This window comes from Physella acuta, unplaced genomic scaffold (assembly GCF_028476545.2).
Source record: "Physella acuta isolate Inbredline_101_S28 unplaced genomic scaffold, ASM2847654v3 ptg000805l, whole genome shotgun sequence".
NCBI lineage: Eukaryota > Metazoa > Mollusca > Gastropoda > Physidae > Physella > Physella acuta.
In genome coordinates, this window is record NW_026732323.1 from 88,542 (window position 1) to 227,741 (window position 139,200).

At 35.7% G+C, this 139,200-nt stretch overlaps 7 protein-coding genes across 17 annotated transcripts; 4 read left to right on the plus strand and 3 right to left on the minus strand.

The window, feature by feature from the left end:
• The first annotated feature begins 27,945 nt into the window (after positions 1-27,945).
• LOC131951257 (uncharacterized) lies at positions 27,946-36,660 on the plus strand. Its single transcript, XM_059313612.1, has 22 exons — positions 27,946-27,984; positions 28,577-28,757; positions 29,045-30,278; positions 30,484-30,527; positions 30,631-30,734; positions 30,869-31,051; positions 31,491-31,582; positions 31,666-31,766; positions 31,925-32,040; positions 32,154-32,351; positions 32,502-32,585; positions 32,744-32,899; positions 33,335-33,518; positions 33,663-33,743; positions 33,844-33,958; positions 34,198-34,280; positions 34,398-34,469; positions 34,826-34,996; positions 35,246-35,324; positions 35,411-35,478; positions 35,563-35,688; positions 35,923-36,660. The coding sequence occupies exons 2-21, from the start codon at positions 28,613-28,615 to the stop codon at positions 35,685-35,687; spliced, it is 3,435 nt and encodes a 1,144-aa protein (XP_059169595.1). The 5' UTR covers positions 27,946-27,984; positions 28,577-28,612; the 3' UTR covers position 35,688; positions 35,923-36,660.
• Positions 36,661-36,757: 97 nt separating this feature from the next.
• LOC131951244 (nicotinamide/nicotinic acid mononucleotide adenylyltransferase 1) lies at positions 36,758-58,358 on the minus strand. Of its 2 annotated transcripts, XM_059313587.1 has the most exons (10): positions 58,218-58,358; positions 55,309-55,397; positions 54,956-55,023; positions 43,680-43,819; positions 41,792-41,922; positions 41,550-41,651; positions 40,867-40,925; positions 40,601-40,696; positions 38,238-38,514; positions 36,758-37,299 (listed from the first exon to the last, which is right to left on the minus strand). In XM_059313587.1, the coding sequence occupies exons 1-10, from the start codon at positions 58,318-58,320 to the stop codon at positions 37,249-37,251; spliced, it is 1,116 nt and encodes a 371-aa protein (XP_059169570.1). In that variant the 5' UTR covers positions 58,321-58,358; the 3' UTR covers positions 36,758-37,248. The 2 variants fall into 2 exon arrangements, with proteins under 2 accessions (XP_059169570.1, XP_059169571.1); XM_059313588.1 differs by lacking the exon at positions 36,758-37,299 and having other exon boundaries at positions 37,330-38,514.
• Positions 58,359-61,107: 2,749 nt separating this feature from the next.
• LOC131951256 (uncharacterized) lies at positions 61,108-64,479 on the plus strand. The gene is made up of 2 exons (XM_059313610.1): positions 61,108-61,488; positions 62,374-64,479. The coding sequence occupies exons 1-2, from the start codon at positions 61,213-61,215 to the stop codon at positions 64,426-64,428; spliced, it is 2,331 nt and encodes a 776-aa protein (XP_059169593.1). The 5' UTR covers positions 61,108-61,212; the 3' UTR covers positions 64,429-64,479.
• A 3,698-nt stretch (positions 64,480-68,177) lies between these two features.
• On the minus strand, positions 68,178-73,671 carry LOC131951242 (leucine-rich repeat-containing protein 46-like). Its single transcript, XM_059313584.1, has 7 exons — positions 73,585-73,671; positions 72,166-72,250; positions 70,949-71,108; positions 69,605-69,713; positions 69,028-69,097; positions 68,583-68,836; positions 68,178-68,454 (listed from the first exon to the last, which is right to left on the minus strand). Exons 1-7 carry the CDS (start codon positions 73,655-73,657, stop codon positions 68,294-68,296), a joined length of 912 nt encoding a protein of 303 aa, XP_059169567.1. The 5' UTR covers positions 73,658-73,671; the 3' UTR covers positions 68,178-68,293.
• On the plus strand, positions 70,349-78,064 carry LOC131951241 (fumarylacetoacetate hydrolase domain-containing protein 2). 2 transcript variants are annotated; one of them, XM_059313583.1, is made up of 8 exons: positions 70,349-70,480; positions 74,083-74,294; positions 76,086-76,302; positions 76,429-76,488; positions 76,732-76,894; positions 77,112-77,220; positions 77,360-77,447; positions 77,737-78,064. In XM_059313583.1, the coding sequence occupies exons 2-8, from the start codon at positions 74,128-74,130 to the stop codon at positions 77,797-77,799; spliced, it is 867 nt and encodes a 288-aa protein (XP_059169566.1). In that variant the 5' UTR covers positions 70,349-70,480; positions 74,083-74,127; the 3' UTR covers positions 77,800-78,064. The 2 variants fall into 2 exon arrangements, with proteins under 2 accessions (XP_059169566.1, XP_059169565.1); XM_059313582.1 differs by lacking the exon at positions 70,349-70,480 and having other exon boundaries at positions 73,922-74,294.
• Positions 78,065-79,147: 1,083 nt separating this feature from the next.
• LOC131951243 (MOB-like protein phocein) lies at positions 79,148-85,027 on the minus strand. The gene is made up of 8 exons (XM_059313586.1): positions 84,923-85,027; positions 82,374-82,436; positions 81,931-82,031; positions 81,304-81,346; positions 81,033-81,119; positions 80,800-80,879; positions 80,546-80,657; positions 79,148-80,413 (listed from the first exon to the last, which is right to left on the minus strand). Exons 1-8 carry the CDS (start codon positions 84,983-84,985, stop codon positions 80,288-80,290), a joined length of 675 nt encoding a protein of 224 aa, XP_059169569.1. The 5' UTR covers positions 84,986-85,027; the 3' UTR covers positions 79,148-80,287.
• A 944-nt stretch (positions 85,028-85,971) lies between these two features.
• On the plus strand, positions 85,972-108,074 carry LOC131951245 (SWI/SNF-related matrix-associated actin-dependent regulator of chromatin subfamily D member 1). 9 transcript variants are annotated; one of them, XM_059313589.1, is made up of 19 exons: positions 85,972-86,163; positions 94,837-94,924; positions 99,194-99,223; positions 101,104-101,136; positions 101,967-101,999; positions 102,384-102,486; positions 102,614-102,656; positions 102,766-102,888; positions 103,098-103,157; positions 103,366-103,425; positions 103,622-103,741; positions 104,358-104,459; positions 104,981-105,142; positions 105,508-105,605; positions 105,847-105,901; positions 106,071-106,151; positions 106,917-107,039; positions 107,316-107,417; positions 107,763-108,074. In XM_059313589.1, the coding sequence occupies exons 1-19, from the start codon at positions 86,083-86,085 to the stop codon at positions 107,820-107,822; spliced, it is 1,557 nt and encodes a 518-aa protein (XP_059169572.1). In that variant the 5' UTR covers positions 85,972-86,082; the 3' UTR covers positions 107,823-108,074. The 9 variants fall into 9 exon arrangements, with proteins under 9 accessions (XP_059169572.1, XP_059169574.1, XP_059169573.1 ...); XM_059313591.1 differs by lacking the exon at positions 101,967-101,999 and having other exon boundaries at positions 107,763-108,073; XM_059313590.1 differs by lacking the exon at positions 99,194-99,223 and having other exon boundaries at positions 107,763-108,073.
• Positions 108,075-139,200: the final 31,126 nt, after the last annotated feature.

The window sequence follows — 139,200 nt, forward strand, 5'->3', positions numbered from 1 at the left end:
CCTCGAGAAAACTAAGCCCATGCATGATTTAGTCTCGACGACTTATCATAAAATCTTTTGGAACAAGCACCGTCCTAGTTTTAATGAATCCGATTTGAAGAGAGTTTTCTAAAATACTTTTCCCTCTCAAGGGCTATCAGACGTGCGTACACCCGAGGTTTAGAAACACTTTGTCCAACTTTATCAAATGCACGCACGGGCCTCGATGTATATCAGGAGAGTACTCACTATGGGAGCGTAATTTGGTGCACATGCGACACGCATTCGGTGTATAATTGACATAACGGGCATAAAGGGCATCAGGGCATAGCCAACAGATTGACATTGATTATTCCCTGCACGTTTTTTTTTATATTCACCAGCGCTTAATTGCAATTATATAACTTGAATTATTTTTTTTCAAATTAATTTTTAGTTTCAAAACAAAAACATAAAAATTAAAATGATTTAATATATAAAATACTAGCTTCGTTAGTCTGCAACCATTTTGATCTTCAAAGGCAATTGATCTCACTGCGTTCCGTCTTTAATTAATTTAATCAGATTTTAACGAGCTCATAATTTGGTTGATTACGTGGGATTAATTTAGTAAACAAGATTGGAGATTAGCTTAGTTAGTGAGTTAATTAGTGAGTCACACTTGAAGGGTGGGGTGGCGAATAAACAGAGAATACGAGGCAGATGTGTGTGGGGGGTTGGGGGAGTGGGGAAATATAGCTAGAGGAGTATTAAACATCTGCTACTCAGTATGTGCTCGTGGGTGCTACTGGCTACACGAGTTGGTGCTACCGACCACTTGTGCTACCGACCACTGGTGCTACCGACCACACGAGTTGGTGCTACTGACCACTTGTGCTACCGACCACTGGTGCTACCGACCACACGAGTTGGTGCTACCGACCACAACAGTTGGTGCTACCGACCACAACAGTTGGTGCTACCGACCACAACAGTTGGTGCTACCGACCACACAAGTTGGTGCTACCGACCACAACAGTTGGTGCTACCGACCACACGAGTTGGTGCTACTGACCACTGGTGCTACCGACCATACGAGTTGGTGCTACCGTCCATAAAAGTTGATGCTACCGACCAGTGGTGCTACTGACTATTAGTGCAACATATTGATTTTATTACAAATATTCACTTTTGGTTTGAAAAATACTATCACCTTTTCCCGTTCGTGCCAAAGACACACGGGGGCAGTAAGTATTCGTATAAGGTTAAAATGTCGCGCCTTCGACAGCCTTCGTGTTCTAACACAAAGGCGCTACCACTCAACCACAGACTGCCATGCCTCATGAAGCCATGAAATTATTTTAAAAATACCCAATTTTTCTCCCCTTTCCATGTTTTTTGGAAGTCTGAACAGAGCGGGAAGTCTTTTATTTCAACGTTAGCGGAAAAAATTGACGGATAAAATAATATGGGACAAAATAAATCGCAAACGATTGTTTATCATCAACACCGGAAATTGGGAATCCGGTGGGGGGGAATAGGGGAGTGTCACCTTGACCCAAAGAAATCGCATTCACTCGAACGCAGATAAATGGTTGCGTCACGATAAAATAACTGTAGCACGTTCAGTTTTTTGTCCAGCATATTACCGTCCATTCCTCTGATGGGTAATCAGTTGAATGAACACAAACAGACCATTTTTGTATCAGCTCTAACAAGCATAATATTAACTTTTCGCCTTTTTTTGCTGTTTTCTTTCATTAACCCAACTCTCCAACACGACACGTTTTCATGGCTGTATGCTGTAAGGCAAAAACATGGGCCTCGGCAGATTATTGGGTGTACAATTTGTTTTTTTTCACTTGGCTCTTATGAGCCGTACGCTTTCTCTGACGTAAGATTTATGGCCCTATTTATGTTTGATGTTCTACAATAATTTAATGACTATTTATCTGACTAAACAAAAACAAAAACTTCGCTTTATTTTCTAGAGTAAAAACAAAAATCTCGATAGCTCAGCTTATCAAGACAATAACATTGTTGTTACAATTCTGCTAATAAAAATTTATTTTCGAAGGAAAAAAAAAATCCACAACTTTTAAACAGATAAATTACACAATGCAACGCCTTTGGGTTGAAGATAAAGATCCCTTACGATACTTCTATATCAAGTTTATTTCAATGTAATTAATTCGTTAAATGGAGATTGTTTGTGTATCTAAACTATCTATTTTTTGTAAGTTGTAAATATTTTTATCAGCTTGCCAAAAGAAAAAAAAATTAAAAAATTGTTAATTAATTTTATTTTCTGTTTTTAAAACATCTTTTGATTTACTATCAGTTATGTAGATCTAAAAGACTTGTATATTATTATGCTTAGATATTGTTGAGTTACAGAGAGAGAGCATACAAAAAACCGCGTACTTTGTACTAGAACACATTTCACGTGAGAACAAGCGCCGACAAAAAGCACGTGCACATTCGTACACTCACGCATGTGACCCGGGGGGGGGGGGGCGGCTACCGTGCGGTGCCTGGAATTCCAGCCGCTCACAAGTTCCAGCTGCTGGACAAGATAGAGCGGTCAGCGTGTCAGCTGGACAGTGCCCTCCGCTCCTGACACGGGCTGAAACTTGGCACCGGGGATACATTCTAAATACCGGCAGGAAAAAACAATTCGTGGGGCCCACAGAAACAGACGGGTGGAGGGGCGGGATAAGTTCTAAATACCGGCAGGAAAAAACAAATTCGTGGGGCCCACAGAAACAGACGGGTGGAGGGGCGGGATAAGTTCTAAATACCGGCAGGAAAAAACAAATTCGTGGGGCCCACAGAAACAGACGGGTAGAGGGAGGGGGGGGGGGGGTACATTCGTGGAGTCCGCAGAAACAGAAAGTAATTCATGGAGCCCGCAGTTACGGGGAAAGGGGGGGGTATAAATTAGTGGAGCCAGCAGAAACAAGGAACGTATCAGATTAACTGTCCGTAGTAACGGAAGTTACTAGATCTTCGTGGGATGGCAGATCTTGGTTTGCAACACAGTTTGTGTTTTAAACTAATATTAATTAATATCAGGTTTTTAAACTAATATTAATTAAGAGAAGTTTTTTTTTAAACTAATATTAATTAAGAGCAGCTTCTGTTTTAAAAATACAACAAAGTAAACTAAAACTGCAATTAATTGAATCTGTCAGTGATTAATTTGTTTTTAATTAGAGATTTATCTTATTTATTTTGAATGCTTAGAGACCCTGTTTTTTTTTTTTTTTTTTTTTTTTTTTTTTTTTTTTTTTTTTTTACTTTTTAAATAAAATATTTTTAAAAAAATGAGTATAGCTTTGCTTGAACTTTCACTGAGTGACGTAACGGGTTAACTGTAGCGACTTCGACTTATTAGAGTAAACATCTAGGTAACAGGGTGATACAGAAGATGTTTTACAGCGTCTTGTGATACAGCAAGTTTGGTGATACACGAGCTAATGGTGAAGAAGTGTGGTGATACACGATATGAAATACAAGGTGTATTGATGCGTGATGTGCGGGATACAAGAGTTGTGGTGATACATGAGGTGTGGTGATACATGTGGTGTGGTAACGATCGAATTGATTCACAAGGTATTTTCCAACAACAACAGTACATCTTGCGTGAGAAAGAAAATCTCGACATTTTAAAAAAAAACTTAGAAACATAATTAATTTCTTGACACTCCCCACTCAAGAGCCAGCAATTAAAGCAGCCCTTAAGACGGTAACCATTTAACGTCTTGCCTTTCGCCCCTGTCTATCGGCAGGCTGATAACTCAGGCACCCCTCAAGAGTGACACTAATTGACGCGGCATCCCAAAAACAACCGGAATAAATACGTCAACATTGCGCTGTTACACTCACACCGTGCTACGAGTATTTTTCCACACGGAATAAAAAAATAAGCCCCGCCGGAGCCCTTAGCTCTAGCTGTGTACATTCGGCAACATGTCGGTGATGAAAAGTAAACAGCGAGTTGAACACAGTGGCGAAATCTAAACAGCCGTTTTTTAAACGGATGTTTCTAGGTCAAGACTAGCACGGTACACGTGTTACTGGCCAATTAAACACATGTTGTTCATTTCTTGCATGTGTTCGCTTTTTTTTTATCCTTTAAACCCAAACTTAAAAAAAATAAATGACTAATTTTGTTTACAAAATATCTCAATTCTTCTAATATCCGTGTTTTTTAAATATTTTTTATAATTAAAAAAAAAATCTGGTTTAAGTGGTAAAACGGTACGCCGTAATCATTTTATTGCTACCGTCTGTTCTTACCCCTCATTATTACCGTACACTTGATAATTTGGCCACGCCTCCTTTGCATTTCCTCGGGACCATTCTGTACGCTTGACTGCCGCGTGTATTTACAATCGTTTTTTATAGCCGCATCCACTCGCCTGAACGAGGCAGACGGCACTGCTAGATGCATCAGCCCCACTTCCCCGCTAGAGCCTACACCTTATAAATTACCCCCGGAATTGACTCCGCTGGTCCGGGTTCTGTCGGGAATCTCCGCCGCTGCCAGCCGCCTGGGACGAATTACCTCATTCGTTTACCACCTCAGCCGTCGGAGAAATTATCCACCCCGCCTCTTGATCCCCCCCCCCCCTGTATATTCGGGGGTCCCGTGCAATAAACAGAATGGGAACCGCGGGAGTGTGAAGGTGGCCGCGCATTGATCTCTGCTGGTGTTTACATCATGGGCAAGTCCGCGAGAACAAATAGAGGCTATGATAAACTCCTGATTGCGGTCATTAAAACAGGTTTTCTTTTGTTTTGGCTTTTTTTTTTTTTACTTTGATGATGAGAGTGAGTGGTCTGGCGTGTGCTTTGTCTGCTAGTGGTAGACTGGTGGTGGCTGGTATGTCTTCAAGCCGGTAATACAGTATGGTACCAACCGCAAGCTGGGCCATATAACATAGAACGAGCCGGGCCATACGACATAGTACCAGCCGGCCATACAACATAGAACCAGCCGGCCATACAACATAGAACCAGCCGGCCATACAACATAGAACCAGGTTGATCAGACAACATAGAACCAGCTGGCCATACAACATAGAACCAGCTTGGCAAAAACAACATAGACCTAGGTGGGCCATAAAACACAGTACCAGCCGGGCCATACAACATGGTACCAGCCGGCCATACAACATAGAACCAGCTGGGCCATACAACATAGAACCAGCTGGGCCATACAACATAGAACCAGCTGGGCCATACAACATAGAACCAGGTTGATCAGACAACATAGAACCAGCTTGGTAAAAACACCATAGAACTAGCTGGGCCATACAACATAGTACCAGCCGGCCATACAACATAGAACCAGTCGGCCATACAACATAGTACAAGCCGGCCATACAACACAGTACCAGCCGGGCCATACAACATAGAACCAGCCGGCCATACAACAATGAATCAGTCGGCCATACAACAAAAAAAACAGCCTTGTTTCCTAGCTGAGAAAGAAGCTCGCGCGACCCAACCAGGCCAGGTAAGGCGGTAAAGGGGTGAGGAATGGGAGAACGTCTGCTGGGAATGGTTGGAGGGGAACGAGACACAGATCCAAATAATGTCAGGACTTCATGTCATGTGACCCAACTATGTGACCCTAATGTACACAGCTACGTCTAGAAGGGTGGAGAGGGGAGGGGGATGAAAAAGGGGAGGGGTGGTAAAGGGAGGTGTTGCTTTACCTGGACTAAGTGGTGAGCATGTTCACAAGATCCAAGGTCCGGGGAGAATTAAATAAATGTGGGGGTTGATGGGAATCAAGAACTTCGAGGGCGAGGAGTATGAATATAGTAGATCAATTGGCGCATTCATTATAGTATATATATATATATATATATATATATATATATATATATATATATATATATATATATATATATATATATATATATATATATGGTATCTGTGAATAAAACTCTATCAGTTGAGACAGAGATCCTAGGACTAAATCTATTGGAGACAAAAACACACGTTAAAAAATTCATTTATAGAGGACAGCTGGTCAGTATGCACTGGTTACAAAAACTACCCTTTACCGTAAAATTAGGCGAGGGTTGTAATGTACAGACACCGAAAGACTAAAGATTTACCAACAATTCTGCAGCTCCCGGCAATAAAAAAAAAGTTTTTCAAATCGTTCTTGTAGCATCAGTAGCGGCCCGCAGCCAGGGACAAATTCCCCATCAAACGTCCAGGTATTATTTTACACTCTCAATTTATTTTTCTTGCTTAGACTTTCGTCGGCTTTTTACCTCTAAGCATTCCATGACAGTATTTTTCTTCCTTTAGTTTTATTATTCAAACAACTTCTAGGAAATATTAGAACTAGGGAGGGGAAATTACTCTGAGATAAAAAAAAATCAACTACCATAATAGACAGAAAACAGCAAATCTTAGGGGGAAAAATGGTAGGGGAGTTTATTTGGGGACGAACAGGTGCAGAGGAAGGTGCGCCAGGTCCTCGATAAACGGTTGGGTACACGCTGATGGGGGTATGATAGGTGGTAAAACGCCAGTCTAGAGAAGAGGTTGGGTACACGCTGATGGGGGTATGAAGAGATTGGGTACACGCTGATGGGGGTATGATAGGTGGTAAAACGCCAGTCTAGAGAAGAGGTTGGGTACACGCTGATGGGGGTGTGATAGGTGGTAAAACGCCAGCCTAGAGAAGAGGTTGGGTACACGCTGATGGGGGTATGGTAGGTGGTAAAACGCCAGTCTAGAGAAGAGGTTGGGTACACGCTGATGGGGGTATGGTTGGTGGTAAAACGCCAGCCTAGAGAAGAGGTTGGGTACACAATGATGGGGGTATGATAGGTGGTAAAACGCCAGTCTAGAGAAGAGGTTGGGTACACGCTGATGGGGGTATGATAGGTGGTAAAACGCCAGTCTAGAGAAGAGGTTGGGTACACGTATGATAGGTGGTAAAACGCCAGTCTAAAGAAGAGGTTGGGTACACGCTGATGGGGGTATGAAGAGATTGGGTACACGCTGATGGGGGTATGATAGGTGGTAAAACGCCAGTCTAGAGAAGAGGTTGGGTACACGCTGATGGGGGTGTGATAGGTGGTAAAACGCCAGTCTAGAGAAGAGGTTGGGTACACGCTGATGGGGGTGTGATAGGTGGTAAAACGCCAGTCTAGAGAAGAGGTTGGGTACACGCTGATGGGGGTATGGTTGGTGGTAAAACGCCAGCCTAGAGAAGAGGTTGGGTACACAATGATGGGGGTATGATAGGTGGTAAAACGCCAGTCTAGAGAAGAGGTTGGGTACACGCTGATGGGGGTATGATAGGTGGTAAAACGCCAGTCTAGAGAAGAGGTTGGGTACACGTATGATAGGTGGTAAAACGCCAGTCTAAAGAAGAGGTTGGGTACACGCTGATGGGGGTATGGTAGGTGGTAAAACGCCAGTCTAGAGAAGAGGTTGGGTAAAAGCTGATGGGGGTATGGTAGGTGGTAAAACGCCAGCCTAGAGAAGAGGTTGGGTACACGCTGATGGGGCTATGATAGGTGGTAAAACGCCAGTCTAGAGAAGAGGTTGGGTACACGCTGATGGGGGTATGGTAGGTGGTAAAACGCCAGTCTAGAGAAGAGGTTGGGTACACGTATGATAGGTGGTAAAACGCCAGCCTAGAGAAGAGGTTGGGTACACGCTGATGGGGGTATGATAGGTGGTAAAACGCCAGTCTAGAGAAGAGGTTGGGTATACGTATGATAGGTGGTAAAACGCCAGCCTAGAGAAGAGGTTGGGTACACGCTGATGGGGGTATGGTAGGTGGTAAAACGCCAGCCTAGAGAAGAGGTTGGGTACACGCTGATGGGGGTATGATAGGTGGTAAAACGCCAGCCTAGAGAAGAGGTTGGGTACACGTATGATAGGTGGTAAAACGCCAGCCTAGAGAAGAGGTTGGGTACACGCTGATGGGGGTATGATAGGTGGTAAAACGCCAGCCTAGAGAAGAGGTTAGGTACACGCTGATGGGAGTATGATAGGTGGTAAAACGCCAGTCTAGAGAAGAGGTTGGGTACACGCTGATGGGGGTATGGTAGGTGGTAAAACGCCAGTCTAGAGAAGAGGTTGGGTACACGCTGATGGGGGTATGATAGGTGGTAAAACGCCAGCCTAGAGAAGAGGTTGGGTACACGTATGATAGGTGGTAAAACGCCAGCCTAGAGAAGAGGTTGGGTACACGTATGATAGGTGGTAAAACGCCAGTCTAGAGAAGAGGTTGGGTACACGCTGATGGGGGTATGGTAGGTGGTAAAACGCCAGTCTAGAGAAGAGGTTGGGTACACGCTGATGGGGGTATGATAGGTGGTAAAACGCCAGCCTAGAGAAGAGGTTGGGTACACACTGATGGGGGTATGATAGGTGGTAAAACGCCAGCCTAGAGAAGAGGTTGGGTACACGCTGATGGGGGTATGGTAGGTGGTAAAACGCCAGCCTAGAGAAGAAGTTGGGTACACGCTGATGGGGGTATGGTAGGTGGTAAAACGCCAGCCTAGAGAAGAGGTTGGGTACACGTATGATAGGTGGTAAAACGCCAGCCTAGAGAAGAGGTTGGACACACGCTGATGGGGGTATGGTAGGTGGTAAAACGCCAGCCTAGAGAAGAGGTTGGGTACACGCTGATGGGGGTATGGTAGGTGGTAAAACGCCAGTCTAGAGAAGAGGTTGGGTACACGCTGATGGGGGTATGATAGGTGGTAAAACGCCAGTCTAGAGAAGAGGTTGGGTACACGCTGATGGGGGTATGATAGGTGGTAAAACGCCAGCCTAGAGAAGAGGTTGGGTACACGCTGATGGGGGTATGGTAGGTGGTAAAACGCCAGCCTAGAGAAGAGGTAGGGTACACGTATGATAGGTGGTAAAACGCCAGTCTAGAGAAGAGGTTGAGTACACGCTGATGGGGGTATGATAGTTGGTAAAACGCCAGTCTAGAGAAGAGGTTGGGTACACGTATGATAGGTGGTAAAACGCCAGCCTAGAGAAGAGGTTGGGTACACGCTGATGGGGGTATGGTAGGTGGTAAAACGGCAGCCTAGAGAAGAGGTTGGGTACACACTGATGGGGGTATGATAGGTGGTAAAACGCCAGCCTAGATAAGAGGTTGGGTACACGCTGATGGGGGTATGGTAGGTGGTAAAACGCCAGCCTAGAGAAGAAGTTGGGTACACGCTGATGGGGGTATGGTAGGTGGTAAAACGCCAGCCTAGAGAAGAGGTTGGGTACACGTATGATAGGTGGTAAAACGCCAGCCTAGAGAAGAGGTTGGGCACACGCTGATGGGGGTATGGTAGGTGGTAAAACGCCAGCCTAGAGAAGAGGTTGGGTACACGCTGATGGGGGTATGGTAGGTGGTAAAACGCCAGTCTAGAGAAGAGGTTGGGTACACGCTGATGGGGGTATGATAGGTGGTAAAACGCCAGTCTAGAGAAGAGGTTGGGTACACGCTGATGGGGGTATGATAGGTGGTAAAACGCCAGTCTAGAGAAGAGGTTGGGTACACGCTGATGGGGGTATGGTAGGTGGTAAAACGCCAGTCTAGAGAAGAGGTTGGGTACACGCTGATGGGGGTATGATAGGTGGTAAAACGCCAGCCTAGAGAAGAGGTTGGGTACACGCTGATGGGGGTATGGTAGGTGGTAAAACGCCAGCCTAGAGAAGAGGTAGGGTACACGTATGATAGGTGGTAAAACGCCAGTCTAGAGAAGAGGTTGAGTACACGCTGATGGGGGTATGATAGGTGGTAAAACGCCAGTCTAGAGAAGAGGTTGGGTACACGCTGATGGGGGTATGATAGGTGGTAAAACGCCAGTCTAGAGAAGAGGTTGGGTACACGCTGATGGGGGTATGATAGGTGGTAAAACGCCAGCCTAGAGAAGAGGTTGGGTACACGCTGATGGGGGTATGGTAGGTGGTAACACACCCGCCCAGAAAGAAAGTCACTGGTAGATGATTTGGTCTGTGTTTATCAACTTGCTCGTTGACAACTTTTTAAACCGCAAAAAAAAAGTATTTCTCTGCGTGGGGTTGGGCGTGATATGTAAAAAAAAAAAATAATGTTCTTATGTTTACTTTATGGCGTTTCTTGCCAGTATTCGAATCAGTCATCATCAATTGCACACACCTACAGCAAATGTAATCGTCCACATTTTCGCTACCTTCTCTCACAATATTATTTTTAAAGATTCGTCAAATAAAAAAAAGTCCAGTACCAAATTCCCCACTAACGACCTTCGCGGAACGAAGCCCTTACATAGCTGAACCCTGCAGCCCTCGCTACCCAGCTCGATAAGCACTCAAGATGGTGGCCGGGCAAACAGAGGTTCGCCTCATCATGGCCGTCTACCGCTCGCCCAACGTGCGGTCAACTGGGTGCGACTTGGTGCGTGTCAATACCCATTGTTGGATGTTGGTTCACGCCGTCCCCATCCCGGTTCTTACATCCCTCCAACAATGTAGACATACGAACCAATGTGTCTGCTTTCTTTCAATCCAAGTACAGCCGCTATGTCAACGAAATGTACAGTGTTTCTCATTAATCTATGCTGGGGCGCCGGCTTACGCTATATAATTATATATTTTAAGAGAACCATAACATTATAAAAATAAGTGTAGCGGCGTAATTACAAGGTCTAGCAGTTTCGGTGTTTATTTTTCATTCCGTGTTTTAGAATAACCAAAAAACCAAGATTTAAGCGAATCAGACTTTCACTGTTGGATTGGATATATCCAAAATCACGTGATTTGAACAACAGTAGTAAACGCTGCTATATATAAACTGTAATGGTTTAACCTTAGGTGATAATTTTATTAATCTTAGCTGATTACTGGTAAAGGTAACACTATGAATTAATTTACTAACCAGTTCTATTGCTTTTGTTTTCGTTTTTAATTCTACAAATTTCGAAGAAAAGCTACAATAAATTGAAAAAATTGACCACATGCTGATTAAAGTTCCTTTTAGATGGTCTGTGGTAGCGAAATGTTCCTAACCAGCAAGTCTGCTAGAAATACACACTGAAGTCCCATAATTACATGAACATCTATGCTGATGTGATTCATGAGACTAATTAAATAATATACACAAATCAATACTAACCCAAGTTTATCTTTTTGGCAATCATTGCAAATACCTTAATGGTAACGATAAAATCTTGAGTTTAATTTATTCACCAACTACATAATAAAAGAATTTTCTTGTTGGATATTTCTTTTTTTTTTTTCTTTTCTTTTCAAATCTTTTCTTTTTTTTTTTTGTTGTAAAATCAAAATCACAAAGAAGAGGAGAGCTAATTGTCGTATTAATTTTTAAATTTCGAAATTGATTTCCTGGTTTCTAAATTAAAATAAAGAATATAATATTTTCTCTTTTCTTTATGTAAAAACAAACCTCAGGGAATTGTTTTTTTTTTACCTGTGACATGTTGATGCAGTAGAGTGGACCGAATTAAAATTTGACCCAGTAAAAAATATGACGGCTTGTCATGCAAGCCACACGGATGAAGAAAAACCTAGTTGGACTCTGGAACCCTGACAATCGCGTGCTTGAGAACCGTCGAGGCTAGATTAGGAGGAAATTGCCCCGGCAAAAGACATTACTCGCTTGTCCATACAAATGTTTAATGGAATTTCTGATCACGGCCATGCCGGCCAAACGATTACACAGAAACAGTCTCCATTTCCTCTTTGTGGGATGGGTCTAGGCACGTCAGCATTAGGTGTCCTAACCTTTATAGGACATTCGTAACTCACATTTAGGTGTCCTAAACCTTTATAGGACATTTGTAAATCACATTTAGGTGTCCTAAACCTTTATAGGACATTTGTAACTCACATTTAGGTGTCCTAAACCTTTATAGGACATTTGTAACTCACATTTAGGTGTCCTAAACATTTATAGGACATTCCTTACTCACATTTAAGTGTCCTAAACCTTTATAGGACATTTGTAACTCACATTTAGGTGTCCTAAACCTGTATAGGACATTTGTAACTCACATTTAGGTGTCCTAAACCTGTATAGGACATTTGTAACTCACATTTAGGTGTCCTAAACCTGTATAGGACATTTGTAGCTCACATTTAGGTGTCCTAAACCTGTATAGGACATTTGTAGCTCACATTTAGGTGTCCTAAACCTTTGATAAATATGTGTAACTCACATTTATAACATTAGGTGTTCAAAGTCTTTACTAGGTATTTATAACTCGTATTTATAACATCCGGCGCCCTAATCCTTAAATAGACATTTATACCTCACATTTTGTAGTTGGCGTGTTACTTGAAATTAATGTCATTGCAACACGGTTTACGAGCATTCTAGCCGAGAGATGGAATTTAAAGTTTTTTTTTTACATGTGTGACAAGCGAATGGCGTGTAGAATTAAAAGGGTTGTGTTATTAGCATATAACTCGTTATCTCTTTATATCAGGATTGTTTACGTTTACACGTTGACAGAGAAGTTAAGTGAATAGTTCGTGATGCTACACTAGGTAGTACATCATTAATTGAATAGTTGGTGATGTTATTCTAGGTAGCAAATCATTGATTGAATAATTGGTGATGTTATTCTAGGTAGTACATCATTGATTGAATAGTTCATGATGCTATTCTAGGTAGTACATCATTAACTGAATAGTTGTTGATGTTATTCTAGGTATTACATCATTAATTGAATAGTTGGTGATGTTATTCTAGGTATTACATCATTAATTGAATAGTTCGTGATGTTATTCTAGATAGTACATCATTGATTGAATAGTTGGTGATGTTATTCTAGGTAGTACATCATTCATTGAATAGTTCATGATACTATTCCAGGTAGTACATCATTAATTGAATAGTTGGTGATGTTATTCTAGGTAGCACATCATTAATTGAATAGTTCATGATGCTATTCTAGGTAGTACATCATTGATTGAATAGTTCATGATGCTATTCTAGGTAGTACATCATTGATTGAATAGTTGTTGATGTTATTCTAGGTAGTACATCATTGATTGAATAGTTCATGATGCTATTCTAGGTAGTACATCATTGATTGAATAGTTCATGATGCTATTCTAGGTAGTACATCATTGATTGAATAGTTGTTGATGTTATTCTAGGTAGTACATCATTGATTGAATAGTTCATGATGCTATTCTAGGTAGTACATCATTGATTGAATAGTTGTTGATGTTATTCTAGGTAGTACATCATTAACTGAATAGTTGTTGATGTTATTCTAGGTATTACATCATTAATTGAATAGTTGGTGATGTTATTCTAGGTATTACATCATTAATTGAATAGTTCGTGATGTTATTCTAGATAGTACATCATTGATTGAATAATTGGTGATGTTATTCTAGGTAGTACATCATTAATTGAATAGTTCATGATGTTATTCTAGGTAGTACATCATTGAATGAATAGTTGGTGATGTTATTCTAGGTAGTACATCATTAATTGAATAGTTCATGATGTTATTCTAGTTAGTACATCATTAATTGAATAGTTCATGATGTTATTCTAGGTAGTACATCATTAATTGAATAGTTGGTGATGTTATTCTAGGTAGTAGATCATTGATTGAATAGTTCATGATGGTATTCTAGGTAGTACATAATTGATTGAATAGTTGGTGATGTTATTCTAGGTAGTCCATCATTGATTGAATAGTCCATGATGTTATTCTAGGTAAGTACATCATTAATTGAATAGTTCGTGATGTTGTTCTATGTAGTACATCATTAATTGAATAGTTGGTGATGTTATTCTAGGTAGTAGATCATTGATTGAATAGTTCATGATGGTATTCTAGGTAGTACATAATTGATTGAATAGTTGGTGATGTTATTCTAGGTAGTCCATCATTGATTGAATAGTCCATGATGTTATTCTAGGTAAGTACATCATTAATTGAATAGTTCGTGATGTTGTTCTATGTAGTACATTATTAATTGAAAAGTTCTTGATGTAAAACTGAATGCTTCGTGATAAATCCCTGATCATTACTTCAACTTAAATCATGTTTAGTTGCAGTCATCATCAATTTAGTATAGGGTAAACCAGAATGACCATAGCATGTCACACGGACCGTGTGGTTTCTGTTGTCCGACCACTCTCTTCCACAGATGTATCAAGCTTTTATTTCTACTTTTATGACACAACGTGTCAAATCATACGTGCATTATCATAGCTACTATTGTATTTTTATACTTGAAAATTATTTGTCATTTTGAACACTTTACTTATTTTTATACAGTTTGTATCTTTATATTAGACGATGTTTTTTTTAATCGATGTTAAAAAACTTCTTTATATTCACTTTTTAATTTCAGCTCCAGAGGAGAAGGAATATCTGCAGCAATTCATGCAGCACTTCACCTCTCTCACCCCCCCCCCCTATCTTTCTCTCTCTCTCCCTCTAAGGCGGCGTATGCTGCAATTCTCCCGCCCCAGTCTAGCCGAGCAGAAGACTCGATATAATATTTCATGCCACATTCTAGGCGCCGATTGCGTCAAGAGAATTTTAGGTTCGTGGCTTATTTTTTTACCGTCCGCATTCACGCAACACGTTTTATTTTTCTATTTGAACAATTTCTCGCTCCTCTTCACAATATTGACAGGCGTCGCCATCGCATGGCTAAATACAGAGCCGATGCTGTTATCCGCGAAGCCGGATCTTTTATCCGCGAAGCTGAAAATTTGGAGCAATTTCGTCGAAGATTTAGCCTCCTTTGTTGAAGAGGTTGAAATCGTTCTCAGCTGTTGCCCAAAACGAGCGTGCCGTCTCTCATCGTGACCGATTGTGTTAGTCACAACAAAAGAAGCGGCCAGGAGAGTACGTGCGCTTGTTTGCCCAACTCTTGTACAGCAAATCTTGCTCATTCACGGAAGATCTTCGTCCGGTGCACCTACAATATTGCAGCACATTGTGAGATTAATCCGCCCGATAACGCCATGCTAAAACTGTCTTGGAGATTAAAAATTGAGACTAAGCCCTAAAGCTAACAGTAGAAGCAGGATTTAAAAACTAGGAAGCTTTACTCTGAGATTAAAGAAAAAAAATTGATTTTCAAACAAGAACGTCGAATTAGAACTTTGATTATTAAAAAAGAAATGTTAGGCTGACATTGGAAAAACAAGCTAGTTTCATTTTTTTAAACACAGCAGATATGACTTTTTGAAGGGGTCGTCAATCGCTTTTTGTGGACACACGTAAAATGATTTCCATTGTTACATCAACTATAACGATTTTTTTTTCATTGCAATTTAGTGCTACTCTACTAAAGTTACGATTTTTTATTATTTAAAAAAAATTATATTGTTCCCACATGGGAAATAAATATTTTATTTGGTAGCTACAACAAACATCTTTGTTCGAACTTTTGTGACGTCTAAATCTAAAAATGTCTTCCTCACATTTTAACGAGGTGGTGGCTAATGATGACCTCTGACCCGTATTGTTTCGTTAAATTTCCGTCCAACATGTCCATTAAGTTTAAAAAAGAACTGCTTCTAATCTACTTAGTCTTATCTTACAATCTAAACTTTTAATAAAACGGTTAACAAAACAGTACTAAAACAATCACAATACTGAAAATATTACAGAAAATGGTTTTAACTCTTTGATTATGTATATACCAACATATAATTTTTTTCTGGATGCTTGGGTATGTTCCTTTAATTTCTTTACATTCCATTCATTTCTCTTCATGATTTTATACATTCCATTCCTTCCCCCCACCGTCATCTGCATATCTTCCCATTCACTAATCTTGCCTGTTTTGATACAAACTAAATTAGACATTCATTTCCCGTGATCCTAGGCACAGATCGGAACTCTGCGATTGTACATATCAAGATCGGCCTGTTGAGCTCATCTACCCCACCCCCATCCTCCTCCGCCCTGGGGTATAGCTCCTCCCCTGATTGGGACCCACATGGAGATGTAGAAAGCGGCCAGCTATCTGAGGCCACTCGGCACGGGCCAACCGGCCACTCAGACATCGGCCACCTGATCTCTAGGACTCCTGGGTAATGATCCATATTGACGTCACCGAGATAGCGACTTCTGACCCCACCCGACCCCAGAGATAGCGACTTCTGACCCCACCCTATCCCCGACCCCCACCACAATCCCACAGCTTTTCTCTGTCGGTATGCCCATGGTTTGTTGGCAATTAACGGCAGACCTGGAAGTAAGATAAGAACACAATCAAGAACACATAACACGTTCTAGAACATAGAACACACAGAAGAACACAGGACATGGACTAGAACACGGTTAGGAAATCAGGAAGCTGGAAAACGTAGCTTGCATCAGACAACAATAAACATGCAACAAACACCAAACATAAGGAGCAAAGAGGACTAAGTCAAGTCAAGTCAAACACCATACAACATATAACACACAATACACAACACAACACACAACATACAGCATACAAGAACACTGAATTCAGACGGAGCTTGGACGAAAACAAACACAGAATACACATACAAAGTAGATTTCCAATGAATATTTACTAATCTAATCCTCCCCCCCCCCTTTGAAAACTACATACTCTGGGACTTTTCTTTAAAGAGTCAACAATATTTTGCTAACCACAACTAACCAGTACAATATTTTTTAACTAAAAAGCCATCACATATCTCACGATTACATTTCCGACAGTGACAAGCTGCCGCCTAGTGTTTCTTCATGACGCACCCACGTCTTACATGTGTCAGAGTTATCCAGCTTGGTTTCAACAACTCCATTTTGATTTTTGTTCTACTTAACGAAACAAACTAAACCAACCTCTCAAGTAAACCATAAATGTGTTATGTCCATCATTGAATTTAGTTTTTTAATATCTTGATTGTTTTTTTTTAGACCACGACGCATGTTCCTTTCAGTAAGGCAGAAAGTTGAGAAAGGTTCATCAGATTTTAGACTGCTGCGACTGTGTAGAGTCTAGTCAGTAAACTATTTCCGGTTCGTCTAAGAGTCTAAGACTGTTAACAGCAATAACATAGGCACGGAGTAAATTCCTACCTAAGGAACTGTTTACCGTACAACAATAAAACATTGAATGCATTTAAGATAATTTAATTCAAGAATAATCTTGTATTCATTTCTTTTTAAAATTAGGTATTCCTTAATATTACAACGACTAAACAATGACAATAGGATATAGCTATAGCTTTATTCGGTGCTTTAAAATGACTTTGAATGACTTTTCGACAGTACATCACATGTTCACGATTTAACCGCACTGATGAATCAATCACGATTTAATTGCGATCGCCCAACCCCCCTCCACACCCCCGCCTCGTGATTTTTTTTTTTTGCCTGTAGCAAGTGTTATCGACCCTGTCCACTTAGCTTCTTGCTCATCTGACCGCTTCTCTCCCTTCATTGGTTCCCATCAAATCCGAGTTTTTAAAAATTCTTCCATCAATGTCGTCACTTCCTAATTGGCGCCTGTGGCCATGCGCAGTGATGATGCAGGCGGGGGCAGGGCATGGGGGGCCGGGACTTTGAGAGGAGGCGAGAGTCTCTCCGAGTACATTTGGGTGGCGGGGGGGGGGGGACTTGGAGAGCAGGCGAGAGCCCCCCAGAGTACATTTGGGTGGGGGTCGGGACTTGGAGAGCAGGCGAGAGCCCCTCCCCCCCCCCCCAAGTACATTTGCACAAGAGATCCAAGAAGCAGAGCAGGTGCTTGTGACGGAGATAATCAAATATAAGAGGCTTCTCAGCATCGAGCACGGCCGCCATCTTGGGGGCAGACACCACACCCCCGGGCCAGATGACTCATCTTTAATTGTTTTCTGGCATCACCGCTCCCCCCACCCTGTCAGTTTTGGTCAGTGTAACATCAAAAATACACGACTGTCACTCCCAACACATGTGAGGTGTCATCCCATTTTTAATGGCGTTTTCAATGGTATCACATCCTATCATGTAAGTTCTTAGTACAAGATTATAAAGAAAACAATAGCATTGTCTAATTTAGCCGATTCTATGGGGAATTTTTATCCCGAAACATGACGATGATTTTTTAATGTAATTTTGTCATGTGATGTCATGAGTGGATATGGTTGTGACATGCGGTTGGTGTGAGTCTATGAGAAGAATGAAAGAAAACTGGCAGTGGACGTTGACACGTGAGTGTTTTAGTCATCATCCAGCTCAAATTATCCCCGGACTAATCAAATATTAGTTCAGCGGAAATGGATCTGCAGGGGGCCGTGCCAGCACACTTTACGTGCCGAGGGCGCGCCCGGCCCCGCCATTGTCTCTTTATAATTGCCGCCCCACAATCGGGCCTCTGTTTTCTTCCACGCTGGAAAATATTCTTTAAACAAGTCGTCTGCTTCTGTTTGTCTGCTGCATTCATGCTAGGCAAATCGTGGCAGCACAGAATGTAGTGCCTCACATACCCCACGCCAACACGCACACACACACACACACACACCCACACAACATACACAAAAATGAACACAGTTCTGACGTTTTGAGCGGAAATTAACCCTTTAACACCAACAGTAACCAAATAATGTTCAATTTTTGCTTCAACAATTGCAATACTTTTCTGTATCGTGCAGCCAAATAAAATAAACCGGGAGTGATCTCCCCTAAACTTTCTCGAATATTCTTATATAAAATAACAGGGGATGGGAACTCGGGCTATAGAAATGATTTTTAATCCATTTTAAATACTTAAAGTTTTAAAAATAGAATAAAATCTCGTAGACAAAAGAATTGCACACCGAGTGAACGCTAAATAAAAAAGTGCATAATAGTGCGCAATAATATTAGTACTATAAAAATTTACATTAAGTTTTTGAGAAATCGGAAGTAGCGTAAATTACTACTTCCGGTCAACGGAAATTACTCAAAATGTAACAGAAGCTAGAGAATTAGATCTTTTACTTACATGTGAAATTTCATTTATCTACCTCAAATAGTACTCAAGTTATAGGCTTTTGAAAAATTCAAAGTAGGAAAAGTACCACTTCCGGTTATCGGAAATCGCTCAAAAGTTGATACGGATCTACGATTTTGATAAAATACATATATATGAAATTTCATCAACCTAGCTGTAACCGCACTCAAGTTATCGTGTTTATACACGGACACACACACACACACAGACAGACAGACACACAGACAGACACACAGACATACGGACAAGATTGCAAAGTTATGTTTTTCCGTATCAGTGAGGTGTAAAACGTCGAGATTTGTAAAAATCTCGATTTTTTTTTTTTGCACGATTACAAGACTTTCTCTATAGCCTACTTCGTATATACGAGAAAGTAAAAATCAATTATTTTTTTGAACAATTGCAAACATTTTGTTGTTTGAAATGCAAACGGCTTCTGTTTTCTCCCTCACTTTATTTTTTAAAAAGACCAATTAATTCATGTCATGTGACATGGAATTCCTTTATATCTACCAAACGACTTTAAAAACACAGCTAAAATCGTGAGACAAATGCCGCCCATTTTGTGTGACTAAAATAAAACAAAGAGATTCTGGAATTTAAAACATGAAATAGATTTTGTAATTTGGTTATGTCTATCTGTGTATAATTTATTAAATTTTCTATGACTTTTGCATAGAATTCTATCAAGTTTTACAATGACACACATTATCGAATGCGCGCAAAGCAGACGGGAGGCATCAAACCGTAAAAAAGTTGGCTTTATGTTAATCAAAATTTAAAAAAACGAAACAAAGCCATTTTGATCCCAGGAAAATCGAGATGACATGGACTGAGCAGCTCAGTTTGTAGGCAATCGTGGTGTGAGGTAGGGCAGACAATTAAAAAATTAATTATTAAATTGGTGCGGTTTTTAACATAACAGATGGCGCTGTAAAACACATTGACACTGAATGGCTTGCTGTTGAAAAGAATTGGGACAAACGTGTCACTTTAATTATATTTTTTTTTTAAAAAGGGAAATTGCTTTGTTTGATACAAAGGCTTAAGTAAAATACAACCAAAACATGAAATGTTGGAGGAAATCATTCTTTGAGGACTGGGAACAATTAAATGCCACTGATAAGTTTAAAAAATATTTTTTTTTTTTAGTTTTGTTGATTATAACTAGAGACAGTGGAATAATATTTAGCGCTAGATGTTTTTATTCTAATTTGTTGTAATTTTTTGGCCTGATTAATTTCAGTCAGTTTTTAGTAGACATTCGGAGTTTTCCAGCGTAGAAAAAAAATTCTGGGAATGCAAAAAAATGTCAGTGATATAGGACCCACATAATCGCAGTTGACGTCAATTAAAGCACATTTAGTGATTCGTAGCTCATCTCTGTGATCATTTTGTCAGACGCTAAAAAAACAAAAAACAACCACACCAAATTATCGCTAAAAACACACACACACAGACAGACAAACACACACAGACACACACACACACACACACACACACACATATATATATATATATATATATATATATATATATATATATATATATATATATATATATATATATATATATATATATATAGCCCCTCGATTAGTTAAACATTGTCACAGATGTTCATCCCTCACCCCTTTCCAAGAATGTGACTTCAATTGCTTAGTTATACTAGTTAAATAATTTTTTTTTAAATTCTTCTCTCTGCCAAGTAAAACGTTTATACAGGTCTACAGAAAGGAAATTGTTTACATAACAGAACAATACAAAATTGTAATTAAAATGTAAAAACAAGGTAATTAAAAAGTCTAGTGACAATTTTAGCGCAATTTCCTTATGTTATCTAAAAATAGCTCTGTCGTAGCGTAAATCAAGAGCAGGGTTAGTAAAACCATTGATTAGTTATTAAAACGTTTTTTATAAATTTTTTTCAGTATTTTACATGTTTTATTTACAATAGAGTTACATGACTAAAAACCATTGCGCGCCTACTGAACGTGATGGCGCAGCCATGGAACGCGATGGCGCAGCTATTGAACGTGATGACGCGTGTGGTGTGGTTGGAAAAAAGGCCTACTAATTCGGTCCAAATTTTAATTAATTCAAAATTTTTTTGTGACCGAACGAAAGGATATTTTTGAAAACTTTCTTCGGCAATATTGTTCTAAATTATGGCAGGAATCGATTGGTGCATGTTTCAAGTCGCTTAGTGGTCTGGTTGCCGAGATATGGGCAAAAAACTGCATTTTTTCTAGGTTTTTTGGCTTTTCCGGGAAATCCATGAAAGAAACCCGTAATTTTTATGGCTTTTGTTCATCCTCGTAACTTGCTTAACATAATTGCTTTTGGAACTAGTCATCGATATTGCTTCGTTGAGGAGGAGATACGACTTAAAGCCCGGACACACATTCATCCATACATTCATACATTCATCCATTCATTCATCCATCCATTCCCAGAAATGACGAGTTAATAAACGCAATTCTCCAGAATGGAAATTGCGCTAAAAATAAAAATAAATAAATAAATAAATAAAAGCTACAATTAATGCAAGTTAGTAACAGCTTGATTAAATGACGATTCAACAAATATTCTGACACCTCTCAAATACATTTTGTAGTCACACGGGAAAAGGTCAAATAAAAACTTGGAGCCAGATGCATGAAGGCTAAACGTGGAAAACATGCGCGAGGGAAATAGTGCAGTGATTAGTGTCATGAATCATTAATATTATGAGCGGATAATTGCGTGTAATGCAATAGAACATTTGCAGCGTCAAGACTAACAGGCCGTGAGAAGCTGTTGGTTTTGAAATGGCTAACTAAATTTTCATTTCATAAATAATTGTTTATTTCTCAAGCGAGTAATTAGTTTAAAAGAAGTTTTGATTGGTTTAAGAAAAGCTTTTTTTGTAAAAAGAAAATCAGTGTCATAGCCTCTTTGTTCATAAATGAGAATTTTAAAAAAAATATTGGATTTGTGTAAGAAAGGCTAGTTTTTTTTTTATTTAAAAAAACATATCATCTTTGTTCTTACATTTAAGAAAAAAATTGATCCGTCAAAGAAATTCTAGTTTTTAACGAAAACCTGTGTCGTCATACCCTCCTCGTGCCTGAGTTGACGAGAGCTGACAGAAGAGATTATTTAACCCCCAAGTGCAGGTCTCCTCCCACGAGCAAACTTTCAAGCTTATCTCGCCCAACCCTCGGGTTTTTTCGAGCATCTCCCGTGTTTACGTTACACCAGACGCAGTTGTTGTTGCACAACGCAAATGAGTTACGTCCCTTCGGTGGGTTGCGCACCTTGACAAGTTTAACAACATGTCTATTTGAACGGTAAAGTACTGTCACCCATCTTTGTTTGTAACTACTGGTTGGCGGGGAGATTGAAAATCTTTTTTTTTTTTTTTTTTTTGAAAAAAAAACGGTTTAGGATTTTCCTGGCTGTAGTGGTAAAATACAGGGTGGGGGTATAAAGTGTGGTCGGGGGTGCGCAGGGTTACAGGGCCTCTGATGTTATTGATTATTTTAAATGGAGCTTCTGAGATGTAATGGTCGGGATTCTTTAGAAACCCCAGCTAGAGTTCATTAAAAAGGAAATAATGGAGTGAAGACATCGGGGGAGAGCCCGGGGCAATTAGAGGCTTGTCATTCTTCTGGTTGTTCTAGCTCGCACTACCCGACGCCCCTAATCTCCCTCGCAGACATAATTGCCATTATGTCCCAACATGAAGAGGATGCTGTCACGGTGGGGGGGGGGGGGGGGGAGGGGGGAACTGAAGAGCCGATATTAGCGCGGGTGGGTCGAAAGAAAAGGTACGGACCGATAAACAAATAGGAAAAAAATGGCTCATTGGTTCTGTGGGGGCCGACACTCGTACAAATACGTTATTGCCCTGCTACGGGCTTAGTGCGAGGGCTTGGTGCTGAGGACAAGGATGAGGCCGATGATTGGAAAATGGCTCAATTTGGTGGCCTAGGAAATGGTCGGCTCTCAGCTTTAAGCCCTAGTGAGATTAACGTCATCAAGATATATTTAAATATAACATTCTATATATATATATATATATATATATATATATATATATATATATATATATATATATATATATATATATATATGTGTGTGTGTGTGTGTGTGTGTGTGTATGCGAGGAACCTCTATATATCACCCACTATTTATTATATATACTGCATAATATTTCAATTAAAAAGTACAGTGATATTTACTTTTAAAGTCTTTAGTTAAAATCTATTAGCTAGTACGTCTTATTGCATGTAATAGTGCAGATTTACTTTTACAGCCAGCAAGTACAGAGCTAAGTAGCACACTGTCTACTTCCTCACTAAAACTTCTAAGTTCAATTCAACTTTTATTTAACTGTCATTCCCCCCCCCCCCCCTCCGCCCCTCTTTCTGACCACCCATTAGGACACGTGATTAATTTCCTGGTGATGACTGTAATAAAATGACTCGTCCACTTCTCGCTACTCACCACCAATGTGTTTCTATTGGTTACTGACTCATGATTCGTGACGTCACCTCATCGTGTTTGCCCGTGTGTATGGTTTGGTTTCGAAGCTTGGAAGGTTAACTTTCTGGTTAGGTTAAAGGTTAAGTTTCTGGTCAGGTTAAGGGTTAAGGGTTAAGGAATGGTATGAATAGTTAAACAGTTTAGTCATATAATTTATAGTACTGGTAGATAGACTTTTATGTAAGTCTACAGGTTAAGCGTTCAATTATGAACTTTTTCTAGGGTCCCGACAGTGTTTGGGACAGCGTGGTCGAGCACTAGAGCGCTCGACTACTAACCAGAAATCTAGTTCGGATCTTGGATTCGCCTCCAATGAGTACTTGACAACTGGTAGAGAAAGTAGAGTCAGCTTACAATAGTATTGATCACACTATATCTACACTATTTGACATGATTACCAAAACAGACGAACTCTTCTTCCTCTGCCTTATTGACCGTCAGATGGTAATTTTTTACCAACTTTCCTTGTAAGACTGTGTTTACTAATTTAGCGTCACCCTCCATAGCGACGCTGCTTCAAGCAGAACCCGTCAACTCAGCAATGTTAATGTGTTTCCGGCTGAATAAGAAATCACCGAGCTAATGCGAAGAGACAAAGGAAAACCCTTTGACATTAACAAGACGTCTTTAAGATTCCATAAGACTGCCAGCAGCATAAGGAAAGCACTGGGTCGTGCAATCACAGTGCCACTTGCCGCGCGTTTTTATCTCCCCTTTGGGAGGAGTGAGAAAAAAAAATAATGCATCGTTTTTGACAAGACCACACCGGAGTATTTACACTGGTTGGGACCCCGGTTAAGATTAAGTCAGCGCTGGTTACGGCCTGGGGAGACTTTTTACACCTGGCTTATCAAAAAACGTCATGCCGCACGACAGCCGGCCCACAACACACGAAATAAACAATGAACGCGAAGGCAAATAAATAACTTTTGGGGGTTGCCAGATAAAAAAATTTTCCATGCAGACCAAAATGTCGGTTCGCATTTTGTGCGTGTCAGTTTGAGTTAACTGGTATTTTAATCATTTAGTAATGGAGTGTAATACCCGGGGAGTCAGAAGGCTAGGAATTTTGACATTAGCATAAATGCGTGCATATCCGACTCTTCGACTGTTGTTATTAGGGGGCAGATGAATGCACCGGTGCATTAAAGCATACGGCAGTGTACAGCCGATGTAAAAACAGAGTCGTATTATTACGTTATTAAATCAGCAGAGCCGGTTCCTCGTGTTTAATGCCATGTAAACTTGCCATTTAGTTGGAATAATTGTCAGGTTCATTTGCCGATGCATGTTGCGTACACAAGGCAGGTGTTGATAGAAACGACACGTTCTCGTTCTATGGTTGACGTCACATGTGTTACACAAATGGGGCGGGCGGAAGGGGGATGTTGCTAGTTTTTTTTATGTGAATGGAATACAGCCAAATATAACATGCTAAATTAATGAATAAAAACGTTATCATAAAATGTGGGTACTTATACCCACCTGTGTCAGGCATATTTATCCAAACAATAACCAAACCCTAATCCTATGTCAGTTATAATGTAAGGCATATTTATCCAAACAATAACCAAACCCTAATCTATTTATACATTACTTTTGTTTAAAGTTTTTTTACCCACACTTCCTCAAAAAAAGATAATTTAGAATTTTCGTATGTAAACGTAAACGTTTGCTCCTTTCAACATAAAAGCGTACAAAAATAACTCTAACATTTGACAATTTTGATATGCTGGATGGGAAGCACTGAATTTTCATCAACACCAATCTAGTCATCATAATCTAGTCACACCACAATGTGGATATTTTGTTACTCTAGGCAGCAATTTATCAAAGTAATATTGTCTTTTGTGGCTCATATACTATTGATATTAAAATGTACACATGAATGGAATTGCTGTAACTTTAGCCATTTTTTTTTTTAAATTTGGGGTCTCAACTAATGACCGTTTTTAATGTATCTTTCAAAAAAAAAAAGGTAGAATGTTCTGTAAATTTTATTTTTGAGAACTGAAATAAAATGTAAAATATATTTATTAACTTCGCATCATGTGTGAAGAACAGATGTCCGAAAAAGGTAATTTACAAGTATGGTCAGTCTAGTTACCAAAAACAGTGCCATCTACACATCTTTTTACTTGATAGAAAGTTTATTCAAGGTGAACTCAGTGAACTGATTAAGTCTCCCTATAAGTAAAGAGCAATTAAACGTTCCTAATCCATTCTAAATATAGCGATTGGAGTATTCTGAGAACGCGCGGACATCTTGTAGACAAAGGTCCTCCCATGTACATGTGAGAACTTGAAACAACTGGTTTAGCACCATACACACTCTAGTGATCTCTCCCTTTAAAGGGTAGAGCTAATATTCTAATTCAGCCAAACATTCGGTTCCGTGTGTGCCCAGAGACCATTCGGTATTTTAGTCTGGTTTAACATAGAAATGATTTATTTAAACCCAAAAGTTTCTCGTTTGCATGCTGTCTGATCAATACGAGTCCAGCTTAGAAAATAGGTCAAATGGAATAATTTTAAATAATTTTTTTTTTTAAGTAAGAAGAAATGTTGCTACGTGGTTTTCGGGTGAGAAAGTAACTCGCTAACATTTCGGTAAGTAGAAAATGAAATAATGTCCAGCCATTATGTTGTTGAGCGAAATCTTCTTGTCTGCGGCAGATGTGAGTCACCGCGAGTGATCCACGGAATGGCTAATTTAGTTGTCACTCCAGTCACGTGACCGCGCTCAAATCGTCTGCAAGGCACGCCAAAGGACGGTATTTATCCAGCGCCTTAGGCTAAATAAGAATGAGATCGCAGGCTTCACAGTTCCTTCATGTTTCAAATGTTAAACCCAACTTAGCTGGGTTCATAGCTTCTGCGTGCTTCAACTGTAAACCCGACCTCGCGGGAAGGAATAGTTCATCCCCATTGAACAAATATGATGTCATTGTTGAAATAAAATAAAATCACGGCCATGACTTAAGTAGGGAAGCCATTCTTCTAATGAGGGCCGAGCCCTCCCCCCCCCCCCCCCCCCCCAGCTGAAACATGTTTATTTAAAATCGGCACGCAACTATTGCGACATCTGGCCATCATCCTGCTTTGTGTCCCGATCTTTTTTTTCTTTTGCCTAATTTGTTTACATGGGAAAATCCCCTGCCTCCCCCACCTCCAATTTCTACATTTTTTCTTGTTTCCTCAATACCACCCCCCTCCCTCTTTCATCTTCAACCCCACCCCTCCCTCTTTTATCGTCAACCCCACCCCTTTAGACAAATGATGAGGACAGTTGGGTTCTATATGTTGTTGTAAAGAACAGATAAATAATACAGTCCGCAGAGGGAGAAAAATCTGGACATTTGTCTTCTTGGATAAAAGGCTACAGAAATTAGTACATACAAATCAAAACGTCTGTAATTCCATAGGGAAAAGATGGGCTGCACGCAATATGTCAAGCACTTTAAAAGGCTGGGGGGGGGGGGGGGGGTACAGTCGCTTTGCGCCGTTGGAAGATGTGATTTGATGATGTTAAAGTAAATCAAAATTTAAATAAAACAGAGATTTGACGATATATATATATATATATATATATATATATATATATATATATATATATATATATATATATATATATATATATATATATATATATATATATATATATATATAATTTACTAATTATTAAAGTTCTTGCATCGTTGCTTAAAATATATTTGGGATATGACGAGGACAAAATGCAGCTTTAAAATGTCACAATAAAAAGTATTTGACGTATTGTTTTTTAAGCAAAAAAACACAATCAAATGTATGAAATTTATAACTTCACATGCATCTTCAACATAAGATAAAGAGTTAAGTATTGTTTAAAATTATGTTGGATGTTCAATATCTGACTGGAAGTGGCAGATAGCCTTTATGTGTCTTTATTTTTAAATATGCAATAATACAGCATGCATTCACGCATATTATATATATATATATATATATATATATATATATATATATATATATATATATATATATATATATATATATATGTATATATATACAGGCACCATATTATATATACATATATATATATATTTATATATATAGGCCTACATACATGCATAGAAATAAATAGGCTTATATTTAGGAAAAATTCTTGATTGCCTACATTATAGCACAAATAATGATTAAGTTCGTTCCAACCTACTGCAATAAACAACGTACTTTAATTATGACTGTTGTTTAATTTTATTTTTAAAAGGAACGAACAAAGCAATGCGTAAAAAATTCTCTACACTTTTTACATTTTTGAAAATAGCTGGATCTATTATTCACTGTATTTAGATTAGCAGTAGACTAGTAGCGCGGTAAAAGTAGCTCAACTTATTACATTAAATTAAAATCTATAATCTATATCTACTTACAATCTGGCAACAAGTCAGGGGAAAGTACTACAAAAATGTCGAGATCAAATTGGGTTTCTTAATTACGTCCCCTAGCCGCAAGAAAATCTCGTTATCCGTACATAACATATTGGTAGTAAATTTTAGTAAATTCTAGATTCTAGATCTAACTTTACTGTTACTCTTAACATTTTGCCATCTAGAATCTATCTAGATCTAGATCTAAGTCTAGATATGTAACAATAATTAGATCTATATTGTGAGTGCTAAATTTAGATAACATTACAAGTTAAAAGTCAAAGTAAAACTAAAATTAAAAACGCTTTACAACGCATAGTCGTCTGCTAACTTAGACTTAAACGGTAAACCTTACTTTGATTTTTGATTATTAAAAAAAAAAAATAACTTAAGTTTATCTATCTAACGAGATTCTAGATTTAGTCTAGATTCATTTAGATCTAGATTCTAGATCTAGTAATCTAGATTATATTGCCTAGATCTAGAATCTAGATTCTCCAGGATTTTTTTTTTAGTTTTAGCAAGATCTAGTACTAGTAGAGTCCGCTCTTAGAGCCCAATAGACTACACTGTAGTCACTACAGACTAGATCTAGATTCTACAGCCTATATACACAATTGACACAGTCTAGATCTACACATTAATAATATAATTATAGATCTAATCTACATTTTACTTCTTTTTTTTGTATTTTCCTGAGATCATAGGTGCCGCTAAAGGTATTCTGAATAGTACTATTCAACATGAATGAAATTATAATCAAACCAGTCAAACATCCACCAGTAATCAAGCAAAATTCATTTTTGTCAGCTGAAGCTCAAACCACTTTAGAGCTATTGGAAAAGAAGTATAGTTTCCTCATAAATGAGCAGAAAAAATTGAAGATGGGTATATACATAAGTTTAATGTTCCAATCAGTTTATTAAGCCTTAATTTAAGCAAATGTCTTAGAATACATATTGTCATTAGGCCTAGACCTCTTAAAAATGATAGTCCTATGCTGTTTTGATATCATGTTAAATATATTTAAATTAGGCCCTTATATATTCTTGTTTATTTAATGTTATTCGGCAGGATTACATTTACTGCTATATTTAAAGAGTAAAACATGTTTTTGAAGTAATTGCTTTTTTAGAAATTAAAAAAAAATTAAGTTGTATCTTGTATTTGAACAGATCCATCCCACTATTACAAGTCCATATATGCAGCAACTTTCAAGAAAAGAGATTCTAACCCTGTTAGTCTGCAGGCTAATACCAGGCATTCAACTAGTCATACAGTCACACCTGATGCTTCACAACTTACTGAAACAATCACAAAATCCCATAAGACGATTGATACCAACTTTACAAAATCTGCATTTACCACTTCAAATGTACCCTGCAGTGGAAAAAGTAAGGTTAGAAACCACATCAATGTTCCTGTCCTGTTGACTGAAGTACTGTCTGACATTAGACCAACCGATGAAGAGATAGCGCAAGACATTTTTAAGTTAACTCAAAATACAAGAGTAAATAGTCCTAGCATGGACACAGAAATATTTCTGCATAACTCAGTAGAAACAGATTACAACCCAAAGAGGCATGATTTTAACTCACTTGATAGTCTTGTAAATGGGAACAACAGTTTTGAAGTAACTTTTATGCAACAATTAAATGAAAATTTAAAACGAAACTTCAATTCTAAAAATAAAGAAAATGAATCCAATATAGCAAGATGTTTTGTACCTGAGGAATCAAATGAATGTCACTCAACACCAAACCAAGACATGTTTAACTCAGTGAAAAAAAGAGGCCATGACCTAGCTGTTTTCAACAATGAATCGCCTCTTCTCTTCTCATCTAGCAACCAAGAATCTGAGCACATTCAAATTACTAATGAAGGAAAAGTAAATTGCAAAAAACAGGTATTTTTAATAAATGCAAGCAAAGATAATGATATGGCTGTGAGTTCACCAGAAAAGGCTAATTTTGATTTACAACTTTCTGATATTGAATTTTCACAAAACTCTTGTCATACACTGGAAATGGATGACAAAAGTTTTGGAGACAATAAAGTTAACACTCCTGAGTCTATTAATCATACCAGTAAACTCAACATTCAAGAGCCAATTTTCCAAGACAATAAAGTTAACACTCCAGGATCAATTTTTCTTACCAGTAAACTCAACATTCAAGAGCCAATTTTCCAAGACAATAAAATTAACACTGGAGAGTCAACTTTTCCTACCAGTAAAGTTAACCTTCCAGAGAAAAGTACTCCATCTATCAAGGCTAACAATCTTGAGTCACCAATTTCCTCCTGCAACTCAGAAAATAAAATCTTCTTCAACAACATGGATGAGAGTGAGTCACCATTTATTGAGGATCCTAAAGATGTACCAAATGTCTTCACATGTAAGAGAAAAAGGTAACAGCTTTTGAGAAATAATAGCACCACTGATGCCAATTTTAAATGGTTAAAAGAATTTTTTCTTCATCTTCCAATCAGTTGGAAGCAGGGAATTAAGATAAATAGCTAATGGGCGATAATACTCTTGGAATCATAAAACTTCATTATATTTTCTATTTATAGCTTCATTAATTGTTATGGTTTTGTTTTAATATTCTTTTAGGAAAACACTTCAAAAAGCCAAACAGGAAGAACAGCATTGCGATGGTATAAACATTTTTCAGTTTCTCAACTAGCTACATTTTTACTGATAAAAAAAAAACAATAGTAAATTTAATTTTAATTAATATTAATTTTTTCTTTAAACAAGGCTCTTCAAAAGAAGTTTCTAGATTAGACCTGAAACAATCATCTGCTTCAACATTAAAGAAAATAAAATCAGGATTTAAGCCACCAATTAAAGTCAAGACAGTGGTAAAATTTATACCTATGTAATTGTTTTATTATATTTATCTCCCCCTTTCTTGAATGAAGATCTTACACTCATGAATCTACTCCAGAATATATCTGTATCACTCTGAATATTACTACACATAAAAAATTTTCAGGAAGGTCCTAAAACGAATGAGAAATCAACTTTAGAAGTACTGAATTTCTCAAGCTGGAGCATTCAACAGCAAGAAGAATTTCTGGAAAGTTTATTATCTTCTCAGTGCTTAACTCTAACTATGCTATTCAGCAATGGTCAGGCTTTGGTGAATACATTCTATTCGGCTGCCGATCACTCTAAGGTATGCTTTATGTTTTGAAGAAAAGCCCTTAAGAATTAATATGTTTATTGTTAATAGTTTATTAACATAATATCTTAAGTTTTATTAGTTAAGACTAAAATCTTAGAAATAATTATAGTTTATTCTATTTGTTTTAATATTCAGCGCCTCCGTTTACATTTTTTGTTTTGTTTTTGTTTTAGAAGAAAACACTCTGTCAGGTTGGTTTATTTTTGTCTTTAAATTATAATCTCTCATTTGTTCACTTTTTTTTTAACTTACTAATAAATAAATGTTTTTTTTTTTTAGATAAATAAAACCTCATTACTAAAATGTATTATCGTGTAAACAAATTACAGTTTTATAAAAACTTGTAAGATTTTTTTTCAATATCTTTTATTGTACGACATAATTGAAACATGATAATTTTAGTACATCTTAATGTTTATTTATTTTTCAGCCACATTTAAAAAGTATTGTGATTATGACAGAAGTTTCACAACTGCAATGTGTTGCTATACCCATGAATGTCAACCTTGATGAAAATATCAAGTAATTTTGTTTTTTTTTAGTATTAAATGTAATTATCGTTTTTTCAAATATCCTAAATATAACAAAAAAACTTTTTTTTATAGAAATATTTTGCTACAAGTAATGGCCTCAGAAAAAATATGCAAAACAATCTGCAACTTTAAAGAATTTATAGTGGAACTAAATTCACTGTTTTCACTTGATGGTAATCTTTTTATTTATCAACAATCTATTTCTTCTTGTCTTTAGCCAGTGATCAATTTTATCATTTAAGATTTATTTTAGCTGGTTTTTGTGTATTATTTGTATTGTATAATTTTTTAACTTTGGAAACTTAATGTTTAAAATATTTCTTAATTATAGCTTATGACTGTGCAAATGTTGAAGATCCAGTTATAGCATCCTGGGTTGTGCATTCTGAAAATCAGCCTCTGAGTTTTTCACAAATTTGCAGAACTTCTAATTTTGAGTTTGTGTATGTAAGTACTAATATCTGATTTTTCTATCATTAAACAACATGATACATAGTTAATTTTTTCAAATGACGAGATCTGCATACTAATGTTATTTATTATTTTATGTAACTTTACAGAATGAAAGGGAATGGCTTCCATGTTTTCAGTTTACACCAAATTTAATGAAGGCTTTAAGGGTTAAGCTCAAGAAAGATAACTTATGGACATTATTCAAAAGTATTGAAATGAAGTTAGTTCCCATTTTATCCTGCATGGAATTGAATTCCATCAAAGTTGATACTGAGAAATTGGTTGGTTTTTCTGAAATATTAAAGGTAAAGTAAAGCATTTTATTTTATTTTCACTCTAAAAGCTAAATTTTTTACAGAATACCATTGATGACTTTAAGCTGTTTCATTATCACATAAGTTATTAATTGCCCTGGAAATTCAGAAATGTCATACTGTTTTGTTAATATTACATAGTGCAAGTTGAACAGGTTAGAAGAAGCAATATACACAGAAGCTGGACATAGGTTTTGTCTGAATAGCCATGTTCAGTTACGACAAGTAAGTAGTAAGTAATCTAATAAATTTAAACAATGCCACTGCCTATACTTTTCTTGTTAACATTCAGTTAAAGTTGGACAAATTTAGATAGTGAAAAAAGCTATTGCTAAAGCATTATAATAATTCTTATAACCCTTTTATTTTTAAATTTGAATTAGGTTTTGTTTGAAGAACTTCAGCTTGATAAAAAACTTCCAACAGATAAGAAAATTATAAAGACCAGTTCATTTCAATTGAAATCTACCTGTGAATCTAGTCTTACTGTGTTGGCTAACTACCATCATTTACCATCTCTAGTATTAGAATACAGACAGGTAAGTGTCAAATATTTTTTTAAAACTTGTTGCAATGCGTCTTTAATACAATTTTCAACTCAAAGATCTGAATTCAAATTTGTGTGAGAGTGTGTTGTATTTTGTTTTATTCAGAAAAGCAAATAAACTGAAAGTGAAAAAAATATGAGAACAAAAAACAGTTTTAACATCTGGATTATTTAATCATCTTCACTAGCAGTAGTATCTTTGACCTGTGCAATGTTTTATGCCATCTTCAACAATATCAGAACTCTCTTTTGTTAAAAAATAAATAAAAATCAAAGAATGATAATTTTTAGAGATCCTATTCTAGGTATACATTTTCATGATTATTGTCAGTTTTGAATGCTTGTATTGTATCTCCAGGTGTTAAGAAATGTTCAATAACAAGACTATCTAAACAAAGTATATTTTTATGTTTATTTATTCCCCAAGCTTCAGAAACTGAAATCCACATATGTTGATGGCATTATAGCTTGTGCTGTTAATGGCCTGGTCAAGACACACTGGGATCAGACAGCTGCTGCTACAGGTCGGCTTACCTCATCACAACCTAATTTCCAAGCTATTCCTAAAAATGTTATTTCCATCAGTGACTACAAACCTAATTACATAATAGGTAAAACTAAAGTTTCATAACACAGGATAATTATTGATGGATTTTTGTTTAAACAGTGAGTAAAATATGTCTTAGTTTCAGAGCCATTGATTTTTAATTGTAGTATGCAAAGATTAAGTTACATTTTTTAATATACATTTAAAGGATTAAAATCTTCACAAAATGCTGTAATATATGCCAGAGAACCTTTCATAAGCAAGCCTGAACATTCATTTTTAGCAGCAGGTGAATCTAATCTTTTAAATTTGTATTTAAGTAACTAAAAAGATTTTTAATACCGAATGAAACTTCTGTGTTTATTTCAAAATGTGCTTTCTTATTATAGATTTCCAACAAATTGAACTAAGGATTCTATCACACCTTTCCCAAGATCCCATCCTTTTAAACATTTTTAGCCAACAGAAAACAACTGACATATTTATCTCCCTTACATCACAATGGTAACTTTGTTGATTTAGTTTCTACTTAGAGTCAAGCTTGAATGTTTTCTGTAGTTATTTATTTTTAAGATATTGTTTCAATCATTTTGTTTAGATATCTACCCTTAAATTTATAATATAAAGTTATAATATAAATTATTTTATATAATTTATTTTGTCATTTTTTAAAAAGTGTAATCTTAATATGTGTCTATAATCATATATAGTCAACCTATGTAAAAATTGGGATTTCCTTTTAGGCACAACAAACCTCCAGAATCTGTTACTTCTCAAGAGAGGGAAAGTACCAAAAGAATTGTTTATTCCATTGTATATGGAGCGGGTAACTCAATAGTTATTCCAACAGTTATTAAAGATTAAGATCAGTACATTCAATAGTTATTAACTTCACAGTGAATTAATTTTATGCACTTATATTCTGATTTATTAATGTACACAGGAAAAGAGAAGTTGTCTGATTACTTAAAAGTAAAGCCGCAAGTAGCAAAAGATATAATGAATAGTTTCCTATGTGAGTACTTAACCTGCATTTGATTACAATTTTATTTTCCACTCATACTAAGCAGACCAAAATTTAAATAAACAAAAAAAAATTATATGATAGCCACTGATCTTTATTCAGTTTCAAAATCATAAATTTTTCCACAAATAATTTATTTTATTACAATAAAAATGACTTCGTATTAAACTTATGTTTATGCAGCTATGGCTGTGATATTTTCAAAATGTAAAGCAACAATTTATACTGTGAAAATGGCAGTACATTTTTTTAAAATGCATCATCATAAAAAAAACTAGCAAAAGTATTTTTTAGTGCAGCTACAATAAGAAGAGATTTTTGTAATAAACATTTCTATTTCATTTCAGTACAGTTTCCTTCAATAGACATCTTCATAAAAAAGTGCTGGTCTTATGCACAAGATCACGGCTACACAGAGACAGTGTGTGGCAGGAGGAGATACTTCCCCCACATCAACCACCCATCTCCAGTTCTCAGGGCACAGGCTCAAAGGCAGGCTGTCAACTTTTGTGTCCAGGGTGTGTTACACCACAAGTCTTGTCAAATTAAAAACTACATTCCTGCTAGGCAACAGAAAGCTTAAAGTTTTTCACATAGAATTATGTTAGTCAAGTTTGGGCTAGCTTTAATCTGTTTGTGTGGGTGCGTGGAAGGGGATTAAGGTAACATTTATAATAAAAAATATAGATATTTTGTAAAGAAAATAAAAATTCATTAAAATTTCTGTTTATTCCAATATATACTGAAATGAGCAATATGTCATATAGGTTCTGCTGCGGACATATGCAAGCTGGCCATGATAGCAGTAGAGAACAAGCTTCAAGCAAAGGAGCATTTAAATACAAGGTGGGGCACAGCTCATAAAACATATCAATTAAATCACTGTCAAACACTATACATAACATATGCTAAATGGCTTTCACCATTGCTAGGTTACTGCTACAAATTCATGATGAACTTGTGTGGGAGGTGCCTGATGAGCATATAACAGAAGCCAAAGGTATTTTCAAGTTATTGTTTCGAGTGTTCTTTTTATTTAATTTATGGAATAGTTTTAAGAACAAGATGCTAAATTTATCCTCAGAGGTTATTCAACAAACAATGGAGGATACACAAAGTCTTTGCGCACAATATTGCAATCTCCAGGTTCCTCTTTCAGTGACCATCACTAGAGGGAAGTCTTGGGCTCATCTGGAACCATTTGAATGAGGTCAGTTTTCTGAAGGGATGACCATAATTGATGCAATGTACTGCTGGGTGGTCACTGCTTGTGAGATGGGTACATTTATATGGGGGGGGGGGGGGGTAAATAAACTTGTTGAAACTTGTAAGATAATTACTTAAAACCAAGCAATCTTTTTGGAACATTTTAAAAATCTTTTTATCATACAACTCAGTTAAAGAGATTCTGGTAAAATACAATCCTTTGTTACACCTCTTTCAGATAGCCAGTGCCACGTTTTGTTCAAATAGAGTATAGAGATGATATAACTCAAAACATGCTGTTCCAATTATACCCATGTTTGGCACCTATACAAGTTTGTGAGTTTTTATTTTTTACATCATACTATTTCAGTGGCAAACTCTAAGTCATCTGGTGGGTGAAGAAGGGTGTCTGACTTGAAGTTGCCAAAATTGTGTTATGTTATTTACAGATGACAACTAATGTTTATACATGTTTAACTTAAATTATTTCAGTTGTCATGTATTTTGTTTAGCTTACATTTAGCAATTGCAGATATATTTACAGGTAATAGAATACTAAGAATATATTGGGTAAACATTTAAAAATGAAGTCATTACAAAAAATTATTTTGGAATGGATATATAATCAATACAACTTTAACAAAAATGTCTTATATTAAAGATTACTTAAGTGAAATTATGACTACTTCATAATGCCATAACAATACACCGGCTAGATTGTAATTTATTTTGCCATTTATGTGTACATTGTTATTAACTTTATAATTGTTGATACACTTGCTATCTATTGTTAGTGGAGGTTTTGGAAATGTATTGGCCATCTTATATATAAATATTTAGTTGACTAAAACTTGAGGTTGAAACATTTATGAATAACTTTTGAAAAATATTTGAAGTTGTTTCAAACTTAGGTATTTTAAATGTTTGTTTTTGCGAATAATTTAAGTGATACAATTGTTTTTATTTATGAATAATAATTTTCCCATATAAATATAGTCTTATGTGTATTTGTTGGTTAATGTTATAAATATAATAATTTATATTGATACTCATTAAGTAAATACAGATCAGTAGCTTCACAGAATTATAATGCAAAGAAACAAAGAACATTTAAACCAGCAAAACAGTGATGCATAACTGAAACAGGGAACATCTTACTAAATGTTAAAATGTAAGGGCTTAATTTTTCCATGTACAATAAAGCAATTTAGAATTTTGACAGCTGTATTCTATATGAAAAATAGACAAAACTTTTTTACATGAGCTTAACAGAGATATATTCTTTTACAAAATAAAAGCAATTATTTAATATCACACTAGATTTCAAACATGATTTCTTAAAAACAAAGACATACTATTTATTATATTATGTTTGGAAATATGTTCATGTATGGCAAAATACCTATATACAGAATGTGTAAAAAAATAACTTCAATCAACATATCACCTGTCTAAATTTAGTATCACAATATCACAAACAAAACATTATGCATCAATTTGTAGGTCTGCATTCAAAACATGAGTATCTACAAAAAGAAACTTTATAATCGTATGCTTCCATTTTTTAAATAAACTTTTTTTTATTGTTGGGCTGCCTTGCTGGCCTCAGATAATACTGAAATCAGATGAAAATGAAGTTTGTTTTAATGTAAATGTAATAATATTTCCAACTTAGATTGTCTATCAAATGCTGTTTTAGAAAAATTCTATTTTAAAAAACTGTGCCTATTTAGTCACAAAAAAATTAAAATGCCAAGTAAAATAAAAAATTTAAGTTCATATATTTCTCTAGACACTCTCCCAATATCTGCTGTCACACAATCAATTTGACACAATGAGAAATGTTAAAAAAAATTGTGCTTAGTTAAAATTAAAAATACTGAGTTCCCCTGCAATAAAATATCTATCCATGAGAAAATAGAATACAATTTTAAGATATTTTAAATGCATATTAAAGATATGTACATATAAAAATAAGCTTTATGTTTGATGTGTTGTCAAAGACAACAGTAATGTATATTTACTTGAATCAGCAACAATCAGCAGGAAAGTAACTGAGGTACATGGTGAATACACTGAACATTAAATTCAGTTTTGCAAACATAGTAATGATAAAAGAGATACATTTTAGCAAATATACAACAAAATCAGCTTGAAAAAAGCACCAGGTAATTGTATCTTTGGTCGCCACCATAGTTTTATACAAGTTGGCAGTAAATAGCAAAATGGCATTTTGTAACTAAATTCTGCATGAAACTGAAACTCTAGTTGTTTTTTTTTATTTGGGTGAATAAGTAGTTTTATGCATTCCAGTTAATATGTTAAACCTGTCTGATAGTACCCACAGGCTAAAGCAGTAATCAAGTAGAGCATAAAAACAAGTAATTAATTTACTGCTCTTTATTTAATCGGTTAAAGTACTATTTCCAATACACAGTTTCATTATTTAACAAGCATTGAGTTATCTTTCTCTGAGAATATTAATGCTTGTGGTTATCAAAGAAAGCAATAAAAAAATTAAACACAAGTTTCAGGAGTAAAGCCAACACGTACATTTTTCACTCGCCTGACCAGCATGCCTAAGTCAGAAAAGCAAGGCACACTGTTGGAGTTGTGGGTAGGCATTAGCCTGGTGACTGGAGAAGCCCTTTTGTCCAGTGTGGTGGTCATCCTGTGCAGGGTAAGGTGAGATGTTTCATAGCCTCCGCGTGGGGAGGATCTCAGGACAACACTGATCTCTGCTGGCGAGGAAGAATTGGACTGGTCCTCTGCTTCAACTGAAGCATCTGTATGACCATTTGGAGATGGCATCATATGATTTATATACTTACTGTGAGAAGTCCAGAGGAAGGCATGCGAGAAAGATATTTGTGGTTAATAACTCCATATGTTTGAGTGCTTGTAAAATATTTGAAGCTATCCATTATATTTCAATACTAATTTAATGCTCTACCAAAAGTGTTAAGTGTAAACAAGCTAAGCAGCCTCCTTGTTCAGTTGTTAGCCATTAAATTGTGTTTGTATTTTAATAGCTTTCAACCACCTATTAACTTTTGTTCTTAGATCTGACAAACTTATATGCATCAAAGGCTATCACTGTTTCATAAATTAATAAGTTTTATAAGAGTAAATCAAGTTTCAAATCAATTTTAAGAAGTAATTTATAACATAATTTATACATTTAAAACAGATGCAAATGAGTATATTTTAAAAATCAATATCTCATGCATAAATTTCATAAACCAAATATAAGGCTGAAATCAATGATAAGATTCAGTACTAAATGCTAATCTGTATGCACCAGAAAGACTGGAAACAAAATACTTGTTACACTAAACATGCTCAGTACATGACATTTATTTTAATGTTTCTAATGTACATCTATTTTGTTTTTTAGGCTACTTTATATTAGGCCTTGGAATTGTCTTTTTTTATTTAGCTGGGATGATTTAAATGTGCAAAGTTGATTTACTGCACATTTAACTTTTAAGTAAAGCCTTTGTATTAACTTTGTGAAGCAGGAGTTCAGTTCATTATTGTAAGTTAACTGTAGTTGTAATTATAACCATTCCTTACCCAAATAATTAATTGACATATGAAAAAATTTATCTTTAAATTTTAAAAAGGACAATCAAGTTGGGTTTGATTCTGGTATTTTAGGAATAAGTAGACTTTCATTATTTTTTTCCTTGTAATGTAAACAACATTGCTAATTTAAAAAAAAACAAATAATTAAAACAATAAAAAGCAAGGCTTTTAAAAAAATAGATGTTTAAACCATTCTATTTCAACATATTTATTTCCAAATTATCTCATAATTAGCTCAGCTATTTAAATATATGTGGCAGTATAAAAAGAAATGGGACTATTCTGTTTTTTGTTTTATTCATACTGGAATCAGCCATCTTGAAACATTCATGTAAGAAAACTATCATGCAAGAACAAAATTAAAACATTAGCTTTTACACACTTTGATATAAACAATGAGATTCTGTTTACAATATGTAATGAGCTAAAGTAAATTTACAACAATGAGAAAAGTTTATAAACATTCCATAAGAAATTAGACAAAAAATTTGGCACAATAAATGACAATGAAGCAAAATAAGAGGTTGATGCCTATGGCACCATTAAAACCTAACAACACAGAAGTAACTATTAATCTAATTTTCACAGGGATTGGGATTGTGATGCTTAATAAATAGTTGTTAAATATGTGATTCTCCAACCATTGGTGTTTAAGTTTAAAGTAAATGAGAAAATATTTTAATTAATTTTAATGTAGTGGAACTATGCCAGTGACATCCCAATCTTAACAAACTGTATAGTTTTGATGTACATTAGGCTGAATAGTAAAAACAATAAGTGATAGATCTGATAAATGTATGAACTGGAAGAGAGGAATTAGATCACTAACAATACCAACATGCAACAAATGATACTGGTTGATTCATACACATATTGACATTGGTTGTTAACATTTATAAAAAAATAAATCTAAACTTCTAATAAATATTAGAATGCACCCCTCTGCAAGCTGTGTGACTTTGATAGCTGACAGAAGTTGCAAACTATGGTTTTAATGAAACAATTTTAAAAATTTGGCCTTAAAAGGTTTTGTTACTCTACTCAGCCTTGGTATTTACATCTGGTTTTAATTGCTAAATGTGGGGGAAACTATGAAGGAAGATGATTTTAATGTTTATAAATTTAAAAGAATACAACAACAAAATAATGGAATGGAATTGTATTACAATGGCTTTGATTTATGTCAATGTCAGGTTTTCAGCAGGGGCTAGTTTTTATAAAAATATTTAGTCAAAGCCATTGTGATTTTCACTTTTTTAAACACCATATAAAAACAAATGAGACAATATGCTCAAGTTCTATAGTAAACAGATCTGTACAGTTCTTACTTATCAGGCACGCCATAAAGCTGGTGTTCTCTGATGTAGTCAATTACTGAATCCTGCAGCAAATATTTGACACTCTCCCCTCGTTTGAGTGCTCTCCTGTCATCAGAAGAAATAGGCTAAATTAGCAGCTTCACACATTTATTTAAGACATGACTTTCAAAATAATTAAATCATTTGCTGTAAGATACAACTACTTCACTACACAAGAAAGAATAAAATAATGACAAAGTTATATTAATTTATTATTTAATGCATGTATATATTACCTAATTTTTGTAGAGCTTATATCATTGGTAATCCATTCTGTGACTATAAAAATATTTTCCTGTAAAAGAAAATTAAAATCAAAACTAGACACCTAAATAAAAATATAAGGGCTGTTTGGTTAAAAAAGAAAAGCTTTATAAAAAGAAAAAACCTCAAAATGTATTTTTAAAAATATAGCATATTTGATTAAAACACAACTTTAAAACACAACTTTTTATGATTTTATTTGCAATCTCAAATTCAAGAATTCATCATGAAACATATACAGGAAAATTAATGGCCGCCAAATTTTATTTAAAAAAAATACTTGAAAAAAATATCAATTCTTCTAAATCCAGTTCTTAGTTCTTTGTAGCATAATGAAAGTAATCTGAACAACCCTGTGTAGTACACACTACACAAACAGGCACATTTTTTTTCTTTACTCTTTTGTACCTGTGGCCAGTAGGGCAGATAAAGTAGAGTTCACCTGTTTCTATGATCATGGCATATGAAGGGATAATATGGTCAGTTCTATCCCTGTTTGATATGAGTGAAGTAAACATTGAAACATGGTCAACACATTCTACAGATTTCAGTCTGGTATCCAAATTGAAGACTTTTTGGAAAGAAGTCATGCAGTCTACCCCCAAGCCCTAATGTCCTTTATTTTTTCTTTAATCCAATCTAAATATCTACTTACTTTAAACTTAGTCAGAATATCTGATTCATAAATAAACTTCTGTGGGTCAGATCCTGATCTTGTGATGACAACTAAACCGTGTGTACCAACAATGTATTCAATCTAATCAAGCAATAATTTTTAAAAAAAAAGAATTAACATAATATTCTCGACAGTGTCAGTTCATTCTCCTACCAACTGACTGGATCAAAATAGCAATAATAATAATACAGGAAGGGTAAAAATAGTTTATTGTTACTCACATCCTCCTCCTCCCACAAACCTGGAACAGCAAAAGATTCTAGAAGATCCCCTCCACACAATAACTTGACACAAGGGACTTGATCTGATTCACCATCTATATTTGGGATCTGGTTCTGTGTTATGTCTGACACTGGAACAGAACATTCAAAATATTCCTTTTTAAAAAAATTATACATACATATATACATGCAAAGATATATATATATATGTATATATATATATATTGTTACGTACCCCCTTCTCTAATCCTTTCGAACTAGTCAGGGGATCGTAAACAAGAAGAAGAAAAATAAAAATAAATAAATGCCAACTTCAGTAATCTCTATTTATTCGCCACAAAATACAACATCTAACATTAACCCGCCACCACATGGAACACAATAGGAAAAATACACAACTATCTACAACAACTAAAGTACTTAGTACGACTACCCTACTTGTCCCTAACCGTCTAGCCTAGCCTAAGTCTAAAACATGTCGTGGCTTTCCACTAGCTCACAGAGACGACCCATGTCTGTCTCCTCTAGACCTAGCTATCCGAGACCAGTCCGTCTCCGTGAGTGTCCCGAGTGTCGAGTGTGTCCCAAGAGTGTCCCTAGTCTCCTGTCTACCCTCCTAATATTCTCGAGTCGTCCCTGACCAGTGTGGGAACCTTGTTAATCGAGCCTGACCCCCATGTCAGGTCAGGACATGACCGTCCCCTGGGTTCCGTCCGTCCAGAAAAGCTTTCCCAGCCATAAATCACGGCCTGTTGGTGGTTACCAGCCGAGTCCCCAAGACACCAAGTCTGCCACGCCCACAGCGTGTAATCTAATCCGTGGTGTGGCCATCAAGACCCCCAGACTCTCACGGCCTATGCTGGCCAGTGCATTAAAATGCCTAAGCATTTCATTTTAATTACCTGGCCCTCCTCGATGGGACAAAACCCAGGTAAAGATCACTTGGGATCGTAACAATATATATATATATATATATATATATATATATATATATATATATATATATATATATATATATATATATATATATATATATATATATAAATCAATAATGACAAGTGTATGCTTTGGTTGAAATGTAATTACTTTTTAATATAGGACATATATATTTTTTACAAAATAAATGTTGAGAAGCTAATGAAAATCTCAGCAAAAAAATCAATATCGTAATCCAACGCCCAATAAGCAGAATGCTCAGGATTACAAGACACATGCACAGGAGCAAGAATCCATGCCATAAAGTTGCTGGCTTCTATTCCCCTTCCAGACATCAAAGATCATATTTCTAATTATGATATTACTACAGAAATCCTAGCAGAAAACATCAATCAGTCTGATATTTAAAGAAACCCAATATGAGTGAAGCCTTTATTTAACATTAATCAACATCATCAAATAAAAAACTTTCAAAAAAAATAATTTAATAAAAATGTTAATTGAAATCAGCTCATTAGGTAGAAATATCTCATTAATGTGTATTATTAATGTATGTATTATTTTTATCCACAAAGAAATGTATCATATTTTAGAGTCCTATTAAGGCTAAGGGCATGGACAGGTGATGAAAAATAAAATAACCAAATTGCTTATTTCTAAACCTAATGCTCTAATATTTAGCATATAGTTATGACTCAAAGAGGTAAGTCTAAAAATAACAAAATGGCCAAAACTTTCATGGAGACCATCTTGGATTTTTTTTTAATAATTTTAACATTGAAATATAAATATTTGTCTTAGGCAGACAGTTATCTAATCATATTTGTTCCATTTATTAAATAAATTTAAAAAAAATTATATTCTCATGTGACAGTGTACAGACAGAGGTTATAAAATATCAAACCAAACATTTTTTGTTAACTTAAGAGGCTGCGTAGACAATTTATTTTACCTGAACTGTGAGGCTGTTTTCTCCTTTTTTTAGATGGAGAAGGTTTGTGCCCAAACTGGATTTCAACTTGTTCTTTAAAATGTTTCAACACTTTAGCAGTTTGAGACCACGCACTAAGCTGACATTCCCATGTGTCTAATCTGTGTAAGGAAACGGAACATCAATTTCAACTAATATAAGAAAACAGAACATCAACTTAAACAAATATAAGAAAACAGAACAACATAAATTAATATAAGAAAACAGAACATCAACATACACAAATATAAGAAAACAGAACAACAACATTAACAAATATAAAAAAAAAACAGACCGTTAATATGGGCCTCTAGAAGATTAAACAAATATAACAAAACAGAACATTAACATTTTTTTTTCCAATTGAATATCCTACACATAGACAGATAATATACATATTTTTTCTACACCTAAATCTAATCCTCTCAACTCTTCTATTATAAATGTCAACAGTATACAATTTTTATTACTTGAAGTGCAGTATTAATGTTTGTATTCATATTTACTGACAGGCAATCTATATTTTTTGAAAAAAAGTATCACTAGCAAATAAAATGTATGTTTAACAGCCAGATGACAATATGGATGGAACAGCTCAGTGAGAAAATGGATGGAACAGCCAGATGACAACATTAAAAAAAAAATCTGTTTGAATCTGGAATTGAGTCATTATTTCACATTTTTAAAAGTAAAAGACTATATGTAAGGATGTGGATGGGTGGGGTCGGGGTGGTGGTGGTGGTGGGGGATTTAGGGAGGGGGTTAGGTATAAGTCAGCGAAAGAAAATGTAAAGTCGATAATGAATGCCCCTAAGCAACACACCACAGGCTGGTGATTGTAGTGTAGTCAGCCATCTTGAAAAGTCGGGCTTGTTGATTCTATTAGCTGTACATTAGCCGTGGTGATGGAGCTAATGGGTGCTTTAATTGTTGCTCCCATTGTCAGGCTGCTTGTTCTGTCAGATAACAACTTGTGTCTCAACACTGGCTCACTCACCACCACCGTGTCTCAGTCACCACCAACAACTGTCTCAGTCACCACCAACAACTGTGTCTCAGTCACCACCTTGTGTCTCAGTCACCACCAACAACTGTGTCTCAGTCACCAGCAACAACTATGTCTCAGTCACCACCACCAACTGTGTCTCAGTCACCACCACCAACTGTGTCAGTCACCACGACTGTAAGCAGAAAAACATCAACTGAGATTTGTACCAGTAGCCTACTGAATAAAAGCACACGATCTAGACTAGGTAACCTCACTGGTTAAGCAACCAACTCCAGAGTTAACCCCCCCCCCCCCTGTCTTTATGTACCTTAAAACCTGTATGCTAATGCGGGCTTATACAGTTTCATTGACTAGCATCAGCCGTTGGATCAAGTCAACAATCGCTCACGTGATGTATGTGTTGTGGCATCCGGTGAGTAACAAAGACATGACGACACAACAAAGTTTATGTCGAGTCGAGGACATAGACCATGCACGCAAGGGAAGGGGGTGTCGGCGGTTTAAACTGAACATTTAAGATATTCTTTTCTTTAAATTTTTAATCTCGCAGCTTCTTGAGTTAGGTGGCAGGGTAAAAAAAAATCGATATGTCCGTGAAAAAATAAATCAGGCGCTCGTTCATTTAGTGGCGTTAAATAAAATATGGTGCGCTTTGTGTAAGGTGGAGGGGAAAAAATCGTTGGGCCGCGGACGTGACAAAACAAGAGGAAGAGAATTTTTCCCTGGGCAGCGCATGGGGCAGGCCGGCTTATCCCTTCAGTAGTGTCGGTCAAACAGAGCTTGGGTTGTGTAGTCATGGCTGCTTCATATGTTATGACAAGTCACTGCTACAATTGTGTTGTCATAGCTGCTTCAACAGTCGCCAACAAAACAAAAGATTACGTTGTGTAGTCATAGCTGCTCTATATATCGCTAACCAAGTCCGTGCTCAAGTTGTGTAGTCATACTTGCTCTACGTCCGGTCATCAGGTCAGAAAATAAAATCACCATAAGATAAACCCGTCTTGGGTCTGTAGAGTAAACCAGCCGATGGCCCTATGCCAGCGTTTAATCCTGTTATTTACAGTACAAGATGTGCTCGGCTCTTAACGTCACTACCATTTACTTTTATGGTGGACGTTGTTTAACAGTTTTTCCCCGTTCGTATTGCTTGCATGACAAGTCTAGGCGCTTGAAACTAAGCCTGCCTCTAATACCGACTAAACCCTGACCTGTAGATATGTTCATCAAAAATTACTTATTAACACGAGAAACCCGAAACACGCTATATACGTATTTACAGATAGACTACATAGGAAACTCATTTCTAGCTCAAGCAGAAGAAAAACGCAATACACAATTTGACTCAAATAAACTAGATCAGGTAGGTATTTTCTGCTATAACATAACATTTAAGAACCTTTGATCCCATAACCTATGAATACGTACATAAAAGAAGCCCCAGATATTTTGATGGCTCCCCTACAGGTACTGCTGCCAGCTCCCCTCCCTAACCCACCTCACCCACACCAACAAGCCGGCACAAGCTAATATACTGAGTAGTTCTCTCAATCATTCTGGCCACCTCCTATCAGAAGGTTAAATATAGCCATAAGGTTAAATATAGCCATTTCCATGCCATTTCCGGCGGTAAACATTTCCATCTGGAACTGGTGCTGTAGAATACAGGTCTGCTGTGTACCGTGGCATCTCTCTGGTCGTCGTACTGCGGTCTAACAGTTTCACAAGGTTCACTATCTATCTATCTATCTATATATATAATTCTCCTCTTCGAGCCGTTAGAAAACAAGCTGCAAACGCTCTCCCTACCTCCCCACCCCTACATGGTTTTAGTGAGCTGTGTTCACTCTAAATGTTTACAAGCAGAGCCAACGATTTTAAACGTAGGGGGGGGGGGGAGGGGGGGGGGGAAGGAAGGGGGGGGGTTATGGTCCTTAACGAGCTACTTATAGTGTTTTAAAGAAATATTTTCAGTGTCAGCGTTGGTACTGTCGAATTCACAAATTATGAATTATTGAAAATTAGAAACAACTAAATAGCGGCGTATGTTATGCCGCGGGCCGGCTCGTACACTATACACCTGTTCCTGTACCGTATTTCATACGCGCCTATCTATACCATAAGATCAGTTTCTTGTAGCATTTATTCTAATAGTCTTGTTAACTTTTTAATTTAAAGAAATCATCTTGATCTCTTCAGAACAGATTAACATCTAAGTTGTTCACATGATGATACTCATCTATTTTTATAACCTTCTCGAATAATTGATTTTCATTTATGAACAACAGGGTCTATCACACAAAACAAATACAAAACGTACAAAACAGTGATTTGGGATTGATAGTTTAGGACTCAACGGTTGCTAAGTGGCAAATTTTTCCTATAGAATGTAGGTGGGATTCAAACAAATGGCTTGATCTGTCCACACTACATTAATGCTCTAATGATGGCCCGTGTTTTATGGAGCCGGGATTGATAGATGCCTGTAATCTATCGTAATTGTAAAGTAGACATAATGATCAGTCGTCATTAATAAAGTGTTTGTTAAATGGATGGCCTAGGGAGCGATACGTTTACATACAGATCCATTAGGCTTTTAATTTGAAGACCGAACTTCAAACAACTCGTTTGGGTCTAGTTTTTCTGTGTCGAATTCTTTTGATCCAGCGTGGACGTACTCCTAACAATCCAATGATTGGGATCAAGCATATACTAGTCTAATGATTGGGATCAAACATAGACTAGTCCAATTATTGGGATCAAGCATAGACTAGTCCAATGATTGTGATCAAGCATAGACTAGTCCAATGATTGTGATCAAGCATAGACTAGTCCAATGATTGGGTTCAAGCATAGACCAGTACAATGATTGGAATCAAGCATAGACTAGTCCAATGATTGGGTTCAAGCATAGACTAGTCCAATGATTGGGATCAAACATAGACTAGTCCAATGATTGTGATCAAGCATAGACTAGTCAAATGATTGTGATCAAGCATAGACTAGTCCAATGATTGTGATCAAGCATAGACTAGTCCAATGATTGGGATCAAGCATATACTAGTTCAATGATTGTGATCAAGCATAGACTAGTCCAATGATTGGGATCAAACATAGACTAGTGCAGTCCAATGATTGGGATCAAGCATAGACTAGTCCAATGATTGTGATCAAACATAGACTAGTCCAATGATTGGGATCAAACATAGACTAGTACAGTCCAATGATTGGGATCAAGCATAGACTAGTCCAATGATTGGGATCTGGCATAGACTAGTCCAATGATTGGGATCAAGCATAGACTAGTGTCAGTACAGTCCAATGATTGGGATCAAGCATAGACTAGAATCAACACTGACATCTCATTAAAGCTTCGCTAATACAGACCAGGCATTAGCTTGGGACGAGCTGAATCAATGAGTGCGGGCCCGCGATGTTTAAATCTGCTACAGACACGATCTAAACGAGCCACGGCTGCGTGCATTCATCTATTTCACTGGTCAATTGAGGACCAGTCCAACCGTGAACGGAGCATCCTAAAGTAGAGACAGACGGGATGTCAACAAGTGCAGGGAATCTAATGGGATCAATTCTTTAAGACGAGTAGTTCAAGCTAATGGCAGACCCCAGCACTTTAATCCCACCATTTCTCTTCGACAAACATAACTAGGTTCCACCTTCCCCCCCCCCCACACTTACACAACCTGAGCGTCCAGCTACAACTGTCAGTAGTAGCTGCCGCCCGAGGGGTGGGGCAGAGAGGAGATAGCGCTGAATGTTGCCAGGATGAACGAATGGCTAAATTATTTTTTTTAACCATCAAAATGTCAGCCGTATTCCGACATCTAAATATAGTTTCTACACGAATGGAAACAGCCGGTGGCGATGGCTGATTCGGCCAGTAATAAGCACATTCGAACTGTGCCAACACAAAGTTGATGGTACACCAGCGGGGTTAGGTGAAATACGGACATTTTAAGTCACTTGAGTCATCCACTTTATAACTTTATATATACACGACTGTGTATGTGCAATTTATTTATGTTTCACTTCGGGCTAGAGGCTGCCATTAACATTAAGAGTAAGGGAATTTTCAGCCGATTTGTTTTCAAGTATATTATATATCACCTTGATAGGTAAAGCATCACGCGTGAAATAAACTTATTTACTGACTGGACCATATAGAGGCCTGTTCTTAATGGAAAATTCAAGGATAAAGGGTTTACGGTAAAGGTGTGCATTATTTCGAATCTGATCAATATTTAACAAGATGAATCAAAGATTCTATGACCGCAGTGTCACATGAACACGTTTAGTGCAACATGTTTAACAAGGGAGGTCCACACGACTTAATTCATGAACCAGCCGCTCAAATCGGGGACTTGAGAAAATGAAAAAAAAAATCGAACGCTGTAAAATTGAATGGTGGCACGACAGCGTCCTGTTCTTTCACTGGAATTTTCTATTGTCGCTGTCAGCAGGCACTGATGTATGGGAGGGTTCAATAGACCAGTCTCAAGGCCGTTTTATCTAGAATGCTGTGGGGTTGTGGGTTCTTGGCTTGATGGAGCTGTGTTTCATGCCATACGCTTGGTAGAATTATCTTCAGGGGTCTTTCAGACATATTTCTCCGGTTGAGGGAGAAGGGGGGGGGGGGGGGGGGGCAATCTGTTCTTGAAACACTTCTGGGAAGCGGACACCGGTGAAAGTATATATATATATATATATATATATATATATATATATATATATATATATATATATATATATATATATATATATATATATATATATATATATATATATATATATATATATATATATATATATATATATAATCTATTTCGGTTGGGGAGGGGGTGTTGGGCGAGCTCCATAGGGGAGGCGGGCCACTGAAGCTGCCTGAAAGAAACACTGGCTGTCTTAACATAACTGTTGTCTAGCTGGAGCCGTTTCGTGCCCTACACTTGATAGATCTGCCTTGAGAGAACTGTTTCCACTCACACAATTCCTGAAGTTCAAGGTTTTAAACAATCGATAGATTGACTCTACTCACTTTTTTTGTGTGAGAGAAAATAAAGGCGACTCGGTCTATTTGAATTACTTTGTAAAGAACTTTTTTTGACACCTTTACAAACGAATACACGGTTGATTAAGCTTGTAATTTTTTTTACCCCATCACTCCCCCCCCCCCCCCCCAACCACTGCATACATCTGCATTAAATGCCCAAGCCACCTTTAATACAAATTCAAAGAGTAAAAACTAAATTGATTTGAATTCTTAAAATATAAAATTTTGCTATATTTCTCACGTTTCCGAGTAGCACAAAAGTCTCGACATCCACCCTTATATGAGTAAAGTAATGTATGATTAAAAAAAGATTATTGGACTGTATAACACAAGTTATTATGTTACTCTAAGCTTGCTAGCTAGTGCAGTAATCAGAGCCGTCTAAACAGCATGATGTGCTTCAGGGCAGAGAGATATTGAGTGGTCTCAACAATCCGCAGGTCTCGATACTTAATGGTAGATACAATGAACATTGACTGGGTTTGTTCTAATTTCCAACAAAACTGCGTATTTATATGCATAAAAAACCGATTTAAAAAAATATAAGCATGTTATATACTGTATGTACTTTTATTGTAACAAAGATTCTGAGCTTCTGCGAATACCTGACTCCTTAGTTTTTGTGTTTGGCTGTGAGAGGTATGCTAGTTTACATACAGATCCGTTACGCTTTTAATTTGAAGACCTATGTCTAGTTTACTAGTTACAGATTTTTTTATATAGAGGGGCCCCATCTGTCCATCTACCCCGAACGTCATGCAAGCTTAAAGCATGTGATTAGATAAGTGCAAAGAGAATGTGGACCCTTTGAATTCCTCCTAAATATGGTAAAAAGCTCCACCCTTGGCTAATAAACAAATTGCTAATCTATATCCCGTGTTCAATGGTGTAGCCAAAGAACGTCATGTTTTTTGTCCATACATGTGGGGTCAAGAATCGTCAGAGGGTTGTCAGGTCATCGATTGGGCTGGCGGTGTGGGGGAGGGGGGTATGGTTGTTGTGGTAACCATCAGTTGGCCAGACGAGTGTCTGTCACGTGATTAACTTCGTCTATGTGCTTGTGTTTGTTTGTTTAAACAGGAACCGTCAAATTAGGCCAATTATCATCACAAGATGTAAATACAACGCAACCGTTAACGATTTAATTGAAGGGGAAAACACTCGAGGAAGAAACAAGCTATGTAAGATACGCGCACCACTCCACTCACATATGTAGCACAACTCCACTCTACCCACATATGTAGCACCACTCCACTCTACCCACATATGTAGCACCACTCCACTCTACCCACTTATGTAGCACCACTCCACTCTACCCACATATGTAGCACCACTGCACTCTACCCACATATGTAGCACCACTCCACTCTACCCACATATGTAGCACAACTCCACTCTACCCACATATGTAGCACCACTCCACTCTACCCACATATGTAGCACCACTCCACTCTACACCACATATGTAGCACCACTCCACTCTACCCACATATGTAGCACCACTCCACTCTACCCACATATGTAGCACCACTCCACTCTACCCACATATGTAGCACAACTCCAATCTACACCACATATGTAGCACCACTCCACTCTACACCACATATGTAGCACCACTCCACTCTACACCACATATGTAGCACCACTCCACTCTACCCACATATGTAGCACCACTCCACTCTACCCACATATGTAGCACAACTCCAATCTACACCACATATGTAGCACCACTCCACTCTACCCACATATGTAGCACAACTCCAATCTACCCACATATGTAGCACCACTCCACTCTACACCACATATGTAGCACCACTCCACTCTACACCACATATGTAGCACCACTCCACTCTACCCACATATGTAGCACCACTCCACTCTACCCACATATGTAGCACAACTCCAATCTACACCACATATGTAGCACCACTCCACTCTACACCACATATGTAGCACCACTCCACTCTACCCACATATGTAGCACCACTCCACTCTACCCACATATGTAGCACCACTCCACTCTACCCACATATGTAGCACCACTTCACTCTACACCACATATGTAGCACAACTTCACTCTACCAACATATGTAGCACCACTTCACTCTACCAACATATGTAGCACCACTCCACTCTACCTACATATGTAGCACCACTCCACTCTACACCACATATGTAGCACCACTCCACTCTACACCACAAGAGTAGCACCACTCCACTCTACCCACATATGTAGCACCACTCCACTCTACCCACATATGTAGCACCACTCCACTCTACACCACAAGAGTAGCACCACTCCACTCTACCCACATATGTAGCACCACTCCACTCTACACCACAAGAGTAGCACCACTCCACTCTACCCACATATGTAGCACCACTCCACTCTACACCACAAGAGTAGCACCACTCCACTCTACCCACATATGTAGCACCACTCCACTCTGCCCACATATGTAGCACCACTCCACTCTACACCACATATGTAGCACCACTCCACTCTACCCACATATGCAGCACCACTCCACTCTACACCACAAGAGTAGCACCTCCACTCTACCCACATATGTAGCACCACTCCACTCTACCCACATATGTAGCACAACTCCAATCTACACCACATATGTAGCACCACTCCACTCTACCCACATATGTAGCACCACTCCACTCTACCCACATATGTAGCACCACTCCACTCTACCCACATATGTAGCACCACTCCACTCTACCCACATATGTAGCACCACTCCACTCTACCCACATATGTAGCACCACTCCACTCTACCCACATATGTAGCACCACTCCACTCTACCCACATATGTAGCACAACTCCAATCTACACCACATATGTAGCACCACTCCACTCTACCCACATATGTAGCACCACTCCACTCTACCCACATATGTAGCACCACTCCACTCTACACCACATATGTAGCACCACTCCACTCTACCCACATATGTAGCACCACTCCACTCTACCCACATATGTAGCACCTCCACTCTACCCACATATGTAGCACCACTCCACTCTACCCACATATGTAGCACCTCCACTCTACCCACATATGTAGCACCACTCCACTCTACCCACATATGTAGCACCACTCCACTCTAACCACATATGTAGCACCTCCACTCTACCCACATATGTAGCACCACTTCATTCTACTCCACATCACATGCACCACTCTAATCTTCACCACAAGAGTAGCACCAATCCACCCTACACCACATCACTAGCACCACTCTAGTCAACCCCACATGAGAATCACCACTCCGCACTACCACTACCAGACAGGAAATTAACTACATTCAAAACCCTCAAAGATTAACTGAATGATGCCTAAAGAACGATGGGTTACTTTTTCTTGGTTCTCTGACATTAATAGCGTTTTACTACACTTCCTTACCAGACCACACAGAAGGATCATTTTAAAACAAAATAAAAACTTAATCACCTGTTATTTGTACTGCAATAAGGGAATTGTGTTTTGACCATTTTATTAAAACAAAAACAACAACTCCCAACAGAATCAACATTGAATCAAGTTAGTCAGAACAATAGACGGTAACAAACTATAGGCATGTGATTACCCAGTGAACACAAGTGTGATGGGCCCAATGAGCACAGGTGACTGAGGACAGGTGAGTGATTTAATGAAGTAGAGGTAAGTGACCCATGAAAGAGCAGGTAAGTGACCCATGGAAGAGCAGCTAAGTGATCCAATGAAGTAGAGGTAAGTGGCCCATGGAACAGCAGGTAAGTGACCCATGGAAGAGCAGGTAAGTGACCCATGGAAGAGCAGGTAAGTGACCCATGGAAGAGCAGGTAAGTGACCCATGGAAGAGCAGGTAAGTGACCCATGGAAGAGCAGGTAAGTAATCAATGGAAGAGCAGGTAAGTGACCCATGGAAGAGCAGGTAAGTGACCCATGGCAGAGCAGGTAAGTGACCCATGGAAGAGCAGGTAAGTGACCCATGGAAGAGCAGGTAAGTGACCCATGGAAGAGCAGGTAAGTGACCAATGGAAGAGCAAGTAAGTGACCCATGGTAGAGCAGGTAAGTGACCCATGGCAGAGCAAGTAAGTGACCCATGGCAGAGCAGGTAAGTGACCCATGGCAGAGCAGGTAAGTGACCCATGGCAGAGCAGGTAAGTGACACATGGAAGAGCAAGTAAGTGAGCCACTGAAGGTCATGTGAAAGCAAACATACAACAAGAATGAGTGTGTTGATGGATCAGTTTAGGATAATTAAATATCTAGCTAAGAGAAGATGAGGCAATATCAAATACCCTGAACGGGTATGGTGGTAATAATCTAGTCAATTTTGATTACCAGCCTAGGATGATGTAGACAATTACATATAAAGCTAGAGAGAGTGGGATTATGCTATGCTATTATCTGTACCATGGGACAGTACATTTAAAAAAAAAGAAATATAGTTGATGCATTGAGAAAACCCAGTCTGTGTAAAATGTTTTGGAGAACAATGAAGGAAATAGGCAGAAGCAAATAATTATACATGTTGGCCTAACATGAGGTGGCTGCCTTAAGTGAAACATGCCTAAGGCATGCATGCTATAACTTCATGTTTAAAAAAATAAAACAAATGAAGATGTGATGAATGTCTTTCAATATTATTATCAGGTGATGGTCCACAACATAACTACCCCATCAAACAAGTAATTGTTTTTCTCAGTTTTTCTTCAATCTTGCTTGATTTTGTGTTGATCATGTTTGTTTTGTATAATGTGATATTTGACTTCTATTAATACTATATATTTAACATGTAATTCTTATCTATCTTCTGCTTTAAATACCCAGTGTACTGGACAGTTAAACTACTAATGGCAAGGGTCCAGTAAACACTAAGCACCTATATTTCTATTTTGATATGTTTCATTGTAGAACAATATAACCATTAAAAGTATATATTATTTTAAAAGACGTAACAAAGTAACTTTTTTGGCTGACATCTTTACTACCACAGTGACAATAAAATAAAAATAGGTCAACCTGCAGCCTACCTTAATCATAACCATATCCTATTGGGTGACAAACCATTGGTATGTTATCTATCTATTAAAGTTAACAACAACCCTGTTTTCAATATATGAAGTAGCTTCTTAGAGAAAAAAATAAAGCAGAAAGGTAGTAGGCTATCAACTCACTTGATCCAGTCTGTTGATTTTAAGGCTGCCTTCAGCATTTCACATCTGTGTTTGGCTGGCACCAAGTCCTGTATCATGGGAAAATAAAATGTAAGCAAGATAATAAGAAAAGTATGGTTAGAATTTTATGAGATTAAACATTAAAGAAGAACTAATAATTGGAAAGCTGATATCTCAAAGTAAAGAATTTAAACACTTTAAAATGATAAACTGTGTTGAGTGAGTAATCTCAACCAAGAACCCCTATGTAGGAACACTGTTTATCAGCTTAAAATATCCAAGCAAGGCTCTAAGTCTAAGTGAATCATTAGAGTAGGGCATGTTGAGCAAGATTGTCAAGGACAGTAACTCACCTTTTTCTTGTAGCCATCACTGACAGGGGACATAATACCAGAAGTCACTTGAAACCTTCCTGTTTTGTTTAATGCATCTCTTGCTATCTCTGCGGAAAAGATAATTTATAAACAGCATAAGAGGACACGATTGCAACAAGAAGCAATTAGGCCATTGGGTCTAACATTTAATAAAAATAAAATACTTATAATATATAAACACTAGGCCTAGAGAATAGAAATATTTAATTTAGAAATATTGGATGATTATAGATACCGGCGTCTGATAATGGAAGCTTCTTTAAAAAAAGGGGTGTTGGGTTGTTAGTAGTTTTGTAATCTCGACTAATTTTATGGTTAGAAATTAGGGTTAGGCATATGGTAGGACAGGGGTTGGGGTTAGGGACAGGGTTAGCATTGACATTAGCCAGCCATGTGTGTATTTAGTTAACTACCAGTAACATAACACCCCTTTTTTAAAGAGGATTCCATTATCGGACACGGGTGTAAACATTCTCCTGAAAAATTTAATATAGAATCACTAGGTCTAGTAGCTAGGCCATGGAATAGATTACTATAGAATTAGAATATATAATTGAATACAGAGGCGTAGCAACCCTTCCCGGCGCCCGGGAACAAACTTTCAATTTGGCGCCCCCTCTGTAGCAAATTTTTAATTTGCATGCACCCCCCCCCTCCCCCTCAAACTTTCAATTTGCACCCCCCCCCCCCTCAAACTGCAAACAGCTAAAATGAAATTTTAATTTGTTTTTACAACAAATTTTGGCGCCCCCTAAGGTCGGCGCCCGGGGACATTTGTCCCCCCCCCCCTGCCCCCCCATCGCTACGCCTCTGATTGAATATTATCCATTATTATATTATATGAATAGGTCTCTCTATACACTATACTAGTTTATAGTCTATAATACTATAGATTTAGATTAGAAGCTACATTCTAGAAGATTGTGATTATGTTGTTCTTAATGATTTATTATTAGGCCTATATTTAATAGGCCTATAAATCTTATTATTATATTGTTATTGTAGCTTTGGACTAGACTCGAGAATTTTGAATGCTTAGGCTTAGTCTTAGATCTGGATCTAATACTAAACTAATAATAATTATTATTATTAATACTATAGGCAATCTAGACTTAGATGAGTTAGATCTAGACTAGATTCTAGATCTAGATCTAGATTCTAGATCTAGATCTCTAGAGAATCTAGTTAAAACTTGGTTTCAGTTTCAATCTGATAGATTAGTAGAAGAGATAGAAAAATAATAAGAAATCTAGACTAGTTCCCACGTTTTCTTTAACTTGCTTTCGCGTCTGTTTGTTTGGTTCTCCAATCAAATCTTGCGATGGAAATTTCGGGCACTTCCCAGTTAGCTAGCGCGCTGAAATTTTCAGGGAAGCTTTGTTTTGGATGACATTAGAATATTCCATTGTTATTATTACTAAATTGATCCATGGAAACATTTTATTGAGCATTTTAGACCGCTATATAATCTATATATATAATTCTCCTCTGCGAGCCATTAGAAAACAAGCTGCAAGCGCCTCCTTACAGTCCCCTCTCTTTCTCTCTATCACTATCACTAAAACCCTACCCCACTCCTACATGGTCTGCTGAGCTGTGGTCACGTTAATGTTTACAAACCGTACAGCCAGGTTTAGTGACGGCTATTAGGGGCAGATAATTTAGTTTGAACTGACTTTAAACTTACAGGAGGTAACTAAGAGGAGGCTGCTTTCACGGGGGGGGGGTGTAGGGTCGGGGTTAGGGGAAAGGAGGGGGGGTTAGTGTTTTAAAGCAAATATTTTCAGTGGCAGCATTGGTACTGTCGAATTCACAAATTATGAATTACTGAAAAGTAGAAAATAAATCAACTAAATAGCGGCGTATAATACGCCGCGGGTCGGCTCGTTGTAGTAAAAACGTGAGGAAAAAGGGACATAACCCAGTAACTGTAATTTGTGTACAAACAACCGTAACAACTGGTGGCCAGTATGGGGGAGACGATATGGTCGAGTGGTTGGGCACACGATTGCTATCCCACTCGACACGGGTTGAAGTCTGTGTTCTAGTCAGTAACGTATTCACACAACGTTGTTTTTACGAGTTGTCTTTTTACGAGTTGTCTTTTTAGGAGTTGTCTTCGTTTACCCAAAAAAAAGTGAAAAGATAAAATCGATAGCAAGATTTTAATGCAAACAAACAGACAAAGACTAAAAAGTAGAAAATAATAATCATTAAAAAAGTTTAAAAAAACCCACGTTTTCTGATTGAACTAAAAAGTAGAAAATAAATGCTATACATCACAATAATGCAAGCGATCACTCTACTATAAGCGATCAAAATCGTGGGGCGATGTGATTTTCTTACAGTTTCTAATACTGTTGACTCTCTACAAGCTCCCTAATAAAAGTCAATAGTATTATCTAATCAATAGTAATATAACTTTTACTTCGGCGCCCCACGTTTTTCATCGCTTATAGTAGAGTGATCGCTTGCATTATTGTGATGTATAGCATTTATTTTCTACTCTTTAGTTCAATCAGAAAACGTGGGTTTTTTTAAACTTTTTTAATGATTATTATTTTATAGTTTAGTTAGATTGAGCTAGATCTAGAAGTGAAAGGAAGTGATATATTATATAAGTAATATAACTATACTATAAAATCTTATTATAATAATAAGATTTTATAGTATAGTCTTGTTTCTTGTTTAACAGAGCGACTAAAATGTATGTGTTTATCATATGGGACCGCGATTTCGAGATCGACGCGAATTCCAGAGTGCCAGACTCAGCCTGGTTGTCGGGTTACACAAGTGAAGTTACGTCACAAAAATACAACAGCAGGCTCAATCAACTAAAACACAAAAACATAAAAAAATAATAGTCATGAGAATTATTAAACACTTACCAAACATTCGTAGATGCATGTTTGTTACAGGACTGTAAGATCCACAGCCGAGTAACACTACTTTACTCGGCGATATCATCGTATTGCTTTTCCAACAAAACATTCTGCTAGCGGTGAGATGAAGCTTATTTATTTATTCAATTCCAGTGACGTCATATTAGTTAACATTTTTGGAGTAGTCTCCCCTGGACCATATAGACAAATTTAGTTTTAGATCTGGATCTTGTTTATAAAGTCAGATTGCCTACTCATAGTCTAATTTTAGATATAAATTTAAACAAAGTTTAATACGTGGGGAATGCCACGAATTCGATAATTCTTTGTTACTTATAAACGTAATATAGGCCCTATAGTCTGTAAATGTCCTAGGCCTATAATGCGTCCAGAGGCGTATCCAGGTTTTCGTTGTAGGGGGAGCGAAAAGAGCAAAAAAGGCGCCGAATTTTTAACGCGTTCTATATACGTGTATTATATATATATATATATATATATATATACATATATATATATATATATATATATATATATATATATATATATATATATAATTACTAATGTATGTCATTACTTCGCTATGATGTAAAATAAATTGAAAGTAGCACTCTGAAGAAATAAGAAAAAACACACAATGTAGGCCGACAAAACAAAAATTGTATCAATCTAATCAACAACGAAAATATATATATACACTTACTAAAACCAAAACAATGAACGTAACACAATCTGTTTTGTAATTCTTGTAAAAAAAATTTCTTGCATAATAATTCCTGGGAAATTATTTAAGACAAGTGAAATAGGGGAAATAATCACTCTCTTAATATAAATATGTATATATGTACACATTTAATTATAAATGTCAAAACCAATAAATAATTACTTAGTGATAGGTATGGGTTAGATCACTGTATTGATCACACACCTTTTTACTGGTAATTGCAAAAACAATTTTCACAGAGTTTTACGTTTAAAAAGCTAATTTTCTGGCGGCATGTCACTTTGGTACATCATTACGCGTTTTTCTACATGTACTTAACAGATCAGTTCGGGGTGGGTTGGGGGTGGGGTGTGAGTTCAACTTCATTCACCACTGTCCGGTCACTTTAGGTCAATTATCCAACCCAGTGTATACCTAGGTGTGACATTAATGTCGCTCTACACTCTACACAATTGTGGTGGTGAGGTGTATGTATGGGGGGGGGGGGGGGGTGAGATAACCAACTCCGAGTGAACATAGCGTCAGTTTTAGACGACTGTTCTAAACATACATATATATTACACAAATATATATTACACAAATATATATTACAGAAATAGATTTAAATAAGTAGCAGTGGTATTATGACAAAATTTTTTTTGTGGCAAACTGATGCAGCTGTTAATCCGTGTTGTAAACGTAGACACTACTAGACTAGTACAACACTGCTTAATTGCTGCATGAAAAGAAATCTTGTGATTTACATAGATGTGCCGACCAAAAATATTTTTTTAACAAATATCATTGTTTAAAACTTTGAGTTTAAAAAGTTTCCAAAAAGGCGCCACTTTGCTGAAAATGGCCAGAGGGGGAGCGGTCGCTCCCCCTGCTCCCCCCCTGCGTACGCTACTGAATGCGTCGAAGGGTGTGGTCTGTCTGTCCGTAGCGGACCTTGAATCCTTGAAAAACCCTTGAATTAAAAAAACAAGTAATTAAAAAAAGTCTAGTGACAATTTTAGCGCAATTTCCTTGTGTTATCTAAAATGTAAAAATAGCTCTGTCGTAGCGTAAATCAAGAGCAGGGTTAGTAAAACCATTGGTTAGTTATTAAAACGTTTTCATTAATTTTTTTTTCAGTATTTTACATGTTTTATTTACAATAGAGTAACACGACTAAAAACCATTGCGCGCCCAGCTACCGAACGTGACATCGCAGCCATTGAACCTGATGGCGCAGCTATTAAACGTGATGACGCGTGTGGTGTGGTTGCATAAAATGCCTACTAATTCGGTCCAAATTTTAATTAATTCAAAAAAAAAATTTGTGACCGAACGAAAGGATATTTTTGAAAACTTTTTTCGGCAATATTGTTCTAAATTATGGCAGGAATCGATTGGTACATGTTTCAAGTCGCTAAGTGGTCTGGTCGCCGAGATATGGGCCAAAAACTGCATTTTTTCGAGGTTTTTTGGCTTTTCTGGGAAATCCATGAAAGAAACCCGGAATTTTTATGGCCTATGTTCATCCTCGTAGCTTAATTTACATAATTGCTTTTGGAACTAGTCCTCGATATTGCTTCGTTGAGGAGGAGATACGACTTAAAGCTGCGGACACACATCCATACATTCCCAGAAATGACGAGTTAATAAACGCAATTCTCCAGAATGGAAATTGCGCTAAAAATCTCAAGGCATTGAAAACCCCTTGAATTTCACCGAAAATGGCCAAAAACCCAGTGTTTCTTCTAGACTTTTTTCTCCGGGGGGGGCACTTGAAATCTTCGGGGGGGCGGTAAACTTTCTTCGGGGGGGGCGGACACTGTTAAAAGTATATATTTTCTATATAAATTATATAAATTTCATTTCGTTCGGGGGGGCGGTAAAAAAATTTCGGGGGGGGGGCTTCCCCCCGAAGAGATGCCTAGAAGAAACTCTGCAAAAACCTTGAATTTTATAGGTAAACCTTGAAAACCGTTCGTTAATCGAATTTCTTTTTAATGGATCTAATAAATTATTTTTCCGGCCTTTTTTTTGTCGACGCGAGTCTGCGTACTGTTCCCAACCCGCCACTTCGCCCGCCACTTCGCTGAGCTTCGCGAACGAGAGCCGAGGGCTAAATTTAGCATCTAGTTTTTCGGGTTTTTCCGTTTACGACCGTAGTCACTTTGATGCTAAATATATTTCTAAAGATCTAAATCTAGATCCGCTTCCTTTTAATGAGTGCATCAAAAATTTAAAACTTAGTCGCGAGTTCAATAATCAAATTAAAATCTTTATCAATCTACTTATCAATTTCTAAGAATGACTGGATGCCGATTTCAGCTGAAATGGCTTGAAATGGATAAATATAAATTATGGTTATCGCAAGCAAAAAATGAGAACCACGCCAGGTGTATGTTATGCCAAAAGGAGATTGTTTTGTCAGGAATGGGCGAGAGTGCACTTGGGTCTCATGCATCTGGTAAAAAACATCAATCCCTCATTAAGAGCAAAATCTCAAGTGCTGTTTCTATGAAAGCCTTCTTTACTACACCTAATGCCACACCTAGATCTAGTTCAACATCTGCTGATTCTGAGGTATGCTCACTTTTTCACCAACTTACTTAAGCCAGGTATCTGTAGTCTAGTAGTAGTAAACTCTAGTAGATCTAGATCTATAATTCTATCTAGATCTTTATTATATATTTATCTAGATCTAAGTATTAAGTATAGTGTATAGATTATAGTTTTAGAATATTTAATGGAATCTAAACTAGAATCTAGATCAGTGTTTCTTCCAGACTTTTTTCTCCGGGGGGGGCACTTGAAATCTTCGGGGGGGCGGTAAACTTTCTTCGGGGGGGCGGACACTGTTAAAAGTATATATTTTCTATATAAATTATATAAATTTCATTTCGTTCGGGGGGGGCGGTAAAAAATTTTCGGGGGGGCTTCGCCCCCCCGAAGAGATGCCTGGAAGAAACTCTGATCTAGATCTAGTCTAAGTTTAGTCTAAATAAATATAGATTTAGATCTATATTTAAATTAGTATGCTGTAATCGTAATGAGTTTTTAGATTTTTAATATAAAATATACAATAATATAAACATAATGATAATAAACTAGATCTACTTGTTCAAATTCATAGTAAAAGGACAGTGACACTTTAAAAGGCAGAGCAGATTTAATGAAATTAATGAATCAATACAATATTTTTAGTCACCAGGGGTTTCTCTCTCAGAATTAGATATTGCAGGAAGATGCTTAAAAATAATTTTAAAGAGATACTAACAAATATGTACTAGATCTACACACTGTCAGTGTATACTGTATTATGTGTATACTGTGTAGTATATATAATATTTTTGGTTCTGAATGGAAATAAGTCTACAGTAACATCATGTATAAATAAGTATCTTATTATTTAAAATAATGAAAAAAAACAACCCAGTAATATTAATAAAAATTTAAAAATAATTTCAGCATGAAACCATTCAAGAGACAAAAAACACATGCAAGACAGCCAAGGCTAATACTTCATCGGATATATCTAGCTTTGTTTCTGCAGAAGACACCCTTAAAGCCGAGATCATTTGGACTCTTTTTACAATCAACAGACACCACAGTTTTACTTCAAACAGCAATATTAACAAATATTTTCAACGGATGTTTCCTGACAGTGAAATTGCAAAACGTTTTAGGCTGTCTGAAAGAAAAACCTCTTATTTGGCTTGCTTTGGATTAGCTCCTTATTTTTCTTCTCTGCTGGAAGAAATTTTGAAAAATGAAGCTTACGTCATTTGTTTTGATGAGAGCATGAATAAGGCTTTCCAAACAAAACAGATGGATTTCCATATTAGAGTATGGGATTCAAATTTAGTCAAAACACGCTACTTCACTTCTAGGTTTCTTGGTCATGCAACAGCTTTAGACATGATGTCAGCATTTGAGGATGCTACATCATCCTTAAACAGAGGCAATTTACTCCAATTGTCAATGGATGGACCTAATGTCAATTGGTCATTTCATGATAAGCTGAATGTTTCAATGCAAAATGACCAAGGAGTGGAGCTTCTTAATGTTGGAAGCTGTGTGTTACACAAGGTTCATGGAGCTGCTAAAGCAGCTATGGAGGCAACAAGTTGGAACTTAGACAAGTTTTTAAAGTCCCTGCACAAACTTTTTGAAGACACTCCTGCTAGGAGGGAAGATTTCACAAAAGCAACTGGATCTTCTATATTTCCTCTTCGCTTTTGCAAACATCGGTGGCTAGAAAACTCTAATGTCGCTCAAAGAGCTCTGGAGCTAGTACCTAGTATTGAAAAATACTTGGACAACATTAGCAAAGGACAGAGTACTCCACCTAAAACTGAGTCATTTGAAATTGTAAAGGCTGCCATTAAGCAAGATAAATTTTTACAAGCTAAGCTAGCTTTTTTTGTTTCTATATGTAGACAAATAGAGCCCTTTTTAAAGGACTATCAGACAGACAGGCCAATGCTTCCTTTTATGTATAGTGACCTACATCATTTAACATTTGGAATTCTCAGGCGTTTTGTGAAGGAAAATAAACTAGGTGCCTTAAAAAAAACTAGCGACATACTGTCTTTTAATGTCACTGATTCTGATTATCACTTGACAAGTCATTCAATTGAAGTTGGGTTTGTTGCTGACTCTCTAATAAAGTCTCTTAAAAAAAATAATAAAGCAAGTGATCTTCAAATTCTCAATTTCAAATCAGATTGTAAGACAATTTTAATTGGGTTTTCATCAAAATTTTTGTTAAAATCACCATTACTTTATTCATTAGTGAGAGATTTAGCCTGCCTAGATCCATTGCAAATGCTTGAAAATAAAGCCTGTTCACTATCAAGAATGAAGAGAATTCTTCACATCCTAGTCAACAAGCGGAAACTGAAATCAGCTGAGTGTGACCAAGTTCTGTTTCAATTTTCAACATTTATAGATACATGTACTCTAAATGGTTGTTTATCCAAATTTAATAGAGAACATGATAGGCTGGACAGTTTTTTCATAGAACAGCTTGGTAGCAAAGTTTCTTATGTGAACATTTGGAAAGTTGTTAAAGATCTATTGCTTCTGTCACATGGTCAAGCCAGTGTTGAAAGAGGTTTTTCTGTAAATAAAGAGCTGGAGGAGTGTAATATGGCCCCAAAGACACTGATTGCAAAAAGAATTATACTGGACTCTTTCAGACAATCTCCTGACTTAGATAATTTTATTATAACACCAAAATTATTAGTTTTTGCTAGTAGTGCTCACAGGAAGTATTGTTTATATTTAGACAGTGAGAAGGGAAAGTCTGAGCAGGCCAAACAAGGACTCAAAAGAAAAGCTTTAGATGATGCTCTTGGGAAGCTGAAAAAAAGAAAAATCTCTTTGGAGCAAGATATAAAAACATTAGGTTCATCTGCAGATGAGTATGCTCTTCAGGCTGAGCAAAAAAGAGAGACATCACCCTCATTACAATGTCTAACAGCCTCAGAAAATCTGCTAGGGAAAAAGAGGCCAGCGTGAAGGAGATTGTAAAACAGATTGATAAGAAGCTATTAGAGCTTAAAGAATTTTGTGCATAATGTAATTTAATTTTTTGCATAATGTAATTTAATTTTGTGAATATATATATATATATATATAAATTATATATATATATATAATATGCCAAGCTTTTCTTTTATTTTTACATGAATTATTAAATTAAATATATGTTGACCCGCATTTTGAATTGCATATGCCTACTTGTCTATTAATTCATCAAACTGATTAAATGTGTGTGCGTTAGCGATAGTTTTACCTTGAAAATGAAATTCCCCCCAAAATCACCTTGAAAACCTTGAAAAACCCTTGAATTTTGTTTTGGGATTTGGCTATGGACCCTGAAATGTATTCTTTCCTTTTTATGCAAAAATACTCTCATAGCTGTTATTGCCAGTTATTGGGAATAAATGATGAATAAATTGACACATCGTTCTTTTGTCCAATATCAGAAGTAGGCTTTCCAAGATATGCCATGCTAACGTAGATGCAACAAATAGCATGAAAATAAAAGGCTATAAATCATACTGGTAATATAGGCCTGTATCATTGAATTAAATGGACAAAATGTCAAGGAAATATGTGTAGTTTGATGAATGGTATGGCTGTTTATAATGTTGGTGTTGAGGGTCATCCATAGATGACGTCACGCTTTTTGGACGATTTTTACCTCTCCCCCTCCCTCCGTCACACATTGTCACAAAAAGCCAGACCCCCCTTAAGTGACGTCACACCTCAGCCTACAACCCCCCTCAAAATTGCGGTTGAATTTTTGTTAAAACATCGATATTTTTTTAAAATCTTGTCTGAACTCTGTCAAAATAGAGTGTGACGTCGCACCATCTGAACCCCCCTCCCCCTCATCACACACTGTCACAGTGTTTCTTCCAGACTTTTTTCTCCGGGGGGGGGCGGTAGACTTTCTTCGGGGGGGCGGCGGACACTGTTAAAAGTATATATTTTCTATATAAATTTAATTTCGTTCGGGGGGGGGGGGGGGGGGCGGTAAAAAAAGAAGAGATGCCTGGAAGAAACTCTGGTCACAAAATTACGGACCCCCCCCCCCCCCTACGAGTGTGACGTCATTTATGGACGACCCCCTTGGTTCAAAGGTTGTACTTTTGTTATATAATTGGTGCAAGATACATTAATAGAGATATTAATAGCTAATTAATTTTATTTACACTTAACCGTACTGGAGCTTGGAATTAGATTTTTTTTATTACCAAAGAAAAAAAATGTTGGGACTATGATTAAAATAATTAAAAATAGTATATGCCTTTGTGTAGTGGTCTCCCTTGGTAGGTGCCATGGATCCATTGACACAAGCAGTGGCTTCCCTTGGATAACAAATTCACATCTCAGCACTTCTTCATATGATGATGCCAGTACTTCGTGCTTAATGGGACTGGCGGGAAGGATGAAATATAACTGATAGCTATTCTTTGTAGGTTTACTTCATGCGGGAGGCTGAATGAATGATTTCTTGATTAGTAAAGGGTATGTTTCTCTGTTAAATACACCCTGAGCTTCACTATGTTTATCCAGAGGCGTAGCGAGGGGGGGGGGGGTGCGGACCGCAATGGGTGACACCATTTAGGGGGGTGACACCAAGGAAAAAAATAGCAAAATAGAGAAAAATTTGAGGGGGGGTGCAAATAGAAAGTTTGTCCCCGGGAAGGGTCGCTACGCCTCTGGGGGGTGACACCATTAAGTGTCGCACCGGGTGACACCCAACCTCGCAACGCCACTGTGTTTATCTACTCCCATCCTTCAAAAGAACCTCTAATCTTTACTTTTGTAATGAATAAATTATCTTGCCTCTAGTTACCTCGCAACAACCTTCTGTAATCTAGATTTATATTCAATCCAGATATACTTTACATTTAGGTCCCAGCAAAAATATAAACATATAGAACCTACTGCCTACATCTCAATATATATCTCAAGTACCAACAGCACCTTTGATAAATAAAAATATTTCCTTTGAAGATTTTAGTTGCAGAGAAAGAAGAAAAAAAAGTTATTTCTACAACATGACAATAAATCTCTCCCTTTATTAAGACTGACGCATGACATTGAGAAATGTGTAAGACCAAACACAGCCATTGAGTTTTCAACATTTAAAGAGCTTTATTAAATATTTTAGTCTTGTAATCCATATAATTGCAGCCTGACCAACAGACTGGCAACCACTGTTACCAGTGTAGTATATAACATTACCATTCTGTAATGAGACTTGAATTATCAGAGATTATTATCACACAATTGAAAAATGAACAAGATCTTTAATGATAATAACTTTACACCATTTAAAATGTAAGTGAGCCTTCAAATTATCTACACCCATTCACCTAGATCAGGGGTCTCCAAACTACGGCCCGCGGGCCGGATGCGGCCCGCAAGGTCCTCTCATCCGGCCCGCGGAATCTTTTTGTCCAAGGAAAAAATCTCTGTTAGAGATGGCTGAGGAACTTTGCTCAGAAAATTCAAAACAATTTCAAAATATAGCTTTGGGTGCAAATACCTTTGTCCACCGTGTTTCAGACATTGGTGAAAACATCGTGACTCAAATAGCCAAAACTGCAAGCACGTTTCACTATTTTTTAATTGCAATGGATGAATAGCTGGACAGCTGTTCCACCTCTCAACTGCTTGTGTTGTTCATTATGGGTGTGGTTGAAGACAAATAACATAACACAAGAGCTGGCTTCCCTACATAATATGTACGGCACTGTTACCGGAGAGGACATATTCAATGAGTTAAAGACAAAATTTGCTGATTATAACTTGGATTGGACTAACCTCAGTTACCTGACTGTTGATGGGGAAAAGTACATTAGTGGTATAAAGAAAGGCTTGGTTGGACAAGCGAATGAGAAAAATATTCTACAACCAATGCTCCTGCACTCTATTATTCATCAGCAAGCTTTGAGTGCTAAATATATGGACATTAACAGTGTACTGAATCCTGTGGTGAAGATGGCGAATTTAATAAGGTCACATGGGCTCAACCATAGATATAGAATACGTGAAGAATAATTTGAGAGCAAACTTGGACCTCAAGTGTGTTGTCGGCCCCCCGACAGTGTTTCTTTCAGATTGTTTTCTCTGGGGGGGGGGGGGGCACTTGAAATTTGTATATATTTCTATATAAATTATATATTTGGGGTGGGGGGGGGGCGGTAGACGATTTTCGGGGGGGGGGGGGGGGTTCCATAACACCGAAAATATGCCTCAAAAAAACTCTGGCCCCCGAATTGATATTTGATAGTCAATGCGGCCCTCGGTCTGAAAAGTTTGGAGACCCCTGACCTAGATGAAGAATAATACGACAGACAAAAACAAGACGAGACAGGTCAACTTAAACGCTGGGAAAAAAAAACATCTCACGTTCCCATCCCACATCCAAGTCATTCTCCACACACAATTTGTACACACAAATCCCATCTATAACAAATCAAACCCTCGTCTTACACAACAGTACAGTGATCATTTTAAAATATTTAACATGTCGCACTTTAAGATTAGTTAAATAAACTCTTCGAGCAATTTTTTCTACAGAACATATTTTGGTAAGTAAAATAAGTAAAGTTTGGACTTAACTATTAACCAAACGTAAATGAAAAGAATGTTTAGGTATTCATAGAATGACTAGCTTGCACAAGCATATTTACACCATATCAAAAAAATGTTTTCAAAATTTGTTTTATCTATTCCTCAATATATACAATGCATACAAATGATAGAATGAATCAAAATTAATCCAGAAATAAAATTCAGTAATTCAATACTAAGTTGGTAAATATACTTCAGCCATTAGAGCAACCCACTTCTAGACAATTGCTCAGATGTCATGTGGCTTGGACAGATGAGGGATTGGTTTGATTTTTGTCATGATGCGAATGTTCGTCATCTCTTGAATGTGTTTTCTGTGCATGCTGGTATCCTTCTCTAATCTCTTCTGGGATCTCATTAGCATGTCTGTGGCCACATCGTGAATATTTGCTGGGAACAAACACATCCAAAAATAATTACAAAGTGTATATGTATGTATGTATGTATTTACACAGTTATAGAGGTAAAACTGGATATATTTCTTTTCCTAACATAATATCCATAGGTCAATAACTTACGCAGTATTTTGGGAAGCTGTTTGTATCCAATAATAGGTTGATTTTGTGAACTAGCATCCATTATTTCATCTCCAGCCTCATGCCTTACATCGTCTTCATTATCTTCAGCATCATCATTGTCATTTTCCTCCTCTTCATCGCTGTCCTCTACCACATCATTTGGATCAAGAGTCCCTGCTGAGATTCTGTCTTTGTTGGAAATATCTGACCCATCTAGATGCTTTAGTTTTGGCAACCACTGAATGAGGTTTTTCCTATGGAAGTTATTTTATGAGTTAAATATACAACATAAAACTCAAACCTAAGATTTTAAGGTATTGTTTGAATTTAAATGATTTAGATTTCAGTTTTCTTGGGTTTAGAGAACCTGAAGATGATTTCAGAGTTGTAGATCTAATAAAAACAAAATAAAAGATAAACAATTATAAAGAAGAAAAAAAATCACCTATGAGAAACATTTGCTGCACAGGGATTGTCTGTTAGATTCAGTATCACAATAGACTTAGGAATGTCATCTGAAATGTCAAGCATGGAAACATTTTAGTTAATTAATTAAAAAAAAGATGCAAGTTCATATGTAGTATTGTTTTATTTTGCCCACTCAATTAATTACTGGCTTTATTTCTTGCCTGTCATAAAGCATAAAGAGTATTTATATATATATATATATATATATATATATATATATATATATATATATATATATATATATATATATATATATATATATATATATATATATATATATATATATATATATATTTATATATATAATGGTGAGTTCTTACCCAAAAAACAATTATTTCTTAAAGCTTAAGGGTATGCCAATTGTGTTCACTTTATGTGCTTGTTTGATTTAAAATAAAATTAAAAGATAAGACTACACAAGTTTAAAGCATTATAGCTGGTAACATTTTTTACAATTATAAAAGTGTGATTTAAAAAAAAAAGAAGACCTAATTCATATTACAAACTATCCTAGGACCATTGACATATAATTATGCAAGCCAGAACAAACATACCTGGATTTAATTCTTCTATACAATTGTTAGAGATATCAAAGAAAACCAACTTCTGAAGATGTGAAATTCCTTCCAATTTACTGATTTGATTATGAGACAAAATTAAAACCTATTTAACAGAAGAAGAAAACAATTATTCACAAATTTAATATAATAAATTGTACAACATAGTATGCTGGTTAGATTAACTACCAATTAATGAAACCATCTGTTTGTTTGGACTGAATCTAAAAGAAACAAAATGAATCTTATAATATTTACTGTAATATTATTCACTAATGGGGACTTGTGATGGCGTAGTCAAATAGTATAGTGTTCGACTGCTAACCGTAAAGTCTCAAGTTTGGACCCTGGGCTCGAGTCATTAGGTTGTCTTTTAGTCCACCCAGATCCAATGGGTACTTGACTCATATTAAGGAAAGTAAAAGTGGCTTGTCATAGTGCTGACCACACTATCCCTTCATAGGCAGAGGTTACAGAAACAGATGAACTCTACTTCACCTGCCCCAAGGACAGGTGAATGGGCACTTTCCTTACTTTACTTATTATTCACAAATTAGGACTTTGGTTCAGTTTAACCAGACCAATAAATGTGAGATCAAATAAGAAGCCACAAGTCCCCTGCATAGGTAGAATAAAGTTCACAAGTCACTGTAGTTCTTGGTGGGAAGTTTGCCATCTGTGTGTGCCACAAAAATGACACTTGGCTATGTTACATATAGAACTTCCTATCTGGTAACACAGGATATATCTGTGTAATCAGACAAGCTGTGTACTGGAACCAAATTGATTACATGCTACTGTGTCTGACTATCCATATAGATATTACAATACACCTGCTCTGGGATACTCATCATCGGGTCAATTTAGTTTAAGGTAATTAATTAAGGTATAAACTGAATAAAAATTAAGTAATTATCTGGTCAATTTAGTTTAAGGTATTTAATTAAGGTATAAACTGAATAAAAATTAAGTCATTTAAAAAGATTCAAGATGGTAAAATAACATAAAATGATAATTCAACAAGATTACTTATACCACTGACTATTAATTTTGACAACTGTTGTAGGCAATATAACATAACACTTTTATTAACTTGTTTTAATCAGTAAAGCTGTACCTTGCAATTAATTTTCAAAACAACTGAGACACATAGACACATTTTGTACATTTTTCTTTTTCTAGTTGTTCACATGAATATATATATATATATATATATATATATATATATATATATATATATATATATATATATATATATATATATATATATATATATATATATATATAATGCATTATTCATTATTTTAGATTAATTTTAGTGAATGCGAGTATGCTATTTACTTGTAAATTTGGAAGACATTCCAAATTCTCAATCTTTTGAATTTTGTTGAACTGGAGGTAAAGATGAGTGACATCAGTGCTCAGCAGCTCAAAACCATCAATACCACCAATATTTTCACGATCAAGTCGTAATCTCTTTATTTTATTTAATTCCTGAATCCTGAAAGAACAATAAAACAATAATAGGAATTGAAAATAACTTATTAAAATATTAGATTTGTTTAACTTTTTCTAGCCATTTTTATCACTTTCAATATGAAAATAAAAATGTATATTTTATGTTGAATCAGTATTAGGTAAAGTGCATAAAAAACTTATTTTGTAGTATTGTACTGTAATGTTTTTATTGTGTTTGTTTCTGATGAAGTTGTGTTTGTATTGATTTGTGTTTTTGTTGTAATGTATTTTGTTGTGATGTTTTTATGTTCCTTTAGCCTGTTGTTTTTTTTTTGCAGTTTTTTTTGTGTTGTGTTTTTGTTGTGTTTTTGTTTTTAGTGTGCTTTGTTTTTGTAGTGTATTTTAAAATAACCTGTTCTGATAGCTACTTTTAGGAGAACGTTTTAATAAAAGTCGAACAGCATACTTTTTACTTTAAGGACAAACTTGAATCAGATAGTGTTAAGACACTTTTTTGCATTTTGAAATGTATTGTTACAAACTGAATTTTAGAAGGTAATTTTTTATAGACGTTTTTGTAAATCATAATAAAAGTTATTTTTGAATGAAATCACAGTTTAAAAACAAATTTAGAGGGGGTGAGGAGGTTTAGTAGGCTGAGGTGTGACTTCCCACATCAATTGTAACTGTATAATTTTTAATTACTAGCAAGCCACTCCAGTGCAATGCTGGGGGGGGGGGGGCTTGGAATCTTTCGGTTACATCACCAGACTGCTGGGGTGCCACCGGATGTGTCTGGTTCAATTTATTCAACAATTATGGTAGCCCATGGTATCCATAGTGTAAATAGGAAAATCTGGGATATCAAATGCACCCTGCTGGGGCAAAATTAATTTTAATTTTTCATAGAAACCTTCTCAGGAGTTTTGTCATCAACTTTCCAAAGTTGCATGGCAATCAGATGAAAAGTGCAGCAATGCATAAAAAGCAAAAAAACAAACAGACAGACTTACTTTCATTTCTATAAATATAGATATTTAGTCTTAGGAAATTATTTTCCTTTTTTTTAAATATGTAAGAAAACCCATTAAAAATCTCACATTTCATTCTGAGTCCATTGAGATGCTTCTAGAGGTAAATGCCTTTTCACAATAAGATGAAGATCTAAATGCACTGGTTTAACAGCTGTAAAAAAATAGATCAGTAAACTAAATGAATATTAATTATAAAATGTGAAACTACATATATAACCAATGTTCCCTCTAAAAGTCTTGTTACAAAGATATATGTATATTGCAACATAACTACGGTGCTGGTTCAAAACTATTGCGAGGCTGCACAACCGCGTGCTTAGAGGTTTCATAGCCTATAACATATAACTCTACATTAATCATAGACATCAGTCAAATAGTTCGGTTGTATGTATCATATCTAATTATATAACAGTGTTAGGAACTATTGTGCATTGAGGGATAACACTAATGATTTTGAAGGAATCTTTAATTTTAGTAAACAGAACTGCCTGTTCTGATTTAAATTATTTAAGCATTGTTGGGTGCACTTTTGATCTCACTTCTTTTTCTTGCAAGCTGTGCCTTAGTGAAATCAGCTCTTACTCTTTTTTTTTTGAGTTCATATAGAATAACTCCTAAAAACTGCTGACCACAAAAGCCAGCATAAATAGTAGAGATATTTAAGTGCCTTAATTATGTGATGACTTCTGGTAATTCTTCTTTGGGAAGTAAGTGGTGCAAAACATTCAAAAGATCACCACTAATGCCATTTTATTATAATCATTTTGCTGAAAACAAAGTAAAAGACAAGGTATGCTGCATTAAAATCTAAACATTTTGCTAGATTTATGAATATTTTTATGTCATGTCATGTCATACCTATAATAAAAAGCATTAACCTTTCCTCATTGATGATTGTTTTAAAACTGTTAGGTTGCAGTTTATGTAACTTGTCAAATTAAAAAACACAGTGTTGTCATAAAATGCTAAAATGTAAAGAAAAGATTATAATGTGCTACTGCCCCCCCCCCCTCATAAAAGTATGTGTATACAGGCTACTTATCACATTTTACAAACATTTTATTTTTATTAATTCTTAAAGTCTCAAATGTTGGTTAAAAATTTGGGTAAGTTTAATCAGTTTAAAGTTTAATCACATTAGTATTTAGAATTAAAAAGCAAACAAGATTAAACCAAGTTTAATTATTTGTTATCTAAGTCACATGCGTAAAAGTCTAGTTTTTTTTGTTTTTTTTTTAAATTTTTTTTTTACAATTTCAATACTAGATTCTAGATAGACTAGTTAATAGTTATGAAGACAGCTGACTGCAGAATGTTTTCCTGAGTGAGTAGTGAGTAGCCCTACTAAAAGTTTAAAGTATTACTAATAAATAATTAATGATTAATTATTAGGCCTAATTAATACTAATTATGAAGTTACTAATACTAGTATTAACGCAGCTATCTGCAATACTAAAAAAAGTTCATAAATGCTCTAATTATTACGTTTCTCATCAGAGTTCTCTTCATCCTTGTTTTCATTACATTCTTCTTCCAAACCCTTTTCTAAATCTGCCATTTTGACGCTTCTCTTGAAACTAAGCAAAATTAAAAAACAATAACTTAAAAAAAATTATAACAAAAAAAAACAGTAGGCCCCTATGTCTCAAAATTGTAATTTCCTTTGGTCAAATTATTTTAAAAATGGACACATGAAACACATATTCAAAAACGTACTTTGAATATTTTGGTTGGTGCTTGACCCAACCATACAATACAATAAATATGTTTTAATTCACATTACATAGCACAAATCCTCGTTTTTAACGTTTCATGACCTATGACCGTTTGGGTTCAAAGTTCAATTAGTTGATAACATTTTAAAAAGTAAACACGATTGAGTGAGAGAAAAAAAGAAAGATTCATCCTGTATTTTATTGTTGTTTTAGTGTTACTATTCGAATGCTGTTTTCATTATCTAAGACAGCAACATTTCTTTTTAAGTTTGTTCATAAAAGAAGTTTGTCACGACGCCACTATAACAGTAAGATGCGATTTGTTCAGTACGTAGTAAAAAATGTTGGTACTCGTGGAGTAGGAGTTGAACTTGGAGAGAATGGAAACATCGTAAATCTATCCAAGTTTGATTCATCTTTACCAAGTTGTATGAGAGATTTCATTGCTTGCGGGCCGTCGGCTCTGGCGCGAGCACAAAGGTTAGTGTTTCTGTGTAGTTAATTATTTAATTAAATTTAATTAATGTCTAGTTTAGTGCGGAGTTAGTTCTTCATATTTCATAAGTTCATTAGAAACGAAAGACTTGGAAAGAGGTAACATTTTAAAATACGAAAACTTTAATGTGGGATAGAAAATTGGGGGCGGTAAAAATAGAAAAAAGAAAATGCTAGAAATTATGTGCTGCATTGCGGGTACATAAATAGATCTTCTTTCTTAATTTTAGTTTTCGAAGTGATCCCCTCCAACACAATTTTTAAATAGACGTGTCAACTGGTTATGCGCCATTAAGGCCATTGACTCTGATTTCAGCCTGCTTTTTTTTTTTATTTGCCTCCACAGCCTTTGTCCAACCAAGAACAAATTACAAGGCAGCAGTTTTTGATTTTGGAGTTGTCTCTCCTAGAAGAGTGGCTTTCCCCAGCTAACGAGGGTTCGAACTCGAGACTTTTCGGTTTAGCAACCATGAGCTTTACCGACTCGACCACCCTGACCCCTAAAATAGATCTAAATCCAGTGAAAAAATATGCAATACAATTTTTGTATAATGTTTTTGCTTGTCTTGATTGTAATTTGTAAGAAAAAGATTTCAATAAACAAGTAGATTAACCGCTAAGTGTTCTCTATCAATAATATTAATTAGGCCTAGATTAATAAAGAAATAATAAAATTAAGCCATTGTAAAATAAAACATTGAAATGTACAAAACAACCCACACATTTTCTTTTGGCCGATTCTAGTCGGAATAAGATACGCATGCGATACGCATGCGCAATGGAGAGAAACTACGACTTGCCTTAGCGGCGATGTTTTCGATGGTACTGCGCATGCGTGTGTTTACAACCGCAGAACCCTAATACCAACCCTAATCCTATCCTTAACCCTATCCCTAATCCTATCCCTAACCCTAGCCCTAATCCTAACCCTAGCCCTAGCCCTAATCCTATCCCTAACCCTAGCCCTAATCCTATCCCTAACCCTATCCCTAATCCTACCCCTAACCCTCATTCTAGCCCTAACCCTAGGTCACTGCGCATGCGCAGAACTATCTTTTGCCGAAAAATCTTATTCCGAGTAGACACTTTGTTTTCTTTTTTCTGCATCTCACATTTTACTCACACCAAGAAACAAATGACAATCAAGAAAATGGTCAACAACCCAACTTTGTTAAGCAAAACAGCCAAAAAAGTGGCCTGAAAAAACTTCTGGTCACGTATGTTCACACTCGACTGATGTTTACCCAACTCATAAGAATTACATCAATAAGATAGTTTTCCAGTAAGGCCTATTTTGAGAAATTCAAATAGGCCCTATAAATAATATAAAAAAAAAACAAACTCATGGGTGTTTGTTTATTTCACAGTCCATAACATTTTTCTCACAAATAACAACAACCATGACAAGCATAAATCTTGAAAAATGTATCACTGTACTCAGAATTTCAATTTCCCTGTCTTACATCTTGCATTTTATCACCACCCATTTAGATGTAAAGTTAATAATGTAGTGTATAGATGATAGTTACTCAAAATTCTTTAAAATAGTTTAATACAAAGGTCTAGTTGAAAGTAAAATTTTACTTAAAAAGCTTCCCACACTTGTATGTCAAGTTTTTGTTTGTGGATCTTTTAAAGGGAAAAAAGGTAATTCATTATCCAAATTTATCAGTTTTCCCTTTCTCCAATAGGTATTTATAAAGCTTCTGATAAAGGCCAATGTAAGTTTATTTCTGTAATACAGTAATAATTTGCATTCTGCTAAATTTTTTCTAGTGCTGTTGAAAGTGGACGTCATATAATTGAACGTGATGAGGTTAGGTTGTTAAGTCCGATTGACAATCCAGAGAAGTTGATTTGCATCGGCATGAATTACTATGATCACTGTGCTGAACAAAATCTTCCTGTGCCTAAAGAACCAGTTGTCTTCAGTAAATTCAATACCTCTATAATTGGTCCAGAAGATAATATTGAGTATCCTAAAGAAACAGAGGTCAGTTTATTTTTCAATATCTGATGACAACTTTATACCTAACACCTTTTATTGGTTTGTACTTCATATGTAATCTAAAACTATAGTTTTGTCTTTGAATTACATATTTTTGTTCTACCTTTTTAGGAATTAGATTGGGAAGTTGAATTGGCTGTAATAGTGGGTAAAGAAGGAAAAAACATACCAGTAAGTATGTACATTTTTCCTGATTATATTTGTAATGTGTTGTGCATTTTTCTACACTATGATTTAGACTAAGTGAACACATGGAATTCTGCTTTTGTGTTTGTCCTGCCAGGATGTGACCTCTGATTATTATGTTATACTGCCCCAAATAGTCCTCTTTATTGAATTAACATCTGGAGCGACATTTTAACTATTGGCTTATTTAATCAATATTTTGATGAGAACAACTGCTTCATTGAATAGAAAGAATCTGCCATGGATTATGTGTTTGGCTACACTGTTGCCCACGATGTAAGTGCAAGAGATTGGCAGCTCAAGCGTAATGGAAATCAGTTTCTTATTGGGAAAAGCATGGATGGATTTTGTCCCCTTGGACCAGCCATTGTCACTAAAGAAGATTTAAGTGGTACTTGTTTCATTTTGTCCTTTCTTACATGACAAGTGTTCAAAGTGGAATTCACATTAAGAATTTTAAATTAAGTCAATTAGGCTTTACATTTTAATTATTTTTTTTTAAATTACATTTATTCATAATTTGTGAAAAAATTTTGTTTTAATTTTAAATGCTTTGAAAAGCTACTTTTTCTACTTTGCACATTTTAAATTTGTCTTTTCATTCTCAGATCCTCACAATCTTAAAATTTGGACTATTGTAAATGGTAAAACTAAACAGTCCAGCAATACAAGTGAAATGGTTTTCAAAACAGAGGAAATCATCTCTTATTTGTCTAGGTAGGAAATGTTTATGTTTAAAATAAAAAATGCATTCATAACAATAAATACAGTTTTATCAGAAAAGAAATTTATTCCTTGGGGATTATGTGAGTAATATGGAGCATACCTAATTAATAATTATCTATATACATTGCAGATTTTTTACACTCAAGCCAGGAGACACAATTCTAACAGGAACACCACCTGGTGTTGGAGTGTTTCGGAATCCACCAGAATTCTTACAGGTATCTGCAGTTTACTGTTAATTTTAAAGATGATGGGTGTGAAAATTGATGGTTGCCAGCTGTCTTAACTAACCCTAGTCATATGTAAAGATAACACAAAAAATGATATTGTATTGCCAAGTAGTTTTTTTTAAGTTCAGGGTTTGTGGGTGGGTGATAGTTTGAAAAGTAAAGGTTGTGTTTTTACAGGTTTTTCTAGAGCAGGCAGAAAGATAATAGGCAAAACTGATTGAACTGATTCACATACAAATTGAAATAGGATATTTTAAAACTGATTTTTCTTTTTCAGACTGGGGATGTTGTTCATGTTGGAATAGAACGGATTGGCACCATTAAAACTCTTATTGCTTGAAACAGAAACTGTTAAAAACAGAATTAGTATTAGCCAGATGTTATGTCTATAGTATATATATATGCATTTTATCTTTTCTACTAACTACTCCTGATAACTACTGCCAAAATATATTTAGTTTAGCACAAGTTATTTAGTCTTAGTTCATTAGTCTGCATTGTTCATATGTTTGTTGCTTGTAAGATGATGGTTTTTTGTATCTGTAACACATTCATGGTGTGGGGAATATTTATGTGATCAGTTAAGATTTCTTCAGTATTACATAATGTTTTAAGAATGCATTTAATTCTGCCTATTTATGTTTTAGACTTTTTAACAATTTTTTTCTAATATTTAAATAATAAAATAGTGTATACATTTTTGGACAAAAATTATTTTCAAACAAAACAAACAATGACGAGCATGGATACTGAACATTTTAATAGATTTTATTTACAAAAGCCAAGCTTATTTTAAATTGGCTGTGTACTTTATTCACTGCTGTCTAAAATTCCATACTAATCAATATAAAAATGTGTTTAATTATGTTATGTTTTTCAAAGGACAGTTTAAATTATTACACTTAAATTAATATACTATTTTTTTTATACATATCTAAGCTTGTGATGCAGTTATTATTTAATGTTATGAATGTGTTTGGTGTGCATACTTTTAAAAGCTAAAGGCCTGGGTACAGATACTAATAATTTGATTTTTAAGACTAGCATCTATGCTGCTCGAAATGTAGTTGCCAAGGAAGATTTTGGCAACCACTATATATCAAGTTCAAATGTACAGAGATTACAAACTGTTTAAAACATGAAGAGTGGTTTTTATTTAAAGTCAAAAGTCCACCTCTTAAATTAAAATGGAAACCATAAATTTAACTTAATGATAATGTAAATTTGCATACATTAAAAATAAGTTAAGATTTTAATGTTTTTTAAAATGGTCTTAACACTCTTTTTTTAAAAATCACAACATATAGCAGAGGACTTAGGTCCTTTTTATTAAGTAAAAACATTTTTCAGTTTTGTACTGAATAGTTGGCAAACTAAGACCTTTTTTGTTGTCAGAATGTTGGGATCAACCATGACTGAATAACTATGAAAACTGCACTGTACATTATGATCTATGACTAGGCACCATCAAAGAATATCAACTCTAGTCTATAAGTAAAAATAGAAAATCACACAATTTTAAATTTTGATTCAAATATATTTAACAGTATTTCAAAAGAATTAAGCTATGTGTGTAATTATTAAAACTTGATAAATTATTAATTATTGCAGTTATAACATATACATCTTTGTTTTCTTTGACTGAGGCTAACTCATCCTTTCTTTGAATGAAAATATTGATTTTAAATCAGCAAAGTTGTGATGCAACATTTTCGAAGTTATTGGCAGTAAGGAACAAACCAGAAAAATATTGTAAAAAAAAATTTTTGACAGGCTAGTGAACTAGTAGTCTAAATTTACTTTGTCGATTTTTTTATATAAATTATATATTGATATACAGAAGTCATCCAGGTAGTGATCCAATGAGAAAACAACAAGTGTTTCCCAATTGTTCTGAATTTTCTTTTAAGTCCAGTTATATAAGACTATATTGCACAATATATATATATATATACTCAGTATGGTAGTAGATTTTTAATTTCAAAGAGTGCATTTAATAATTTATGATAGAAAGAGAAATTATAATTTTGGAGGCAAAAAGATGTAAAATGTTTTTTTTAAACTCAAAATCACAATTTTATATAACCTCACAAAAAGTGCAAGCTGCATTTTAATGTCATTTTGGGGCAATCGTAACTTTTTAGTTTCTCTAAAATACATTAAGATAATAAAAATGCTTTTAATTTATAGGAAACAGAATACTGGTTATGAATACAGTTTTGGGTAGGATTAGATTTGAAAACCTGGAGACCTACTGCATATATACATATATTTATACAAATGAATTCACATCTAGGTTTTAATTTGAAAGAAAATACATCATAATTGCACTATGTACATAATATTACATTACAATTTAATTCACCATTTATCCATACAACCACCATGCAAAATTCATTCACCATAATCTCAAGTTAACCCTCTTTCACTTAACAAGCACACCTCTTAAATAAAACAATTGCACTAACTAAAAAATTATGTAAACATTGGAGCAACAATGTAATAATCTTAACTGTACATTTCAGCTCGCTTATCATGTACAAACTTCTTCAATTAAAAAAAATAATCTTTCATCTAGCAGAAAGCTAATAGGTTAAAAATTAAATATAATCTTAAACATCATAATATAACCATATAACAAAAAATGTAAAAGCTAATGGTCACAGTCAACACTTCCCTATTTCACATTGGTATATTCCTAAGAGTTAAATATTTACAAAAGACTACCGGTCCAGATTATGACTTTTATGATCTACACAGATAATTAGATTAAATGCATTAGTTGATACTTCCTGTATGTTAAATAGATCCATAATTCCTAAATTTGTTTATGCTTCACTTTCTCCTTCTAAAGTTTGTTGATCTTCCATTATTGGTACAATTAGATTGTCTTTAGACATTAGATTATATTTTGTTACAAACTGAGTGAAGCGCCGACATAAGTAAGTTTCATTCTGCAGAAAAATAAAGGAAATAATTTGTTTAACATTCAACACCTACCTCTAAATTTTCTATGTAATTGTTAAAAAGGAGAAAGCATTTAATTGTAAAGCTGCCTGTAATATAGCAAATGTCAAATGAGTTACCTCATACTGGTCAAAGAGTGTACGATGATGAAAATATGCATGGGAAAATATCCTGTACACACGACGACAAACAGATCCTAATTTGGCCACAGAGGAATCCTTTATGCTCACCCTAGAAAATAATATTTTATTTATACTTATAACTTAAGCGTTCCCACTCTAACCAAAAATAATAATCTAATTGCTGTTACTGAAAAACAAAAGTACAAATATAGGAAGTTTTAATATTAGGATAAAAAATACAGTAAAAATACCTGCTAGGGAAATATTTGTTACTGTTAAGAAGACAAGCTGCTCCATCTAATGTATGCCTTGTGTAATCAATTGCAGGACACTAGATAAAAATATGAAATCAAAGTAATAAAACCAAACTTGATCAAGTTGGTTGTGTACAACTAAATGAATTTTAAATCTATTAAAAAAAAACACAAGAAAAAATAATTTATCTGTGCTTGTGAAGTTAGCCTGAGAAAAACAAGAGATGTACCTCTTTTGGTGTTTTGTGAGCTGCACATAGGAAAATCCATTGTTCAGTTGCTGTCATTTGAGTGCATGTTTCTGGATTACATTCTACCTGTTGTAATTAAGGTAAATATATATTTCAAATTTTGACCCTACTCTAAGTATGTCTAAACTTAAAATACTATTTTTATGTTTTCAACACTTTGCAATTGACCTCAGAACATAAATTAAAGCCAATACTTAAACTCAAGGCAGAAGACTTGGAATATACAAATAATGGACATTGTGTAAGTTACCTGTAGCTTCACAGCTAAACCATTTAATTCCATACAGAACTGCCTATAATAAAGTAAACAGATTTTGCCAACCATTATGAAAAAAAAACAATGTGCATACATTCAAATACATAAATATGAACATTCATATTAGTGTAAAAAAGATAAAATAATACCAAAAAAATAACTATTACTATATGACTCCAACACAGTTTTCTTAACCTTTCCAGTCAGTGACATAAAAACTATTTTATTTCCCCTCAGCACAGCAAAAAAAAGACAACATATTTTTCAATCACTGCACTTTTTAAAATAAAAAACTAATACCAGAAAAGCATAAACAAAAAGCTACTTCTGCTATTATTTTTTATTATAAATGCTATAAAAATTCAGCTAGATCTATGTTCTTTTTCAGTAACACTGTATTGTTTACGTTACAAATAATGCTCGATTAAACAGAAGAGGAATTTTAATTAGATATGATTTCACTAAATATTGCCCATAATTTAAAAAAAAAACATTCTTAAATTTTTTAAATCATAGAAAATGAGCCACGAATGATAGGGATAGTTCAGGTGCACTAGACTGTAAAAGGTTAATAGCTGCACCAAATAAAACTAATGAAGTGAACATCCATAAAGTCTGTACCTGAGGTGTTCATACTTCCATACACCTTCATCCTGGCCATCTGGTGGATTTAGGATATCTTCAACATTTGTGAAATCTTTTCTGATGGCTTGTTGGATGAACTGGAGAAAAAACAGTATTTAACCATCTACTAAATACTAATAAAATATTTTTAGAATCTAACAATCTGAGCAAGATTTAATGTGAAATGTTAACGAACAACAGCACTGCTTATTAGAATAAAATGTTAGAACATATTTTGATAAATTTGTAAATACATTTCCACAATATCAGGGAATAGACAGTAGGGTAAACATGGATAAGAAATTGAAATCATTGGCTGTCACCTAAGAAATTAAATATGTATATCTTGAGACAGTTTAGATTAAGTCAGCTATCTACAAATAATATTTCTTATAAGAAATTGCAAAACTTAAAATTAGAGTTATAAAGAGTTACCAAACCTGCTGAACTGCCAATGTGCTGTCCATTTCTTCAAATGACTCATCTTCCCAGTTACACCAATCCTGCAATGAGTAATCAATATCTAATTAAAACATTACAGATGCACACCTGCACAAGCCTCATCAATTTTGTACGCACATAGAAAATAATCAAGCATATCTTTATTTTGCCTAATTTTTAACCATTAGGTCTACTTGCAAATTAGTCATATATCTATAATAATATTTTCGCTATTCTGTTTTGCTGGAACGCTCTTGAGAAAACAAGGTAAATAAAAAGTTTCACAGCGAACTATAGTGATGTCACATGGAATTAATAGCAATTTATCAAAACAAAACGTACAATTTTAAAGCTGGAAAAGGACACAATAAAATGACGTCATTGATTATAATCTAATGCTAAAACATTACACACTAAAAATGAAATCATTTCTACTTGATAATACAGACATTAACATTACCAACTAATTTATTTGTCTAATCTTGTCTGCATGCAGAGTTTCTTTCAACTCTACACCCCCCCCCCCCATGAAATAGAGTTTAGGCTATAGGCCCCCTATATAAAAAAATATACTTTTACCAGTGTCATCTATTCTATAGGCCTACTATGCTTATATTATAGGCCTACTCTATTAGTAGTATAATATAAGAGTATAAAGAGTGAGACTCTTGCTTTCAGCTTATCATTTCAATTAAAGTTTAACTCGTGGGTTCACTCAGTTCACTGCCTGGTTTCATGTAGTGAGTGGATCTTAAATCTAGAATTCTAGATCTAGTTAACTAGTAGTAGTCTGGCGCGTTGCTTAGATGGCTGGATTGACCTCTGACCCTGAAACGTCACGCGTCGTTTTTAGACGGTTTTTACGTTTATTTTAGGGGTCCCATCCACGACAAATGAAAAAACTGTTAATCTCGCAAATTCTCATCATTATTTTAATGCAGAATGCTAATAAAATGGATAATATGCCTTAGAATGCCAGAAAAAAATCGAGAGATTTGTTGTAAATAATGAGAGGATTTCTAGTGGAGCGCTCTCCGTAAAAACTGAACCGCCGCTAAAAACGACCGACCTCCGGGGAAAACGGCCCGACCTCCTTTTTCAGAGCTAGGCCTAATTACGGGCGATTTTTAGACTTAATTGATCGGTCGTTAGCCCTTTTCATTGCTGCGTATTTTTAAAAAAATGCTTCTTCAGCTGCCTTTTTTTTTTTTTGGCGCTAAATAATCTGTTTACGGGCACTTTAAGCGTTTATTTATTTATTTTTTTAAGCTAGTCGTAGATCTAGTTAAATTTTTTTTTTTATACAGCTGGCTGTCTAGCATGCCTGATATGTGAACTTTAAAAAAAATGACCGAACTTTAAAAAAAAAAATGACCAGAAGTAGGGAAGTAGGTCTGTTATTCAATTTGCTTGAAGAAGGGGGGGGGGGAGAGAGAAGTGAAGACACCGACCATCTCGTGTACGCGTGTTCATTCTATGACGTGTACTATAGGTCACGGTGACCCCGCGACCGTGGTGGGATTTTTCATCCACAGGATAGTAAACATAAGCAAGCAATCACGCGAGTGACGATGTTTGGAGATTTTATTTTTAAAAAAAAATCACATACGTCATGTTTTCAAGATGAAAAAAAAATGTAATGTAAAAAAAAAGGGGACACTAATACCATGTATGAACCTCAGCTGCCACACTGTTGACTCAATATAATGTGATTGAGTGTAAAATGTATTTGTATTTATAAACTATCTTAGCAATTACTATCATATTATTTTATGCATATTTATTATTTGAAATAAAAATATTTATTATGGTCATTTGATTTATGCAGGTGTTCATTACTTCATAAAATGGTATGAATAACATGTAGAGTAGAATTTAATAAATAATAAAATAACTAGATCTAGATCTAGTTTTATTATCAACCAGTTGCTTTTTGTTATTTTCCGGTGAGTAAATAACCTAAGCTGACGCAACTACCATGGCGGGAATTAAAAGCTCGTGGACACAAGTCCACGACGTAATGTTATGCCGGTCGAGGGGATAAAACGCTGTTTTGTCTTTCATTTTCCAATATCGGAAAAATTTCAAATTCTCTCTTTTCTCGTCAACCGAGTAAGCTAGATATTTAAATGTGGTGTCAAATGTTCTCTCAAGGGGTAAGGAAGTTAATGGTGTATTTGAAATAACAGAATATTTTATTTTAAAAAATCCATAATTCAACCTAACTAGTAGTTAGTAACTTAGTAATACTAGGCCTACAAGGTTGTAGATCTAGATTTAGAATCTAGTCAAGTCAGAAATAGGCCTAGTCGAGATTAGCTAATTAGTAATAATCAGTTAGGCCTAAGCCTAACCTTAGAACCTAAGTTGTTTTTTGTTTTTTGTAATTTACTAATTTTTTAGTGAAGTGGGCAACACTGTTGGCAACAGCAAGCGGGAAATATTGAAAATAAAATAATAGCTCGCTGACTAAATATATAAAAATAATAGTTCTATTAGATCTACTTTTAACAATAACAACAAGCGTGTCATAAAATCAAAATGTTGCCTTTGTTTTTGTGCCCGGCCGATTTCTTCTAATAACTGGTACTGGTTCGTTTGCCATTTTCATCTTGGAATTTTTACAATGAATAGTAGATACGACCTACTTCCGGCAACAGAGATTTTTCAAGAAATTTAAGTTTCGGCATTGAGGAAACGGCACAAATAATAATACGTCTGCACATTTAATTTTGTTCATTTTACAAAAGATTACATTTAAATACAAAATTTTGGGAGCGCAAATAATATATAATAAAAACATAGGCTCACATTTCCCCAGATAATACATTATATTTTGTGTAGGTGAAGAATCTAGGTCTAACTAAATCTACAAAAAGCCTAAAATATCCTTAAACTAAATCCGGAGCTCCTCTCCCTCCCCCTCCCATTTTTTTCGAGACGAATACGGATTGGCACACTATTTATTTTCAATGCAGATTTAGATCTATACAAAGCTAGTCACAAATGATTCTTAAACTTGGGTCACTTGTATTAAATAAATACATTTTCAAGTTGTATTAGTAGGCTAAATAAGTATAATACTTATTTTATGTTTATAAAGATAGGTCTATGTGTTCCATATTCTAGATTCTAAAGCATGACTGATATAAATTTTATGTTATATTTGCTGGATTCAAAGACATGGTATGATGGTTGATATTGGCCTTTAACAAGGGCACTTTGTATTTTGTGATGGAGGGCGGACACTGGCAAAAGTACATGTTTTCTGTATAAATTCCATTTAGTTCGGGGGGGGGGGGGGTAGACTTTCTTCTGAAGAGATGCCTGGAAGAAACTCGGCCGGCATGTTACGTGTTGCCAACCCATGTTCATTATATCCGTAGAAGGGAAGGGGCGGGTACATTTTTTAAAATGAAGTTTTAATTTTAGCAGTTATTGTACAATGATCAATGTGCATATTATTGACCCGGATTTCAGTTTTAAATAGTGAGCATATAAAAAATGCTTAGACTTACGAAAAGTTTAATTCAAAACTTTCATTGCGAAAATCTCCGTATACATAGTAAAATCTGGCTCCTAGTTCCCAAGCTATAAACGAGTTATTACTTCCGCTATGGCCGCCTAGTGTTTAGTGAAACATAAAGAAACAAAGACTGATTCTTAATATTATAGATCTAGAAATTATAAATTATTTTTCCTTTTAAAATGCAGTCAGGTCCTCCCAGATACCAGAATCAAGGACCACCAATGCGACCGTCCTACCCTCAACAAGGAGGATATGTCTCGGTATGTTCTAAATTCTAAGTTTCTTCTCCATCATGACATGACTGACGGACCATGACAAATTGTCACAAATTCTAGATTCTAGTAATCTGGCCTAATATCATTCATATTGATCGATTGCTTTGCAAAAAAAAAAAACCCACTTATTGTAGATATAGACTAGAGTAACTTGCATAAGAGCGAATATAGATCTACTACAGGTAGGCCGTTCGATTCAACACTTCCAGGTTTGTCATTTTCGTGGTATCTCACGGCTCATGCGCTTACTAAAATGGCGACCAGTTTCGCTTTCTCTAAACGGTAGAGTAGGGACTTGGATGAAATTTCATTTTTAAAAAAATAAAAAATGTAGCAGCACCAGTTTATAGAGCTCATTTAGACAAGAACAAAGATACTTTTATTTTAATTTTAGCTCAAACGGTTACGAAGTTATGAATTTTTAATGTATTTAATTTTCGGGTTTTTTTACTATGGGGTTTTCTCAATTTTTTGCTTCCCTACTTTTTTGGATGCGAACTAAAATCTCTGTAACTTTTTAAATAGCAGGTATTTTTTAATGAAAATTCACTAAGATCAAGCTTAAGATATCAGTAAAAGAGTAAGATAAAAATAATTGAATTGGATGAGAATGATCATAAAAAATAATGTTAACAAAGAGGGTCACCCCCCTAAAATTTTTGAATAAGCGTCTTTGATAGGCTACACACAATCTGTTGCCAAATTTTTATTATATGGAATATCTTACTGAAAATTGGCCTGAATAGTGCCAACACTGTATACATTAACAGAAAGCCAAAATATTTTACTTAGCTTATGTGGTTTTATTACAATGTTGGACAAAATAAAAAAGTCATTTTTATTCTGCGCAACTACTTTTTTTGCAAGAAAGAAGTACAATGTTGAGCTGATTTTAGATTACTTTGCTTATATGCAAGAAATATTGTAAACATGAAGGTTATTATATACTTTGATATTTCCTTTGTTCAAATTTGATTTTAAAAATATTTTATTTAATGAAAAAGGGGTTTAAACTCATATACCCCCCTTAATTTTAAACAATAAATTCTGCTATAGGCAACACATAATCTGTTGCCAAATTTTTATTATATGGAATATCTTAATGAAAATTGGCCTAATTGGTGCCAACATTGTATACATACACACAAAGTAAAAATATTTCACTTAGCTTATGTGGTTTTGTTACAATGTTGGTCAAATTTAAAAAGTCATTTTTGTTCTGCGCAACTACTTTTTTGCAAGAAAGAAGTACAATGCTAAACTGATTTTAGATTACTAAAATTGTATCTAAATGTTGTCAATATGCATGATATTTCATCCCTGTTATGTGTATGTTATCATAGAATTGATATAATTTAATTTACAATTATTGTTGAACAAATAATTTAATAATTGAAATGATTTTTTTTATTGGTGGAGTAATGATCACCGTTTAATGTTAAAGGTAAGTTTTATAATTAAGAAACATCTGTCATATATTTAAGTGACATCTCATGCTGTGTGGATAACATGTTTAAGTCTGTTAGCTTGTATCACTTTTTTTACTTTAAAAAATAACACCATCAATGATTTAAAAATGAAATCTGATTAAACATCTACTGAAGCTGTGTCTCCTCTGGCTGATAGCTTTTAGAACTGTAATAAAAACCAGCAACATCCATTCTTAAGTGGACCTATTTCTCCTTCATTGAAGTTGCTTATGAGTAGATCCACATCTTTTGATTCTGTATCCCCTTGTGAACTGGTACATTTTATCTAGGGCCAAGACTAGTAAAAAAGCAACTGAGATGTATACTACAGCAAAAATACAGTAGTATCATATGTACTTCAAATAGGCCTACAGATGAAGACAGAACATTGTACAAGGATTGTAGTAATTTAGTAATAAATCTAAAACGAACAAAGTCCTAGAGCTATAAAGAAAATATAGGACTCCTAAAATGTTTGAATATTAGTAATATTGGTAATAAAAATTCGCTTGAAAAGCAATCAAAAGGCTAAATTTTTAATATAGAATTACCCTATTGGCCTATATCTTATTATAAGAAAATTTATAGACCAAATGATAGGCAAATGGAATTTTATATTAGATTCTAGATCTAGGCCTATATCAAGCTTTAAAATTTAAGAAAAATGTGGAAAGTACACAAGATACTATAGTGATAGCTAATATAAAATATAGAACTCATTCAAGAACAATATAGATCTATATCTAGGCCATACAATTAAAATGAAACAATAATTCAACTTGAAAAATTTCGCAGAAATCTATTTTTAGATCTAACTCAAAATTACAAAAAAAATGAATCTAAATAGAAAATATGCGCACAAAGTCAACAAAAAATCATAGTTTTATCAATATAAAATATAATTCTATAGTTTAAAATGATTTTAAAGTCAGATTCGTGTGGATGTTGCTGGATTTACAAATCAATTCAATTGAGAGCAATGGCGTCATTAACAACACAAGTACACTTCCGGTTTCAACCTCTGTCTTTCCCGGTAGTCGTAAAATGGCTTAAGGCTATACTTTCTAAACTATTTATAAAAAAATACTTTGCTATCGATTAACATTATGAAAATTTACACACATAAAGAAAAATGGTGATTATGGTCGGAGGGCTTTTTAATGGCCTTCCTTGTTAGTAAGTTTTTATGGTACAAAGAGTTTTACGTAGCCAAAGTTTGGCTCCAAAAATCCATTTTCACCTTCAACAAAATCTCAAAACAAAAATACCGTAACATATGAAATCCATTTGTTTTTCAGAAGCAGTCATCAAATTATTAGTAGCATCGGCGATTTTTAATAAAAAAAATTTTTTTCGATCATCACCCGCGACCGCACGGCTAAATCGACGAAACTCGGTATGGGCAGAAAACTCTCGTTTTTAGTGCCTCAAAATCTACGTCATCCAAGTCCCTACGGTAGAGGAATAAAACTATTGATTACGATGCCATCGTTAATTTTAGAAAACGGAACTATCCGTTTCTATTTCAGTCTGTTATTTAAGAATTCCCAGATGTACTTTTGACCTAATTTATTTGTTTGTCTCGCAAGCGGCGCATAAGTGAAAATTCTTGTATTCTTGTATTCTTGTCTTTTAAATCAAATAACTCTGAAATATCGCTTTCCTTGAAAACCAGCCTATGTTCCTTGAAAACTTTAAACTATTAATTTAACTCACATTACAATTAACCTAACTGGTAATAATTTCTTGGGTTTATGAGATGTGTTCGTGGGAAAACGATCACCCCCAATAATGTCATTTTATTATAATCTTGTTTGGTGAAAACAAGGTGCGGGAAAATGTGTGCAGCGCAAGAATCCAATCATTTGGCTAGATTTATAACTGTTTTTTTATGTCACACCTAAAAATAGAATGTTTACGCTTTCTTTGTTGATGATCGTTTTTATTATTTTTTAAACTGAAAGTATGAATTATTAGTTTCAGTTTAAAAAATAATAAAAACGATCATTTGTATGATTATTAGTTAGATTGCAGATTTTGTAACTTGGTATACTTACCCTTTATCAATTTTAAAAGCATAGCATGCTAATTGTAAACAAATATAGTCATAAAACACAGAAATATAAAGTTCCAATTGCGATGTGACACACCCGGGTCACACCCCCTCAAGAAAACACGTGTTTATTAAGCTGTTTATCTCACTTTACAACAGTAATTAAAATTAATTTTCAAATTTTTATCACTTATTGGGTAAGATAAAGCACATGTTTACTAAAAATAAAAAATAAAACAAAAGCAAATTCTGTTTTAATGAGGGTCACGGGTCAAGTTTTTTTTCCTTCTGTCAAGTTCAGTGGAGGGTGCCACAGGCTGACCTGACTTAGAATTTTTTTCAGTAATAATGACTTTGCACAGAAAGTTAAAATATGCTAAATTAGCTTAGTTTACTAGTGTTCTAGCTATTATTGATACATTTTTAATAAAAAAATCATTCTGTAATTCTCATCAAAAAGCCTACTTAGTAGGGTGCCACTTTTCCCGGATTTCCGGATTCAAGAATCATATTTTTTTTCGAAGTGACTACTCGGAAAAAGATTTTTCGCCCCAACGTCTCCACCTAGCCGGCAAAAGATAGTTCTGCGCATGCGCAATGACCTATGGCTAGGGTTAGGGATAGGATTAGGGATAGAGTTGGGGTTAATGCTATGGTTCTGCGGTTGTAAACACACACATGTGCAGTACCATCACAAACATTGCAGCGAAGGCAAGAAATAGTTTCTCTCCATTGAGCGTATCTTTTTCTGGCTAGCATCTGCCTATTTTTTTTCCTTTTCCAGATTTGCGAAATTTGAGTTTCCGGGTTTGTAGTTTAAAAAAAAAATTAAGATCGTTTTAAGCTTGAAAATTTTGGCATTGTAGAAATCATTTTTATTGACAAGACTCCCGCTAATGTAGGTAGTAGCATAAGATTAGAATTAATAAGTTTTATACCATATAAACCTGTTAGTTACTTGGTGTTGGAGCTCAGCTTTGCATAGATACTTCATTTTTATTTCTAGCTTAATTAGAAGCTGAGAAATGATTTTTTTTTTGTTTTTTAATATCCTGGTTAACAGAAAATATAGTAAACGAACCGACCCGCTGCGTATCATACGCCGCTATTTAGTTGTTTTTTTTTCTACTTTTCAGTAATTTATAATTTGTGAATTCGACAGTACCAATGCTGCCACTGAAAATATTTGCTTAAAAACACTAAACCCAGAGAGCACTATTTTAAAAAACTTAAAATTACAGTTAGGCTATAATATTACAAATAGGCCTATACAATTATGTACCCTGAAATGCAAAGAATCTATATATATAATTCTCTTTTGGGAGTCGCTAGAAAACAAGCTGTAAACGCGCTCCCTACCATCCCCACCCCTACATGGTCTTAGTGAGCTGTGGTTCACGCTATGTTTACCTTCGTGGAGTCGGGCTTAGTGACGGCTATTAGGGGCAGATAATTTAGTTTAAAACGATTTTAAACGTTGGGGGGGGGGATTATGGTCCTTAACGAGCTACGTATAGTGTTTTAAAGTAACTTGGATTCTGAAAAACAACGAATTAAATAGAGAAAATTTTATCGGACGCTGGGAGCGTAGTTACGGTATGGCAGGCCGGCGGACTGACCACTGGGAGCGTCGTTGCGGTCTTAAAGAGTTAATAAAAATAAGCTCTAATTCGTGCATCAAAATGTTTTATTCAATAATTAGTTTTGTTTTTTAATTTGTATTGATAGCCCTATTTTTTAATAACCTAAAACTACTGTTACAAATATACAAACATTTCCTGAAAATACAAAGAATAATAATCAATTAATTCATGAAAATTACTGCCATAATTTGCACATCAAAATAGTAAATTAAATTAATAAATTTTCAAAATTTGTATTGTTTGCAAGCCCCCCTTTTTAATAGCATAAAACTGTTGTTATAAATGTCAATAATAATATACAAATATGTGCCCTCAAAATGCAACAAAGAAGAATTAATTAGGCAATAAGACATTTAAAAAAAACTTACCTTAAGTGTAGCTTTCAATTAAATTTAATAACAGGGAAAAAATGCTTTTTTACGCACCTCAAGTGAAGTTACTGAATTAAATTTAAAGACCCTCTTAATGCAGAAAAGGCTTCTGTCTGCCATATATCCTGGCAAACAGTTCATTATCCTCAGTAACACCACCCAGCAACAAAGGCTTCAGCACTTCCTTATTTCGAAGGAATGGGTTTTGTTGCATGCTTTCCTGACCTTGGCACTTCTGGGCTAGGTAGCCATCTTGTTTCTAGATAAACAAAACTATCGCCTTTCTCGTTTGTTTATTTTATTTTTTTTGTTTTAAAATTTAGACATTTAGGTTAATATTTGAAACTTTGCCATTGTTGATTGTCATTTGAACTTTACTAAACACTGTTTAGTATGTTTTATACTAAGCTGAAACAACGCGTCAGTTTAAATAATGTACTAAGTCCATCCCCTTCTTCCCCTTCTCGTTGTTCAACCAACAGCCAGTTTTAATCTTCATACATCATGCTGTGATAGGCTTGAATGCGTTCATCAGACTTTATATTGGACTGTAAATGACACAAGTGTATGCCCATTGTTCAGTGTAGGGTTTAGTAGTAAATACTAGATGAGATAGCTTATAAGCATTCACTTACACCCTGAACAGAAACAGTCCTTGACCCTACCTACACGGATGTGTTATTCCTGGTTTAATGGACATTGGTAATCTATGGCTCATCGGATCTTCATGCACTATCCAGCGGTGGGGTTGGGTGGTGGGCGTGTCTAGCCTCAAGCACTGTACCCAGGTTTGTGTAGCAGGCTATTATCATGAGGCAATAAACTTGTTTAAGCTACAATTTAAATAGGGATAGACATTGTATTGAAGTGAGAAGACCTGCTAACAAACAAACATTAATCTGGTTTGTTGATAGTTGTTCTGAGAATAACACTCGGTTCATAGGATATGTAATACTTAATAGTCATTAATACATTACCTGTTTTATACATATTTTCTGCTTATGTAGAAAAATCTGTCTAAAACTTATAACATACGTCAACACGTATTTTATTAGTCAAATGGCTCTTCCACAAATAACAAGAGGTCTCTTTCTGTTTTCTATAACAGGAAAGGCACAGTGTCTTTTTCCATCCTTTTTTTTACGTTTTCTCAACTTTGCATTTTTACTCAAAATTCAACAATCAAATCGCTAAGGCTTTGGAACCCTTTGTGATAAAAGACAGAAACTTTCCACATACATTTAGCATTATACTATCTACAATACCATGTTTGTACATTGAGGTTACTGCAATACCTTATGAAATTTTGATATTTATGTAACACCACCCCTAATTTTTGTACATAGTTTTACGTGAAAATTTGTATTAAAAATTGAATATGAGCTATCGCAATGAATAAACATACAAATATATAGTTCGGTTTGAGAAATCTAAATGTGTCATCAGATTTTAAAAATTTCTTTTGGGAACAAATTTATAGAGGTTTGAAAAGGTGTTAGTTTTTACACCTTTTCGTGGTTTCCATGGCAACCAGTACTACTATTGGCAACTATATAATATTTTTGTCTATAGGTCAACAACTATTAACATATAAATCTATTAAACACACTGAAGCATGTTAAATTAAAAAAAGATTCTATCCGTGGTGTCTATCCTTAAAAATTTCAAATTTTAGTTTCAGGATTGGTAAAATTTTGGGATTGATTTTCATGATTCACTTAAAAAAGGAGTGGCACCCCTGGATCCATATTGCAGCAAACACTTCATCGGTTTTTGGCTCATAGAAACTTTATTTATCATGTCTTATGCTAAATAAAAACCACTAGGCCTGAACGTAGTAAACTGTTCAGTCATGAACACTTCCGTGTTAAGTACTTTCATTTTCACTTTTAGGAACTTTTTAAAGAATTTTTTATACTTTGCATGGTCGGCACTTTTTTTACGCCACCCCAAATGAAGTCACCTAGGGTTGGACTTAGCTGCAAAACATGAATCAATCAACACTTAGCTAACATATTACATTAAAATAGGTTCTATGGGCACTACATATTTGGAACATCTTAAATGTCAAGGTTAATGGGGTTTTTTCTATTTAAACAATAAAAAAGGGGGTGTTTGCTGGCATATTAGGCTTTTTTGGGCTCTCTCATCGGAGAAATTAGCAACTCAAAAAAAAAAATTTTTATTAAGTAAGCCTAGGAATTGAGAGCTTAAATGTAAATTAGATGTAAAATCTATCTTATGATATAATTCTGTAAAGTAAAAACACGCTATAAATTAATAAATATGTAAAGTTTAAAGTAAAACATTAGCCCACTATTGGAGACAGAATAGAGGCCAAGTGGTCACTGGTGTAATTGGTCAGAGAATAACTGAACCTGTAGACAAAAGAATGCAGTGTTAAAGGTGCTGGCTGTGGAAGATGAAAAGGGAAAGGGTCAAAATAAGGTCAAGAAAGGCAGTGGCCAGTGAAAATGGAAAAGGGGGAGGGGAAAGACAGATTGTCTTAAGGCAAGGCTCCGTGATGCGCCATGTGACTTGACTGGCTTAGCTGTGGGAAAAACATATTAATTATTAAATTACTTGTTGCAGTGTATATTAGTGTACTTTTTTTTTTTTTCTATTTCAAATAGTTACGGAATGAGACTCAATTGAAATCGGGACTTTTGATTTTTTTGCTATGTGTGTTTGCAGAATCATGAGTTACTCTAGATATGACCCCTGTTAATTTGATCACTTGAGTACCTTTCAGCTAGACTGAGGAAATTTCATATAAAGGTATAAGATCTTATGTAGGGGTGTCTGTCGAATTTTGATTGATTTCCCGTAAACACTATTTCCGATTTTTCTTAAAAAAAACCCATAAGAATTTGATAATTTTATTTCATACTTTTTAAAGCAGCAAATTTAAGAACGTTTCGCCTCCTTAGTGTTATATCTCACAAACTTCTTATTTCTATAGCCTGATTGCACTGGAAGTGCTATTCCAGCCCTTAGTGTTATATAAGAATATTGCAGAAAGTGTAGGGGAGATTACTCCCCTTTCTTATACTTTCACTAAAATGAAGAAAATAAAAAATAACCTTTTTTTAAAAAATCCTTCATAATTTTTTCTCTACCAGAGCCCCAGGCCAGGGTTCCCACCCCAGATGTCTGGAGGAAGAATGGGTATGCCAGGTCCTGGTATGTCACCACACCCAACATTCACAGGTACAACTTGACACCTTTTTTTTTTACACTCTTTGAACTTAAATTTTATTTTTGAATAACAGGATGTTACTACCTCTTGTTCAATACTCAGCAAAGCTTTAGAGCACGCACAAAAAGAACTTTTGTCTGTTATGTTTCTTTTTAATATTTTTAGTTGTTTGTATTTATTTTAGTCTGTCAATCACTAATGTTTATTGATTACTATTTCAAAAACTCATATTTAACTTATATCATGATTTAAGCGAAATCACAGTTTAAACATAACTAATAAACCTAACCTTTTTTTCACTAATTAGTTGATGTTACCACTCTTCTGTTGCTACTTCTTTTTCAATAACAAATACAATGGACAAAAAATATATTTTTTAATCATTTTTAATTTTATGAGAATATCTTGCTAAGCGGACATTTACTGTTCAATATGAATTAAATAAAAGCAAAACAATCTTCTGTCTAGCAATTTTTAATATCATTATACTTTTTGTTGTATGCAATAATCTTATTCCAATGCACAAAGCATTATTACAACTCAGTGTAATACAACTGTAGTAGTGAAGAGATATAGTTGCCATGTGCTTATCCGACTAGAATACTGTGATGAGGCATACTCCTCATCTGCTAACAGGATTATAATTTCATCACAGTCGTAAAAGTCATACACATTGAAAGGGTTGGTAATTGCAAGGACAGCTTTCTACCATTAGCATTGAGTATAACTCAAATTCTGTTAATACTTACACCCATTTGTGAATCAATCCATTGTCTCCCTAAATACAAAGTATTTGAGAATTTACTTTAAAGTAATTTTTTTTGGAAAAACAAATTTTTATGATGCAAGGGACACCAGTGTTGTGTGAAATCATAAATAAAAATAAATAATTCAGTAGCTTCCCCTTTCGTTGTAGGTATCTGTTCCCCTCATATGCAGTCAGCTCAAAAAATTTGCCTCAGCACTATGTAAAAAAATAAACAAATATGATATGAAAATTTTGTTGGATAAATTACACAACAATCATGTTTTAAATTGCTGGCCATATTTTGACTTTTTAAATGTGAAATAAAATGGGATTGTTCTTACAGAAAGTTGTATTTTCCCTGTGGTCTTGTTGTAAAAAGACAGCTGATAGTGGTTTTTATAGACAATATCAGCTGTTTGGTAATTAGTTGTATAGACAAGATTAGCACTTTGGTCAGTTTTCTTTGGTAAAATAGTTGTATAGACCAGATCGGTTCTTTGATAAATAGTGTATAGACAAGATCAGTTTTCTTTAATAAATAGTAGTATAGACAAGATCAGTTTTCTTTAATAAATAATAGTATAGACAAGATCAGTTCTTTAATGAATAGTTGTATAGACCAGATCAGTTCTTTGATAAATTGTTGTATAGACAAGATCAGTTTTCTTTAATAAATAGTTGTATAGACCAGATCAGTTCTTTAATAAATAGTTGTATAGACCAGATCAGTTCTTTGATAAATAGTTGTATAGACCAGATCAGTTCTCTTTGATAAATAGTTGTATAGACCAGATCAGTTTTCTTTGATAAATAGTTGTATAGACCAGATCAGTTCTTTAATAAATAGTTGTATAGACCAGATCAGTTCTTTGATAAATATTTGTATAGACCAGATCAGTTTTTTTTTGATAAATAGTTGTATAGACCAGATCAGTTTTCTTTGATAAATAGTTGTATAGACAAGATCAGTTTTCTTTGATAAATAGTTGTATAGACCAGATCAGTTTTCTTTGATAAATAGTTGTATAGACAAGATCAATTTTCTTTGATAAATAGTTGTATAGACCAGATCAGTTCTCTTTGATAAATAGTTGTATAGACCAGATCAGTTCTTTGATAAATAGTTGTATAGACAAGATCAGTTTTCTTTGATAAATAGTTGTATAGACAAGATCAGTTCTTTGATAAATAGTTGTATAGACAAGATCAGTTTTCTTTAATAAATAGTTGTATAGACCAGATCAGTTCTTTGATAAATAGTTGTATAGACCAGATCAGTTTTCTTTGATAAATAGTTGTATAGACAAGATCAGTTTTCTTTGATAAATAGTTGTATAGACAAGATCAATTTTCTTTGATAAATAGTTGTATAGACCAGATCAGTTCTTTGATAAATAGTTGTATAGACAAGATCAGTTTTCTTTGATAAATAGTTGTATAGACAAGATCAGTTTTCTTTGATAAATAGTTGCATAGACTAGATCAGTTCTTTTTGATAAATAGATTAATTTATAACGAGGTTTAAAAAATGGCAATTAAGAAATTTGATAAGTTCTGAACATACCCATGTTAAATTTTAATTTGGTGAGGACCAGAAGGTTTTAGGTTTGAACTCAGTTTGGACTATCAATTTTATGCATCATCACCTAAAATATTCATGCAATAAATGCTGCTGGATCTAGAAGCTTTAAAAATGTCCATGTGTCTGTCCAGTATCTGAACCTACTATTTAGAATTAAGGTATTTTAAAACTTCTTGTTTTAAAAATACAGAAATAAAACTTAAGCATATTAACTTTTAAAAAAACATGTTTCTTGTATACATTTTAAAAAAATTAACTGTTGTTTAAATTTGTTCAAAATATTTAGTAAAAATGTGCCTTAAATCTCTGACTCTGAGGCTTCTTAATCTTATTATATCTAGAAATTCTTCTCACTCTCTCTGAAATTTCCTCTCACTATTCAAAAAAATTCTGCGAGAAAAAAATTCAGATCTATTTTTCTAGCCCTGCTACACAACATCCCTTTTTTTCTCCAAAAAATATCCCCCAGTTTGAGTGGGCCCCAAGATGCACTGTGATTGTCTATTTTTAACCTCACCATTAGCCCATGATGGAACTTTATCCCTCCTTGATTTTCTCCCTCTCTCACTCACCAAATATTGAACCCTTATTCAGCACTTTCTACTGGCTCCTCTTTTTATCTAGGCATATTATATTGACCTGGCTTGTCCATCTCAATCTTTATCCCTCTGCCTCATATTGACCCATTTTTTATACTGCCTCTTTTAAAACTGTAGGCTACTTGGTTCTCTTCTAAAAAATGTGCTTGCTATTCATGATAAAAAAAGGATTACATTAATACATATAATGACAGTTTTAAAACTACATATTTTAATTATATGATTTATATATTAAAAAATATATGTATAAAAAATGATTTAAAAAAATATCTTTTAAAAAGGCCAAAGTTTCTGACCAAGACATTAGTTTCTAGTAGAATAGCCCAGACATGAGCAGCAGCAGAGTCCTCACTTATTGACTCAAGGCTTTGTTGACTGAGCAAATAATGGTCCATGTGCTCCCTGCTCATGGTGCCCCATCACACACACACACACACACTCTCCTTCTCTCACTCTCCTCCCTGGCATTCTCCTGACCCTCAGCTGCTCTTATTGAATAACTCAGTTTCAAGTGGTCTTTATTGAATAGGCTTCCTACAGATGATTGCTTGGTCAGAAACTGTGAGGGTTTTTTTTTTATGTGAAACTTTCAGCGTGCTGGGCGGAGTATACAAGTCTGTGATTCTTACTTGGATATTCATTTACTAAAACTTGTGTTATTGTGTACACCATTGAACTAAAGCTTGCTATATTTCTATTTTATAGTGACTCTATGGACTAGCTATTTAAATTTTTGAATTAAAATAAAATAATTTTATATGAAACATTTAGAGTAATTTTTGCTGTTTATTTATGAAGCTGAGTTAATCTGCATTGGACTCAGTAGTATACTGTGAATTACATTAGTTGGAACATAAGCAATCATTTTAAAAACAGTTCAATTAACCCTTATTAATTAGATTGAGATAATATCAAATAAATAATAAGAGTTTTATTACATTTCTGAAAATGAATTTAAGTGTTGCAAAAACTCCTAAGAAAGAAAACAAAATCAAAGGTAAAGTAGACTTATTTGAAAGCTGTATGCAAGCAATATTATTTCCTTTTAAACATTTAGTAGACTTAGTGTGTTTTTAACTTTTGGGTGACCACTAAATCATACATTTTAGAATAATTTATAAAGATTGTTTTATTTTTATTTTATACATATATACTTTGTATTTAATATACATAGAAATTATTTTGTTTAGACATTTATTCCATATTTTACACAGCCTTTTTTTTAACAAGTCTTTACCTTTATGATGTGTACTTAACAACATTTTTGCATGAGTTAAAAAAAACTTAAAAACAACTTGTATTAAAATGTCTCCTTGTATTTTGGTTCCCCCCTCTGGTGATTGGTCTCTAGGTACACCAGTCAAAACCAAAGATGCCAGCTGTGAGTAGTTGATATTGTAGGCAGACAAAAACCCAGCATGTCATTAGATGTTGCAACAGCATGCTGATTGTAATTGTACATAACGTAGTTGGCTCATGACTAAACTCTTACCATTCTAATGGTCATTTCATGCAGTCAAAACAAACATTTGAGACTGAATTTTCTATTTTATGCATCAAAAGAATCGGTGAAATTTTTTAAAAATTTCCATTATATATATATATAACAGGCGTTTATCTTATTTATGTTTACAAAAATAAAGTTGTACTAATTTATGAAAAACTGTATATGATTACTCTAGCATATTTCCTGAAAATTTAGCTGGATAATAGTTGGTTCTACATCATGAGTTTAGATTTTGAGAAATATTTTCTCAATATTCTATATAAAAGTCATCATTTTCAGCTATTTCCTTTTAAATAGAATTACAAAATATATTAAAAAATAATAGAAAATAATTATTAAACATTTCTTGAGAATATACATAAATGTATGTTTAAAATAAAAATTATTAGTCTTTGTTTATTAAATAAATAAATTAGCTCAAAGACTCAGCTAACATCCCACAACTTGTGTTAAAGAAAAGGATATGTACGCATAGAAAAGTCTACATGTATAGACCCACACACATACACATAGGCTCAAATAGAAAAGTTAACATACAAATAGGCCCACATATATAGATATGTTTACACACATACCTGCTCTAACTTGTCCTAACCGTATAGAATGTTTCTTTAAATCATTTGATGATTTTATTAACTGAATTCTAGTCTCTGCAAAATATTGTCATTGCATGTTATGTTTTAATTCACTTCTGTAGTTTTTTTAGGTATATGTTTTCTTGTACATGTTACATACTGGGGAAATGATATATATATATTATGGTATCAAGCTACCAAGCTAGATAATTATGTTAATTTATCAGATGATATTCTTATACTTTTTTTGGGCTAGTTAATATTTGTAACTAAGATACATTGAGCATGTAGTTTAGCTAGTGCCATTGATCCAACCAAGTCTTGTGTGACACAGCTGCATGCCATTAACAGTGGAGGTCATTGTTGTAGTTTTTGTTGGTGTTGTTGAGCTGGTGCTCCTTTCTTAGTGTTGGCAGGTACAAATGTGTTTGTAAATATTGCGAGTCCTGCAGCCCTGTGTCAGTGGAGAGTACCTTGTTGTACCACACAGAAATAGGCATGACACATGTAGTGAATGATGCTCACTTAATCAGTTTGTTGTTGGCTGATACACTAGCTCAAAAAGAAGCCATAGACCCTAATCATAGTGGCTACATAAAGTACATACATTCTCCATGTTTAACCCTTAATCAAAACAACTCAGGTTCATAGCTCCCACTAATCTGATGTACCCCTAGTGTTAATGTCTATTCATACACCAAATTTAGACTTTTTTAACCACTAATCAAAACAACTCAGGTTAATAGCTCCCACTAATCTTATGTACCCCTAGTCTGAATGTCTATTCATACACCAAATTTAGGCTGTATTTCTCAGAGCTGTAATGTATAAATTGGTTTGATCATTGGTTGAGCTGTATAGTGTTTTTTGTCCATAACTGGTACACATTTTACTTTGTATGTTTGTTTGGGTTTTTAATGGCATGATGAGACATAATTTATATATTATTTAACACCTTAGTATAGTGCTACTAATTTAATTTTTTATTTGTTACATAATTAAAATATAAAGTTAAATTAATTCTCAACAACTTCTGGTATACATTTAAAAAAAAAGAAAATTGTGATTAATTGAAATATTTAGAAGTGCACATCTAAGAATAACTTAGTGCTGTGGAGGTAGCCATGAGTTTAGCTGTGTAAGTTGACCATGCTAATAAGGTTGGTTTCTCCTTCCCAGGCAACACTGTGACCAAAACCAAAGATATCAGCAGTAAGTGTACTGCATGAGATCAGTAGATATTTTTTAGTTAAACTCCAGTCAGTTTTCTAAAGCCTGTTTGAACAACTTGTTTTACTTGTATGTCATGTTAAATCATTTGTAACTTTTGTCATCTAAGTTTATATTTTGTATACATTTTTTTTTAAATGTTGAGAAAAATGTTACCCATTCTAACTTTGAAAATCATGTTTATTTATAACAAAGCTACTTTAGAAAATGAATGAAAGTTCTCCTGCAAAACCTGCTAAGTCAATTTTTCGAAAAAGAAAAAGAATTATTCTTACAGCCTTGAATTACTTGAGAGGCAATTAAAGTAGTAAACTAATTTTTGTTCTATCAAGTATACTTTAAAAAAAATGTAATATTAAAATATAAAAAACCAATTTCCTCAAAATGAATCAGAAGTGACTTAAGCAGGTTTTGCAAGAGGACTCAATTGTTTTTATGTAAAGTGAATTTTTGACGAAACAGAAAACTGTCAGCAAAATTAAGCCTTAGGCTTATAGTTATAAAAATAAATATAAAAAATGTGCAAGTTACTTTGTGTAAATTGTAAAATCTAAACCATAATTCTACTTTCTGTCCATCTGTAGCAGTTAAAGTAAATAAAAAGGCGTAGATAGATCCATCCATTTTATTTTTAAGAATAAAATTTTTTTTGTAATGTCCTTTTTTTTAAATTTTGTTTTTGTTATAAAGAGTTTTGTAATGCTATAATTCACATTTATTTTAGGAGAAAATTTATGTCAAATAACTTTCCAGTGTCTCTAAAATGTATTTTCATGAGAGATAATGTGTATTCAACAATCTTTTGATTTCAGTTGTGAAGAAAGGCCACATATATATAGTAAAAAGAAAGTATAGTTTCTTTTACGAATGTTTAGTTGATGAACTGTTAAAATATTTATAATGAGTTTTTTCAGTTGTTTTTTTTTGTTTTGTGTTTTTAAAAATTATACTATTGTCTGCCTTGTTTTTGTGTGTTTTTTGCTCTTTATTTCAGACTAAATACCCTCTAAAAATTTGTAATTTGTTTTAAAAATTCTTTAAAATTTTTGTATGTAGTTTTCTTTATTCTCTTTTTGTATATTTTGAAATTGTAATTTTTTATTATTAAAATGAATCAGCCTTCCATCAAATTCTTAAAGAATTATAAAGTATAGTTCTGGCTTACTAGTAGTTCCCAATATGAATGAATATGTCAGCATCTTAATTCTTGGCTATTATTCTGTTATTAGCAGGCATGCCCAGAGCCGGAATGCCCCCACCACCCCCTGGTGTGAGCATGGACAGAAAACGCCCTCCCTCTCAAGAAATCCGTACACCTCATCAGATCAAAGCGTTAGTTATATTTCTTTTATAGACCAAAATTATTTAATATGACACCAATTAGTTGAGGTTAAAGAAAATTTCATCTGTTCATGCCTTACTGGTTAATGCTATTTTAACATTGGTTTTTTTTTTTCAGAAAAAGAAAGAAGAAAATTGCAGATAAAATTTTGCCCCAGAGAGTGAGTACCTTTTGTAATTAAGACTGTACCTGTGAAGAATAGCCAGATGTTTTTATTAAGTGTTGGCTGGTAGTAGAGAACTTTTTGCTCAGTCGTTATGTCATTATAGGTGAGGGATTTGGTACCAGAATCTCAAGCATACATGGATTTGCTGGCGTTTGAGAGGAAACTTGACGCAACCATCATGCGTAAGAGACTTGATATACAAGAAGTTCTCAAAAGGCCAATGAAAGTAAGTAGCTGAAAAAAAGAAATGACTTCATTCATACCCAAAACAAGTGTAATCAGTTTCTTTTAACAAAAGTTAACATTTAATATACATTTGTTTCATAGTTATATACAAATTTTGTACAAGATAGAACTTTCTAATATTTATTGTATAATACATGCATTTCTTTGTTATAATGTATACCTTGCAATCTGAAAAATGTTCTGTTCCAGCAAAAGCGCAAGCTAAGGATATTTATTTCTAATACTTTCTTTCCTCCTAAAGAAGTTGAGGTCAGTTTTTTTAAAAATGCTTTACTTTAATTGATTATACAATACTAAAAAATAATGTAAAACAATCCAAATAAATACCTTTTTTTTTTTTTGCACTGAGTTTGCCAGTAGAAAAAATCTAAATGGAATAAACATTTCTTTGACTTAAAAAGTTACATTTATCTTTTAAACAAGTTAAAATATAAAAATACTAATATATTTTTTATAGGATGGTGAGGAGTCTGTGCCATCATGGGAACTTAGGGTTGAAGGTCGACTACTGGAGGATGTAAGAAGATCATTTTTATCACATTCATTTTACTATTATTTTGATGCCAGATAATTTAAATTAAATTAGATTTCATTATTTTTTTTTATTTTTTTAGATACCTAATGCAAATCAGGAATTATTGGTATTCTTTACAGCTCATTTTTAAAATGACCAATAAAACATTTTCTATGTTATTGTTTTCTCCTGTGGTCAGGCTGCCTCGGCTAGGCTGTGTGACAGCAACAAAGTGAAGAGGAAGTTTTCCTCCTTCTTTAAATCTCTGGTCATCGAGTTGGATAAAGAGCTGTATGGACTGGACAATCACTTGGTAGAGGTAGGTCTGGTCTTCCATTCATGACTAGACAGACTGCACTTATCTAATTTGTTTCTGAACTACCTGTCTGGTGACAGCTATCTTGTAAATGATTCTGAGCTGTAACTCAGTATACTCTGTGCCTGCTTCTAGCATTCATCAAAACACTTTTTTTACTTTTGACTTGATTCACCAATAAACATTCACTAGATTCGTCTAGAGATGTTATTGCTATTTAATAAAAATACAGCTGTTTTTAATCTAAATAGCTAAACTGTTAATTGAAAATAGTCTTGAAAACATTCCTTTCCTGAAGCGCTAGTTTAATACCATATTTGTTGAAACCTTTTGTAGTATCCCGCCCCTTGTAAAGAACCACTTTTAAAAACATTCTTGTGTATATACTGTAGTTTCCCACCCCTTGTATAGAACCACTTTTTAAAACAATCTTGTATGTTTGCTGTAGTATCCCACCCATTAAAGAATCACTTTTTAAACCATCTTGTATGTTTACTGTAGTATCCCACCCATTACAGAACCACTTTTCAAACCATCTTGTATGTTTGCTGTGGTATCCCACCCATTAAACCCACCCATTAAAGAACCACTGTTTAAAACCTGTCTGTTCATGTTACAGTGGCACCGCACCCCCAGCACACAGGAGACTGATGGCTTTCAGGTGAAGAGACCTGGTGACCAGAACGTCAAGTGCAAAGTTCTACTGATGCTGGACTATCAGGTACAATGTTTATTGACAGATGGACTATCAGGTACAATGTTTATTGACAGATGGACTATCAGGTACAATGTTTATTGACAGATGGACTATCAGGTACAATGTTTATTGACAGATGGACTATCAGGTACAATGTTTATTGACAGATGGACTATCAGGTACAATGTTTATTGACAGATGTGAATATTTTCTTAGTAAAGCACCCTTTTAGATCCGATGAAGTAGAGTTGGTCTGGGTTTTTTTTATTGCACCATTTGAATGTATTGTGTGCTTAAAGAGTTAAGTTAGGAAAAAATCAGAGCTGGATGGATAAATCTTTAGACGAGACTTAGGATCTAAGAGTTACCACTTGACCATGTCATCCCATATTTCCCAGTCTTTGATATTCTTGGTTACAATTTCTAAAATACTTAAAGTATTTTATCATGTTTGAAATTGATAACCAAGATCCTAGCTTTAAATCATCATTTCCTTATTTCTGTCAAGTTTCTAATGTACATGGGCTATATTTAAATCTGTTTAGCCAATGCAGTTCAAGCTGGACCACCGTCTGGCCAGGTTGCTGGGCATCCACACACAGACTCGTCCTTTTATTGTCAATGCCCTCTGGCAGTACATCAAGACACACAAGCTGCAGGACTCCAGTGAGAGAGAATACATCAACTGTGACAAATATTTTGAACAAGTAAGCAATGGTTAATCTTTAACAATACATCAACTGTGACAAATATTTTGAACAAGTAAGCAGTGATTAATCTTTAACAAAGGATATTTATTAAGATATTTTTAAAAATGCTCTACTTTGATCATTAAAGATAATGAAAAATTATTGTAACTTTAAGAATACATCAACTGTGACAAATATTTTGAACAAGTAAGCAATGGTTTAATCTTTAAGAAAGTTATTTATTAAGATATTTTTAAAAATTGCTCTACTTTGATCATTAAAGATAATGAAAAATTATTGTAACTTTAAGAGTAGTTTAATGATGATATGATTTTCTTTAATTGAAGCAATCCCGTGTCTTATTATGGCTTTTGTTGTTGCAGATATTTGAATGCAAGCGCTTAAAGTTCTCTGATATCCCATCCAAACTTCAGCCGTTATTAATGCCCCCAGATCCTATCATCATCCACCATGTTGTTACGTGAGTTTTGGTTTGTCATTATCCAACATTTAAATAAAAGTGGCATTCATTAAACAAAAAGCAACATTTTAGAGGAAAATTAACTTTTTAAAAGCTAAATATACCTTTTAAAGTTGAGTGGATAACAATTTAAGGTTAAAATAAGCAATACCAGCTCAGGATAAAGAAAACAATATTTTTGTCTGAATCCAACCTTCATTTGCTATCCCAATTTTATGAACACTTTGTTTTCTGTCAATAGAGTTGAAGGTCCTGATGCCAAGAAAACAGCTTGCTATGATATTGATGTTGATATTGTAAGTACATAGTAGATTATTTGGTACTGTCACCAGGGTTTTATTTAAATTATTTCATTATGTCTACAAAGAATGAGGTTCTTGTAAAGTTATTAGAAGTTTTTTAAAATAAAATTTATGTAACTTGATTAGGTAAAAAAAAAAAATCACCTCTCTTGTGTCTTTACAGGATGACACTTTAAAACAGCAGATGAACGCTTTTGTGATGTCCACTCAGAACCACACAGAAATAGCTAACCTTGATGCCAAAGTAGGTTGTGTCTTTCGGTAGTTAAATTCAGAATTTTTTCACGATACTAAACATTATGTTGTTTTATTGTAGTTTTTAAGCTTACCTAATATTCAATAAACTCTTTTTAAGCTTTTAAAAATATCATACATCATCTTTATCAGTAAGTAAAGTTCCCTTTCAAACCTGACGGTCTATGGGGCAAGTGAAGTAGAGTTCACTTGTTTCTGTGACCTTGGCATATGAAGAGACAGTGTGGTCAGCACTATGCCCAGCCGCCTTTACTTACCCTAACATGAGTTAGGTATCCATCAGAGCAAGGTGGACTCAGGGACAGTCTACTGACTTGAACCCGGATTTGAACTCGAGACTTGTGGGTTAGCAGTCCAGCTCTCTACTGCTAGGCCACTCCATCCCAGCAACCATATTTAAATATTGCCAGACATATGCCTAAATTGCCACACAGAGGCCTAAATGCCAATAACTGCTTGTTTACCCAAATAGCATGTGCCATAATGCTGATTGCCTGAAAAGTAAAAATGTTTAAATATGTTTTGAAGTACTGGTAATGAAATCGTCAAAATTTTAAGTGATTTCATATTTCAATAACAAACATGATTCTACATAAAAAATATTCTGTAAAGAATAATCATATATTGTACTGAAAAGATCACATACAAGCTAGTAACAAAGATATTTTCCAATATTAGCTGCAAACCCCTAGCTTTTGATTAATTATTGGATGAAACTTTCCTCATGATTCAATAAAATGTTTTGTGTTTACAGATTCATGAAACAGTTGAAAATATCAACATGTTAAAGACACAGCGTGAATTTTTTCTGGGGTTCGCCAAAGATCCACAGGAGTTCATTAGTAATTTCTTGATTTCACAGACAAGAGATCTCAAGGTAAGCTTGAATATAATTTTCTCTCTTACATTTGGTGTAAGTGTTAAGTGTTGAAAAGTTTTCAATTATCTAAGTGAAAAATTTTTGGTAAGAAAAGGGGGTACAATTCATCATTGGTCAGCTAGATTGTCATGGCATTTTTTCATGTCTCCTTTTGGACAATGCCCCATTGGATCAGCTAGATTGTTGTAACATCTACTATTTCATGTCTCCCTTTGGAGAAAGGCCCATTGACCATATGAAAATGTTGGCAATGATTGTGGTGTTTGTTTTCAGACTATGACAGATGTGGTAGGAAACCCTGAAGAAGAAAGACGTGCTGAGTATTTCTATGAGCCGTGGACTAATGAAGGTGTCAACAGATACTTTTACTCTCTGGTAAGATCTTGGGATATATTTTTTCTATAGTGAAATCAGTAATTTTTTAAAGTGTTTCTGTCTTCAAATATTTTTTAAAAAATATTGATAAAAGCTGCTTTTTTTTTTAAATTTATATTATCTTCAGAAACATTTTTGTATCAATATTGAAGTTATTTTTAAGTGCCATCAGGTTATTATTTAAATGCATATATTTTTAAAAATTTAAATAGAGATTGTTTTTTTTTAAATGGTATTGTCTTTAAATAAAGATAATTTTATATCCATTCCAAATTTCTAGAATGAAAGAATCCAATGTTATTTTTATATTCTCTTCATAAATGTTCATAAAACTTATTTCTCCAGGTCCAACAAAGAAGAATGGAACTTGAACAAGCACTAATGATGAGGAATGGTGGCATTTAATCAGTGTTCTAAATCTGATCTGACCGATTACATAATCATAATAATCATTTTATACCCATTTCATTTACGTCAGTATGTTGTTTTGATTAAGTATTTTTTTTTTTTTAAATTGGATGTTGAATAAAATCGTGTATTATTCTAAGTAATGTGCATCTTTATTTCATTTTTTTTTCTAGGGCATAAGATCTACATAATTTTTTTTTTTTGCTTTAACTTTATTGTCAATGTCTCCTGAATTAAAACAAATTTCAATATTAAAAGTACTTTTTCAACTTGTTTTTCTCACCTAACATTACTATTGTACTGCCACCCTAGACCTAACCCTAACCTAGATCATAGCCCTCACACTTGATCTATATTCTATTGTCCTAGTGCTTTTGTTATGAGATCTTAAAATAGATTATTTTAATATGAAAATTCTATTTTCGGGCAAAAGTATGTATACTAGAGCGTAAATCTAGTACTATATAATGGGGAATTTCGCATCATTTCTAATTTTTAGAGAACCTTCAGAATTTAATAATTTTATATCATATTCTCATACAGCATTCTCTAGAAATTTTCACTTCTTATTGTTTTTTTCTCATAAACTTCTATGTTTGAACTGAAATTACCATTCTCCCTGTTTACATTAGCAACATGTATACTGTACATGTCTAGAGAAAAAAACTGGCAGCTAGTAAGTAGGCCTACATATGTTCCTTAGGGAAAAATGTTTTCATATACTATTAGCACTTGTTGCCTTTGTTTTCCCTTTAGATATGTATAGAGTGCATGTCACAAGTTTAAACACATTACTTGTCATAAAAGAATAAAAAAGAAAGTAAAGGGGAGATCACACACATTAAAATTTTTTTTTTTATAGTTTTATATGCACTGTGTACTTTATTATAGAATGACACTCTAAATCTCCAAAACCATGATTTAAACCAGGGATCTCCAAACTACGGGCCGCGGGCCGGATGCGGCCCGCGATGTCCTCTCATCCGGCCCGCGGAGATCTTTTTGTCCACGGAAAAAACGTTTGTTGATGATGGCTGAGGAACTTTGCCTAGAAAAATCAAAGACATGCCTGGAAGAAACTGGCCCCCAAACTAAAATTTGATAGTTAATGCGGCCCTCGGACTGAAAAGTACCCCTGATTTAAACTGTCAATAACCGTTAATTATTATTTTAAAAACTAGATCTACATCTTGACCACGTATGAACAAAGCCCTTGTGGTCAAATCCCATCCAGTGAACAAAAGCAATGGTGGTTAAACACTAGCTCGCTTGCATGTACTTTAACTTAGGCAATATCATTTTCATGGTGGTTGCTAAACCGAAAAGTCTCGAGTTCGAACCCTCGGGCAGATGAGGCTCGTAAACTGGGGACAGCCACTCTTCTAGGAGAGACAACTCTAAAATCAAACAACTGCTGCCTTGTAGTTCGTTCTTGGTTGGACAAAGGCTATGGAAGCAAATCCAAAAAGAAAAGCAGGCTGAAATCGGAGTCAATGGTGCATAACTAGATCACACGTATCCTTAATTGTATTGTGTTGGAGCGGGATCCATTCCAACACTAAAACTTACAAACGAAGAAGATTTTCATGGTAATATATCCGTTTTAATTGATATGCTAATTTATTTAGGTGTGTATGTGTAATAATCGATACATTAGTTCCTAACTGACCAGTGAAGGATCAAATGTTCAACAATGCCAGGTATGCTATTGTCAAGTTAACTTCATGAAATGGGTAAATGAAATACAAAGATGCTTATTGTCAAGTTAACTTCATGAAATGGGTAAACGAAATACAAAGATGCTTATTGTCAAGTTAACTTCATGAAATGGGTAAACCAAATAAAAAGATGTTTATTGTCAAGTTAACTTCATGAAATGGGTAAACCAAATAAAAAGATGCTTACTGCCAAGTAATGGTTTTACTGTATAAGTACTGGTACCACTAACAGTAAGGTACCACTGAAATTTGAAAAAGGTATTTGTTCCCTGCTGAGGCAGCTTACAAAATATAATGAGCAGTGTAGTTATTGGGTACTGTGAATATCTTATGATAACTGCAATAAATATCTTATGATAACTGCAATAATTATCTTATGATAACTGCAATAATTATCTTATGATAACTGCAGTAATTACTATTTGAACAAGCTAACCATTGAGCTTGACTATTGAAACAAATACACAACTGAAACAAGTTGACCACAAGCTATTTTAACTGAAACAAGTTGACCACACAAGATATTTGAACTGAAACAAGTTGACCACACAAGTTATTTAACAAGTTGACCACTCAAGTTATTTAACAAGTTGACCACACAAGTTATTTAACAAGTTGACCACACAAGTTATTTAACAAGTTGACCACACAAGTTATTTAACAAGTTGACCACACAAGTTATTTAACAAGTTAACCACACAAGTTATTTAAACTGAAACAAGTTGACCCCAAAAGCTATTTAAACTGAAACAAGTTAACCCCACAAGCTATTTAAACTGAAACAAGTTGACCACACAAGTTATTTAAACTGAAACAAGTTGACCACACAAGTTATTTAAACTGAAACAAGTTGACCACACAAGTTATTTAAACTGAAACAAGTTAACCCCACAAGCTATTTAAACTGAAACAAGTTGACCACACAAGCTATTTAAACTGAAACAAGTTGACCCACAAGATATTTAAACTGAAACAAGTTGACCACACAAGTTATTTAAACTGAAACAAGTTGACCACACAAGATATTTAAACTGAAACAAGTTGACCACACAAGTTATTTAACAAGTTGACCAATAAGTTATTTAATAAGGACTTTACTAACTTGGAATGGACAACAGGTAATACCCTTCCATTTTCCTCACTGAGATTAGTCACAGTTCTTTAGCAACTTCACAAGAAGACAACTCTTAAATAAAATGCTTAAGTGCCCAATAATCTGAACTTCTCTGCTACTAATACTTTTTTTAATTTTTCAAGCTGGAATCCAATTTGGAATATTCCAAAGTGAATGACAATGTTTACCCTGCAAGTAGTTGAAAAATATATCATTAAATATGTGTTTGGTTAATAGAAAATATGGTTTTTGGGATATTTTAGTACTTAATATGATTGTAAGTAAGAACTGGTAAGATTCAAGTATGATTGTGCTATTACAACTAGCCTGACTCAATTCCAAATATTCCTGAACTAATTCTAGCTGAACTAACTGATCCTTACAGCAATACTAGTTAGCAAACTATTTTTTTTACAGGCAATAGATTTTAAATTTAAGTTGGTTGTTTTTAAAGATTTTTTTTTTGCAGTATTTGTCTATGCAGGTAGATTACCTGGCAATAATAAATACTTGTTTCTGGTTGATAATATTTTAACTTTTTCCCCTTAATTACATTGTACAGAAAATATGGATTTTTAAATAAAATTCAGTTATGAAATATTAATTTGTTGAATTTTGTTGAGTTTTATTCCTCAGTATACATTTGAGCTAGAAAGAAAAGTATTGTCAAACATGTCTCCAAATTTTGAATAATTATCTATTTTGTTTTCAACTACTGCATTATTAAATGCTGTTAAATATTTTGTAATTTAAAAGTAAAAAATATTATCATCTTGGCTACTTCATGCACATTTTATTATCTTCATTTCATTAGATGACAGCCTGTTTTATTTTCTGCTGCCAAAGATTTTTATTGCTGAATGTTTTAGATGACTTCAAGAAACCTTAATGAATAACATAGTTTAGAGCAAAAAAATTACACTGATCTCAAATAACCAGATACTAGTGACTCAGTACACTTTGCTGTTGATTTTAAAGGTAAATTGATAATGAAAGTGTACAGCATCTTCCACTCATCTCCTTCCCCAGTTCTGACTTGTTGGGAAAACTAAGGTGGATGAGCATAGTGCATGACACAACCCTTTATGTAATTAATGAAGTCACAATCATCTTTTCCTGCATGACAACTTAATATGATGAGTAACAGATTATCTTTTCATGACACAACCCTGCATGATGAGTAACAGATTATCTTTTACCTCTAAGCTAATATTTCTTCTAACAAGTGGCCATATTTATGGGATAGTTATTGCAGTTTATAGCAATATTTAAATGTTTACATCTCAGCTAAAAATAAGTTCTAATTTTTCATGAAATATAAACAGCATCACAGATATAGAGATACCCTTGTGAGCTCACAGGTTTTATGTGGCAGAGTGTCAGCATATGTATCAGATATTCAACCATTACAATCATCCTTTCAATTTGTAAGTTATAAAACAGAAATTTTTTGAGTGAAACTTTATTAAACAATGAAAAAAAAATCAGCTTCAGGCATCAGTAAATAATATGGGTTACAATGATTGTTCAGTCTACACACCAAGAGGACACACATTTGACAACTAAAAAACATAATATTCTGAATGAACTACAGTGTATTGCAGAAAACATTTTTACATCTAAATAACCACCTTGTCTAGATATTGGTTTGGAACCTATGGGAGTGTGTAGTGATCACTGTACACAGTCACATAGATTCAAAACTCATCTTGATATGCTATTAAAACAAAGAAAACTACATATAAAAAAGTGTGGTGTAATTACAAATTCAAAACCTAGAGTAAATAATTTATAAAACAAAGAATCAACAACCCTAAATGAATAACAATTTATAAAGCCCAAAAATCAGATAAACTTGAACTTATTTACTATTTATTAAGCTAAATTAAGTTTGAGTCTAAGTGATAGTGTTGTCGGCCGAATACAACACAATAACGAAGATTCATAACTTAAATTTGTAATTTAACAAAATTATCCTATTGTTATTCTTTTGCAATTTACAAAGTAGCCCATCAGAAATGAAAAAATAAAAAAGGAAAAATTAAACTTTGAAATATATAAAAGATTAAGTTGAGGTATATATTTTGTGGTAATTTTGTACAATGCACATTTGAAATTATGAAATTCAAATGATACTGAAGATTTTTAAAGTAGTTATTTACAAGTAAATATAAAAAACCAAAGTGAAACTATACTTAATGTATACAAAAATGTAATACAAAATTAGAAGGATAAAGAAAATTGAAGTTGAAAGTACAGCAAGTGGTTTTGAAGAACAGAGGAAATTAGGACTAAAGAACAATTGAGAAAGTTACTTCCAGGGTGAAGATTTCAAATACTATAAACAGATCCACTTTAGAAAAGATTCATCAGCTATTATCAACAAAATAGCTGATAAGTAATGGATGAGTTGTTCAGAAAAAGAAAAGGACTAGACAAAGAATAGAAGTTTATCAAACATCTTCGTAAGGGTTTGACAAGTCAAAAGTGCAGCACACTATTTACAAAAGGCTGACAGATAATCCACAGCCTAGAGAGCCTTCTAGAAGGTTTGAAGTTTAAAAATTAATAAGTAGAAGGCTGTTGTTTCAACCACTTCATTAACCACATAAAGCACAGCTTCAATGGTCAGCCTGAATGGCCTCAGAGTGTGACTCAGTTTAATGGGTAAGCCTGACTAACACATCAGAGTGTGACTGTTTCATTGGTCAGTGTGACTGACTTTTTGTCAACCTAGCTATGTCTATGACTATTTCAGCTTGATTGTTTATCATTAGCTTGTGACTATTTCAGTAGTTAGCCTGATTGTGTATCTTCAGCTAGTGACTATTTCAGTAGTCAGCCTGTTTGTGTATCTTCAGCTAGTGACTATTTCAGTAGTCAGACTGATTGTATATATTTAGCTTGTGACTATTTTAGTAGTCAGCCTGATTGTGCATCATCAGCTAGTGACTATTTCAGTAGTCAGCCTGATTGTGTATTGTCAGCTAATGTCTTGTTAACTAGTCAGCCTGATTATGCCAGTGTCAGAATGTGACCATCACTGACTTTAATGTGGTAGTGGCTAATTGTTAATTACAGTCCTAGTCATAAGCTATGTTATTTATAGACCTATAGCTATAAACTCATTTAAATACCTAGCTATTGACCCTTTTAATACAAGACCTAGCTGAAACTATCATGTATTGACTTAATGAACCCTTTTTACTAGACAAAGTGAAGTTTAAATTGGTGTTATGAGTGGTCATTCAGAAAAGATGAGAACCACAGAAATAATATTCATCGGATATCTTACAGAGATTGGCAACAGTGGATATCTTACAGAGATTGGCAACACTGAACAGTGGACTGATAGGGAGGTAATCAGCAAGCAGAATAATGGATTGACAACGAAAGTGATGGCAATTTAGATTAAAGCATTGAAATGATACATCACATCTGGAGTGAGTGTTTAAGTTAGGCCTCCCGCAATACAACACCTCATAATATTACATGAGATACAGATGAAATGAGCAAAGGGCTGCCCACATAAATGCATAATATAGAAATGAACATGGGTTGCATAAAATGACATGATACAGAAATAAAGCGATCATTACAAATATTCTGGCATGGCTCTGGTGCCACCTTTAGCTACCCCATGACCTTGCAAAGGTTCTTGTTAGGGGAAGAAAAATACTTCATATTAAAGTACACTTACAGTAGACTCCACAAAGCATGAACAAATTCAGCTGCATCAGGAAGTAGTAACAGTTACAGTTAAACAGAAAAAAACATTTCATGCAAAAGCCTTGTGGGCTACACAAAAAACTTGTCTATAGACTTCATACAAAAGCCATGAACAAAATGGCTAAGCATTTTGATACACAAGTTAGAATAACAGTTTTAAAAAATGGACTACAATACTAAGGTTTTATCTTATTTGACATCTACCCCAACAATCCCACTTCCCCATTGGCTTAGCAATAACTTTAAAAGAATATGTTAACTATTAACAAAGGGAGGACAGTCCTCAGAAGTTTCTATTTGATGATTATTTCCCTTGAGTTATGGATGGGTTGGCATTAATCAGACTCTGATCCTGAAGATTTCTTTATATTCTGGAGTGAAACTTGTTCTAGTAAAATCCTATTGGTGTTAAGTTGGTAGTCAATCTTTATACCTTTCTTTTGGTAACAAGCTCCAGAGTTCAACATTTTCTAAAATCTTTCCTGCAACACAAAAAACAAAAAGGTGTTATTTCAAGACAATTTTTAATTTTTCCAAGAGCACTAAAAATGAGTATGCAAAGAAAAGACTAAGCTAGCAGGACATTAATTTACTGGTGTTATCAGCTAATAATAACATCTACAATTACCGACTTCCTGTATATAATTGCTAACATACTGTCAATTTGTACTGTATAGCAAAATGTAATTACCTAGAGCTTTTATATACTTGTTTTGAGGATGGACCACATTAGCAGCTTTCTTCACCAATAGACTTTTAGAATGGCACTCATCTGGGATTCTTGTTTGAGGGTGCACCAAATTAGCAGCTATCTTCACCAATAGACTTTTAGAATGGCACTCGTCTGGTAAGTTTGTTTCAGGGCCTGGCTTTACAAGGACCTAAACATTTTATCTGCTAGACTAAAAAATGTATGAATAATTAAACTTGCAAAAAAAAAAAACACAAAGATACAATAATTAGGTTAAATATAAATAAATGCTTTACATGTGTAATAAGGAATATACAGAATTAACCAGCTTTGTCAAAATGACAGTTGTGATAATGTCAGTCTAAGAAGAGTTTAGAGAAGAGAAAGAGGGCAGGGCAAGAAGACAGTAAAGAGGGCAGTTAAGAGGATAGACAATAGGACAGTCAAGAGGGCAGGGCAAGAAGACAGTCAAGATGGCAGCGAAGGTGAGACAAGTTTGCAAGCAAGATGAAAGGCTAGAGGACAGACAGAGGGTAGGAAAGACGAATGTTGGTGTTAGGCAGGTAAGGGCAGATTAGGATTTTTATATAGAAGGCTATACAACTCTTGTTGTAACAAAACATTGTGCCAGAGAGGCCCTGGTGCCCCTAGTCTGGGTCCCAGATTTTAGGGAAGATCTGGGACTACCAACACAATGTTAAAGACCATTTAAATTTTCTGCTACACTAAAAAAGTGCATTTAAAATAAAGTTGGGAAACATTAGCTAACCATAATGGTACTCAAACAATAGCTATTACAGCAGAGGTCATGAGGTAATTGGGAACAAGTGTGTTGTAGTTGATTGATTTAAACGGTTCATTACTTTAAGGTACCAAGAAAGCATCTCTATGGCAGTACTACAAAAAAAAATGTAAGCTAACCGAAGTCCTAAAGAATTCACACCAATCTTCCTTATTTACACCCTATTAGTATAAGTTGGACACATATACATAGCTAGACTATAATAGAAATAAGGCAGAGGCCCATGAGTTTAAGAGATGCACATTTTATGACTAAATTAGAATTTGGACAAAATAAATTCATTAATAACATAATCCAGCCTATTGTGTAAATAAATCACACAACAGAAATCTGAGAGTAACATTAATCTACACTGTAGGCCTACAGATGCATCAATTAGATTAGACAGTTACTATCCAGATTTCTTAACTGAAACTGTTTTTATGAACAATAATTAGTCAATTGAAATTCAGTAATTAAATATGATTTGCATCTTTTCCCCAACAGTGAGGTAAACCTTGCCTCAAAAGATTTGGTGGAAATACAAAATATACAACTAAATATTGAACTTATTAAAAACATAATAGAAAATGCTTTTAAATTTGTAGAGCTACACAATCAGCTGCAGATGTAATACCACAACAGGTGAAAAGTGTTGTGTGCTTGGGCCCCTTTACACATACACACAACTCCACATGAATGGATATAGACATTTACAACACCTGATTGAGTAGGACTTTTCAAATAAAAGATTATCAATTTATTATATGAATACAAATAGTGGAAACATAACCTAGCCAACTGTTCTAAATATGCTTCAACAGAAAAAAATGGCTTCAAAGACTTAGAGCTAAAAAATAAATGAGAAGATTTCATTGGTAAACAGCAAAAGAGAATCAGTCAAAATTTAATAGAAAGGTATTATTGATGTATCAAAAACGTGCACTGAATTTATGTAAGCTACAAGTAAGAGCACCATGAAAAATGTAGAAACAAGCAAATTAAACAGGTTGCTACAGATTACTGATCAACAGTAAAAAAAAATGCTATGGCAAGAGATCAGGCAAGGAAAGGAAAAAAGATAGTCAAGAAGAGTTTAGAAGAGAGTAAAGATGGCAGGGCAAGAGGGGACAGTAAAGATGACAGTCAAAAAGACAGCAGGGCAGGCAATAGGATAGACAAGAGGACAGGATAGAGGGAGGTAAAATGGCAGGTAAGAGAGAGGACAAGAGGGAAGGAAAGAGGAAAGTTGGTGTTAGGCAGGTAAGGGCAGATTAGTATTTTTAGACAGGCTATACAACTCTTGTTGTAACAAAACATTGTGCCAGAGAGGCTCTGGGTCCCAGATTTTAGACAAGATCAGGATCTACCAACAGATCATTAACAATTGGAGAAAAGGTAGACCATGTTTTGGCCAGTAATATATAATTTAATTTAGTGTTAAAATAGCATCACAACAATCAGTTTAAATTAGCAGTCCGCCCAGTGTGCATAACTTACAAGTAGTAACATTTTGGCTGACTATAATTAACTTTGTAACCTCCCCTAGACCCACCCCACTAAAATAAACAGTTGTAACCATGTAATTATAGATTATTTAATTTTCCTTTTTCTGAGCTAATTCTACTTGACCCCCTACTTTGGTTTGTATTGGATTTGCTTCCATAGCCTTTACCCAACCAAGGGCGACCTACAAGGCAGCAGGTGTTTGATTTCGGAGTTCTCTCCTAGACAGGCAGCCAGCCAAGGCTAACGAGTCCACATCTACCCGGAATTGGAATTGTTATACTAGAAAATTTGAAATTTTTGCTAGAGACAACTAATTCCAGTGAAAATTGGACAATTACAAAATATTACAGTAACTGAAAAAGATAGAATTACCTAACAAGGAACACAAAACAGCTGAAAAAGATAGAAATAAAAAACATAGAAGTACAAATAGCAGATTCTGATGCAGAGAGTTGTATTATCTTTGATGAAAGTATTTAAATTAATTTTCTTTCCCACAAAAACACTGCACACTCAGTTTTAGGAGCTGCTTGCTACAACAAAAATTGTTGTGAAATTTTCATATCATTTATTAAAAACAACCCACTAATATATTGGTGCAGAATCAATAGCTGCTATAGCAGAGTTAATGAGGTAATTAAGAGAGAATGTGTGGAGGGAAGATAAGGATTGTAGGTGGACAGAGGAGTGCAGAGAGGAGGCCAGGCAAGAGTACAGGCTAGACATCAGGAAAAATATGTCCATGGTAATCACAGTGTTACATTTAGTCTTGGATTTAGTTATGAAAATTACTATGATAGATTTGGATGAATAAAACTTTTTTATCATCAAAGATGTTTGGCCAGTAATATAGTTACTGAGAATACAATGCAACAATCAGTTTAATTTAGCAATCATACAGCAGTGTGCAGAAGTGACAAATAATTTTAAGTAACTTTGTAACCTCCCCTAGACCCATCCCACTAAAATGTCCATTTTAACCATGTAATCATAAATGATTGCTATTTTTAACCACCTAAATTTAATTTTCCTTTTTCTGAGCTATTTCTACTTGACCCCTACTTTGGTTTGTATTGGATTTGCTTCCATAGCCTTTACCCAACCAAGGGCGACCTACAAGGCAGCAGGTGTTTGATTTCGGAGTTTTCTCTCCTAGACGGGTTGCCGACCAAGGCTAACGAGTCCACATCTACCCGGAATTGGAATTGTTTTTTAAGTAAATTAGAAACTTTTGCTAGAGACAACAAATTTCAGCAAAAAAAGATAGAATTACCTAACAAGGATTTAAAACAGCTGAAAAAGATAGATTATTTAAAAAAAAACAGAAGTACAAAGCACAGATTCTGATGCAAAGAGGTGTATCATCTTTGGTGAAAGCATTTAAATTAATTTTCCACCAAAACACTGCATAATCAGTCAGTTTTAGGAGCTGCTTGCTACAACATAAAGTTTAGAAATATGTAAATTAAAAAAAAAACAGGTTGCATAAAAACTGATCAAAGATTTTAAAATGCTATGGCTAGAAATCAGGCAAAGATAAATGTAAAGAAGACAAGAGAGAGGGCTGGTAAAAGGGCCGTTAAGATGTCAGGCAAGTTTGCAATCAAGATGAAAGGCAAGAAGACAGACAGAGGGTAGGAAAGAGGAAAGTTGGTGTTAGGCAGGTAAGGGCAGGTTAGGATTTTAGATAGAAGGTTATACAACTCTTGTTGTAACAAAACATTGTGCCAGAGAGGCCCTGGTGCCCCTAGTCTGGGTCCCAGATTTTAGGGAAGATCTGGAACTACCAACACAAAGTAAAAGTAGACCATTTAAATTTTCTGCTACTCTAAAAAAAAGTGCATTAAAAATTAATTTTGAAAACATTAGCTAACTATAATGGCGCTCAAACAATAGCTACTACAGCAGAGGTCATGAGGTAATTGGGAACATGTGTGTTGTAGTTGATTTAAACAGTTCATTACTTTAAGGTACCAAGAAAGCATCTCTATGGAAATTCTACAATATAAAATCTAATCTAACAAGTTCTAAAGAATTCACACCCTATTAGTATACGTTGGACACGTATACATAGCTAGACTACAATAGGATTAAGGTGGAGACCAATTGGTTTAAGAGATGCACATAAACTGTTCGTCTTTATGACTAAATAAGAACTGGGACAAATCCCAGCTGAGATGAATATTTAATAAGGCTGCATTTCTAAATGTGTACAGCTAGAATTGCATTACTTAACAATAATTGAAAGATACATTAAACTAGAGAATCAGTTGCAGATGGAACACCACACCAGGTGAAAATTATTTTAGTACACCTTTACACATAGACAACTCCCCCACTCAAATAATGAATGGATTACCCACACCTGATTAAGTAGTCCAATATACTTACATTTAAGATAATGATATGAAAATAAATTAAAAACAAAATCCAGTCAATTGTATAAACTCAATTCACACATCATAAATCTATCAGAGTAACAATCTACATGGTGGGCCCACTCATGCATTATTTTGATTAGACAGTTACTATCCAGATTTCATTAACTGAAACTGTTTTGAGCAATAATTAATCAACGAAATTCAGTACTTGAAAATGTTTTGCATCTCTCCCCCAACAATGAGGTAAACCTTGCCTCAAAAGCATTGGTGGTAATCCAAAATATACAACTAAATATTGAACTTATTAAAATAATAGAAATTGCTTTTAAATTTGTAGAGCTACACAATCAGCTGTACAAACCACAACAGGTGCAAGGTGTTGTGTGCTTGTGCCCGCACAAACACACAACTCCACTCAAATCATGAATGGATATAGATATATATTTACAACACCTGATTGAGTAGGACTAGTCAAATTTATCATTATTAATATATAATATGAAAAAGTGGAAATAAAACCTACCCAACTGTTCTAAATATGCTACAACAGAAAAAAAATGGCTTTAAACACTTAGCTAAAAAACAAATGAGAAGCTTTCATTGGTAAACAGCAAAAGAGAACAAGTCAAAATATAATAGAAAGGTATTATTGATGTATCAAAAATGTGCACTGAATTTGTGTAAGCTACAAGTAAGAGCACCATGTAGAAACAAAATCAAACAGGTTGCTACAGACAACTGATCAACAGTAAAAAAAATGCTATGGCAAGAGATCAGGCAAGGAAAGGAAAAAAGATAGTCAAGAAGAGTTTAGAAGAAAGTAAAGTTGGCAGGGCAAGAGTAAAGGGGACAGTAAAGATGACAGTCAAAATGACAGACAGGAGGGCAGGCAAGAGAATAGACAAGAGGACAGGATAGAGGGAGTTAAATTGGCAGGTAAGAGAGAGGACAAGAGGGAAGGAAAGAGGAATGTCGGTATTAGGCAGGTAAGGGCTGATTAGGATTTTTAGACAGAAGGCTATACAACTCTAGTTGTAACAAAACATTGAATTGGAGAAAAGGTAGGCCATGTCTTGGCCAATAATATATAATTTAATTTAGTGTTAAAATAGCATTACAACAATCAGTTTAAATTAGCAGTCTGCCCAGTGTGCATAGCTTACAAGTAGTAACATTTTGGCTGACTATAATTAACTTTGTAACCTCCCCTAGACCCACCCCACTAAAATTAACAATTTTAACCATGTAATTATAGATTATCTAATTTTCCTTTTTCCGAGCTAATTCTACTTGACCCCTACTTTGGTTTGTATTGGATTTGCTTCCATAGCCTTTACCCAACCAAGGGCGACCTACAAGGCAGCAGGTGTTTGATTTTGGAGTTCTCTCCTAGACGGGCTGCCAAACCAAGGCTAACGAGTCCACATCTACCCGGAATTGGAATTGTTATTAGAAAATTAGAAACTTTTGCTAGAGACAAATTCCAGCAAAAAATATAGAATTGCCTAACAAGGATTACAAAACAGCTGAAAGATAGGAATACAAAACAGCTGATAAAGATAGGAATACAAAACAGCTGATAAAGATAGGAATACAAAACTGCTGAAAAAGGATTACAAAAGTGAACAATATATTTACATGTAAATCTGATCAATCTTTAATTACTTTTTTTTAAGCTGTTCTACTAAAGGTTATGTCTAAGAAAAATGTATGCATTAGGGCCATTCTTGCAGTACTCCCACTACCCCACTAAATGTTAACCAGATTCTTGATTTAGAATGGGAATGTGGAAAACATTTGCAGTGCATGTAGCAATGCTAATAGATACGTAATTGAAATAAATTCTATTAAGAAATTTCAGCATCAAATACTAAAACTGAAAAATCAAGGTTTAAATTATTAAAACATTTCATAATTATAAATTGCAAAACTTTCTCAAAATTACTGGCAACATAATTACTTTTAAAACTTTCGCATAATTTAATAACCCATTTAAAATAGTTTTAAATGCAATACTATACATTTATCAAGGATTGTAAAAGAATTAAAACAGCATTTGCAAAACAAATCTCAAAATAATGTGCTATATTACAGGAGCATCAAAGATTAAAATGTTTTATCACTACTGAAACATTAGAGTTGATCCTCTGATGTGGTTTTTTAAGAGATGGAGTGGGTAGACTAGTGTATTAAAGTTATTCAACTGATGGCATGGGTCTTCTAGTATTAGACAGTTGACATTATACTTAGGATAACTTGGATCATTGAGGGATAGAGAATTAGAGGGAATTTATTAAGGCTTGACTTGGATTATCTAGGGTTGATGTTTACTACTCTGGCAAAGGTCTGGAATACAAATATTCTTGTAGTCCCACTGATCAGAAGTTAGTGTCAGGTTAGTAGCGCGGTTTGGGTTAGTAGTGTGTTAGTAGTGTTAGTGTGGTTAGTAGCCCCTACTGTTGTTAGTAGTGAGGTTAGTGGTCTGGTCAGTGGCCAGCTAGAGGACGGGCAAGAGGACAGGCAAGTGGCCAGCAAGAGGACAGGCAAGTGGACAGGCAAGTGGATGGGCAAGAGGACAGGCAAGAGGACCGGCAAGTGGACAGTACATTTATTATCACCTAATTTCCATTTTGGAATGAAAAAAAATAATTATATCTAACAGTCTAATACTAGAAGATGTTACACCAATTGGCTTTGAAAAGGTTTAAGTATTAACAGACTTCTGTTTTAATTAGTGAAAGGTATTTAGAGAGAGGCAGGTAATTTTTCACAAGAGGTATTTTAAAACATAAACAACCTATTATATAATAAGTGAGTAGAATCAAAAGTGGCAAGGTCAAAGATGTATAAACTACATCGGAATTAGCATTTGACTATAAGCAGTACAAAAATTCAGTTTATGGAGAAAAGTACATAACACTCAAAATAAGGTCAGTTTAATTTTATAATGTGAAAATAATGGTGAAAACAATTCAAAATAAACGTTTTGCTCAAAAATTACTTGCTGTGAAATGTTTAATTTTTAAATAATTCATAAAAATATGTTTAAATGCAGTACTGTAAATCATGGATAGCAAATAAATATAGAATTAGCCTTTTCAAAACTGTTCCCAAAAAGAGAATGAGATACAAGAATGTAAAGAATTCATGCTATAGGGACTTGACAAGAAAGGGATATGTAGCTAATTAAATTTATTCACAGTAGACAACACAAGCCCAAGAAAAAACAAGAAACTGTTTAAACAAATGTATTCATAATATATTAAAGGGATGGGATGGATCATCTAGTATTAGTGAGTTAAGATTAGGTTGACTTGGATCATTGGCAGCTAGACAATTTAGGGAATTTAACAAGGCTTGACAAGGGATTTATTTATAACGTACTTCAGTAAAGTTCTGGAAAAAAATTATTTCCTGTAGTCCCACTGATCAGAGGTTAGTGTCAGGTTAGTAGCGCGGTTTTGGTTAGTAGTGTGTTAGTAGTGTTAGTGTGGTTAGTAGCCCCTACTGTTAGTAGTGAGGTTAGTGGTCTGGTCAGTGGCCAGGCAAGTGGGCAGCAGCTTTTTAATCCCACATGAAAATTGACTACTTAAATATTTATACATTTAAGAAACAAACTAATACTAGATGATGTTTTAGCAGTCAGTTTTGTATAGGTTTAAGTAAAAACATTGTGATTTATTATATCAGTTAGAGGGATGTCATAAGCCATGAAGGGAGGTAATTTGTCATGAAGTCTTTGAAAACGTTTTTGTTATGTAGTAACTGTGTATAATCAAATACGACATCAGATAAATATATGCAGTAAATATTTTAAGCTAGTCTATCCTTGTAAATACTTGATATTGTTACATTAATATTCCCAGGCTGTGAAAGCAAGGATCGTGCTAATGTTTTTTCATGTTAAAGAAGTTATAGGACCAGTTCTTGTAATTAAAATTATGAATGTAAAAATATTTCAATGGTAGAATCTCTTGATAAACATTTATTCATACCGTAGATAACATAACCCAAGAAGAAACAAAACTTTAAACACTTAATCAGAATACATTAAATAATTGATCCTATGGCAATATATTGAGGATATAACATTCAGTCTTTGATTCAGTGATTGTTATCTTATCATCATGATATATTTTGATTGTATATTGTTTTCATCATTATCAAAGACATTTGGCCAGCTACATATTTAGTGTTAAAGTCTGCTGCACAAAATTTTTTATTTAGAGATTCTAATGATTGCCCCTTGTCTGGTAACAATACAATTAGTGTTACAGTACTGAAACAGATTCAGTCCTCTGACTTGTTATTTAAGAGATGAAGTGGGTAGAATAGTGTTAGAGGTTAGAGAACAGGTATGAGGGCAGGTAAGTTGGGATGTAGTGGGTAGAATAGTGTTAGAGGTTAGAGAACAGGTATGAGGGCAGGTAAGTTGGGATGAAGTGGGTAGAATAGTGTTAGAGGTTAGAGAACAGGTATGAGGGCAGGTAAGTTGGGATGAAGTGGGTAGAATAGTGTTGTTAGAGGTTAGAGAACAGGTATGAGGGCAGGTAAGTTGGGATGAAGTGGGTAGAATAGTGTTAGAGGTTAGAGAACAGGTATGGGGGCAGGTAAGTTGGGATGAAGTGGGTAGAATAGTGTTAGAGGTTAGAGAACAGGTATGAGGGCAGGTAAGTTGGGATGAAGTGGGTAGAATAGTGTTGTTAGAGGTTAGAGAACAGGTATGAGGGCAGGTAAGTTGGGATGAAGTGGGTAGAATAGTGTTAGAGGTTAGAGAACAGGTATGAGGGCAGGTAAGTTGGGATGAAGTGGGTAGAATAGTGTTGTTAGAGGTTAGAGAACAGGTATGAGGGCAGGTAAGTTGGGATGAAGTGGGTAGAATAGTGTTGTTAGAGGTTAGAGAACAGGTATGAGGGCAGGTAAGTTGGGATGAAGTGGGTAGAATAGTGTTAGGTTAGAGAACAGGTATGAGGGCAGGTAAGTTGGGATGAAGTGGGTAGAATAGTGTTAGGTTAGAGAACAGGTATGGGGGCAGGTAAGTTGGGATGAAGTGGGTAGAATAGTGTTAGGTTAGAGAACAGGTATGAGGGCAGGTAAGTTGGGATGAAGTGGGTAGAATAGTGTTAGAGGTTAGAGAACAGGTATGAGGGCAGGTAAGTTGGGATGAAGTGGGTAGAATAGTGTTGTTAGAGGTTAGAGAACAGGTATGAGGGCAGGTAAGTTGGGATGAAGTGGGTAGAATAGTGTTAGAGGTTAGAGAACAGGTATGAGGGCAGGTAAGTTGGGATGAAGTGGGTAGAATAGTGTTGTTAGGTTAGAGAACAGGTATGAGGGCAGGTAAGTTGGGATGAAGTGGGTAGAATAGTGTTGTTAGGTTAGAGAACAGGTATGGGGGCAGGTAAGTTGGGATGAAGTGGGTAGAATAGTGTTAGAGGTTAGAGAACAGGTATGAGGGCAGGTAAGTTGGGATGAAGTGGGTAGAATAGTGTTAGAATGAGAACAGGTATGAGGGCAGGTAAGTTGGGATGAAGTGGGTAGAATAGTGTTGTTAGGTTAGAGAACAGGTATGAGGGCAGGTAAGTTGGGATGAAGTGGGTAGAATAGTGTTGTTAGAGGTTAGAGAACAGGTATGAGGGCAGGTAAGTTGGGATGAAGTGGGTAGAATAGTGTTAGAGGTTAGAGAACAGGTATGAGGGCAGGTAAGTTGGGATGAAGTGGGTAGAATAGTGTTAGGTTAGAGAACAGGTATGAGGGCAGGTAAGTTGGGATGAAGTGGGTAGAATAATTTTGTTAGAGGTTAGAGAACAGGTATGAGGGCAGGTAAGTTGGGATGAAGTGGGTAGAATAGTGTTGTTAGGTTAGAGAACAGGTATGAGGGCAGGTAAGTTGGGATGAAGTGGGTAGAATAGTGTTAGAGGTTAGAGAACAGGTATGAGGGCAGGTAAGTTGGGATGAAGTGGGTAGAATAGTGTTAGAGGTTAGAGAACAGGTATGAGGGCAGGTAAGTTGGGATGAAGTGGGTAGAATAGTGTTGTTAGAGGTTAGAAAACAGGTATGAGGGCAGGTAAGTTGGGATGAAGTGGGTAGAATAGTGTTGTTAGAGGTTAGAGAACAGGTATGAGGGCAGGTAAGTTGGGATGAAGTGGGTAGAATAGTGTTGTTAGAGGTTAGAGAACAGGTATGAGGGCAGGTAAGTTGGGATGAAGTGGGTAGAATAGTGTTGTTAGAGGTTAGAGAACAGGTATGAGGGCAGGTAAGTTGGGATGAAGTGGGTAGAATAGTGTTAGAGGTTAGAGAACAGGTATGAGGGCAGGTAAGTTGGGATGAAGTGGGTAGAATAGTGTTAGAGGTTAGAGAACAGGTATGAGGGCAGGTAAGTTGGGATGAAGTGGGTAGAATAGTGTTAGAGGTTAGAGAACAGGTATGAGGGCAGGTAAGTTGGGATGAAGTGGGTAGAATAGTGTTGTTAGAGGTTAGAGAACAGGTATGAGGGCAGGTAAGTTGGGATGAAGTGGGTAGAATAGTGTTGTTAGAGGTTAGAGAACAGGTATGAGGGCAGGTAAGTTGGGATGAAGTGGGTAGAATAGTGTTAGAGGTTAGAGAACAGGTATGAGGGCAGGTAAGTTGGGATGAAGTGGGTAGAATAGTGTTAGAGGTTAGAGAACAGGTATGGGGGCAGGTAAGTTGGGATGAAGTGGGTAGAATAGTGTTAGAGGTTAGAGAACAGGTATGAGGGCAGGTAAGTTGGGATGAAGTGGGTAGAATAGTGTTAGGTTAGAGAACAGGTATGAGGGCAGGTAAGTTGGGATGAAGTGGGTAGAATAGTGTTAGAGGTTAGAGAACAGGTATGAGGGCAGGTAAGTTGGGATGAAGTGGGTAGAATAGTGTTAGAGGTTAGAGAACAGGTATGAGGGCAGGTAAGTTGGGATGAAGTGGGTAGAATAGTGTTAGAGGTTAGAGAACAGGTATGAGGGCAGGTAAGTTGGGATGAAGTGGGTAGAATAGTGTTAGAGGTTAGAGAACAGGTATGAGGGCAGGTAAGTTGGGATGAAGTGGGTAGAATAGTGTTAGAGGTTAGAGAACAGGTATGAGGGCAGGTAAGTTGGGATGAAGTGGGTAGAATAGTGTTGTTAGAGGTTAGAGAACAGGTATGAGGGCAGGTAAGTTGGGATGAAGTGGGTAGAATAGTGTTGTTAGGTTAGAGAACAGGTATGGGGGCAGGTAAGTTGGGATGAAGTGGGTAGAATAGTGTTAGAGGTTAGAGAACAGGTATGAGGGCAGGTAAGTTGGGATGAAGTGGGTAGAATAGTGTTAGAGGTTAGAGAACAGGTATGAGGGGAGGTAAGTTGGGATGAAGTGGGTAGAATAGTGTTGTTAGGTTAGAGAACAGGTATGAGGGGAGGTAAGTTGGGATGAAGTGGGTAGAATAGTGTTAGAGGTTAGAGAACAGGTATGGGGGCAGGTAAGTTGGGATGAAGTGGGTAGAATAGTGTTAGAGGTTAGAGAACAGGTATGAGGGCAGGTAAGTTGGGATGAAGTGGGTAGAATAGTGTTGTTAGAGGTTAGAGAACAGGTATGAGGGCAGGTAAGTTGGGATGAAGTGGGTAGAATAGTGTTAGAGGTTAGAGAACAGGTATGAGGGCAGGTAAGTTGGGATGAAGTGGGTAGAATAGTGTTGTTAGGTTAGAGAACAGGTTTGAGGGCAGGTAAGTTGGGATGAAGTGGGTAGAATAGTGTTAGAGGTTAGAGAACAGGTATGAGGGGAGGTAAGTTGGGATGAAGTGGGTAGAATAGTGTTGTTAGAGGTTAGAGAACAGGTATGAGGGCAGGTACGTTGGGATGAAGTGGGTAGAATAGTGTTAGAGGTTAGAGAACAGGTATGAGGGCAGGTAAGTTGGGATGAAGTGGGTAGAATAGTGTTAGAGGTTAGAGAACAGGTATGAGGGCAGGTAAGTTGGGATGAAGTGGGTAGAATAGTGTTGTTAGGTTAGAGAACAGGTATGAGGGCAGGTAAGTTGGGATGAAGTGGGTAGAATAGTGTTGTTAGAGGTTAGAGAACAGGTATGAGGGCAGGTAAGTTGGGATGAAGTGGGTAGAATAGTGTTAGAGGTTAGAGAACAGGTATGAGGGCAGGTAAGTTGGGATGAAGTGGGTAGAATAGTGTTAGAGGTTAGAGAACAGGTATGAGGGCAGGTAAGTTGGGATGAAGTGGGTAGAATAGTGTTGTTAGGTTAGAGAACAGGTATGAGGGCAGGTAAGTTGGGATGAAGTGGGTAGAATAGTGTTGTTAGGTTAGAGAACAGGTATGAGGGCAGGTAAGTTGGGATGAAGTGGGTAGAATAGTGTTAGAGGTTAGAGAACAGGTATGGGGGCAGGTAAGTTGGGATGAAGTGGGTAGAATAGTGTTAGAGGTTAGAGAACAGGTATGATGGCAGGTAAGTTGGGATGAAGTGGGTAGAATAGTGTTAGAGGTTAGAGAACAGGTATGAGGGCAGGTAAGTTGGGATGAAGTGGGTAGAATAGTGTTAGAGGTTAGAGAACAGGTATGGGGGCAGGTAAGTTGGGATGAAGTGGGTAGAATAGTGTTGTTAGGTTAGAGAACAGGTATGGGGGCAGGTAAGTTGGGATGAAGTGGGTAGAATAGTGTTAGAGGTTAGAGAACAGGTATGAGGGCAGGTAAGTTGGGATGAAGTGGGTAGAATAGTGTTAGAGGTTAGAGAACAGGTATGGGGGCAGGTAAGTTGGGATGAAGTGGGTAGAATAGTGTTGTTAGGTTAGAGAACAGGTATGAGGGCAGGTAAGTTGGGATGAAGTGGGTAGAATAGTGTTGTTAGGTTAGAGAACAGGTATGGGGGCAGGTAAGTTGGGATGAAGTGGGTAGAATAGTGTTGTTAGAGGTTAGAGAACAGGTATGGGGGCAGGTAAGTTGGGATGAAGTGGGTAGAATAGTGTTAGAGGTTAGAGAACAGGTATGAGGGCAGGTAAGTTGGGATGAAGTGGGTAGAATAGTGTTAGGTTAGAGAACAGGTATGAGGGCAGGTAAGTTGGGATGAAGTGGGTAGAATAGTGTTAGAGGTTAGAGAACAGGTATGAGGGCAGGTAAGTTGGGATGAAGTGGGTAGAATAGTGTTAGAGGTTAGAGAACAGGTATGAGGGCAGGTAAGTTGGGATGAAGTGGGTAGAATAGTGTTGTTAGGTTAGAGAACAGGTATGGGGGCAGGTAAGTTGGGATGAAGTGGGTAGAATAGTGTTGTTAGGTTAGAGAACAGGTATGAGGGCAGGTAAGTTGGGATGAAGTGGGTAGAATAGTGTTGTTAGAGGTTAGAGAACAGGTATAAGGGCAGGTAAGTTGGGATGAAGTGGGTAGAATAGTGTTGTTAGAGGTTAGAGAACAGGTATGGGGGCAGGTAAGTTGGGATGAAGTGGGTAGAATAGTGTTAGAGGTTAGAGAACAGGTATGAGGGCAGGTAAGTTGGGATGAAGTGGGTAGAATAGTGTTGTTAGGTTAGAGAACAGGTATGAGGGGAGGTAAGTTGGGATGAAGTGGGTAGAATAGTGTTAGGTTAGAGAACAGGTATGAGGGCAGGTAAGTTGGGATGAAGTGGGTAGAATAGTGTTAGAGGTTAGAGAACAGGTATGAGGGCAGGTAAGTTGGGGTGAAGTGGGTAGAATAGCGTTAGGTTAGAGAACAGGTATGAGGGCAGGTAAGTTGGGATGAAGTGGGTAGAATAGTGTTAGAGGTTAGAGAACAGGTATGAGGGCAGGTAAGTTGGGATGAAGTGGGTAGAATAGTGTTAGAGGTTAGAGAACAGGTATGAGGGCAGGTAAGTTGGGATGAAGTGGGTAGAATAGTGTTAGAGGTTAGAGAACAGGTATGAGGGGAGGTAAGTTGGGATGAAGTGGGTAGAATAGTGTTAGAGGTTAGAGAACAGGTATGAGGGCAGGTAAGTTGGGATGAAGTGGGTAGAATAGTGTTGTTAGAGGTTAGAGAACAGGTATGAGGGCAGGTAAGTTGGGATGAAGTGGGTAGAATAGTGTTGTTAGAGGTTAGAGAACAGCTATGAGGGCAGGTAAGTTGGGATGAAGTGGGTAGAATAGTGTTGTTAGGTTAGGGAACAGGTATGAGGGCAGGTAAGTTGGGATGAAGTGGATAGAATGTTGTTAGGTTAGAGAACAGGTATGAGGGCAGGTAAGTTGGGATGAAGTGGGTAGAATAGTGTTAGAGGTTAGAGAACAGGTATGAGGGCAGGTAAGTTGGGATGAAGTGGGTAGAATAGTGTTAGGTTAGAGAACAGGTATGAGGGCAGGTAAGTTGGGATGAAGTGGGTAGAATAGTGTTAGAGGTTAGAGAACAGGTATGAGGGCAGGTAAGTTGGGATGAAGTGGGTAGAATAGTGTTGTTAGAGAACAGGTATGGGGGCAGGTAAGTTGGGATGAAGTGGGTAGAATAGTGTTATTAGAGGTTAGAGAACAGGTATGAGGGCAGGTAAGTTGGGATGAAGTGGGTAGAATAGTGTTGTTAGAGGTTAGAGAACAGGTATGAGGGCAGGTAAGTTGGGATGAAGTGGGTAGAATAGTGTTGTTAGAGGTTAGAGAACAGGTATGAGGGCAGGTAAGTTGGGATGAAGTGGGTAGAATAGTGTTAGAGGTTAGAGAACAGGTATGAGGGCAGGTAAGTTGGGATGAAGTGGGTAGAATAGTGTTAGAGGTTAGAGAACAGGTATGAGGGCAGGTAAGTTGGGATGAAGTGGGTAGAATAGTGTTAGGTTAGAGAACAGGTATGAGGGCAGGTAAGTTGGGATGAAGTGGGTAGAATAGTGTTAGAGGTTAGAGAACAGGTATGAGGGCAGGTAAGTTGGGATGAAGTGGGTAGAATAGTGTTATTAGAGGTTAGAGAACAGGTATGAGGGCAGGTAAGTTGGGATGAAGTGGGTAGAATAGTGTTGTTAGAGGTTAGAGAACAGGTATGAGGGCAGGTAAGTTGGGATGAAGTGGGTAGAATAGTGTTGTTAGAGGTTAGAGAACAGGTATGAGGGCAGGTAAGTTGGGATGAAGTGGGTAGAATAGTGTTAGAGGTTAGAGAACAGGTATGAGGGCAGGTAAGTTGGGATGAAGTGGGTAGAATAGTGTTAGAGGTTAGAGAACAGGTATGAGGGCAGGTAAGTTGGGATGAAGTGGGTAGAATAGTGTTAGGTTAGAGAACAGGTATGAGGGCAGGTAAGTTGGGATGAAGTGGGTAGAATAGTGTTGTTAGAGGTTAGAGAACAGGTATGAGGGCAGGTAAGTTGGGATGAAGTGGGTAGAATAGTGTTGTTAGAGGTTAGAGAACAGGTATGGGGGCAGGTAAGTTGTAAGGAACTTTATAATATGCGTAGGCTGTAAAAGTAGGCAATGATTCCTAATGTTAAAGAAATGGAAAAATAAAAACAAGCTGTTCTTATAAGCAAACTTTTGATTTTGACAAATATAATGGTAGCAACACTTAGATTTAAAAAAAATTATGTTATTGACTTTTGTGTGGGCTTATAAAAAAGTCTTTCATGGCACAGCAAAAACAAGATTCATGGAAGTTAATAAAGGATATTTTATCTAGCTTAAAGAAGGTTCTAGAAATTTAGGGAATTGTAATCAGATTTTTAAGGAGAGACTTCTAAAATTTACAAATTTGTAGATTAAAAGAATTCAGTGATTACCTTCTGTTTCATAAAGAATTGTTAACACAACAAGAATCTTTAAATTTTAAAAAATGTAATGCAGAAAACAAAGGCAAAAAAACACGTGCTGGGAGCTGGTGTTTAGTGCTGGGAGCTGGTGTTTAGTGCTGGGAGCTGGTGTTTAGTGCTGGGAGCTGGTGTTTAGTGCTGGGAGCTGGTGTTTAGTGCTGGGAGCTGGTGTTTAGTGCTGGGAGCTGGTGTTTAGTGCTGGGAGCTGGTGTTTAGTGCTGGGAGCTGGTGTTTAGCGCTGGGAGCTGGTGTTTAGCGCTGGGAGCTGGTGTTTAGCGCTGGGAGCTGGTGTTTAGCGCTGGGAGCTGGTGTTTAGCGCTGGGAGCTGGTGTTTAGCGCTGGGAGCTGGTGTTTAGCGCTGGGAGCTGGTGTTTAGCGCTGGGAGCTGGTGTTTAGCGCTGGGAGCTGGTGTTTAGCGCTGGGAGCTGGTGTTTAGCGCTGGGAGCTGGTGTTTAGCGCTGGGAGCTGGTGTTTAGCGCTGGGAGCTGGTGTTTAGCGCTGGGAGCTGGTGTTTAGCGCTGGGAGCTGGTGTTTAGCGCTGGGAGCTGGTGTTTAGCGCTGGGAGCTGGTGTTTAGCGCTGGGAGCTGGTGTTTAGCGCTGGGAGCTGGTGTTTAGCGCTGGGAGCTGGTGTTTAGCGCTGGGAGCTGGTGTTTAGCGCTGGGAGCTGGTGTTTAGCGCTGGGAGCTGGTGTTTAGCGCTGGGAGCTGGTGTTTAGCGCTGGGAGCTGGTGTTTAGCGCTGGGAGCTGGTGTTTAGCGCTGGGAGCTGGTGTTTAGTGCTGGGAGCTGGTGTTTAGTGCTGGGAGCTGGTGTTTAGTGCTGGGAGCTGGTGTTTAGTGCTGGGAGCTGGTGTTTAGTGCTGGGAGCTGGTGTTTAGTGCTGGGAGCTGGTGTTTAGTGCTGGGAGCTGGTGTTTAGTGCTGGGAGCTGGTGTTTAGTGCTGGGAGCTGGTGTTTAGTGCTGGGAGCTGGTGTTTAGTGCTGGGAGCTGGTGTTTAGTGCTGGGAGCTGGTGTTTAGTGCTGGGAGTCGTGTTAGACTAGTGCTGGTTTGGTGCTGTTAAGACAAAAAATAAAAACCTTACTTGTTTCTCGAAATGCCTCCTTCACGGACTGCAACTCACTTTATTAAGGCCTTGGTTGCTGATTTAGCCGAATGGGTGGTTTTTCAGGTATTCTTTCTCTTAAAACTGGGTCACTTTCTTCTAGATCATTTCTGCACAAGCTGGCTTGAGTAGACTGATTTAATGAGTAGCTTCCTGAATTTAAGAAACAAAAGACAGTTGATTTTGTTCTAGACAAATACATCCCTAAATAAACAAAGATTAAGCATTTAACTAAATAAATATACTGTAATAAAAGAGACTTGTCCGAAATGTTTGAAGTAGTGATGATTTTAGTTATCTTTATTAAAAAAATAAATTGTTAAACATATTACACAAAAATACAATGACAAAAACTCACTTTTATATTGTCTTGGATACTTGTGTAGCTGAAGTTAAGATTATTTAGGTCAAATCTGAAACCTATTAGATAAAACTAGAAATTTTCTGTAAAAGCTGGACTACAAGTTAAAAATTGAACAATTCTGCAAACGCTACAGTTAAAAATTGAACAATTCTGCAAACCGTACAAAGTAGAAAATTAAACATTGCTGCAAAAGGTACAAAGCTAAAAATTAAACATTGCTGCAAAATTTGAAATGTTAAAACTGGAACATTGCTGTAAAATAGTTTATTAAACCTAAAACAGTTATAATTAAAAAGATTAAGATGTATGAAATGCAATAAACTGTTAGTGGCAGGTGTTAAGTTAGTGGCAGGTGTTAAGTTAGTGGAATGTGTTAAGTTAGTGGCATGTGTTAAGTTAGTGGCATGTGTTAAGTTAGTGGCATGTGTTAAGTTAGTGGCATGTGTTAAGTTAGTGGCATGTGTTAAGTTAGTGGCATGTGTTAAGTTAGTGGCATGTGTTAAGTTAGTGGCATGTGTTAAGTTAGTGGCATGTGTTAAGTTAGTGGCATGTGTTAAGTTAGTGGCATGTGTTAAGTTAGTGGCATGTGTTAAGTTAGTGGCATGTGTTAAGTTAGTGGCATGTGTTAAGTTAGTGGCATGTGTTAAGTTAGTGGCATGTGTTAAGTTAGTGGCATGTGTTAAGTTAGTGGCATGTGTTAAGTTAGTGGCATGTGTTAAGTTAGTGGCATGTGTTAAGTTAGTGGCATGTGTTAAGTTAGTGGCATGTGTTAAGTTAGTGGCATGTGTTAAGTTAGTGGCATGTGTTAAGTTAGTGGCATGTGTTAAGTTAGTGGCATGTGTTAAGTTAGTGGCATGTGTTAAGTTAGTGGCATGTGTTAAGTTAGTGGCATGTGTTAAGTTAGTGGCATGTGTTAAGTTAGTGGCAGGTGTTAAGTTAGTGGCAGGTGTTAAGTTAGTGGCAGGTGTTAAGTTAGTGGCAGGTGTTAAGTTAGTGGCAGGTGTTAAGTTAGTGGCAGGTGTTAAGTTAGTGGCAGGTGTTAAGTTAGTGGCAGGTGTTAAGTTAGTGGCAGGTGTTAAGTTAGTGGCAGGTGTTAAGTTAGTGGCAGGTGTTAAGTTAGTGGCAGGTGTTAAGTTAGTGGCAGGTGTTAAGTTAGTGGCAGGTGTTAAGTTAGTGGCAGGTGTTAAGTTAGTGGCAGGTGTTAAGTTAGTGGCAGGTGTTAAGTTAGTGGCAGGTGTTAAGTTAGTGGCAGGTGTTAAGTTAGTGGCAGGTGTTAAGTTAGTGGCAGGTGTTAAGTTAGTGGCAGGTGTTAAGTTAGTGGCAGGTGTTAAGTTAGTGGCAGGTGTTAAGTTAGTGGCAGGTGTTAAGTTAGTGGCAGGTGTTAAGTTAGTGGCAGGTGTTAAGTTAGTTCCAGAGTTAAGTTAGTGCCAGAGTTAAGTTAAGGTTAAGTTAGTGCAAGGGTTAAGTTAAGGTTAAGTTAGTGCCAGAGTTAAGTTAAGGTTAAGTTAGTGCCAGGGTTAAGTTAGGGTTAAGTTAGTACCAGGGTTAAGTAAATGTTTAGTTACTGCCGTCGTTAAGTTAGTGGCAGGTTTAAGTTAGCGGTATTGTTAGGTTTAATATAAGGTCAGATTAAAAGCCATAAAGGCACCTACTTCGGGATAGAATGTCAAAAATAAGATGAACTTTTTAAAGTTCCTAATATTACTATATTAGCCTACCTACTTCGTTTACTTATTTTCATTTTGATTAGTATGGGGCTTTTAATACTAGATCTAGAGAATAATATAAAAATACTTTAATAAGTAAGTAGCTCTAGATCTAGTAGCTACTTAAAATAATTTACCACAGCCTAGACTAGATCTAAATTCTCCAATACAGAGTCACTGTAGTGAACATCGGGTCGTCCAGCGGTCGAATGACAATTTGAAATGTTCCGCTGGTTGAAACGTCACGGCCAGGTGAGCTGAGTTCATTTGTGTGTGTGTGTGTGGATAAACACATACACAGTTCGATTAGTGCAGACCTAAACCACACACTCTCTCATTCTCTCTCTCTCTCTCACACACATACACCCCCCCCCCCCCAAGATTGACAAATGTCAACAACACACTCTTCTTTCGTTTAACCATAGACGATTCGCTTTTTAACAGGCCTGCGGCATATTCCACTACACACCCACATTAAATATCTATATATATAATTCTCCTCTTCGAGCCGTTAGAAAACAAGCTGCAAACGCTCTCCCTACCTCCCCACCCCTACATGGTTTTAGTGAGCTGTGTTCACTCTAAATGTTTACAAGCAGAGCCAACGATTTTAAACGTAGGGGGGGGGGAGGGGGGAAGGAAGGGGGGGGGGGGTTATGGTCCTTAACGAGCTACTTATAGTGTTTTAAAGAAATATTTTCAGTGTCAGCGTTGGTACTGTCGAATTCACAAATTATGAATTATTGAAAATTAGAAACAACTAAATAGCGGCGTATGTTATGCCGCGGGCCGGCTCGTAGATTCTATTTCTTGATTTTCTCCCCCTTAAATTGAGGACTTGACTGCATGCCTTATTATTATTGGTGTATTCTCACTAGCAGAGTTACCTTTTAGTCATCTGTTCGCGTGGGCGCGGGATGTCCACCCCCCCCCCCTCGAACGAAATAGAATTATTTACATTGAACTTGAGACTTTCAGGTTAGCTGTCTACCTCTCTACCACTAGGCTCTAGGCCACTCCATCCCTTACTATAGTATTTATGAATACGAACAATTAAATATTTCCCTACAATGAAAGAGATTAGGCGACAATTAATTTAAATTAAAGTCTTAAAAATGTTATGAAAAAAACAAAAACTTGGACAAAAGTTTTGGTTTTCAATTTTGACCAATCGGCTATTAATCGCCCATTTTGATTCACGTGCAGTTTTCCCAAAATACGCCCGACTCTCCCACCTCTCCCAGCTTCCATCTTCAATCGGTATACGATTCAGCCGTGTTTATACACGTAGCCCCACTGAGTTTTTTTTTCCGCCGGTAAAAGTGTAGGCTCTTGATTCTAATCCCCTCCCCCATTTCTGATCTATACCTCCCCCTCCCCAGTTCTGATGTACTCCTCCCCCTCCCCACACTGTGGTCCAACCACTAAGACATGTGCTAAAACGTCGATCTGTCTCGATCGTTTGAGTGAGCTGTATTCAGTATTGATGTCTTCACGCTTGACACTAAACCGCTGATTCGGGAAAGGGGCAGATAATCTGAGATAATTATCTGTTAAAGGCAGCCAACTGATCAGGATTGGAAATGGACACAACTATTTTTAGTCGTGGTGTGTCGGTTTAACCAATAATATTCACCGAATCGACACCAGCTGTTGTATACTACTCGTCTACACTGCCTTTCCTTAATGCTGGTTGAAAGCAGTGTTTCGTCCAGACTTTTTTCTTCGGGGTAGGGGGGGGGGGGCACTCGATATATTCATCTCGACTGTGATGCTGTGGTGCCATCTCGAGTGTGGTGTCATCACGAGTCACGAGTGTGGTGTCATCTCGAGTGTGGTGTCATCACGAGTCACGAGTGTGGTGTCATCTCGAGTGTGGTGTCATCACGAGTCACGAGTGTGGTGCCATCTCGAGTCACGAGTGTGGTGTCATCTCGAGTGTGGTGTCATGTCGAGTGTGGTGTCATCTCGAGAGTGATGTCATCTCGAGTGTGGTGTCACCTCGAGAGTGATGTCATCTCGGGTGTGGTGTCATCTCGAGTACAGTGTTAGCTGTGACTGGTTTTCCAATGCCTTGATATCCATACCTGGTGACATATAGGCCTAAATGCTAACCTAGAATCTTTATGAATCATGTCTCTATGGCAGGGGTTCCCAACCCCCGTGCCCGCGGGCGCCATGGCGCCCGCCGAACGATTTGTATGTGCCCGCCTCTCACTATTCGACAGAGACAGAATTTTTTTCATAAACATTATTGAAAGGTTGAAGGTTGAAGGGGATGGAAATCGAAAGTTTGAGGGGGGGGGGGGGTGCAAATCGAAAGTTTTGTCCCCGGGTGACGGGAAGGGTCGCTACGCCTATGGAAGGAGTTTGTCGATTAAAATAGGTGGTGCCCGCCTCCCTACTGATATTTTAGAATGTGCTCTAGAGTAAAAAAAGGTTGGGAACCCCTGCTCTATGGGTTTGTAAAGGTGTCTTGCGCTTTCTTAAATCCAGTTTTTTTCTCCCCCAGACATTGTTCAATGGGCAATGTGATGGGGGCGACGACACTGGTTAAATTCACCCCACGATTAAAGTATATAATATTTTTTTCTGTTTCGTCCGAGAGAGCAGTGGCGTAGCGAGGGGGCGGGGGGTACATATATCCCCGGTCGCCGACCCTATGGGTTGGAAAAAAATAATTGCTGCATTATTTTGCATCATAAATATACAAAAATAAGGGGGGGGGCACCAAATTGAAAGTTTGTCCGGGCGCCGGGCAGAGTTTCTTCCAGGCATCTCTTCGGGGGGGGGGGGGGGGCTAAGCCCCCCCGAAATTTTTTTACCGCCCCCCCCCCCGAACGAAATGAAATTTATATAATTTATATAGAAAATATATACTTTTAACAGTGTCCGCCCCCCCCCCCCCGAAGAAAGTCTACCGCCCCCCCCCCCCCCGAAAATTTCAAGTGCCCCCTCGGAGAAAAAAGTCTGGAAGAAACACTGGCGCCGGGAAGGGTCGGTACGCCTCTGCGAGGGAGGACTTCGGAGGCCCCCCCCCCCCACTAGATATGCACGAAAGAAACTCTGCTTTCCTAAAGACATCTAAACTGTTCGGTTTTTTAAGAGAAAAAATTGTCACCAACAACAAATAACCCAACCTATATAAACTTTGAGTAGATGAAAACGGCTCTCATTTTGCTGCGTCATTATCGACGCTTACTTTACGCGGGTGTGGGGAAATTGCGAGACGCGAAAAGCGAAATGGCGAGGCGGGAAAATGCGAGAAGGGCGCGAAAACGGTCGGTCACGTGACTTTTTTGTCTCGCATTTTACCACAAGCCGATACTTAAGCTGGGTGGTGTTGAAATGCGAAGATTTCTGCGAAAAATTTACCGCACCCGATTTTCAGTGGTATTTTGTCCAGACTTCAAAGACGTTTCGTTTACATTGTTAAAACTTCCGATTTTTCCGTCGCTAGACATACTGATGATTTGTCAACTCCCCCCATCTTTGTGTCGACTTAGAATACCACTTTGTTCGAAACCGACGGAAATACCGCCGACGATAGATCAACTTCTTTCTTTTGTGTGGAACGCCGAGGCCGCCTGATTTACCGTCTTTGAAGATTACCGAACCCGAATCCGCTGCCGCCGCAAACATATTTTGTATTGTTGCATAGAAATGTGTTATGATGAGGAGGGTGGGGGGGGGGGGGGGTGGCTAGATATTGTGACGTCACACTATAAAAAAGCAATGTTATAAAAAGAATTTTAGACGATATTTCGCGGTTTAGAAAACTGTTTTAATAAATTGTAATAGGAATTGATTAAAATACTCTATTTGGACAGAAATAAGACAAGATTTTGGGAAAATATCGATGTTTTAAAAAAAATTCAACTGCAATTTTGAAGGGGGTTGTAGGCTGAGGTGTGACGTTATTTTAGTGGGGGGGGGGGGGGGGGGGGGGGTAAAAATCGTCAAAAAAGAGTGACGTCATTTATGGATGACCCCTTTTATTAAATGGTAGTTTTGTCGATAGCGGACTTTATTCAGTTTATCTACAAACGCACATTTTTTTTTCATTCTGTCTATATTCGTGTTCTGTGTTAGCACAGTATAAATGGAAGTCTAATGAACTGGGTTAGATGTACTATGTGTGAAAGATGATGTGACGAGGTGTGTTTGATTAATGTTAGGACTGTTTCAGAAGATTTTGTTTGTAAATTTTGTTTGTAATTAAAATTACTTAATTAAAAAAAAAATTGCACTTTTTAGAATTGTTTATACTTTTACACTTTTTGCAAGTACAAAAATCCGTAAATACATGTTGCAGAATATCTCTCCTGCTGACAAGATTAAACCAATTCACAATGACACAGCTCACGTTTGTATAAACATGAGCAGGCTAGATTTTTAAAATTAATTCCGACTGAGACGGGATTTTCCTCTCGCAAACGAGAGCGGGCGATGACAGTAGCACAGCAACGATGTTAGGATTTTTAAATAGATAGATCTAGATATAGATCTATCTATCTTCTTAGTTAAGTCTTAGTATCTAAATCTATGTAATAAAATC

Coding starts and splice junctions, on each gene's coding strand:
- LOC131951257 (XM_059313612.1), top strand. CDS start 28,613: ATGAATGAAATTATAATCAAACCAGTCAAACATCCACCAGTAATCAAG. Junction 32,586..32,743: donor GCCATGTTCAGTTACGACAA/GTAAGTAGTAAG, acceptor AATTTGAATTAG/GTTTTGTTTGAAGAACTTCA. Junction 34,997..35,245: donor TGTCAACTTTTGTGTCCAGG/GTGTGTTACACC, acceptor TATGTCATATAG/GTTCTGCTGCGGACATATGC.
- LOC131951244 (XM_059313587.1), bottom strand. CDS start 58,320: ATGTTTTGTTGGAAAAGCAATACGATGATATCGCCGAGTAAAGTAGTG. Junction 55,398..58,217: donor CATGCATCTACGAATGTTTG/GTAAGTGTTTAA, acceptor TCTTTTCCGCAG/AGATAGCAAGAGATGCATTA. Junction 43,820..54,955: donor AAATCAACAGACTGGATCAA/GTGAGTTGATAG, acceptor TTCCTTACACAG/ATTAGACACATGGGAATGTC.
- LOC131951256 (XM_059313610.1), top strand. CDS start 61,213: ATGACTGGATGCCGATTTCAGCTGAAATGGCTTGAAATGGATAAATAT. Junction 61,489..62,373: donor CAACATCTGCTGATTCTGAG/GTATGCTCACTT, acceptor AAATAATTTCAG/CATGAAACCATTCAAGAGAC.
- LOC131951242 (XM_059313584.1), bottom strand. CDS start 73,657: ATGGCAGATTTAGAAAAGGGTTTGGAAGAAGAATGTAATGAAAACAAG. Junction 69,714..70,948: donor AATGTCTTCCAAATTTACAA/GTAAATAGCATA, acceptor TCTGTTAAATAG/GTTTTAATTTTGTCTCATAA. Junction 68,837..69,027: donor GCAGCAAATGTTTCTCATAG/GTGATTTTTTTT, acceptor TAACTTCCATAG/GAAAAACCTCATTCAGTGGT.
- LOC131951241 (XM_059313582.1), top strand. CDS start 74,041: ATGCTGTTTTCATTATCTAAGACAGCAACATTTCTTTTTAAGTTTGTT. Junction 76,303..76,428: donor AGTATCCTAAAGAAACAGAG/GTCAGTTTATTT, acceptor CTACCTTTTTAG/GAATTAGATTGGGAAGTTGA. Junction 76,895..77,111: donor CACTAAAGAAGATTTAAGTG/GTACTTGTTTCA, acceptor TTTCATTCTCAG/ATCCTCACAATCTTAAAATT.
- LOC131951243 (XM_059313586.1), bottom strand. CDS start 84,985: ATGAAAATGGCAAACGAACCAGTACCAGTTATTAGAAGAAATCGGCCG. Junction 81,347..81,930: donor TGGAAGTATGAACACCTCAG/GTACAGACTTTA, acceptor ACTTTATTATAG/GCAGTTCTGTATGGAATTAA. Junction 80,658..80,799: donor AACAAATATTTCCCTAGCAG/GTATTTTTACTG, acceptor ATTATTTTCTAG/GGTGAGCATAAAGGATTCCT.
- LOC131951245 (XM_059313589.1), top strand. CDS start 86,083: ATGCAGTCAGGTCCTCCCAGATACCAGAATCAAGGACCACCAATGCGA. Junction 94,925..99,193: donor ACCACACCCAACATTCACAG/GTACAACTTGAC, acceptor ATTGGTCTCTAG/GTACACCAGTCAAAACCAAA. Junction 105,902..106,070: donor ATGATATTGATGTTGATATT/GTAAGTACATAG, acceptor GTGTCTTTACAG/GATGACACTTTAAAACAGCA.